Source organism: Micromesistius poutassou, assembly GCF_964030765.1.
Source record: "Micromesistius poutassou genome assembly, chromosome: 3".
In the NCBI taxonomy this organism is placed as follows: domain Eukaryota; kingdom Metazoa; phylum Chordata; class Actinopteri; order Gadiformes; family Gadidae; genus Micromesistius; species Micromesistius poutassou.
Window position 1 is genome coordinate 19,066,402 of NC_140273.1, and position 132,166 is coordinate 19,198,567.

At 49.3% G+C, this 132,166-nt stretch overlaps 1 protein-coding gene across 1 annotated transcript; it reads left to right on the plus strand.

The window, feature by feature from the left end:
- Positions 1 to 57,481: 57,481 nt before the first annotated feature.
- Positions 57,482 to 111,440, plus strand: LOC311341101 (uncharacterized protein; the record flags this gene model as incomplete). Its single annotated transcript, XM_084466005.1, has 10 exons — positions 57,482 to 57,989; positions 69,552 to 70,063; positions 77,201 to 77,287; positions 77,723 to 77,791; positions 78,815 to 78,865; positions 78,917 to 79,276; positions 79,649 to 79,708; positions 80,030 to 80,080; positions 101,441 to 101,962; positions 111,411 to 111,440. The coding sequence occupies 10 exons, from the start codon at positions 57,482 to 57,484 to the stop codon at positions 111,438 to 111,440; spliced, it is 2,250 nt and encodes a 749-aa protein (XP_084322131.1).
- Positions 111,441 to 132,166: the final 20,726 nt, after the last annotated feature.

Sequence of the window (132,166 nt, forward strand, 5' to 3'; positions counted from 1 at the left end):
GGTCAGGCAGATCCAGCAGGGGCATGAGGGGGGCTGCGTCGGAGTAGGGAGGGGGCTGTTGTTTCTCCTGCTGTAGGGGATGGTGTTGCGGGCGCGGCGGGGGCCTTCCTGAAATTTATCTTTAACAAAGCCATCGTGTCCGCGCCAGAATGAGATACGCCGAAAACGAAATAGGCAGTAAGAAATCGAGATTATGAAATTAAAGCAAAAACGCTTAAGGAAATCTAAATAAAAAATAATAATAATAATAATTATATATATATATATATATATATATATATTTTTTTTTTTTTTTTCTTGTCATTAAAACCGAAAGTCAAAGTAATTAAAATCAAAAGATAAATCAAGTCAAAGTAATTAAAGCTGAAAGAAAAATCAAAACAAATCAATTAAAATCGAAAGATAAACCAAAGCAAATCAATTCTTCCGAGCGGCCTGGTAGGGCCGCTAAATCGCAACAACAAACAAACAAACAAACAGCAAAATATGAGGCTATATATGTCATAAATATTGCCTCTCCTGGAACCGTCACCTTATCGTGGTGGAGAGGTTTGCGTGTCCCTGTGAACCTGAGGGCTGTATTGTCTGGAGCCATGTGCTCCTGGTAGGGTCTCCCATGGCAGAGTGGTCTCAGGTGAGGGGCCAGACTAAGAATGGTTCAGAAGACCCCATGAATACATCAAAAAGAGGAGGAGAGACCCTGCCCGGAGGAAGCCCGGGGCCCCCGTCTGGAGCCAGGCCCAGACGAGGGGCTCGCCGGCGAGCGCCTGGTGGCCGGGTTTGCCACGGAGCCCGGCCGGGCACAGCCCGAACAAGCTACGTGGCACCCCCCCCCTCTTCGCCCTGTGGGCCCACCACCTGCAGGGAGACCCGCTGGGGTCGGGTGCGCTGCCACATGGGTGGCAGTGAAAGGCAGGGGTCCCGACGGACCAGACCCGAGCGGCAGAAGCTGGCTCTGGGGACGTGGAACGTTACCTCACTGTGGGGAAAGGAACCGGAGCTTGTGAGGGAGGTGGAGCGCTACCAGTTAGATCTGGTGGGGCTCACCTCTACGCACAGTCTCAGCTCTGGTACCGTACTCCTGGATAGGGGTTGGACTCTATTCTTCTCTGGAGTTGCCCAGGGCGTGAGGCGCCGGGCGGGTGTGGGGATACTCATAAACCCCCGGCTGAGTGCCGCGGTGTTGGAGTTTACCCCGGTGGATGAGAGGGTCGCCTCCCTACGCCTAAGGGTGGTGGGGGGGAAAACTCTGACTGTTATTTGTGCATATGCACCGAACAGCAGTTCAGAGTACTCGGCCTTCTTGGAGACCCTGAATGGAGTCCTGTATGGGGCTCCGGTAGGGGACTCCGTAGTTCTGCTGGGAGACTTCAACGCCCACGTGGGCAACGATGGAGACACCTGGAGAGGCGTGGTGGGGAGGAACGGCCTCCCTGATCTAAACCCGAGTGGTCGTTTGTTACTGGACTTCTGTGCTAGCCATGGATTGTCCATAACGAACACCATGTTCGAACATAAGGGTGCTCATAAGTGTACCTGGTACCAGAGTACCCTAGGCCGAAGATCGATGATCGATTTCGTGATCGTGTCATCTGATCTGAGGCCGTATGTTTTGGACACTCGGGTGAAGAGAGGGGCGGAACTGTCAACCGACCACCATCTGGTGGTGAGTTGGATCAGGGAATGGGGGAAGAGTCTGGACAGACCTGGTAAGCCCAAACGGGTAGTGCGGGTGAATTGGAACGAGGCTCTGGAGGAGGCTCCCGTCCTAGAGATCTTCAACTCACACCTCCGGCGGAGCTTTTCTAGCATCCCTGTGGAGGTTGGGGGCATTGAGCCAGAGTGGGCGGTGTTCAAAGCCTCCATTGCTGAAGCTGCGGTGGTGAGCTGTGGCCTCAGGGTCTTAGGTTCCTCAAGGGGCGGTAACCCTCGGACACCGTGGTGGACACCGGTGGTCAGGGAAGCCGTCCGACTGAAGAAGGAGGCCTTCCGGGGTATGTTATCCCGGAGGACTCCTGACGCAGTTGCAGGGTACCGGCGGGCTCGAAGGGCTGCAGCCGCTGCCGTGTCGGAGGCTAAGCAGCGGGTGTGGGAGAAGTTCGGAGAGGACATGGAGAAGGACTTTCGGTCGGCACCAAAGTGTTTCTGGAAGACCATCCGACACCTCAGAAGGGGGAAACGGGGAAACATCCAAGCTGTGTACAGTAAGGGTGGGACTCTGTTGACCTCGACTGAGGAGGTAGTCGAACGTTGGAAGGAACACTTTGAGGAACTCCTGAATCCGACTAACACGTCCTCTATGTTGGAGGCAGAGCTCGAGGTTGATGGTGGTTCATCGTCAATTTCCCTGGTGGAAGTCACTGAGGTAGTTAAACATCTCCGCAGTGGCAAAGCCCCAGGGATTGATGAGATCCAGCCAGAAATGCTAAAGGCTCTGGGTGTTGAGGGGCTGTCTTGGCTGACACGCCTATTCAACATTGCGTGGGAGTCTGGTACAGTGCCAAAGGAGTGGCAAACCGGGGTGGTGGTTCCCCTGTTCAAAAAGGGGGACCGGAGAGTGTGTGCCAATTACCGGGGTATCACACTTCTCAGCCTCCCTGGGAAAGTCTACTCTAAGGTGCTGGAAAGGAGGGTTCGGCCGATTGTCGAACCTCAGATTGAAGAGGAACAATGCGGTTTCCGCCCTGGACGTGGAACTACGGATCAGCTCTTCACTCTCACAAGGATCCTGGAGGGGGCCTGGGAGTATGCCCATCCGGTCTACATGTGTTTTGTGGATTTGGAGAAGGCATATGACCGGGTCCCCCGGGAGAAACTGTGGGAGGTGCTGCGGGAGTACGGGGTAAGGGGTTCACTCCTCAGGGCCATCCAATCTCTGTACTCCCAAAGCGAGAGCTGTGTCCGCGTTCTCGGCAGCCAATCAGTTCCGTTCCCGGTGGGTGTTGGCCTCCGCCAGGGCTGCGCCTTGTCACCAATCCTGTTTGTGATATTCATGGACAGGATATCGAGGCGTAGTCGTGGTGGGGAGGGGTTGCAGTTCGGTGATCTGAGGATCGCATCACTGCTCTTTGCAGATGATGTGGTCCTAATGGCATCATCGGCCTGTGACCTTCAGCACTCACTGGATCGGCTGGCTGCCGAGTGTGAAGCGGCTGGGATGAAGATCAGCACCACTAAATCTGAGGCCATGACTCTTAGCAGGAAACCGGTGGATTGCCCTCTCCGGGTAGGAAATGAGTCCTTAGCCCAAGTGAAGGAGTTTAAGTACCTCGGGGTCTTGTTCGCGAGTGAGGGTACGATGGAGCGTGAGATTGGCCGGAGAATCGGAGCAGCGGGGGCGGTATTGCGTTCGCTGTACCGCACTGTTGTGACGAAAAGAGAGCTGAGCCGCAAGGCAAAGCTCTCGATCTACCGGTCGATCTTCGTTCCTACCCTCACCTATGGTCATGAGGGGTGGGTGATGACCGAAAGGACGAGATCGCGGATACAAGCGGCCGAGATGAGTTTTCTCAGGAGGGTGGCTGGCTTCTCCCTTAGGGATAGGGTGAGAAGTTCAGTCATCCGGGAGGAACTCGGATTAGAGCCGCTGCTCCTTTGCTTAGAAAGGAGTCAGTTGAGGTGGTTCGGGCATCTGGTAAGGATGCCCACTGGACGCCTCCCGTGGGAGGTGTTCCAGGCACGACCAATGGGGAGGAGACCCCGGGGAAGACCCAGGACTAGGTGGAGAGATTATATCTCAACACTGGCCTGGGAACGCCTCGGGATCCCCCCGTCAGAGCTGGTCAATGTGGCCCGGGAAAGGGAAGTCTGGGGCCCCCTGCTTGAGCTGCTGCCCCCGCGACCCGACCCCGGATAAGCGGACGACGATGAGGATGAGGATATTGCAGATCAAATCAATCCCCAATAAATCTTTTGTCTTTTCATGTGTGTGGTTAAGTGTGGTGTAAGTGTGTGTTGGTACAACAAAACAAATCAAAGCAAAATCAAATCCTGGCTCGGCTGGTCGGCTCCGGGCGTCTCTGCATCTGGCTCCCCCTCACGCTCTGGAATTCGTGTTTCTATTGTTGGAATATAAACTTATGTACAGCAGTTAGTGGACAAACATATTTTCTTAATCCTATTACTTATTGCTCTAATGGAGGTCCCGTATGGGGCCTTGAATAATAGGTGAAGGCATGGGTCGACCCGTAAGCATTTCATGCGGGGTTAGATGCATCATTCTAGTAGCATGCGTGTGATAACTCATTAGTGCTAGTGGTAGTGCATCTACACAAGTCAAAAGTCAAAAGTTTGATTACAGCATCCACACTTTGCTCTAATTTCTCACTACTTCCCTTCTTGCTTATTAAATGATAAGCAAACCCAAAAACGTCATTAGTGCAACCAACCTTGAAGCCCCTAACCTTAACAACCTTTAAATAAAATCCATCTGGTGGGAAGGGAAATCAAAGCCAGTATATCCAAAACCAAAGGCCGATATTGGTGGGTTTACCATCAGCCGCCGTAAAACCACACTGTACCCGAAATGAACAAAGTCATGAACATGTCCACCACTTCAGCTGCCCGAGCCAACATATCTGACGCCTGTTCCTCCTCCACCTTTCACCCCACCCGGCTCATCCTATGATGGTTGCAGCTCGTCACTTCACGATCAAGTGAGTCAATGCTCACAGTGACTCTGCCAAGTAATCGTGACTGTGCCTGCCTTAGGTTGTCCCTGGTTTCAAGGTGGGATCTTACCCGTCGTTGGCTAACCAGCCTTCCATACTGGCTTACTGCAGGATGCCGTGCCTGGGATACAATCTATTTCCACCCATTAGGTGGAATAGATCGCAAAGTGGAGGGATGGAGACAGAGTCCTCAGCCCCAGCTACTCATGCAGCCAAGTGCGTGTATAATGGAGACACCTCAGGGCGGTTACCCTGTGTGTGTAAGTGGGCGGATGATGGGGCCAATCAGAAAGTAACTTTCTGTTGGAGTGAGGAGGAAAATACTATCGAATGTTAACATGTTATGAAAGCGTAACAGCAGTAGTAGTGGCATCTGAAAGGTAAACCCATTACTTCCGAATGTAAATTGAGAACCTAGCTTGTACATTAGATCCCTTCCCAGCAGATGTAGCGCTGACCCATCCAATCCATAATCAATCTAATTGTCCTACTTGTACATTATTATTTTATATGACTGATATGTATTCCCCTTTAGCCATAATGTGAATATCAGAACATCTTTTACAATTTAGTTGACACAAATGTAATTGTGATTAGTTATAGTAAAGACCATTTCCTTCTTAACTCTATTGTTTCATCTGAAATATGCTTTCAGAACCACCTTGTGTGTTCCAACACTCTGCGCAGGGGAGTACTCTCCTACTCTCTACACCTCCCTTATCTCAGTGGCCCTGATGAGGCCTACTACCCGGCCTTTCTCTGTCTAGATTATATGATCAATTTTAATATACTGTCTATTATTACCGCAATCCCTCAGGAATTTAAAATTAAAAAATAATAATTATTATTATTTGTGCTGTCTTTTTGGTACTTAAACCTTGTCAGGTCTGTTGAACTGTGCATTAACCCCGCAGTCCCCGAGTCCTTTTAGGGCGGGTCCTTCTGCTCAGATTGGTGAGAGAGGATTTTCCCTGAACTCTTAAAAAGAGTCCCCAGCGCTGGTTGACCCCTGGACTTCTGTGGACGAGCGGTGTGCATGCTATGGACAACTTTAAATGCTAATTGTTCCTGTTATGGAGTCCAGATAATAACCTCTAAATCTCTCTGCCTGTCTCCCTGTGACTCCCTCACAGGCTGCATTCCCCTCTTATCTCTACTGTCCTTGCTGCTGACTATAAATTTGTCAAATGGGAAAACTACAAATATGGCGGGCGGGGACTACCTTTTTTAGGCATAGAGTCAGTTCCCACACACACTCTCTGTCTCTCTCTCCTCAACGAACACACACACACTCATTGACGCACACACAGCCTCTTTTTCTCCTTCTCGAGCTGTCTTTTGCGCAAACGCACACTCAAACACCCGTTAACGCCTACATGCTGACACACGCGTACGCACTGGCGTCTACACCCAAATGCACACTGTCGTCCCCTGTCATGCACGTACACTCAGACGCGCGCTTTCTTGACACACGCACACACACACACCCACACACGCACTCGCTCTCAGTCTTTCCCATACACGCTCACACATTCTCACGTCTCTCGGTCTCTGAAGTGAGAGAACTCAAACAACGGCGGCCGGGGAACAATGAACTCTTTTGGGCTTGTCTTAACAAACGAGGGCGGAGGAGAGGTGTAAGGTTTTTTTTTTTTCATTTATCATTGTCAATTCATTTATCTCAACGGAGCAAGCCGTAAGTCAAAGCAGCACAGCAAAGAAGTAGCATTTATTAACATCAATCCATTGATCTCAACGGAACAAGCCGTAAGTCAACGCAGCACAGCAAAGAGGTAGTATTCATTAATATCAATTAATTTGTTTATATCGTTTATCCGTTTACTGGGTGAAGATAGTGCGTACCACACACGCATCACTCACACACCCGCTCGCTCTCAGTTTCTCCCATGCACATTCACACACCGCCTCTCGGTCTCTCTCTCTCTCTCTCTCTCTCTCATGCTCACCGTCTCTCAGTCCCGATCGCACACACTCACGCCGTCTGAGAGGTCTCTACTATCCCTAGTCTGTCCTTAATCTACGTCAGTCCATGTGTTGGTCCGTCCGTCCCCGCATATGCAATGAATATATGGCCAAACTAAAGATTATTTATCGTGCCTTTCCGGGCACCTCAAATCCACTCATAAAGGTTCTCGAGGGTATCATTTCCACCATGCAGCGAGCCCTATTCGACTTGGCCGTCGGTGGCTTCGTAACACCCAGAACCGACTAGTTACAGGCCGTGATTCCTCTGGGTCTCTCTCATAGCCCAGTTCACTTCATTTCATTTCTCTTCATTACCTTGGCCGTCGGTGGCGTCATATCACCCAGAACCGACAAGTTACAGGCCCTAATGGTCTCACCGTGCAGCGAGCCGATATTCGATATGCCACGCATTTAAGGTCAATCGGGTTTTTACGGGTTAACAGTACGTTGCAGTGGGATTCGTCCCCGCGGGATACCCCGTAGCAGACCGTTCTTACAGCCTCATCTCCTAATGTGATTCCTATATAACTATGCAGAGTTCGGGTTTTATCAACAGGTTCTGCCTACCTTTTGTTTGGGCGCCCGAGATGAGACTGCAGGAATCGGTCCGGCGCTCCGGGGTCCCGGGGCGTGCCCCTCTCCGTCCTCTGTGGTTTTCCCAGTTGCGGTTCAATTCGGAAAAAATCACGTCGGGGTCACCAATTTGTTGGGAAAATCAGTCTGTCTAGTTACTTGACCAGAGAAAATGAGACGGAGAGGTAATAAAGTCTATCAGCACGAGGGCCTCGGATTTATTAAGTAAAATGGTAAAAGTGATACAGGTACATAAAGCATGAGAGATCGAATATTTTCTAAGTCCCTATCAGCGCTGAGGTCGTCTGGAGCTTCGCCTCCTTGGAAGTTCTGCTTCAGAAGAGTGTGAGATGATCTGTGTGGTATGGTCTTATGCTGTGTTTTCCTCCTAACGAGGTGTGTGTGCTTAGGGTTGGTGTGTGTGTGTGTCTCTGAGTGCTTATCTTGACCCTGAGCTTCTGGGCACTGATATAATTTATGAGTGCCTACTGTGCCTCTGACCAGGTGCGAGGGGTTCCCGAGGGGTATCTTGACCCAGAGTTATGGGCACTATATTATCAGCAGACTGGCTCCTGGGTTTGCGAATGTGTGGTGCATTGTCTGAGCTTCTAACATCTCTCCATGTTGTGGTAACCGGCCTCCGGTTCGGGCCTTGACCTGGAGGATGGCTAGTTATTCATGTGTTGGTTCAAACAAGGGTTAATGGTGTGATGTGTATGTCTTGTGGTGTGTTTCTTGATATACGGGTTAACCGTGTAATGTATATGTCTTGTAGTGTGTTTCTTGATACACACATCATGTGCTGTGCTCAATCGTGTCCTCCGGCCTCCGGTTCGGGCCTTGACCTGGAGGATGGCCGGTTACTCATGTGTTGGTTCAAATAAGGGTTAACGGTGTGATGTATATGTTTTTGTGGTGTGTTTCTATCATGTGCCGTGCTCATTAGGTTGTTTTGCCCATCACATCGGCGTGAGGTCCTCTTGTGGGAATGCACGAGGATAATATGAACATATCTCGTTACCTTTCTTAGGAGAATACTTCAAAGGATTAACCGTTTCTTGAATAAGCTTCTTCAGGTGAGCTCTCTTGGCTTTTCTCCTGATCTCTCGAGCGGACAGCTGCGCTCTCCACACGGCCGAACACGGGCACGAGCACGGGCACGTGTAGCTTATTGATCCGTTAAGCTAAGTTTTTTGACAAAATGTAGTGGCACTCACTCGTACTCCTCTGTACCACTTATTGGAGTCAACTAACAGCGTTTGCAACGCGAGCGAAAAGACAAGACAATGTTCCTTCGTTTTAAAATGTTTACTTGAAAGTCTTCAAATAAAATACACGTCTTCACACGATATAAACTACGGTCTTACGCACGGTCAAAAAACTGTGTAGCTTCCATCAATGTCAGACTCCAAACTGAATTACGTTACCGCCGTTACTGTTATAACTACAGTGATGTCATTACGTAAAAATCCCAAAACATAGAGAATAACATAGTAACCATTTATACCTCACAAAATTATGCATTTTAATAGTTTTACGCATTATGAATTAACATGAAATTACTATCTAGCAATCTTTAATAATTTTAAACTCAATATTTATTATAAAGCAATTATTGGCATATTGGCTCTTACAATCAGCTCTCTATTTATTTATAAATTATTTATATATCACTCTCACTGTACACTCACTGTATATTTGTAAATAACTAAGCCTTGTGTTTTTATCAGTCTGTAACTAACACAATTGTCTTGTCCTTTCGTATGTTGCAACTAAGCTTGTCCTGTGTAAATGTTGCTGCTTTACGTGTCTGTCTTCAATTGCCCCTTGGGGACAAATAAAGTTTTTTTGAATATGAATTTGACATTTTGAAATTGCTCCGCGTGCAAGTGTACACCATGACGTGTGCATTCTTCCTCACCCTGTAAAACCACGTTCTTATGAACATGCCAGTAATTAAATCTTTAGACTGTTCCAAACAAGTGGCCGACCTGCATTCTTCCATCACGGAATGAAGAAACACGCCTAAGTTATGTGTGGTTATTATATATTCATAGTTAATAAACCACCCCTATTTCTGGTTTATAAGACAGATAAGCCAGTGCACTGCACAGTTTGAGTTGGGATGTATGCCTACCTTCACATATATGATAGACCAATTTAAAGAGAATCCTTGGTGTTCTCTTTGTTGGACCAAGTGTGTGTGTAAAACGGGATTTCAAACTTATTGGAACATTAACAAGGTCTGTATTTAATATTAACATGATTGAAAATATTAAATAGCCTAGTAATATATAGGCCTAGGCAATTTAGGCTATATTTTAAATGCAGTATCTTGGGCATCTTTTTTTAATTGGCTAACGATTTAAACGATGTTCTACAAGCGCCCATAGCCTATTCCAGACCAATTCGATGGGATGTTTTTATAAAAGCTAAATTATTGATGTAATCTATTCTAAATATAGATAGATAACAACTTTATTAAACCAATATTCTCATTATTATCAAGAAGCACGATGCATGTGGTAGACGGTGTAGGCGCGCACACTGGAGAGCTGCGCAAAATCAGCTGATCGCAACGTCCAACAACTCCACCCGCGGTGGAATCGCCTTTATCATTATCAAAACCCCTGCCTATAAATAAATTTGCCTTGTAGGCCTATTGCCTTCGTCGGAAAGGAGCACTATGAATAGGGCTGGTAGAGACGCAAGGCGAAGCCGTCCCCACGGCGACTAGTCAGTCAAGAAGTAGAAATCAGCCTTTATCAGCCCTCCCTTGATTTGATAACTGCCAGAAAGAGCGTTTGAAATTCTAGTTGTCTCCCTCCGTGTTTTCTCTTTGTGTTTACAGCGCAAATGATTGAGCATCGAACTCGATTTCTGGTCGTATTTTATGACCGACTACACTCATTGACTTTATAACAATTATTTCACGCTTTCCACTCTTTCATTGTGGTCAGATTTTGCCCATCGCCTTCCTAATATTTACCCCTACCCCTCCTTATTCGACTATAGTTTCCTCCTTGTTTTTAGTTGTTTTTTTGCCATTTCTGGTAATGTCTCATACCTCATGTTTGTGATCCACTTTCCTTCGAGATCGAGATCTCTATCCCTGTAGGCCTAAATGATCAGTTGGTGACTACCGCTTTGGAACCAATTTGTAAGAAGGAAATAGTCATTATAGGTATATTTTCACTGAATACAATGTCGTGGGATAAGAAAGTCCGTTTGCGTCTGTCCAATAGGAATAACGTGTTTTATAGATTTTGTGTTGAGAAGAACATCTTTCATTTAAACTATTAACTTAAACTCAACTATTGTAAGAATAACCGAGGCTCTTCTCTTTTCTTTTTGCGATGGGGTGCACATCACGACACACGACACTGTCTAATATATAATAATATCACATAATATCACAACGCTGTATCCAGCTGTGGGGATTTCTATTGCAGTTACAGAAGAATTGCCATTTCATAAAATTGCCATTTTCCATTTATCTGATAATAAAAGCAAGATAAGAAAGCACTAACGCTCGCGAATCGTTCACATAGGCCTATTATACGTTTCCCGCTTTCATCAATCGCTCAAATAGGTCATCAAATAAAAAAAAGACCGCTGCTGAGGAAAGCCTCCTTTATATAGGCTATTTCCATCTGATATGGAGGATATATATGTTCAGCAATGCACTATGACACTTTATAGCGGCCTTCTGTAGCTTGAATTAATTACAAATTATTAATTATTAATTAAACGATTATAGGCCTACATTATCCAGGTTTAATTACAGAAGAATTATCTACATTTTGAAATTGCTCCAGGTGCAAGTGTACTCGCCAGCGTCCCCATTGTGGCATGTGTCACACAGAAATGTATTTATTCTTGAATATGATCGTGTCTTTGTTTGGTAATACACCAAATATAAGATCCGAACTGCTGAGGAAAGCCTCCTTTATAGCCTATAGGCTATTTTCCATCTGAGATGGAGGATATTTATGTTCAGTAATGCACTGTGACACTTTATAGCGGCCTTCTGTAGCTTGAATTAATTACAAATTATTATTTGGTTAACGATTATACATTATCCAGGTTTAATTACACAAGAATTTATGAAACTAGTTCACTTCCGCACTATCAATCTCAATCTGACCTGTCAAACCGTCGCTGAATGTGAGTGGACCAAAGCAAAGTGGACTAATCACAGACCAATCACGTTCACCGATGGGTTGACCCCATTGTGTTGGCTGTGGCTCATTGAGAGTTGACGTTCGGAGCGCTGCTCAGTGCTTGCATTAAAGAAAGCGGAGGTTTTTTTTATAAGCCGCGATGTCTCGCAGATAATACAAAGAATTAATATGATATAAGTATTGTGGCGACGGCACGGAAAGAATGAGACAGCAGCCCAGGGTTAAACGTTCAAACAACTCCCGCGCCTCATACACCGCTCGGCAACGGGAGTTGTCTTTATTAACACACACGCTGAAACAGAAAATACGGCAGACCTGGCCAACACGAACATCACTCTCACTCATGGTGTCGGACTACAAAACTAAAATGTCCTAAAACAACTGTCCGAGTATCTTTTGCGGCACCTGGAACACGGCGACCACGCCCACGGTCGCCACAGTATAATTTGATCAGAGTCCGGACACAGTTGTGGTTCGGTCCGGACCCAGACCGGAGTCCGGACTTTGAGGATCCATGCAGTAGGCCTATGAATAAACTTGCCTTTATTGCCTTCGTCGGAAAGGAGCACTATGAATAGGGCTCACAAGCACTGGTAGACGGGTAGTAGGAATGGGCCCCCTGAAAGAATAACGGTGTGGGCCCCTCTCCCCCGCCACCTTAAATGTTCTTGTTTTTCAGTGTTCTTGACGATGCCTGGTGTAATACACCCAATTTGTTTCCTTTTTTACATTTAACGACTTAACAAGTCAGAGTATTATTATGTAAATTATGTATTATTAATTGTCTTATTCTCATTTCCCTGATTTGCAACATGTTATTACACCTGTTGGATCGCGGACGAGCGCTATTGCGGGCGCGATTGTTGAGGGGGGGGGGGGTTGGATCGCGGACGAGCACTATTGCAGGCGCGATTGTTGACGGGGACTTACTGAGACTTACAGTGAACAAACAAGCCAATTTAAACTTTAATTGAGATTAGATGAGGCTTGTTGTTGTTTTTGATATTTGTTTTACTATTCCATGTGCTCTTTGTTTCACTTGCACATTTAAGTTAAATGCTACATATTTACCTGTGGACTATCTTGAGCCAGGACACTTTGTTTTTTGCATATCAGTGCTTGATTGTTAAATACAATAAAATACCCACACCTATTTGTTGAGTGGGTAATTGAAAATGTATTTGCAATCAGAGGTGTAATAACGTGTTGCAAATCAGGGAAATGAGAATAAGACAATTAATAATACATAATTTACATAATAATACTCTGACTTGTTAAGTCGTTAAATGTAAAAAAGGAAACAAATTGGGTGTATTACACCAGGCACTGTCAATAACACTGAAAAACAAGAACATTTAAGGTAGCAATGAATGGGGTAGAGGGGCCCACACCGATATTCTTTCAGGGGACCCAGAATTCCTAGCAACTGCCCTGTACGCTGGCGAGGAATTGGCTACTGGCAAAAACACACGAACGTTAATGATAACCAAAATCAGGTCAGAGTATCATAGGTTGATTTAAACTCGTCAGCCAAAGTACCGAATGAGACGGAATAATCTGGCGCCGACGAGAAGTCCCCGCCAGACTTAAGAAAGAGTGTGTGATGAGTTGATGAGGTCCAGGTGTGCCTCGTTGCGGTGCCCAGCTCCGCTCGCCACGCCCCCACCTGTCTAACCCAATGCCTGTGGAGCAAATCACACAACGACCCTGTGCCCACACACAAATAACGTGACAGTACCCCCCCCTCAACGGACGCCTCCTGGCGGCCCACCAGGCTTCTCTGGAAAACGTTCATAAAATTCTCTGATAAGCTCAGGATCCAAGATAAAGGATCGGGAGACCCAGGACCGCTCCTCTGGCCCGTACCCCTCCCAGTCCACCAGAAACTGGAACCCCCTACCCCGTCTGCGTACGTCCAACAGTTCCCGGACAGAATAGGCCGGGTTGTCATCGATGAGCCGGGGGTGTGGAGGAGGTTCGGCCGGAGGGTTGAGAATGCTGGTAGAAACAGGCTTTAGAAGTGAAAGGTGAAAGACCGGATGGACGTTGAGAGCAGGGGGTAGCTTGAGCTTGATAGCACACGGATTAATGATACCCGAAATCACATACGGACCAATGTACTTAGGGGTCAGCTTATTACACTCAGTCCGAAGGGGCAGGTCCCGAGAGGAGAGCCAGACGCTCTGCCCCACCTGGTAGTCAGGAGCCGGAGTGCGGTGACGGTCCGCCAGCTGCCGGTTCTGGGCCGCCGTGCGCGTGAGTGCCTCCCTCGCCTCGCGCCACACCCGGCGGATGCGTCGGAGATGTTCTTGGACCGACGGGATCGCCACCTCTGTCTCCTGCACTGGGAAGAGAGGGGGCTGAAAGCCCATAGACACCTGGAAGGGAGACATACCTGTGGCGGAGCAGACCAGAGAGTCGATCCACGGCAGATGAGTGGACCAGGAGACAGGGTGTTTGGCAGCGACGCAACGTAATGCCGACCTGAGGTCCTGGTTAGCTCGCTCCGTCTGGCCGTTAGTCTGTGGGTGGTAGCCGGAGGAGAGGCTGGCCGACACCCCTAACGCCTGACAAAACGCCTTCCAAACTCGTGAGGAGAACTGCGGTCCCCGGTCCGACACAATGTCCTGGGAGATTCCGTGGAGTCGGAACACGTGCAGAACCAGCAGGTTCGCCGTCTCCAGAGCTGAGGGGAGTTTTGAAAACAGAACAAAATGCACAGCCTTAGAAAAACGATCAATAATAGTCAGTACGACCGTATTACCATCTGAGGGCGGGAGACCAGTCACGAAGTCCACTGCTATGTGCGACCACGGCCGGTGTGGAACAGGTAGAGGGCGCAGGAGACCAGCTGGAGCACGGTGTGACGACTTGCCGCGGGCACAGATGGAACAGGCAGCCACGAACCCCTTGGTGTCGGCAGCCATGGAGGGCCACCAAAACCGCTGTCGGAGGAGAGAGAGAGAGCGGAGAACCCCTGGATGGCAGGCAACTCTGGACTCATTCCCCCACTGGAGAACGGCCGTGCGGACTGCCGGGGGAACAAACAACCGACCCGGAGGGCAACCCTCGGGGGTAGGCAGTCCTTGCTGGGCGTCCAGCACCACCCGCTCAATCTCCCATCGGGCTGCCCCGATGACACAGGCGGGAGGGAGAATATTTTCCTCCACCGACTGCATCACCGGGGAGTCGTACTGGCGAGAGAGAGCGTCGGCCTTGCCGTTCTTGGAACCAGGACGGTAGGTGAGAGTAAAACGAAACCGACCCAGGAAGAGAGCCCAACGTGCCTGGTGGGAGTTCAGCCTGCGGGCGGTCTGGATGTAGGCCAGGTTCCGATGATCCGTCCACACGATAAATGGATGCGCCGCTCCCTCCAACCAGTGCCTCCACTCCTGCAATGCCAGCACCACTGCTAGCAGCTCCCTGTTACCAACTTCATAGTTAGTCTCTGCGGAGCTCAGACGACGGGAGAAAAAGGAACAGGGGTGTAATTTGTTGTCCAGAGCCAAGCGCTGGGACAACACTGCCCCCACCCCAGAGTTGGAGGCATCCACCTCCACCACGAACTGGATAGCTGGATCGGGATGACATAGTACTGGGGCAGAGGAGAACAACTTCTTGAGCAGCAGAAACGTGGACTGAGCCACCTGCGACCAACCAAAAGGAACCTTAGTGGAGGTTAACTGGGTTAAAGGAGCAGCCACCCGACTATAATCCCTTATGAACCTTCTATAAAAGTTGGCAAATCCCAGGAACCTTTGTAGCTGTTTCCGAGTGGTAGGAACCGGCCACTCGGAAACCGCCCTCACCTTCTCAGGATCCGCCTGCAGTTGACCCCTCTGCACCACGAAGCCCAGAAAACTGACCGAGTCGGTGTGGAAGGAACATTTCTCAGCCTTGACGAACAGCTTGTTCTCCCATAACCGCCGTAGCACCAGCCGAACCTGCTGCTTGTGTTCAGTGAGGTCCCTTGAAAAAATTAAAATGTCATCGAGATAGACCACTACAAATCGGTGTAACATATCCCGGAGAACGTCATTGATTAGGGCCTGGAAAACGGCTGGTGCATTAGTGAGCCCGAAAGGCATAACGAGGTATTCGAAGTGACCCAGTGGTGTGTTGAACGCTGTCTTCCATTCGTCCCCCTCCCGGACGCGAACCAGATGGTAGGCGTTCCGGAGATCCAGCTTAGTGAAGACGGTGGCCTGGTGAAGAGGAGCAAAGGCAGAGTCGAGAAGCGGAAGAGGGTACTTGTTCTTGACCGTGATGTCGTTTATTCCCCTGTAGTCCACACAGGGGCGCAGGGATTTTTTCCTTCTTCTCCACAAAGAAGAACCCTGCTCCCACGGGAGAGGAAGAAGGACGAATGAGCCCATTCGCCAGCGACTCGGAAATATAGTTCTCCATGGACTCTCTCTCTGGTTTAGACAAGTTGTACAGTTTGCTGGAAGGCAGGGGGGCACCGGACAACAAGTCAATAGAGCAGTCATAGGGACGGTGAGAGGGCAGGGACTGGGCCCTATCTCTACTAAATACCTCCTGGAGGTCATGGTAAATGGCGGGAACTCCAGAGAGGTCTATGGGGTCAGGTGAGAGAGAAGGAGCAGCACACTTACTAGGGGGCATGGCTGACCGAAGGCAGTGAGAGTGACAAAAAGTGCTCCAGCTGACTATGGATGAGGTGGACCAGTCAATGTGGGGGTTGTGCAATTTCAGCCAGGGAAGGCCGAGCACAACGGGGGACGTGGGGGAGGGAATAACAAAAAAACTGAAAAATTTTGCCCATTGCCTTCCTAATATCCAGTGGCGGTTCTAGGATTTTTCTGAAACAGGGGGCATTCAGGGGCCAAGTAGGCTACATAAATAATTTATTCAGTACGGTGAAATACATTTTGAAGGTCATACCTTTTTCAAACGCTCTAATAAAAAAATATGAGCCAGTTAATTTCTTAATGATTTTCTCATTTATACTGTGCATAAAGGACACAATGCATAAAACTCATTAAATGCAATACATCACGCGCACACATACTTACCACAGCGAATTCAGAACAAAAAATCGATCATAGATGGATTTTCCATTTCATGCACAGGTTCATGACAGTGTTCTAAAAAATATTGCAGTCATTGCGAATAAAACATTGCTCGAAATCCTTCTAGTAGACCTAAACATTTATTTAACCATGGGCGAACATAGGAAAGCCTACACTGATTTAAAAAAAAAAATAAAGAAGAAAAAAGAAAAGAAAAAAGAAAATATAGCCTAGAAACAGCGAGACAATCACATCCTTAATTACATCCGTAATAGTAGGCCTGTACTGTAGGCCTACTGTATATTGGTGAAACACAACACTGCCAATGTGGCAGTTCCATGCGCAACTAGGATTTCTAAGGGTTACTGTAGGCCTACAGTGGCGGAGACGGTCGTCAGGAGCTGAACCATCACTACGGTAGTGCTAAAAAGGTTCTACAAACCTTTTCTGCAAAGGTTCTGCGCTTCAGACCAACCTTACCAACGAACGACATACGAAAGAGATTCGTGGCAAAGAACGTTTCGGGAAACATGCAAGATGTTAAGGTAGAATTTAAAGTAGAGGTTACGAATGATGGAGCGTTAAGAAGGCTTAAGAAGGTTTCACGAAACCGGGCCCTGGCCCGACAGGATTCAGTTTAGGACACCCACCCACCCACACACTAAGTACAGCACAGCACAGAGCAGCAGCTAAAAACTCTTTCATATATTAATGACAACCAACACAAAGATTTGTGACTCACCAAGAATTGTCTTCAAGTTGGATGAATTCTTTCTCCCGCCTAGCATAACGTCTGAGAATATCAGGCTCTGGTAACGTTCAGCCACTAACAGTAAACGTTTCAAGCAAAAGATAATATAAAGCCAAGACCTCCACAGGTCCGCTTCTTCTCCTAAGTTGCATTGACACATTACTGCCGCCAATAGTTGGGTGTGGAATTGCATCTGTGAACGTTGAATTCTCTCTTGTTCTTCTCATTAATTGATTGACAGAACAGGGGCCAATCAGATTTCAGCAGAGGCCAGGGCCCCTGTGGCCCCGCCCCTAAAACTGCCACTTCTAATATCTACCCTACACCTACTTTTTCGAGTATATTTCCTCCTTGTTTTTTTTGCCATTTCTGCTTATGTCTCATAGGCCTACCTCATGTTTGATGTTTGTGATCCACTTTCCTCTGAGATCGAGATCTCTATTCCTGTAAAAGATCAGTTGCTTACTACCACTTTGGAACCAATTTGAAGAAACTCATCCTCATCCGCTTATCCGGGGTCGGGTCGCAGGGGCAGCAGCTCAAGCAGGGGGCCCCAGACTTCCCTTTCCCGGTCCACATTAACCAGCTCTGACGGGGGGATCCCGAGGCGTTCCCAGGCCAGTGTTGAGATATAATCTCTCCACCTAGTCCTGGGTCTTCCCTGGGATCTCCTCCCCACTGGTCGTGCCTGGAACACCTCCCAATGGAGGTGTACCAGACTCCCACGCAATGTTGAATAGGCGTGTCAACCATGACAGCCCCTCAACACCCAGAGCTTTTAGCATTTCTGGCTGGATCTCATCAATCCCTGGGGCTTTGCCACTGCAGAGATGATTAACTACCTCAGTGACTTCCACCAGGGAAATTGACAACGGACCATCATCAACCTCAAGCTCTGCCTCCATCATAGAGGGCGTGTTAGTCGGATTCAGGAGTTCCTCAAAGTGTTCTTTCCAACGTTCGACTACCTCCTCAGTCGAGGTCAACAGAGTCCCACCCTTCTGTACACAGCTTGGATGTTTCCCCATTTCCCCCTTCTGAGGTGTCGGATGGTCTTCCAGAAACACTTGTGGTGCCGACCGAAAGTCCTTCTCCATGTCCTCTCCGAACTTCTCCCACACCCGCTGCTTAGCCTCCGACAAGGCAGCGGCTGCAGCCCTTCGAACCCTGCAACTGCGTCAGGAGTCCTCCGGGATAACATACCCCGGAAGGCCTCCTTCTTCAGTCGGACGGCTTCCCTGACCACCGGTGTCCACCACGGTGTCCAAGGGTTACCACCCCTTGAGGAACCTAAGACCGTGAGGCCACATCTCACCGCCGCAGCTTCAGCAATGGAGGCTTTGAACACCGCCCACTCTGGCTCAATGCCCCCAACCTCCACAGGAATGCTAGAAAAGCTCCGCCGGAGGTGTGAGTTAAAGATCTCTAGGACGGGGGTCTCCTCCAGACGTTCCCAATTCACCCGCACTACCCGTTTGGGCTTACCAGGTTTGTCCAGAATCTTCCCTTATTCCCTGATCCAACTCACCACCAGGGTGTGTCCATCGTTGCGTTGAAGTCTCCCAGCAGAACTACGGAGTCCCCTACCGGAGCCCCATACAGGACTCCATTCAGGGTCTCCATGAAGGCTGAGTACTCTGAACTGCTGTTCGGTGTATATGCACAAACAACAGTCAGAGTTTTCCCCCCCCACCACCCTTAGGCGTAGGGAGGCAACCCTCTCGTCCACCGGGGTAAACAACAACACTGCGGCACTCAGCACCGCATCCGCCCACACCCGCCCGGCTCCTCGGGCCCTGGGCAACTCCAGAGAAGAATAGAGTCCAACCCCTATCCGGGAGTATGGTACCAGAGCTGAGACTGTGCGTAGAGGTAAGCCCCACCAGATCTAACTGGTAGTGCTCCACCTCCCTCACAAGCTCTGGTTCCTTTCCCCACAGTGAGGTGACGTTCCACGTCCCAAGAGCCAGCTTCTGCCGCCCGGGTTTGGTCCGTCGGGACCCCTGACTTTCAGTGTCACCCATGTGGCAGCGCACCGACCACAGTGGGTCTCCCTGCAGGTGGTGGGCCCACAGGACGAAGAGGGGGGGGGGTGCCACGTAGCTTTTTCGGCCTGTGCCCGGCCGGGCTCCGTGGCAAACCCGGCCACCAGGCACTCGCCGACAAGCCCTCCGTCTGGGCCTGGCTCCAGACGGGGGCCCCGGGCTTCCTCCGGGCAGGGTCTCTCCTCCTCTATTACGTTTTTTTATGGGGTCTTTGTGAACCATTCTTAGGCTGGCCCCTCACCTGAGACCACTCTGCCATGGGAGACCCTACCAGGAGCACATGGCTCCAGACAACACAGCCCTCAGGTTCACAGGGACACGCAAACCTCTCCACCACGATAAGGTGACGGTTCCAGGACTCAACTATTGTAAGAATAACCGAGGCTCTCTCTTTACAAATATTGCGATGGGGTGCACTGTAGGCTATCAACCTGTGCTCCTGCCCTGGTACACTTATTTGGGCGTCATAGGCCATTAAAGGGGGGAAAGGCTAAATCAGGCTGTAACATTCAATTCAATTATTTGTTGTGGCGCTGTGAGAATGTGTTCTGCTTGCCTTTGCATGCGTCTGAATGAGACACATAGATTTTAGACAGCTTGACTCATTTCTGACTGATTGGTTTAGGGAATCCACGTTGCCAATCAATTACGGGTGCGTGAATGAAACAGCTATGATTGGCGGAGCAATACAGGGTGGGAGGGGGACGTTATAATTGGACGTCAATAATTGTATGAGGTGGATATTGTGTGATTTCATTGAAAAGGAGATGGTGCTGTTAAGTGTTCTATCCCAGTTTGGGAAAACCTATTTAGCAATAGGATACTTTTAATAGCCTACTAGTCAAAGGATTCAAACCAACATGAATTTTGCTTGAAATTTGGTTAAACTTTCTTACTGTTACTCATCATGCTCGGGGAGTTTAAGTACTAAGTACTACTATTTATCAAATGTTCTTAATACATTTAAGAACATTTGATAAATAGGCCTATCTCAAAGCTCATATATTTATTTATTACTTGGGTAGCAATTAAGAATAAGTGGAATAATATAGAATTAATCAATTATAAAGCATTGTTCCAACATGCATACTTAAAAGGAATTAATTATCAGCTATAAATTATTAATAAGATAACATGCCAATGGTTTAAAAGAGCATTTATAATGCTATTGATTCAAAAACTATTCGCAATCTGTTAACAATACGTAATAAAACACTAATTATGCTGTAACTTATGATAAGTTCAGGTTGTTAGAAATTTTGTAACAGCATTTGTAACATTTTTTGGTCTAAGGAAATTCTAAAGTGAGAACCTTTTTGACTTCTTCAACATTCAGATTAGAAAATTAAAAGCTGGTTGATTAATTAATGTTGTTTGGAAGCATGAGTTTAACTTTTACCTGAGATTATTTTAAGGAACTTAACAAAGGCATTCTAACTATTTGAATACATAATTAAGGAATGGTAATTGCTTGCACATCATTGTTACTCAATTTAAGCTTCATAAATAATCGTATTACTGATTATGAGTGGCTTAGTAATAAGTATGCAGGCAGGAGCAAAACTCCACTCATTACCATTTTATAATGCATCAAGATTGAAATCATTCTGAATTGCTACAAAAACATGTGATTTTTTCAAAAGGCTTAACTCGAATGCCAAGGAATATGGATGCTTTTGGATTTATCTTTATTGGTAAGTATTTGTTTCTGAAAGTGTAAATTAAACAAAAGGACACAAAAAATGTATTTTGTTCATTGCAATACCTTACACTAAAGTATTAACTTAACGTATTAAGTATTAACTTAAGTAGTAATTAACAATAATTATTCTGATATGTGAATCATCTTCATCCAAAAACTACAGTCCTAGCCATAATAGCTAGCAATGAAGTACAAGCAACAACAACAACATATGTAGGACCAACAACAACAGCAACAACTGCAGGACCCACAAGAACGACTGCAGGATCAACAACAACAACTGCTGCAACAACGACAACAACTGCTGCACAAACAACTGCTGCACCAACAACTGCTGCAACAACGACAACAACTGCTGCATCGACAACTACAACTGCTGCACCAACAACTGCTGCACCAAGGACAAGAACTGCTGCATCAACAATGATTGCTGCAACAACAACGACAACCGCTGCACCAATGACAACAACTGCTGCACCAATAACGACAACTGCTGCACCAACGACAACAATTGCAGCACCAAAGATGACAACTGCTGCAATCACAACAACAACAGGGGGTCCAACAGCGACAACTGTGGCACCAACAACAACTGCTGCACCAACAGCGACAACTGTGGCACCAACAACAACTGCTACACAAACAACGACAACTGCTGCACCAACGACAACAACTGCTGCAACAACGACAACAACTGCGGCACCAACAACAACTGCTCCACCAATGACAAATGCTGCACCAACGACGACAACTGCTGCACCAACAACGACAACTGCTGCACCAAAAACAACAACTGCTACAGCAACAACGACAACTGCAGAACCGACCACCACAACTCCTGGACCCACCACAACATCTGCAGGACCCACAACAACTGCTGTACCAATGACAACAACTGCTGCACAAACGACAACTGCTGCACAAATGACGACAACTGCTGAACCAACGACAACAACTGCTGCACCAACGACAACAACTGCTGCACCAACAACAACAATTGCTGCACCAACGAAAACAATTGCTGCACCAACGACAACAAATGCTGAACCAACAACAACAACTGCTGCACCAACGACAACAATTGCTGCAGCAACAACAACATCCGGACCAACGACAACAACTGCTGCACCAACGACAACAACTGCTGGACTCACCACAACAACTGCTGGACCAACGAAAACAACTGCTGCACCAACGACAACAACTGCTGCACCCACCACAATTGCTGCACTAATGACAACAACTGCTACACGAACAGCTGCACCAAAAACAACAGCTTCAGGACCAACAACGACAATTGCTGGACCCACCACAATAACTGCAGGACCCACAACAACAACTGCTGCACTAACGACAACAACTGCTACACCAACAACGACAACTGCTCGACCAACTATAACAAATGCTGCACCAACGACAACAACTGCTGCAGCAACAACGACAACTGCAGAACTGACCACCACAACTCCTGGACCCACCACATCTGCAGGACCCACAACAACAGCTGCACCAACGACAACAACTGCTGCACCAACGACAACTGCTGCACCAATGACGACAACTGCTGAACCAACGACAACAGCTGCTGCACCAATGACAACAACTGCTGCACCAACAACATCAACTGCTGAAGCAACAACAACAACTGCAGGACCAACAACCACAACTGCTGCACCAACGACAACAACTGCTAAACCAACAACAACAACTGCTGGACCAAAGAGAACAAATGCTGCAGCAAGAACAACTGCAGGACGAACTACAACTGCTGCACCCACTACAACTACTGAAGGACCAACAACCACAACTGTTTTACCAACGACAACAATTGCTGCACCAACGACAAAAACTGCTGCAGCAACGACAAATGCAGGACCAACCACCACAACTGCTGGATCCACCACAACATCTGCAGGGCCAACGACAACTGCTTCACCAACGACAACAACTGCTGCACCAACAACAACAACTGCTGCAACAACAACAACAACTGCTGCACCAACAACGACAACTGCTGCACCAACAACAACTGCTGCAGCAACAACGGCAACTGCTGCACCAACGACAACAACTGCTGCACCAACAACGACAGTTGCCGCACCGACAATGACAACTGCTGTACCAAGGACAACAATTGCTGCACCAACGACAACAATTGCTGAACCAACGACGACAACTGCTGAACCAACGACAACAACTGCTGGACCAACGAAAACAACTACTACACCAGCGACAACAACTGCTGCACCCACCACAACATCTGCAGGACCCACAACAATTGCTGCACCAACGACAACAACTGCTGCACCAACGACAACTGCTGCACCCACCACAACTACTGCAGGACAAACAACCACACCTGCTGCACCAATGACAACAACTGCTACACAAACAACAACTGATGCACCAACAATGACAACTTCAGGACCAACAACAACAACTGCTGGACCCAACACAATAGCTGCAGAACTCACAACAAAAACTGCTGCACCAACGACGACAACTGCTGAACCAACGACAACAATTGCTGGACCAATGAAAACAACTACTACACCAGCAACAACAACTGCTGCACCCACGACAACTGCTGCACCCACCACAACATCTGCAGGACCCACAACAATTGCTGCACCAACGACAACAACTGCTGCACCAACGACAACTGCTGGACCCAGCACAACATTTGCAGTAACCACAACAACTGCAGGACCAACAACCACAACTGCTGCACCAATGACAACAACTGATGCACCAAGGTCAACTGCTGCACCCACCACAACTATTGCAGGACCAACAACCACAAATGCTGCACCAATGACAACAACTGATGCACCAACGACAACAACTGCTGAACCAACGACAAAAACTGCTGGACCAACAAAAACAACTGCTGCACCAACGACAACGACTGATGCACCAAGGACAACAACTGCTGCACCAAAGTCAACAACTGCTGCAGCAACAACGACAACTGCAGAACCAACCACCACAACTACTGGACCCACCACAACATCTGCAGGACCCACAACAACTGCTGCACCAATGACAACAACTGCTGCACCAACAACATCAACTGCTGAAGCAACAACGACAACTGCAGGACCAACAACCACAACTGCTGCACCAACGACAACAACTGCTGCACCAACAACGACAGTTGCCGCACCGACAATGACAACTGCTATACCAAGGACAACAATTGCTGCACCAACGACAACAATTGCTGAACCAACGACGACAACTGCTGAACCAACGACAACAACTGCTGGACCAACGAAAACAACTACTACACCAGCGACAACAACTGCTGCACCCACCACAACATCTGCAGGACCCACAACAATTGCTGCACCAACGACAACAACTGCTGCACCAACGACAACTGCTGCACCCACCACAACTACTGAAGGACAAACAACCACACCTGCTGCACCAATGACAACAACTGCTACACAAACAACAACTGATGCACCAACAATGACAACTTCAGGACCAACAACAACAACTGCTGGACCCAACACAATAACTGCAGAACTCACAACAAAAACTGCTGCACCAACGACGACAACTGCTGAACCAACGACAACAATTGCTGGACCAATGAAAACAACTACTACACCAGCAACAACAACTGCTGCACCCACGACAACTGCTGCACCCACCACAACATCTGCAGGACCCACAACAATTGCTGCACCAACGACAACAACTGCTGCACCAACGACAACTGCTGGACCCAGCACAACATTTGCAGTAACCACAACAACTGCAGGACCAACAACCACAACTGCTGCACCAATGACAACAACTGATGCACCAAGGTCAACTGCTGCACCCACCACAACTATTGCAGGACCAACAACCACAACTGCTGCACCAATGACAAAAACTGATGCACCAACGACAACAACTGCTGAACCAACGACAAAAACTGCTGGACCAACAAAAACAACTGCTGCACCAACGACAACAACTGATGCACCAAGGACAACAACTGCTGCACCAAAGTCAACAACTGCTGCAGCAACAACGACAACTGCAGAACCAACCACCACAACTCCTGGACCCACCACAACATCTGCAGGACCCACAACAACTGCTGCACCAATGACAACAACTGCTGCACCAACAACATCAACTGCTGAAGCAACAACGACAACTGCAGGACCAACAACCACAACTGCTGCACCAACGACAACAACTGCTAAACCAACAACAACTGCTAAACCAACAACAACAACTGCTGGACCAAAGAGAACAAATGCTGCAGCAAGAACAACTGCAGGACGAACTACAACTGCTGCACCCACTACAACTACTGAAGGACCAACAACCACAACTGTTTTACCAATGACAACAAATGTTGCACCAACGACAACAATTGCTGCACCAACGACAAAAACTGCTGCAGCAACGACAAATGCAGGACCAACCACCACAACTGCTGGATCCACCACAAAATCTGCAGGGCCCACAATAACTGCTTCACCAACGACAACAACTGCTGCACCAACAACGACAACTGCTGCACCAACAACAACAACTGCTGCACCAACAACAAAAACTGCTGCACCAACAACAACTGCTGCAGCAACAACGGCAACTGCTGCACCAACGACAACAACTGCTGCACCAACAACGACAGTTGCCGCACCGACAATGACAACTGCTGTACCAACGACAACAATTGCTGCACCAACGACAACAATTGCTGCAGCAACAACAACTTCCGGACCAACGACAACAACTGCTGCACCAACGACAACAACTGCTGGACTCACCACAACAACTGCTGGACCAACGAAAACAACTGCTGCATCAACGACAACAACTGCTGCACCAACGACAACTGCTGCACTAATGACAACAACTGCTACACGAACAGCTGCACCAAAAACGACAGCTTCAGGACCAACAACGACAATTGCTGGACCCACCACAATAACTGCAGGACCCGCAACAACAACTGCTGCACTAACGACAACAACTGCTACACCAACAACGACAACTGCTCGACCAACTATAACAAATGCTGCACCAACGACAACAACTGCTGCAGCAACAACGACAACTGCAGAACCGACCACCACAACTCCTGGACCCACCACATCTGCAGGACCCACAACAACTGCTGCACCAACGACAACAACTGCTGCACCAACGACAACTGCTGCACCAATGACGACAACTGCTGAACCAATGACGACAACTGCTGAACCAACGACAACAGCTGCTGCACCAATGACAACAACTGCTGCACCAACAACATCAACTGCTGAAGCAACAACAACAACTGCAGGACCAACAACCACAACTGCTGCACCAACGACAACAACTGCTAAACCAACAACAACTGCTAAACCAATAACAACAACTGCTGGACCAAAGAGAACAAATGCTGCAGCAAGAACAACTGCAGGACGAACTACAACTGCTGCACCCACTACAACTATTGAAGGACCAACAACCACAACTGTTTTACCAACGACAACAAATGTTGCACCAACGACAACAATTGCTGCACCAACGACAAAAACTGCTGCAGCAACGACAAATGCAGGACCAACCACCACAACTGCTGGATCCACCACAACATCTGCAGGGCCCACGACAACTGCTTCACCAACGACAACAACTGCTGCACCAACAACAACTGCTGCACCCACCACAACATCTGCAGGACCCACAACAATTGCTGCACCAACGACAACAATTGCTTCACCAACGACAACTGCTGCACCCACCACAACTACTGCAGGACCAACAACCACACCTGCTGCACCAATGACAACAACTGCTACACAAACAACAACTGATGCACCAACAATGACAACTTCAGGACCAACAACAACAACTGCTGGACCCAACACAATAACTGCAGGACTCACAACAAAAACTGCTGCACCAACGACGACAACTGCTGAACCAACGACAACAACTGCTGGACCAACGAAAACAACTACTACACCAGCGACAACAACTGCTGCACCAACGACAACTGCTGCACCCACCACAACATCTGCAGGACCCACAACAATTGCTGCACCAACGACAAAAACTGTTGCACCAACGACAACTGCTGGACCCACCATAACATTTGCAGTAACCACAACAACTGCAGGACCAACAACCACAACTGCTGCACCAATGACAACAACTGATGAACCAACGACAACAACTGCTGAACCAACGACAACAACTGCTGGACCAACAAAAATAACTGCTGCACCAACAAAAACAACTGATGCACCAAGGACAACAACTGATGCACCAAAGTCAACAACTGCTGCAGCAACAACGACAACTGCAGAACCAACCACCACAACTCCTGGACCCACCACAACATCTGCAGGACCCACAACAACTGCTGCACCAACGACAACAACTGCTGCACCGACGACAACTGTTTCACCAACGACGACAACTGCTAAACCAACGACAATAACTGCTGCACCAACGAAAACAACTGCTGCACCAACGACAACAACTGCTGCAGCAACAACGACAACTGCAGCTCCAACCATCACAACTGCTGGACCCACCACAAGAACTGCAGGGCCCACAACTACTGCTGCACCAACGACAACAACTGCTGAACCAACGACAACTGCTGGACCAACAAAAACAACTGCTGCACCAACGACAACAACTGCTGCACCACCAACAACAACCACTGCTGCACCAACGACGACAACTGGTCGACCAACGACAACAAATGCTGCACCAACGACAACAATTGCTACAGCAACAACAACAACTGCAGAACCGACCACCACAACTCCTGGACCCACCACAACATCTGCAGGACCCACAACAACTGCTGCACCAATGACAACAACTGCTGCACCAACGACAACTGCTGCACCAATGACGACAACTGCTGAACCAACGACAACAACTGCTGCACCAACGACAACAACTGCTGCACCAACAACAACAATTGCTGCACCAACGACAACAACTGCTAAACCAACAACAACTGCTAAACCAACAACAACAACTGCTGGACCAAAGAGAACAAATGCTGCAGCAAGAACAACTGCAGGACGAACTACAACTGCTGCACCCACTACAACTATTGAAGGACCAACAACCACAACTGTTTTACCAACGACAACAAATGTTGCACCAACGACAACAATTGCTGCACCAACGACAAAAACTGCTGCAGCAACGACAAATGCAGGACCAACCACCACAACTGCTGGATCCACCACAACATCTGCAGGGCCCACGACAACTGCTTCACCAACGACAACAACTGCTGCACCAACAACAACTGCTGCACCCACCACAACATCTGCAGGACCCACAACAATTGCTGCACCAACGACAACAATTGCTTCACCAACGACAACTGCTGCACCCACCACAACTACTGCAGGACCAACAACCACACCTGCTGCACCAATGACAACAACTGCTACACAAACAACAACTGATGCACCAACAATGACAACTTCAGGACCAACAACAACAACTGCTGGACCCAACACAATAACTGCAGGACTCACAACAAAAACTGCTGCACCAACGACGACAACTGCTGAACCAACGACAACAACTGCTGGACCAACGAAAACAACTACTACACCAGCGACAACAACTGCTGCACCAACGACAACTGCTGCACCCACCACAACATCTGCAGGACCCACAACAATTGCTGCACCAACGACAAAAACTGTTGCACCAACGACAACTGCTGGACCCACCATAACATTTGCAGTAACCACAACAACTGCAGGACCAACAACCACAACTGCTGCACCAATGACAACAACTGATGAACCAACGACAACAACTGCTGAACCAACGACAACAACTGCTGGACCAACAAAAATAACTGCTGCACCAACAAAAACAACTGATGCACCAAGGACAACAACTGATGCACCAAAGTCAACAACTGCTGCAGCAACAACGACAACTGCAGAACCAACCACCACAACTCCTGGACCCACCACAACATCTGCAGGACCCACAACAACTGCTGCACCAACGACAACAACTGCTGCACCGACGACAACTGTTTCACCAACGACGACAACTGCTAAACCAACGACAATAACTGCTGCACCAACGAAAACAACTGCTGCACCAACGACAACAACTGCTGCAGCAACAACGACAACTGCAGCTCCAACCATCACAACTGCTGGACCCACCACAAGAACTGCAGGGCCCACAACTACTGCTGCACCAACGACAACAACTGCTGAACCAACGACAACTGCTGGACCAACAAAAACAACTGCTGCACCAACGACAACAACTGCTGCACCACCAACAACAACCACTGCTGCACCAACGACGACAACTGGTCGACCAACGACAACAAATGCTGCACCAACGACAACAATTGCTACAGCAACAACAACAACTGCAGAACCGACCACCACAACTCCTGGACCCACCACAACATCTGCAGGACCCACAACAACTGCTGCACCAATGACAACAACTGCTGCACCAACGACAACTGCTGCACCAATGACGACAACTGCTGAACCAACGACAACAACTGCTGCACCAACGACAACAACTGCTGCACCAACAACAACAATTGCTGCACCAACGACAACAACTGCTAAACCAACAACAACTGCTAAACCAACAACAACAACTGCTGGACCAAAGAGAACAAATGCTGCAGCAAGAACAACTGCAGGACGAACTACAACTGCTGCACCCACTACAACTACTGAAGGACCAACAACCACAACTGTTTTACCAATGACAACAAATGTTGCACCAACGACAACAATTGCTGCACCAACAACAAAAACTGCTGCAGCAACGACAAATGCAGGACCAACCACCGCAACTGCTGGATCCACCACAACATCTGCAGGGCCCACAATAACTGCTTCACCAACGACAACAACTGCTGCACCAACAACGACAACTGCTGCACCAACAACAACAACTGCTGCACCAACAACGACAACTGCTGCACCAACAACAACTGCTGCAGCAACAACGGCAACTGCTGCACCAAAGACAACAACTGCTGCACCAACAACGACAGTTGCCGCACCGACAATGACAACTGCTGTACCAATGACAACAATTGCTGCACCAACGACAACAATTGCTGAACCAACGACGACAACTGCTGCACCAACGACAACAACTGCTGGACCAACGAAAACAACTACTACACCAACGACAACAACTGCTGCACCAACGACAACTGCTGCACCCACCACAACATCTGCAGGACCCACAACAATTGCTGCACCAACGACAACAATTGCTGCACCAACGACAACTGCTGCACCCACCACAACTACTGCAGGACCAACAACCACACCTGCTGCAGCAATGACAACAACTGCTACACAAACAACAACTGATGCACCAACAATGACAACTTCAGGACCAACAACAACAACTGCTGGACCCAACACAATAACTGCAGGACTCACAACAAAAACTGCTGCACCAACGACGACAACTGCTGAACCAACGACAACAACTGCTGGACCAACGAAAACAACTACTACACCAGCGACAACAACTGCTGCACCAACGACAACTGCTGCACCTACCACAACATCTGCAGGACCCACAACAATTGCTGTACCAATGACAAAAACTGCTGCACCAACGACAACTGCTGGACCCACCATAACATTTGCAGTAACCACAACAACTGCAGGACCAACAACCACAACTGCTGCACCAATGACAACAACTGATGCACCAAGGTCAACTGCTGCACCCACCACAACTATTGCAGGACCAACAACCGCAACTGCTGCACCAATGACAACAACTGATGCACCAACGACAACAACTGCTGAACCAACGACAACAACTGCTGGACCAACAAAAACAACTGCTGCACCAACAAAAACAACTGATGCACCAAGGACAACAACTGCTGCACCAAAGTCAACAACTGCTGCAGCAACAACGACAACTGCAGAACCAACCACCACAACTCCTGGACCCACCACAACATCTGCAGGACCCACAACAACTGCTGCACCAATGACAACAACTGCTGTACCGACGACAACTGTTGCACCAACGACGACAATTGCTGAACCAACGACAACAACTGCTGCACCAACGAAAACAACTGCTGCACCAACGACAACAACTGCTGCAGCTACAATGACAACTGCAGGTCCAACCATCACAACTGCTGGACCCACCACAAGAACTGCAGGGCCCACAACTACTGCTGCACCAACGACAACAACTGCTGAACCAACGACAACTGCTGGACCAACAAAAACAACTGCTGCACCAACGACAACAACTGCTGCACCACCAACAACAACCACTGCTGCACCAACGACGACAACTGGTCGACCAACGACAACAAATGCTGCACCAACGACAACAATTGCTACAGCAACAACAACAACTGCAGAACCGACCAACACAACTCCTGGACCCACCACAACATCTGCAGGACCCACAACAACTGCTGCACCAATGACAACAACTGCTGCACCAACGACAACTGCTGCACCAATGACGACAACTGCTGAAACAACGACAACAACTGCTGCACCAACGACAACAACTGCTGCACCAACAACAACAATTGCTGCACCAACGAAAACAATTGCTGCACCAACGACAACAAATGCTGAACCAACAACAACAACTGCTGCACTAACGACAACAACTGCTGCAGCAACAACAACTTCCGGACCAACGACAACAACTGCTGCACCAACGACAACAACTGCTGGACTCACTACAACAACTGCTGGACCAACGAAAACAACTGATGCACCAACGACAACAACTGCTGCACCAACGACAACAGCTGCTGCACCAATGACAACTGCTGTACCCACCACAATTGCTGCACTAATGACAACAACTGCTACACGAACAACAACAGCTGCACCAAAAACGACAGCTTCAGGACCAACAATGACAATTGCTGGACCCACCACAATAACTGCAGGACCCACAACAACAACTGCTGCACTAACGACAACAACTGCTGCACCAACGAAAACAACTGCTGCACCAACGACAACAACTGCTGCAGCAACAACGACAACTGCAGGTCCAACCATCACAACTGCTGGATCCACCACAACATCTGCAGGGCCCACAACTATTGCTGCACCAACGACAACAACTGCTGTACCAACGACAACTGCTGGACCAACGAAAACAACTGCTGCACCAACGACAACAACTGCTGCACCAACAACGACAGTTGCCGCACCGACAATGACAAATGCTGTACCAACGACAACAATTGCTGCACCAACGACAAAAATTGCTGAACCAACGACGACAACTGCTGAACCAACGACAACAACTGCTGGACCAACGAAAACAACTACTACACCAGCGACAACAACTGCTGCACCAACGACAACTGCTGCACCCACCACAACATCTGCAGGACCCACAACAATTGCTGCACCAACGACAACAACTGCTGCACCAACGACAACTGCTGCACCCACCACAACTACTGCAGGACCAACAACCACACCTGCTGCACCGATGACAACAACTGCTACACAAACAACAACTGATGCACCAACAATGACAACTTCAGGACCAACAACAACAACTGCTGGACCCAAAACAATAACTGCAGGACTCACAACAAAAACTGCTGCACCAACAACGACAACTGCTGAACCAACGACAACAACTGCAGGACCAACGAAAACAACTACTACACCAGCGACAACAACTGCTGCACCAACAACAACTGCTGTACTCACCACATCTGCAGGACCCACAACAATTGCTGCACCAACGACAACAACTGCTGCACCAACGACAACTGCTGCACCCACCACAACTACTGCAGGACCAACAACCAGACCTGCTGCACCGATGACAACAACTGCTACACAAACAACAACTGATGCACCAACAATGACAACTTCAGGACCAACAACAACAACTGCTGGACCCAACACAATAACTGCAGGACTCACAACAAAAACTGCTGCACCAACAACGACAACTGCTGAACCAACGACAACAACTGCTGGACCAACGAAAACAACTACTACACCAGCGACAACAACTGCTGCACCAACAACAACTGCTGTACCCACCACAACATCTGCAGGACCCACAACAATTGCTGCACCAACGACAACAACTGCTGCACCAACGACAACTGCTGGACCCACCATAACATTTGCAGTAACCACAACAACTGCAGGACCAACAACCACAACTGCTGTACCAATGACAAAAACTGATGCACCAAGGTCAACTGCTGCACCCACCACAACTATTGCAGGACCAACAACCACAACTGCTGCACCAACGACAGCAACTGATGCACCAAGGACAACAACTGCTGCACCAAAGTCAACAACTGCTGCAGCAACAACGACAACTGCTGAACCAACCACCACAACTCCTGGACCCACCACAACATCTGCAGGACCCACAACAACTGCTGCACCAACGACAACAACTGCTGCACCAACGACAACTGTTGCACCAATGACGACAACTGCTGAACCAACGACAACAACTGCTGGACTCACTACAACAACTGCTGGACCAACGAAAACAACTGCTGCACCAACGACAACAACTGCTGCACCAACGACAACAGCTGCTGCACCAACGTTAACTGCTGTACCCACCACAATTGCTGCACTAATGACAACAACTGCTACACGAACAACAACAGCTGCACCAAAAACGACAGCTTCAGGACCAAAAACGACAATTGCTGGACCCACCACAATAACTGCAGGACCCACAACAACAACTGCTGCACTAAGGACAACAACTGCTACACCAACGACAACAACTGCTGCACCAACGAAAACAACTGCTGCACCAACGACAACAACTGCTGCAGTAACAACGCCAACTGCAGGTCCAACCATCACAACTGCTGGATCCACCACAACATATGCAGGGCCCACAACTACTGCTGCACCAACGACAACAACTGCTGTACCAAGGACAACTGCTGGACCAACGAAAACAACTGCTGCACCAACGACAACAACTGCTGCACCAACAACGACAGTTGCCGCACCGACAATGACAACTGCTGTACCAACGACAATAATTGCTGCACCAACGACAACAATTGCTGAACCAACGACGACAACTGCTGAACCAACGACAACAACTGCTGGACCAACGAAAACAACTACTACACCAGCGACAACAACTGCTGCACCAACAACAACTGCTGCACCCACCACAACATCTGCAGGACCCACAACAATTGCTGCACCAACGACAACAACTGCTGCACCAACGACAACTGCTGCACCCACCACAACTACTGAAGGACCAACAACCACACCTGCTGCACCGATGACAACAACTGCTACACAAACAACAACTGATACACCAACAATGACAACTTCAGGACCAACAACAACAACTGCTGCACCAACAACGACATCTGCAGGACCCACAACAATTGCTGCACCAACGACAACAACTGCTGCACCAACGACAATTGCTGGACCCACCATAACATTTGCAGTAACCACAACAACTGCAGGACCAACAACCACAACTGCTGCACCAACGACAACAACTGCTGAACCAACGACAACAACTGCTGCACCAACGACAACTGCTGCACCCACCACAACTACTGCAGGACCAACAACCACACCTGCTGCACCGATGACAACAACTGCTACACAAACAACAACTGATACACCAACAATGACAACTTCAGGACCAACAACAACAACTGCTGTACCCACCACAACATCTGCAGGACCCACAACAATTGCTGCACCAACGACAACAACTGCTGCACTGACGACAATTGCTGGACCCACCATAACATTTGCAGTAACCACAACAACTGCAGGACCAACAACCACAACTGCTGCACCAACGACAACAACTGCTGAACCAACGACAACAACTGCTGGACCAACAAAAACAACTGCTGCACCAACGACAACAACTGATGCACCAAGGACAACAACTGCTGCACCAAAGTCAAAAAATGCTGCAGCAACAACGACAACTGCAGAACCAACCACCACAACTCCTGGACCCACCACAACATCTGCAAGACCCACAACAACTGCTGCATCAACGACAACAACTGCTGCACCAACGACAACTGTTGCACCAACGACGACAACTGCTGAACCAACGACAACAACTGTTGGACTCACTACAACAACTGCTGGGCCAACGAAAACAATTGCTGCACCAACGACAACAACTGCTGCACCAACTACAACAGCTGCTGCACCAACGACAACTGCTGTACCCACCACAATTGCTGCACTAAAGACAACAACAACTGCTACACGAACAACAAAAGCTGCACCAAAAACGACAGCTTCAGGACCAACAACGACAATTGCTGGACCCACCACAATAACTGCAGGACCCACAACAACAACTGCTGCACTAACGACAACAACTGCTACACCAACGACAACAACTGCTGCACCAACGAAAACAACTGCTGAACCAACGACAACAACTGCTGCACCAACGACAACTGCTGCACCCACCACAACATCTGCAGGACCCACAACAATTGCTGCACCAACGACAACAACTGCTGCACCAACGACAACTGCTGTACCAACCACAACTACTGCAGGACCAACAACCACACCTGCTGCACCGATGACAACAACTGCTACACAAACAACAACTGATGCACCAACAATGACAACTTCAGGACCAACAACAACAACTGCTGGACCCACCACAATAACTGCAGGACCCACAACAACAACTGCTGCACTAACGACAACAACTGATACACCAACGACAACAACTGCTGCACCAACGAAAACAACTGCTGCACCAACGACAACAACTGCTGCAGTAACAACGACAACTGCAGGTCCAACCATCACAACTGCTGGATCCACCACAACATCTGCAGGGCCCACAACTACTGCTGCACCAACGACAACAACTGCTGTACCAACTACAACTGCTGGACCAACGAAAACAACTGCTGCACCAACGACAACAACTGCTGCACCAACAATGACAGTTGCCGCACCGACAATGACAACTGCTGTACCAACGACAACAATTGCTGCACCAACGACAACAATTGCTGAACCAACGACGACAACTGCTGAACCAACGACAACAACTGCTGGACCAACGAAAACAACTACTACACCAGCGACAACAACTGCTGCACCAACGACAACTGCTGCACCAACGACAACTGCTGCACCCACCACAACATCTGCAGGACCCACAACAATTGCTGCACCAACGACAACAACTGCTGCACCAACGACAACTGCTGCACCCACCACAACTACTGCAGGACCAACAACCACACCTGTTGCACCGATGACAACAACTGCTACACAAACAACAACTGATGCACCAACAATGACAACTTCAGGACCAACAACAACAACTGCTGGACCCAACACAATAACTGCAGGACTCACAACAAAAACTGCTGCACCAACAACGACAACTGCTGAACCAACGAAAACAACTGCTGGACCAACGAAAACAACTACTACACCAGCGACAACAACTGCTGCACCAACAACAACTGCTGTACCCACCACAACATCTGCAGGACCCACAACAATTGCTGCACCAACGGCAACAACTGCTGCACCAACGACAACTGCTGGACCCACCATAACATTTGCAGTAACCACAACAACTGCAGGACCAACAACCACAACTGCTGCACCAATGACAAAAACTGATGCACCAAGGTCAACTGCTGCACCCACCACAACTATTGCAGGACCCACAACAATTGCTGCACCAACGACAACAACTGCTGCACCAACGACAACAACTGCTGAACCAACGACAACAACTGCTGGACCAACAAAAACAAATGCTGCACCAACGACAACAACTGATGCACCAAGGACAACAACTGCTGCACCAAAGTCAACCACTGCTGCAGCAACAATGACAACTGCTGAACCAACCACCTCAACTCCTAGACCCACCACAATATCTGCAGGACCCACAACAACTGCTGCACCAACGACAACAACTGCTGCACCAACGACAACTGTTGCACCAACGACGACAACTGCTGAACCAACGACAACAACTGCTGGACTCACTACAACAACTGCTGGACCAACGACAACAGCTGCTGCACCAACGACAACTGCTGTACCCACCACAATTGCTGCACTAATGACAACAACTGCTACACGAACAGCAACAGCTGCACCAAAAACGACAGCTTCAGGACCAACAACGACAATTGCTGGACCCACCACAATAACTGCAGGACCCACAACAACAACTGCTGCACTAACGACAACAACTGCTACACCAACGACAACAACTGCTGCACCAACGAAAACAACTGCTGCACCAACGACAACAACTGCTGCAGCAACAACGACAACTGCAGGTCGAACCATCACAACTGCTGGATCCACCACAACATCTGCAGGGCCCACAACTACTGCTGCACCAACGACAACAACTGCTGTACCAACGACAACTGCTGGACCAACGAAAACATCTGCAGCACCAACGACAACAACTGCTGCACCAACAACGACAGTTGCTGCACCGACAATGACAAATGCTGTACCAACGACAACAATTGCTGCACCAACGACAACAATTGCTGAACCAACGACGACAACTGCTGAACCAACGACAACAACTGCTGGACCAAGGAAAACAACTACTACACCAGCGACAACAACTGCTGCACCAACGACAACTGCTGCACCCACCACAACATCTGCAGGACCCACAACAATTGCTGCACCAACGACAACAACTGCTGCACCAACGACAACTGCTGCACCCACCACAACTACTGCAGGACCAACAACCACACCTGCTGCACCGATGACAACAACTGCTACACAAACAACAACTGATGCACCAACAATGACAACTTCAGGACCAACAACAACTGCTGGACCGAAGACAATAACTGCAGGACTCACAACAAAAACTGCTGCACCAACAACGACAACTGCTGAACCAACGACAACAACTGCTGGACCAACGAAAACAACTACTACACCAGCGACAACAACTGCTGCACCAACAACAACTGCTGTACCCACCACAACATCTGCAGGACCCACAACAATTGCTGCACCAACGACAACAACTGCTGCACCAACGACAACTGCTGGACCCACCATAACATTTGCAGTAACCACAACAACTGCAGGACCAACAACCACAACTGCTGCACCAATGACAAAAACTGATGCACCAAGGTCAACTGCTGCACCCACCACAACTATTGCAGGACCAACAACCACAACTGCCGCACCAATGACAACAACTGATGCACCAACGACAACAACTGCTGAACCAACGACAACAACTGCTGGACCAACAAAAACAACTGCTGCACCAACGACAACAACTGATGCACCAAGGACAACAACTGCTGCACCAAAGTCAACAACTGCTGCAGCAACAACGACAACTGCAGAACCAACCACCACAACTCCTGGACCCACCACAACATCTGCAGGACCCACAACAACTGCTGCACCAACGACAACAACTGCTGCACCAACGACAACTGTTGCACCAACGACGACAACTGCTGAACCAACGACAACAACTGCTGGACTCACTACAACAACTGCTGGACCAACAAAAACAACTGCTGCACCCACTACAACAACTGCTGGACCAACAAAAACAACTGCTGCACCAACGACAACAACTGTTGCACCAACGACAACAGCTGCTGCACCAACGACAACTGCTGTACCCACCACAATTGCTGCACTAATGACAACAACTGCTACACGAACAACAACAGCTGTACCAAAAACGACAGCTTCAGGACCAACAACGACAATTGCTGGACCCACCACAATAACTGCAGGACCCACAACAACAACTGCTGCACTAACGACAACAACTGCTACACCAACGACAACAACTGCTGCTCCAACGAAAACAACTGCTGCACCAACGACAACAACTGCTGCAGCAACAACGACAACTGCAGGTCAAACCATCACAACTGCTGGATCCACCACAACATCTGCAGGGCCCACAACTACTGCTGCACCAACAACATCAACTGCTGTACCAACGACAACTGCTGGACCAAAGAAAACAACTGCTGCACCAACGACAACAACTGCTGCACCAACAACGACAGTTGCCGCACCGACAATGACAACTGCTGTACCAACGACAACAGCTGCTGCACCAACGACAACTGCTGTACCCACCACAATTGCTGCACTAATGACAACAACTGCTACACGAACAACAACAGCTGTACCAAAAACGACAGCTTCAGGACCAACAACGACAATTGCTGGACCCACCACAATAACTGCAGGACCCACAACAACAACTGCTGCACTAACGACAACAACTGCTACACCAACGACAACAACTGCTGCTCCAACGAAAACAACTGCTGCACCAACGACAACAACTGCTGCAGCAACAACGACAACTGCAGGTCCAACCATCACAACTGCTGGATCCACCACAACATCTGCAGGGTCCACAACTACTGCTGCACCAACAACATCAACTGCTGTACCAAGGACAACTGCTGGACCAAAGAAAACAACTGCTGCACCAACGACAACAACTGCTGCACCAACAACGACAGTTGCCGCACCGACAATGACAACTGCTGTACCAACGACAACAATTGCTGCACCAACGACAACAATTGCTGAACCAACGACGACAACTGCTGCAGCAACAACGACAACTGCAGGTCCAACCATCACAACTGCTGGACCCACCACAACAACCGCAGGGCCCACAACTACTGCTGCACCAACGACAACAACTGCTGAACCAACGACAACTGCTGGACCAACAAAAACAACTGCTGCACCAACGACAACAACTGCTGCACCACCAACAACAACAACTGCTGCACCAACGACGACAACTGGTCGACCAACGATAACAAATGCTGCACCAACGACAACAATTGCTACAGCAACAACAACAACTGCAGAACCGACCACCACAACTCCTGGACCCACCACAACATCTGCAGGACCCACAACAACTGCTGCACCAATGACAACAACTGCTGCACCAACGACAACTGCTGCACCAACGACAACTGCTGCACCAACGACAACAACTGCTGCACCAACAACAACAATTGCTGCACCAAGGAAAACAATTGCTGCACCAACGACAACAAATGCTGAACCAACAACAACAACTGCTGCACCAACGACAACAACTGCTGCAGCAACAACAACTTCCGGACCAACGACAACAACTGCTGCACCAACGACAACAACTGCTGGACCAACGAAAACAACTGCTGCACCAACGACAACAACTGCTGCACCAACAACAACAACTGCTGGACCAAAGAGAACAAATGCTACAGCAAGAACAACTGCAGGACGAACTACAACTGCTGCACCCACTACAACTACTGAAGGACCAACAACCACAACTGTTTTATCAACGACAACAAATGTTGCACCAACGACAACAATTGCTGCACCAACGACAAAAACTGCTGCAGCAACGACAAATGCAGGACCAACCACCACAACTGCTGGATCCACCACAACATCTGCAGTGCCCACAATAACTGCTTCACCAACCACAACAACTGCTGCACCAACAACAACAAATGCTGCACCAACGACATCAACTGCTGTACCAACGACAACTGCTGGACCAAAGAAAACAACTGCTGCACCAACGACAACAATTGCTGCACCAACAACGACAGTTGCCGCACCGACAATGACAACTGCTGTACCAACGACAACAATTGCTGCACCAACGACAACAATTGCTGAACCAACGACGACAACTGCTGCAGCAACAACGACAACTGCAGGTCCAATCATCACAACTGCTGGACCCACCACAACAACCGCAGGGCCCACAACTACTGCTGCACCAACGACAACAACTGCTGAACCAACGACAACAACTGCTGCACCAACGACAACAACTGCTGGACTCACCACAACAACTGCTGGACCAACGAAAACAACTGCTGCACCAACAACAACAACTGCTGCACCAACAACAACAACTGCTGGACCAAAGAGAACAAATGCTGCAGCAAGAACAACTGCAGGACGAACTACAACAACTGCTGCACCAACAACGACAACTGCTGCACCAACAACAACTGCTGCAGCAACAACGGCAACTGCTGCACCAACGACGACAACTGCTGCACCAACAACGACAGTTGCCGCACCGACAATGACAATTGCTGCACCAACGAAAACAATTGCTGCACCAACGACGACAACTGCTGAACCAACGACAACAACTGCTGGACCAACGAAAACAATTACTACACCAGCGACAACAACTGCTGCACCAACGACAACTGCTGCACCCACCACAACATCTGCAGGACCCACAACAATTGCTGCACCAACAAAAACAACTGCTGCACCAACGACAATAACTGCTGCACCACCAACAACTACTGCAGGACCAACAACCACACCTGCTGCACCAATGACAACAACTGCTACACAAACAACAACTGATGCACCAACAATGACAACTTCAGGACCAACGACAACAACTGCAGGACCCAACACAATAACTGCAGGACTCACAACAAAAACTGATGCACCAACGACGACAACTGCAGAACCAACGACAACAACTGCTGGACCAACGAAAACAACTACTACACCAGCGACAACAACTGCTGCACCAACGACAACTGCTGCACCCACCACAACATCTGCTGGACCCACAACAATTGCTGCACCAACGACAACAACTGCTGCACCAACGACAACTGCTGGACCCACCATAACATTTGCAGTAACCACAACAACTGCAGGACCAACAACCACAACTGCTGCACCAACAACAACAACTGCTGAACCAACGACAACAACTGCTGGACCAACAAAAACAACTGCTGCACCAACGACAACAACTGATGCACCAAGGACAACAACTGCTGCACCAAAGTCAACAATTGCTACAGCAACAACAACAACTGCAGAACCGACCACCACAACTCCTGGACCCACCACAACATCTGCAGGACCCACAACAACTGCTGCACCAATGACAACAACTGCTGCACCAACGACAACTGCTGCACCAACGACAACTGCTGCACCAACGACAACAACTGCTGCACCAACGACAACAACTGCTGGACTCACCACAACAACTGCTGGACCAACGAAAACAACTGCTGCACCAACGACAACAACTGCTGCACCAACGACAACAGCTGCTGCACCAACGACAGCTGCTGCACCAACGACAACTGCTGTACCCACCACAATTGCTGCACTAATGACAACAACTGCTACACGAACAACAACAGCTGCACCAAAAACGACAGCTTCAGGACCAACAACGACAATTGCTGGACCCACCACAATAACTGCAGGACCCACAACAACAACTGCTGCACTAACGACAACAACTGCTACACCAACAATGACAACTGCTCGACCAACTATAACAAATGTTGCACCAACGACAACAACTGCTGCAGCAACAACGACAACTGCAGAACCGACCACCACAACTCCTGGACCCACCACATCTGCAGGACCCACAACAACTGCTGCACCAACGACAACAACTGCTGCACCAACGACAACTGCTGCACCAATGACGACAACTGCTGAACCAACGACAACAACTGCTGCACCAAAAACATCAACTGCTAAACCAACAACAACAACTGCTGGACCAAAGAGAACAAATGCTGCAGCAAGAACAACTGCAGGACGAACTACAACTGCTGCACCCACTACAACTACTGAAGGACCAACAACCACAACTGTTTTACCAACGACAACAAATGTTGCACCAACGACAACAATTGCTGCACCAACGACAAAAACTGCTGCAGCAACGACAAATGCAGGACCAACCACCACAACTGCTGGATCCACCACAATATCTGCAGGGCCCACAACAACTGCTTCACCAACGACAACAACTGCTGCACCAACAACAACAACTGCTGCACCAACAACGACAACTGCTGCACCAACAACAACTGCTGCAGGAACAACGGCAACTGCTGCACCAACGACAACAACTGCTGCACCAAGGACAACAACTGCTGCACCAAAGTCAAAAACTGCTGCAGCAACAACGACAAATGCAGAACCAACCACCACAACTCCTGGACCCACCACAACATCTGCAGTACCCACAACAACTGCTGCACCAACGACAACAACTGCTGCAGCAACGACAACTGTTGCACCAACGACGACAACTGCTGAACCAACGACAACAACTGCTGCACCAACGAAAACAACTGCTGCACCAACGACAACAACTGCTGCACCACCAACAACAACAACTGCTGAACCAACGACGACAACTGGTCGACCAACGACAACAAATGCTGCACCAATGACAACAATTGCTACATCAACAACAACAACTGCAGAACCGACCACCACAACTCCTGGACCCACCATAACATCTGCAGGACCCACAACAACTGCTGCACCAATGACAACAACTGCTGCACCAACGACAACTGCTGCACCAACGAAAACAATTGCTGCACCAACGACAACAAATGCTGAACCAACAACAACAACTGCTGCACCAACGACAACAATTGCTGCAGCAACAACAACTTCCGGACCAACGACAACAACTGCTGCACCAACGACAACAACTGCTGGACTCACCACAACAACTGCTGGACCAACGAAAACAACTGCTGCACCAACGACAACAACTGCTGCACCAACGACAACAGCTGCTGCACCAACGACAACTGCTGTACCCACCACAATTGCTGCAATAATGACAACAACTGCTACACGAACAACAACAGCTGCACCAAAAACGACAGCTTCAGGACCAACAACGACAATTGCTGGACCCACCACAATAACTGCAGGACCCACAACAACAACTGCTGCACTAACGACAACAACTGCTACACCAACAATGACAACTGCTCGACCAACTATAACAAATGTTGCACCAACGACAACAACTGCTGCAGCAACAACGACAACTGCAGAACCGACCACCACAACTCCTGGACCCACCACATCTGCAGGACCCACAACAACTGCTGCACCAACGACAACAACTGCTGCACCAACGACAACTGCTGCACCAATGACGACAACTGCTGAACCAACGACAACAACTGCTGCACCAAAAACATCAACTGCCGAAGCGACAACGACAACTGCAGGACCAACAACCACAACTGCCGCACCAGCGACAACAACTGCTAAACCAACAACAACAACTGCTGGACCAAAGAGAACAAATGCTGCAGCAAGAACAACTGCAGGACGAACTACAACTGCTGCACCCACTACAACTACTGAAGGACCAACAACCACAACTGTTTTACCAACGACAACAAATGTTGCACCAACGACAACAATTGCTGCACCAACGACAAAAACTGCTGCAGCAACGACAAATGCAGGACCAACCACCACAACTGCTGGATCCACCACAATATCTGCAGGGCCCACAACAACTGCTTCACCAACGACAACAACTGCTGCACCAACAACAACAACTGCTGCACCAACAACGACAACTGCTGCACCAACAACAACTGCTGCAGGAACAACGGCAACTGCTGCACCAACGACAACAACTGCTGCACCAACAACGACAGTTGCCGCACCGACAATGACAATTGCTGTGCCAACGACAACATTTGCTGCACCAACGACAACAATTGCTGAACCAACGACGACAACTGCTGAACCAACGACAACAACTGCTAGACCAACGAAAACAATTACTACACCAGCGACAACAACTGCTGCACCAACGACAACTGCTGCACCCACCACAACATCTGCAGGACCCACAACAATTGCTGCACCAACGACAACAACTGCTGCACCAACGACAACTGCTGCACCCACAACAACTACTGCAGGACCAACAACCACACCTGCTGCACCAATGACAACAACTGCTACACAAACAACAACTGATGCACCAACAATGACAACTTCAGGACCAACAACAACAACTGCAGGACCCAACACAATAACTGCAAGACTCACAACAAAAACTGCTGCACCAACGACGACAACTGCAGAACCAACGACAACAACTGCTGGACCAACGAAAACAACTACTACACCAGCGACAACAACTGCTGCACCAACGACAACTGCTGCACCCACCACAACATCTGCAGGACCCACAACAATTGCTGCACCAACGACAACAACTGCTGCACCAACGACAACTGCTGGACCCACCATAACATTTGCAGTAACCACAACAACTGCAGGACCAACAACCACAACTGCTGCACCAACGACAACAACTGCTGAACCAACGACAACAACTGCTGGACCAACAAAAACAACTGCTGCACCAACGACAACAACTGATGCACCAAGGACAACAACTGCTGCACCAAAGTCAAAAACTGCTGCAGCAACAACGACAACTGCAGAACCAACCACCACAACTCCTGGACCCACCACAACATCTGCAGTACCCACAACAACTGCTGCACCAACGACAACTGTTGCACCAACGACGACAACTGCTGAACCAACGACAACAACTGCTGCACCAACGAAAACAACTGCTGCACCAACGACAACAACTGCTGCACCAACGACAACAGCTGCTGCACCAACGACAACTGCTGTACCCACCACAATTGCTGCACTAATGACAACAACTGCTACACGAACAACAACAGCTGCACCAAAAACGACAGCTTCAGGACCAACAACGACAATTGCTGGACCCACCACAATAACTGCAGGACCCACAACAACAACTGCTGCACTAACGACAACAACTGCTACACCAACAATGACAACTGCTCGACCAACTATAACAAATGTTGCACCAACGACAACAACTGCTGCAGCAACAACGACAACTGCAGAACCGACCACCACAACTCCTGGACCCACCACATCTGCAGGACCCACAACAACTGCTGCACCAACGACAACAACTGCTGCACCAACGACAACTGCTGCACCAATGACGACAACTGCTGAACCAACGACAACAACTGCTGCACCAACAACATCAACTGCCGAAGCGACAACGACAACTGCAGGACCAACAACCACAACTGCCGCACCAACGACAACAACTGCTAAACCAACAACAACAACTGCTGGACCAAAGAGAACAAATGCTGCAGCAAGAACAACTGCAGGACGAACTACAACTGCTGCACCCACTACAACTACTGAAGGACCAACAACCACAACTGTTTTACCAACGACAACAAATGTTGCACCAACGACAACAATTGCTGCACCAACGACAAAAACTGCTGCAGCAACGACAAATGCAGGACCAACAACCACAACTGCTGGATCCACCACAATATCTGCAGGGCCCACAACAACTGCTTCACCAACGACAACAACTGCTGCACCAACAACAACAACTGCTGCACCAACAACGACAACTGCTGCACCAACAACAACTGCTGCAGCAACAACGGCAACTGCTGCACCAACGACAACAACTGCTGCACCAACAACAACAGTTGCCGCACCGACAATGACAACTGCTGTACCAACGACAACAATTGCTGCACCAACGACAACAATTGTTGAACCAACGACGACAACTGCTGAACCAACGACAACAACTGCTGGACCAACGAAAACAACTACTACACCAGCGACAACAACTGCTGCACCAACGACAACTGCTGCACCCACCACAACATCTGCAGGACCCACAACAATTGCTGCACCAACGACAACAACTGCTGCACCAACGACAACTGCTGCACCCACAACAACTACTGCAGGACCAACAACCACACCTGCTGCACCAATGACAACAACTGCTACACAAACAACAACTGATGCACCAACAATGACAACTTCAGGACCAACAACAACAACTGCTGGACCCAACACAATAACTGCAGGACTCACAACAAAAACTGCTGCTCCAACGACAACAACTGCTGCACCAACAACAACTACTGGACCCACCACAACATTTGCAGTAACCACAACAACTGCAGGACCAACAACCACAACTGCTGCACCAATGACAACGACTGATGCACCAAGTTCAACTGCTGCACCCACCACAACTATTGCAGGACCAACAAAAACAACTGCTGCACCAACAACGATAACTTCAGGACCAACAACAACTGCTGGACCCACCACAACATCTGCAGCACCCACAACAACTGCTGCACCAATGACAACAACTGCTGCACCAACGACAACTGCTGCACCAACAACAACAACTGCTGCACCCACCACAACTACTCCTGAACCAACAAACACAACTACTGCACTAATGACAACAACTGATGCACCAACGACAACAACTGCTGGACCAACAACGACAGCTGCTGCACCAACGACAACAACTGCTGCACCAACAACGACAGTTGCCGCACCGACAATGACAACTGCTGTACCAACGACAACAATTGCTGTACCAACGACAACAATTGCTGCACCAACGACAACAATTGCTGAACCAACGACGACAACTGCTGAACCAACGACAACAACTGCTGGACCAACGAAAACAACTACTACACCAGCGACAACAACTGCTGCACCAACGACAACTGCTGCAACCACCACAACATCTGCAGGACCCACAACAATTGCTGCACCAACGACAACAACTGCTGCACCAACGACAACTGCTGCACCCACCACAACTACTGCAGGACCAACAACCACACCTGCTGCACCAATGACAACAACTGCTACACAAACAACAACTGATGCACCAACAATGACAACTTCAGGACCAACAACAACAACTGCTGGACCCAACACAATAACTGCAGGACTCGCAACAAAAACTGCTGCACCAACAACGACAACTGCTGAACCAACGACAACAACTGCTGGACCAACGAAAACAACTACTACACCAGCGACAACAACTGCTGCACCAACGACAACTGCTGTAACCACCACAACATCTGCAGGACCCACAACAATTGCTGCACCAACGACAACAACTGCTGCACCAACGACAACTGCTGGACCCACCATAACATTTGCAGTAACCACAACAACTGCAGGACCAACAACAACAACTGCTGCTGCACCATCAACAACTGCTGCACCCACCACAACTACTCCTGAACCAACAACCACAACTACTGCACAAATGACAACAACTGATGCACCAACGACAACAACTGCTGGACCAACAACGACAGCTGCTGCACCAACGACAACAACTGCTGCACGAACAACGACAGTTGCCGCACCGACAATGACAACTGCTGTACCAACGACAACAATTGCTGCACCAACGACAACAATTGCTGAACCAACGACGACAACTGCTGAACCAACGACAACAACTGCTGGACCAACGAAAACAACTACTACACCAGCGACAACAACTGCTGCACCAACGACAACTGCTGCACCCACCACAACATCTGCAGGACCCACAACAATTGCTGCACCAACGACAACAACTGCTGCACCAACGACAACTGCTGCACCCACCACAACTACTGCAGGACCAATAACCACACCTGCTGCACCAATGACAACAACTGCTACACAAACAACAACTGATGCACCAACAATGACAACTTCAGGACCAACAACAACAACTGCTGGACCCAAAACAATAACTGCAGGACTCACAACAAAAACTGCTGCACCAACAATGACAACTGCTGAACCAACGACAACAACTGCTGGATCAACGAAAACAACTACTACACCAGCGACAACAACTGCTGCACCAACGACAACTGCTGTACCCACCACAACATCTGCAGGACCCACAAAAATTGCTGCAACAACGACAACAACTGCTGCACCAACGACAACTGCTGGACCCACCATAACATTTGCAGTAACCACAACAACTGCAGGACCAACAACCACAACTGCTGCACCAATGACAAAAACTGATGCACCAAGGTCAACTGCTCCACCCACCACAACTATTGCAGGACCAACAACCACAACTGCTGCACCAATGACAACAACTGATGCACCAACGACAACAACTGCTGAACCAACGACAACAACTGCTGGACCAACAAAAACAACTGCTTCACCAACGACAACAACTGCTGCACCAAAGTCAACAACTGCTGCGGCAACAACGACAATTGCAGAACCAACCACCACAACTCCTGGACACACAACAACTGCTGCACCAACGACAACAACTGCTGCACCACCAACAACAACAACTGCTGCACCAACGACGACAACTGGTCGACCAACGACAACAAATGCTGCACCAACGACAACGATTGCTACAGCAACAACAACAACTGCAGAACCGACCACCACAACTCCTGGACCCACCACAACATCTGCAGGACCCACAACAACTGCTGCACCAACAACAACAACTGCTGCACCAACAACGACAACTGCTGCACCAACAAAAACTGCTGCAGCAACAACGGCAACTGCTGCACCAACGACAACAACTGCTGCACCAACAACGACAGTTGCCGCACCGACAATGACAACTGCTGTTCCAACGACAACAATTGCTGCACCAACGACAACAATTGTTGAAACAACGACGACAACTGCTGAACCAACGACAACAACTGCTGGACCAACGACAACAACTACTATACCAGCGACAACAAGTGCTGCACCAACGACAACTGCTGCAACCACCACAACATCTGCAGGACCCACAACAATTGCTGCACCAACGACAACAACTGCTGCACCAACGACAACTGCTGCACCAATGACGACAACTGCTGAACCAACGACAACAACTGCTGCACCAACGACAACAACTGCTGCACCAACAACAACAATTGCTGCACCAACGAAAACAATTGCTGCACCAACGACAACAAATGCTGAACCAATAACAACAACTGCTGCACCAACGACAACAACTGCTGGACTCACTACAACAACTGCTGGACCAACGGAAACTGCTGCACCAACGACAACTGCTGCAACCACCACAACATCTGCAGGACCCACAACAATTGCTGCACCAACGACAACAACTGCTGCACCAACGACAACTGCTGCACCCACCACAACTACTGCAGGACCAACAACCACACCTGCTGCACCAATGACAACAACTGCTACACAAACAACAACTGATGCACCAACAATGACAACAACAACAACAACAACTGCTGGACCCAACACAATAACTGCAGGACTCACAACAAAAACTGCTGCACCAACAACGACAACTGCTGAACCAACGACAACAACTGCTGGATCAACGAAAACAACTACTACACCAGCGACAACAACTGCTGCACCAACGACAACTGCTGGACCCACCATAACATTTGCAGTAACCACAACAACTGCAGGACCAACAACCACAACTGCTGCACCAATGACAAAAACTGATGCACCAAGGTCAACTGCTCCACCCACCACAACTATTGCAGGACCAACAACCACAACTGCTGCACCAATGACAACAACTGATGCACCAACGACAACAACTGCTGAACCAACGACAACAACTGCTGGACCAACAAAAACAACTGCTTCACCAACAACAACAACTGATGCACCAAGGACAACAACTGCTGCACCAAAGTCAACAACTGCTGCGGCAACAACGACAATTGCAGAACCAACCACCACAACTCCTGGACCCACCACAACATCTGCAGGACACACAACAACTGCTGCACCAACGACAACAACTGCTGCACCAACAACGACAGTTGCCGCACCGACAATGACAACTGCTGTTCCAACGACAACAATTGCTGGACCAACGACAACAACTACTACACCAGCGACAACAAGTGCTGCACCAACGACAACTGCTGCAACCACCACAACATCTGCAGGACCCACAACAATTGCTGCACCAACGACAACAACTGCTGCACCAACGACAACTGCTGCACCAACGACGACAACTGCTGAACCAACGACAACAACTGCTGGACCAACGACAACAACTACTACACCAGCGACAACAAGTGCTGCACCAACGACAACTGCTGCAACCACCACAACATCTGCAGGACCCACAACAATTGCTGCACCAACGACAACAACTGCTGCACCAACGACAACTGCTGCACCAATGACGACAACTGCTGAACCAACGACAACAACTGCTGCACCAACGACAACAACTGCTGCACCAACAACAACAATTGCTGCACCAACGAAAACAATTGCTGCACCAACGACAACAAATGCTGAACCAATAACAACAACTGCTGCACCAACGACAACAACTGCTGCAGCAACAACAACTTCCGGACCAACGACAACAACTGCTGCACCAACGACAACAACTGCTGGACTCACTACAACAACTGCTGGACCAACGGAAACTGCTGTACCCACCACAATTGCTGCACTAATGACAACAACTGCTACACAAACAACAACAGCTGCACCAAAAACGACAGCTTCAGGACCAACAACGACAATTGCTGGACCCACCACAATAACTGCAGGACCCACAACAACAACTGCTGCACTAACGACAACAACTGCTACACCAACAACGACAACTGCTACACCAACTATAACAAATGTTGCACCAACGACAACAACTGCTGCAGCAACAACGACAACTGCAGAACCGACCACCACAACTCCTGGACCCACCACATCTGCAGGACCCACAGCAACTGCTGCACCAACGACAACAACTGCTGCACCAACGACAACTGCTGCACCAATGACGACAACTGCTGAACCAACGACAACAGCTGCTGCACCAATGACAACAACTGCTGCACCAACAACATCAACTGCTGAAGCAACAACGACAACTGCAGGACCAACAACCACAACTGCTGCACCAACGACAACAACTGCTAAACCAACAACAATTGCTAAATCAACAACAACAACTGTTGGACCAAAGAGAACAAATGCTGCAGCAAGAACAACTGCAGGACGAACTACAACTGCTGCACCCACTACAACTACTGAAGGACCAACAACCACAACTGTTTTACCAACGACAACAAATGTTGCACCAACGACAACAATTGCTGCACCAACGACAAAAACTGCTGCAGCAACGACAAATGCAGGACCAACAACCACAACTGCTGGATCCACCACAATATCTGCAGGGCTCACAACAACTGCTTCACCAACGACAACAACTGCTGCACCAACAACGACAACTGCTGCACCAACAACAACTGCTGCAGGAACAACGGCAACTGCTGCACCAACGACAACAACTGCTGCACCAACAACGACAGTTGCCGCACCGACAATGAGAACTGCTGTTCCAACGACAACAATTGCTGTACCAACGACAACAATTGTTGAAACAATGACGACAACTGCTGAACCAACGACAACAACTGCTGGACCAACGACAACAACTACTACACCAGCGACAACAAGTGCTGCACCAACGACAACTGCTGCAACCACCACAACATCTGCAGGACCCACAACAATTGCTGCACCAATGACAACAACTGCTGCACCAACGACAACTGCTGCACCCACCACAACTACTGCAGGACCAACAACCACACCTGCTGCACCAATGACAACAACTGCTACACAAACAACAACTGATGCACCAACGAAAACAACTGCTGCACCAACGAAAACAACTGCTGCACCAACAACAACAACTGCTGCAGTAACAACGACAACTGCAGGACCAACAACCACACCTGCTGCACCAATGACAACAATTGCTACACAAACAACAACTGATGCACCAACGAAAACAACTGCTGCACCAACAACAACAACTGCTGCAGTAACAACGACAACTGCAGGTCCAACCATCACAACTGCTGGATCCACCACAACATCTGCAGGGCCCACAACTACTGCTGCACCAACGACAACAACTGCTGTACCAACGACAACTGCTGGACCAACGAAAACAACTGCTGCACCAACGACAACAACTGCTGCACCAACAACGATAGTTGCCGCACCGACAAAGACAACTGCTGTACCAACGACAACAATTGCTGCACCAACGACAACAATTGCTGAACCAACGACGACAACTGCTGAACCAACGAAAACAACTACTACACCAGCGACAACAACTGCTGCACCAACGACAACTGCTGCACCCACCACAACATCTGCAGGACCCACAACAATTGCTGCACCAACGACAACAACTGCTGCACCAACGACAACTGCTGCACCCACCACAACTACTGCAGGACCAACAACCACACCTGCTGCACCGATGACAACAACTGCTACACAAACAACAACTGATGCACCAACAATGACAACTGCTGCACCAACGAAAACAACTGCTGCACCAACAACAACAACTGCTGCAGTAACAACGACAACTGCAGGACCAACAACCACACCTGCTGCACCAATGACAACAATTGCTACACAAACAACAACTGATGCACCAACGAAAACAACTGCTGCACCAACAACAACAACTGCTGCAGTAACAACGACAACTGCAGGTCCAACCATCACAACTGCTGGATCCACCACAACATCTGCAGGGCCCACAACTACTGCTGCACCAACGACAACAACTGCTGTACCAACGACAACTGCTGGACCAACGAAAACAACTGCTGCACCAACGACAACAACTGCTGCACCAACAACGATAGTTGCCGCACCGACAAAGACAACTGCTGTACCAACGACAACAATTGCTGCACCAACGACAACAATTGCTGAACCAACGACGACAACTGCTGAACCAACGAAAACAACTACTACACCAGCGACAACAACTGCTGCACCAACGACAACTGCTGCACCCACCACAACATCTGCAGGACCCACAACAATTGCTGCACCAACGACAACAACTGCTGCACCAACGACAACTGCTGCACCCACCACAACTACTGCAGGACCAACAACCACACCTGCTGCACCGATGACAACAACTGCTACACAAACAACAACTGATGCACCAACAATGACAACTTCAGGACCAACAACAACAACTGCTGGACCCAACACAATAACTGCAGCACTCACAACAAAAACTGCTGCACCAACAACGACAACTGCTGAACCAACGACAACAACTGCAGGACCAACGAAAACAACTACTACACCAGCGACAACAACTGCTGCACCAACAACAACTGCTGTACCCACCACAACATCTGCAGGACCCACAACAGTTGCTGCACCAACGACAACAACTGCTGAACCAACGACAACAACTGCTGGACCAACAAAAACAACTGCTGCACCAACGACAACAACTGATGCACCAAGGACAACAACTGCTGCACCAAAGTCAAAAACTGCTGCAGCAACAACGACAACTGCAGAACCAACCACCACAACTCCTGGACCCACCACAACATCTGCAGGACCCACAACAACTGCTGCACCAACGACAACAACTGCTGGACTCACTACAACAACTGTTGGACCAACGAAAACAACTGCTGCACCAACGACAACAACTGCTGCACCAACGACAACAGCTGTACCCACCACAATTGATGCACTAATGACAACAACTGCTACACGAACAACAACAGCTGCACCAAAAACGACAGCTTCAGGACCAACAACGACAATTGCTGGACCCACCACAATAACTGCAGGACCCACAACAACAACTGCTGCACTAACGACAACAACTGCTACACCAACGACAACAACTGCTGCACCAACGAAAACAACTGCTGCACCAACGACAACAACTGCTGCAGTAACAACGACAACTGCAGGTCCAACCATCACAACTGCTGGATCCACCACAACATCTGCAGGGCCCACAACTACTGCTGCACCAACGACAACAACTGCTGTACCAACGACAACTGCTGGACCAACGAAAACAACTGCTGCACCAACAACGACAGTTGCCGCACCGACAATGACAACTGCTGTACCAACGACAACAATTGCTGCACCAACGACAACAAATGCTGAACCAACGACGACAACTGCTGAACCAACGACAACAACTGCTGGACCAACGAAAACAACTACTACACCAGCGACAGCAACTGCTGCATCAACGACAACTGCTGCACCCACCACAACTACTGCAGGACCAACAACCACACCTGCTGCACCGATGACAACAACTGCTACACAAACAACAACTGATGCACCAACAATGACAACTTCAGGACCAACAACAACAACTGCTGGACCCAACACAATAACTGCAGGACTCACAACAAAAACTGCTGCACCAACAACGACAACTGCTGAACCAACGACAACAACTGCTGGACCAACGAAAACAACTACTACACCAGCGACAACAACTGCTGCACCAACAACAACTGCTGTACCCACCACAACATCTGCAGGACCCACAACAATTGCTGCACCAACGACAACAACTGCTGCACCAACGACAACTGCTGGACCCACCATAACATTTGCAGTAACCACAACAACTGTAGGACCAACAACCACAACTGCTGCACCAACGACAACAACTGCTGAACCAACGACAACAACTGCTGGACCAAGAAAAACAACTGCTGCACCAACGACAACAACTGATGCACCAAGGACAACAACTGCTGCACCAAAGTCAACAACTGCTGCAGCAACAACGACAACTGCAGAACCAACCATCACAACTCCTGGACCCACCACAACATCTGCAGGACCCACAACAACTGCTGCACCAACGACAACAACTGCTGCACCAACGACAACTGTTGCACCAATGACGACAACTGCTGAACCAACGACAACAACTGCTGGACTCACTACAACAACTGCTGGACCAACGAAAACAACTGCTGCACCAACGACAACAACTGATGCACCAACGACAACAGCTGCTGCACCAACGACAACTGCTGTACCCACCACAATTGCTGCACTAATGACAACAACTGCTACACGAACAACAACAGCTGCACCAAAAACGACAGCTTCAGGACCAACAACGACAATTGCTGGACCCACCACAATAACTGCAGGACCCACAACAACAACTGCTGCACTAACGACAACAACTGCTACACCAACGACAACAACTGCTGCACCAACGAAAACAACTGCTGCACCAACGACAACAACTGCTGCAGTAACAACGACAACTGCAGGTCCAACCATCACAACTGCTGGATCCACCACAACATCTGCAGGGCCCACAACTACTGCTGCACCAACGACAACAAATGCTGTACCAACGACAACTGCTGGATCAACGAAAACAACTGCTGCACCAACGTCAACAACTGCTGCACCAACAACGACAATTGCCGCACCGACAATGACAACTGCTGTACCAACGACAACAATTGCTGCACCAACGACAACAATTGCTGAACCAACGACGACAACTGCTGAACCAACGACAACAACTGCTGGACCAACGAAAACAACTACTACACCAGCGACAACAACTGCTGCACCAACGACAACTGCTGCACCCACCACAACATCTGCAGGACCCACAACAATTGCTGCACCAACGACAACAACTGCTGCACCAACGACAACTGCTGCACCCACCACAACTACTGCAGGACCAACAACCACACCTGCTGCACCGATGACAACAACTGCTACACAAAGAACAACTGATGCACCAACAATGACAACTTCAGGACCAACAACAACAACTGCTGGACCCAACACAATAACTGCAGGACTCACAACAAAAACTGCTGCACCAACAACGACAACTTCTGAACCAACGACAACAACTGCAGGACCAACGAAAACAACTACTACACCAGCGACAACAACTGCTGCACCAACAACAACTGCTGTACCCACCACAACATCTGCAGGACCCACAACAATTGCTGCACCAACGACAACAACTGCTGCACCAACGACAACTGCTGGACCCACCATAACATTTGCAGTAACCACAACAACTGCAGGACCAACAACCACAACTGCTGCACCAACGACAACAACTGCTGAACCAACGACAACAACTGCTGGACCAAGAAAAACAACTGCTGCACCAACGACAACAACTGATGCACCAAGGACAACAACTGCTGCACCAAAGTCAACAACTGCTGAACCAACGACAACAATTGCTGCACCAACGACAACAATTGCTGAACCAACGACGACAACTGCTGAACCAACGACAACAACTGCTGGACCAATGAAAACAACTACTACACCAGCGACAACAACTGCTGCAAAAACTACAACTGCTGCACCCACCACAACATCTGCAGGACCCACAACAATTGCTGCACCAACGACAACAACTGCTGCACCAACGACAACTGCTGCACCCACCACAACTACTGCAGGACCAACAACCACACCTGCTGCATCGATGACATCAACTGCTACACAAACAACAACTGATGCACCAACAATGACAACTTCAGGACCAACAACAACAACTGCTGGACCCAACACAATAACTGCAGGACTCACAACAAAAACTGCTGCACCAACAACGACAACTGCTGAACCAACGACAACAACTGCTGGACCAACGAAAACAACTGCTACACCAGCGACAACAACTGATGCACCAACAACAACTGCTGTACCCACCACAACATCTGCAGGACCCACAACAATTGCTGCACCAACGACAACAACTGCTGCACCAACGACAACTGCTGGACCCACCATAACATTTGCAGTAACCACAACAACTGCAGGACCAACAACCACAACTGCTGCACCAATGACAAAAACTGATGCACCAAGGTCAACTGCTGCACCCACCACAACTATTGCAGGACCAACAACCACAACTGCTACACCAATGACAACAACTAATGCACCAACGACAACAACTGCTGAACCAACGACAACAACTGCTGGACCAACAAAAACAACTGCTGCACCAACGACAACAACTGATGCACCAAGGACAACAACTGCTGCACCAGAGTCAACAACTGCTGCAGCAACAACGACAACTGCTGAACCAACCACCACAACTGCTGCACCAACGACAACAACTGCTGCACCAACGACAACTGTTGCACCAACGACGACAACTGCTGAACCAACGACAAAAACTGCTGCACCAACAACGACAACTGCTGCACCAACAACAACAACTGCTGCACCAACAACGACAACTGCTGCTCCAACAACAACTGCTGCAGCAACAACAGCAACTGCTGCACCAACGACAACAACTGCTGCACCAACAACGACAGTTGCCGCACCGACAATGACAATTGCTGTGCCAACGACAACATTTGCTGCACCAACGACAACAATTGCTGAACCAACGACGACAACTGCTGAACCAACGACAACAACTGCTGGACCAACGAAAACAACTACTACACCAGCGACAACAACTGCTGCACCAACGACAACTGCTGCACCCACCACAACATCTGCAGGACCCACAACAATTGCTGCACCAACGACAACAACTGCTGCACCGACGACAACTGCTGCACCCACAACAACTACTGCAGGACCAACAACCACACCTGCTGCACCAATGACAACAACTGCTACACAAACAACAACTGATGCACCAACAATGACAACTTCAGGACCAACAACAACAACTGCAGGACCCAACACAATAACTGCAGGACTCACAACAAAAACTGCTGCACCAACGACGACAACTGCTGAACCAACGACAACAACTGCTGCACCAACGACAACTGTTGCACCAACGACGACAACTGCTGAACCAACGACAACAACTGCTGGACTCACTACAACAACTGCTGGACCAACGAAAACAACTGCTGCACCAACGACAACAACTGCTGCACCAACGACAACAGCTGCTGCACCAACGACAACTGCTGTAGCCACCACAATTGCTGCACTAATGACAACAACTGCTACACGAACAACAACAGCTGCACCAAAAACGACAGCTTCAGGACCAACAACAACAATTGCTGGACCCATCACAATAACTGCAGGACCCACAACAACAACTGCTGCACTAACGACAACAACTGCTACACCAACGACAACAACTGCTGCACCAACGAAAACAACTGTTGCACCAATGACAACAACTGCTGCAGCAACGACAACTGCAGGTCCAACCATCACAACTGCTGGATCCACCACAACATCTGCAGGGCCCACAACTACTGCTGCACCAACGACAACAACTGCTGTACCAACGACAACTGCTGGACCAACGAAAACAACTACTGCACCAACGACAACAACTGCTGCACCAACAACGACAGTTGCCGCACCGACAATGACAACTGCTGTACCAACGACAACAATTGCTGCACCAACGACAACAATTGCTGAACCAACGACGACAACTGCTGAACCAACGACAACAACTGCTGGACCAACGAAAACAACTACTACACCAGCGACAACAACTGCTGCACCAACGACAACTCCTGGACCCACCACAACATCTGCAGGACTCACAACAACTGCTGCACCAACGACAACAACCGCTGCACCAACGACAAATGCTGCACCCACCACAACATCTGCAGGACCCACAACAATTGCTGCGCCAATGACAACAACTGCTGCACCAACGACAACTGCTGCACCCACAACAACTACTGCAGGACCAACAACCACACCTGCAGGACCAACAACCACAACTGCTGCACCAATGACAACAACTGATGCACCAACGTCAACAACTGCTGAACCAACGACAACAACTGCTGGACCAACAAAAACAACTGCTGCACCAACGACAACAACTGATGCACCAAGGACAACAACTGCTGCACCAAAGTCAACAACTGCTGCAGCAACAACGACAACTGCAGAACCAACCACCACAACTCCTGGACCCACCACAACATCTGCAGGACCCACAACAACTGCTGCACCAACGACAACAACTGCTGCAGCAACGACAACTGTTGCACCAACGACGACAACTGCTGAACCAACGACAACAACTGCTGGACTCACTACAACAACTGCTGGACCAACGAAAACAACTGCTGCACCAACGAAAACAACTGCTGCACCAATGACAACAACTGCTGCAGCAACAACGACAACTGCAGGTCCAACCATCACAACTGCTGGATCCACCACAACATCTGCAGGGCCCACAACTACTGCTGCACCAACGACAACAACTGCTGTACCAACGACAACTGCTGGACCAACGAAAACAACTGCTGCACCAACGACAACAACTGCTGCACCAACAACGACAGTTGCCGCACCGACAATGACAACTGCTGTACCAACGACAACAATTGCTGCACCAACGACAACAATTGCTGAACCAACGACGACAACTGCTGAACCAACGACAACAACTGCTGGACCAACGAAAACAACTACTACACCAGCGACAACAACTGCTGCACCAAGGACAACTCCTGGACCCACCACAACATCTGCAGGACCCACAACAACTGCTGCACCAACGACAACAACTGCTGCACCAACGACAACTGTTGCACCAATGACGACAACTGCTGAACCAACGACAACAACTGCTGGACTCACTACAACAACTGCTGGACCAACGAAAACAACTGCTGCACCAACGACAACAACTGATGCACCAACGACAACAGCTGCTGCACCAACGACAACTGCTGTACCCACCACAATTGCTGCACTAATGACAACAACTGCTACACGAACAACAACAGCTGCACCAAAAACGACAGCTTCAGGACCAACAACGACAATTGCTGGACCCACCACAATAACTGCAGGACCCACAACAACAACTGCTGCACTAACGACAACAACTGCTACACCAACGACAACAACTGCTGCACCAACGAAAACAACTGCTGCACCAACGACAACAACTGCTGCAGTAACAACGACAACTGCAGGTCCAACCATCACAACTGCTGGATCCACCACAACATCTGCAGGGCCCACAACTACTGCTGCACCAACGACAACAAATGCTGTACCAACGACAACTGCTGGATCAACGAAAACAACTGCTGCACCAACGTCAACAACTGCTGCACCAACAACGACAATTGCCGCACCGACAATGACAACTGCTGTACCAACGACAACAATTGCTGCACCAACGACAACAATTGCTGAACCAACGACGACAACTGCTGAACCAACGACAACAACTGCTGGACCAACGAAAACAACTACTACACCAGCCACAACAACTGCTGCACCAACGACAACTGCTGCACCCACCACAACATCTGCAGGACCCACAACAATTGCTGCACCAACGACAACAACTGCTGCACCAACGACAACTGCTGCACCCACCACAACTACTGCAGGACCAACAACCACACCTGCTGCACCGATGACAACAACTGCTACACAAACAACAACTGATGCACCAACAATGACAACTTCAGGACCAACAACAACAACTGCTGGACCCAACACAATAACTGCAGGACTCACAACAAAAACTGCTGCACCAACAACGACAACTTCTGAACCAACGACAACAACTGCAGGACCAACGAAAACAACTACTACACCAGCGACAACAACTGCTGCACCAACAACAACTGCTGTACCCACCACAACATCTGCAGGACCCACAACAATTGCTGCACCAACGACAACAACTGCTGCACCAACGACAACTGCTGGACCCACCATAACATTTGCAGTAACCACAACAACTGCAGGACCAACAACCACAACTGCTGCACCAACGACAACAACTGCTGAACCAACGACAACAACTGCTGGACCAAGAAAAACAACTGCTGCACCAACGACAACAACTGATGCACCAAGGACAACAACTGCTGCACCAAAGTCAACAACTGCTGAACCAACGACAACAATTGCTGCACCAACGACAACAATTGCTGAACCAACGACGACAACTGCTGAACCAACGACAACAACTGCTGGACCAATGAAAACAACTACTACACCAGCGACAACAACTGCTGCAAAAACTACAACTGCTGCACCCACCACAACATCTGCAGGACCCACAACAATTGCTGCACCAACGACAACAACTGCTGCACCAACGACAACTGCTGCACCCACCACAACTACTGCAGGACCAACAACCACACCTGCTGCATCGATGACATCAACTGCTACACAAACAACAACTGATGCACCAACAATGACAACTTCAGGACCAACAACAACAACTGCTGGACCCAACACAATAACTGCAGGACTCACAACAAAAACTGCTGCACCAACAACGACAACTGCTGAACCAACGACAACAACTGCTGGACCAACGAAAACAACTGCTACACCAGCGACAACAACTGATGCACCAACAACAACTGCTGTACCCACCACAACATCTGCAGGACCCACAACAATTGCTGCACCAACGACAACAACTGCTGCACCAACGACAACTGCTGGACCCACCATAACATTTGCAGTAACCACAACAACTGCAGGACCAACAACCACAACTGCTGCACCAATGACAAAAACTGATGCACCAAGGTCAACTGCTGCACCCACCACAACTATTGCAGGACCAACAACCACAACTGCTACACCAATGACAACAACTAATGCACCAACGACAACAACTGCTGAACCAACGACAACAACTGCTGGACCAACAAAAACAACTGCTGCACCAACGACAACAACTGATGCACCAAGGACAACAACTGCTGCACCAGAGTCAACAACTGCTGCAGCAACAACGACAACTGCTGAACCAACCACCACAACTGCTGCACCAACGACAACAACTGCTGCACCAACGACAACTGTTGCACCAACGACGACAACTGCTGAACCAACGACAAAAACTGCTGCACCAACAACGACAACTGCTGCACCAACAACAACAACTGCTGCACCAACAACGACAACTGCTGATCCAACAACAACTGCTGCAGCAACAACAGCAACTGCTGCACCAACGACAACAACTGCTGCACCAACAACGACAGTTGCCGCACCGACAATGACAATTGCTGTGCCAACGACAACATTTGCTGCACCAACGACAACAATTGCTGAACCAACGACGACAACTGCTGAACCAACGACAACAACTGCTGGACCAACGAAAACAACTACTACACCAGCGACAACAACTGCTGCACCAACGACAACTGCTGCACCCACCACAACATCTGCAGGACCCACAACAATTGCTGCACCAACGACAACAACTGCTGCACCGACGACAACTGCTGCACCCACAACAACTACTGCAGGACCAACAACCACACCTGCTGCACCAATGACAACAACTGCTACACAAACAACAACTGATGCACCAACAATGACAACTTCAGGACCAACAACAACAACTGCAGGACCCAACACAATAACTGCAGGACTCACAACAAAAACTGCTGCACCAACGACGACAACTGCTGAACCAACGACAACAACTGCTGCACCAACGACAACTGTTGCACCAACGACGACAACTGCTGAACCAACGACAACAACTGCTGGACTCACTACAACAACTGCTGGACCAACGAAAACAACTGCTGCACCAACGACAACAACTGCTGCACCAACGACAACAGCTGCTGCACCAACGACAACTGCTGTAGCCACCACAATTGCTGCACTAATGACAACAACTGCTACACGAACAACAACAGCTGCACCAAAAACGACAGCTTCAGGACCAACAACAACAATTGCTGGACCCACCACAATAACTGCAGGACCCACAACAACAACTGCTGCACTAACGACAACAACTGCTACACCAACGACAACAACTGCTGCACCAACGAAAACAACTGCTGCACCAACGACAACAATTGCTGCACCAACGACAACAATTGCTGAACCAACGACGACAACTGCTGAACCAACGACAACAACTGCTGGACCAACGAAAACAACTACTACACCAGCCACAACAACTGCTGCACCAACGACAACTGCTGCACCCACCACAACATCTGCAGGACCCACAACAATTGCTGCACCAACGACAACAACTGCTGCACCAACGACAACTGCTGCACCCACCACAACTACTGCAGGACCAACAACCACACCTGCTGCACCGATGACAACAACTGCTACACAAACAACAACTGATGCACCAACAATGACAACTTCAGGACCAACAACAACAACTGCTGGACCCAACACAATAACTGCAGGACTCACAACAAAAACTGCTGCACCAACAACGACAACTTCTGAACCAACGACAACAACTGCAGGACCAACGAAAACAACTACTACACCAGCGACAACAACTGCTGCACCAACAACAACTGCTGTACCCACCACAACATCTGCAGGACCCACAACAATTGCTGCACCAACGACAACAACTGCTGCACCAACGACAACTGCTGGACCCACCATAACATTTGCAGTAACCACAACAACTGCAGGACCAACAACCACAACTGCTGCACCAACGACAACAACTGCTGAACCAACGACAACAACTGCTGGACCAAGAAAAACAACTGCTGCACCAACGACAACAACTGATGCACCAAGGACAACAACTGCTGCACCAAAGTCAACAACTGCTGAACCAACGACAACAATTGCTGCACCAACGACAACAATTGCTGAACCAACGACGACAACTGCTGAACCAACGACAACAACTGCTGGACCAATGAAAACAACTACTACACCAGCGACAACAACTGCTGCAAAAACTACAACTGCTGCACCCACCACAACATCTGCAGGACCCACAACAATTGCTGCACCAACGACAACAACTGCTGCACCAACGACAACTGCTGCACCCACCACAACTACTGCAGGACCAACAACCACACCTGCTGCATCGATGACATCAACTGCTACACAAACAACAACTGATGCACCAACAATGACAACTTCAGGACCAACAACAACAACTGCTGGACCCAACACAATAACTGCAGGACTCACAACAAAAACTGCTGCACCAACAACGACAACTGCTGAACCAACGACAACAACTGCTGGACCAACGAAAACAACTGCTACACCAGCGACAACAACTGATGCACCAACAACAACTGCTGTACCCACCACAACATCTGCAGGACCCACAACAATTGCTGCACCAACGACAACAACTGCTGCACCAACGACAACTGCTGGACCCACCATAACATTTGCAGTAACCACAACAACTGCAGGACCAACAACCACAACTGCTGCACCAATGACAAAAACTGATGCACCAAGGTCAACTGCTGCACCCACCACAACTATTGCAGGACCAACAACCACAACTGCTACACCAATGACAACAACTAATGCACCAACGACAACAACTGCTGAACCAACGACAACAACTGCTGGACCAACAAAAACAACTGCTGCACCAACGACAACAACTGATGCACCAAGGACAACAACTGCTGCACCAGAGTCAACAACTGCTGCAGCAACAACGACAACTGCTGAACCAACCACCACAACTGCTGCACCAACGACAACAACTGCTGCACCAACGACAACTGTTGCACCAACGACGACAACTGCTGAACCAACGACAAAAACTGCTGCACCAACAACGACAACTGCTGCACCAACAACAACAACTGCTGCACCAACAACGACAACTGCTGATCCAACAACAACTGCTGCAGCAACAACAGCAACTGCTGCACCAACGACAACAACTGCTGCACCAACAACGACAGTTGCCGCACCGACAATGACAATTGCTGTGCCAACGACAACATTTGCTGCACCAACGACAACAATTGCTGAACCAACGACGACAACTGCTGAACCAACGACAACAACTGCTGGACCAACGAAAACAACTACTACACCAGCGACAACAACTGCTGCACCAACGACAACTGCTGCACCCACCACAACATCTGCAGGACCCACAACAATTGCTGCACCAACGACAACAACTGCTGCACCGACGACAACTGCTGCACCCACAACAACTACTGCAGGACCAACAACCACACCTGCTGCACCAATGACAACAACTGCTACACAAACAACAACTGATGCACCAACAATGACAACTTCAGGACCAACAACAACAACTGCAGGACCCAACACAATAACTGCAGGACTCACAACAAAAACTGCTGCACCAACGACGACAACTGCTGAACCAACGACAACAACTGCTGCACCAACGACAACTGTTGCACCAACGACGACAACTGCTGAACCAACGACAACAACTGCTGGACTCACTACAACAACTGCTGGACCAACGAAAACAACTGCTGCACCAACGACAACAACTGCTGCACCAACGACAACAGCTGCTGCACCAACGACAACTGCTGTAGCCACCACAATTGCTGCACTAATGACAACAACTGCTACACGAACAACAACAGCTGCACCAAAAACGACAGCTTCAGGACCAACAACAACAATTGCTGGACCCACCACAATAACTGCAGGACCCACAACAACAACTGCTGCACTAACGACAACAACTGCTACACCAACGACAACAACTGCTGCACCAACGAAAACAACTGCTGCACCAACGACAACAATTGCTGCACCAACGACAACAATTGCTGAACCAACGACGACAACTGCTGAACCAACGACAACAACTGCTGGACCAACGAAAACAACTACTACACCAGCCACAACAACTGCTGCACCAACGACAACTGCTGCACCCACCACAACATCTGCAGGACCCACAACAATTGCTGCACCAACGACAACAACTGCTGCACCAACGACAACTGCTGCACCCACCACAACTACTGCAGGACCAACAACCACACCTGCTGCACCGATGACAACAACTGCTACACAAACAACAACTGATGCACCAACAATGACAACTTCAGGACCAACAACAACAACTGCTGGACCCAACACAATAACTGCAGGACTCACAACAAAAACTGCTGCACCAACAACGACAACTTCTGAACCAACGACAACAACTGCAGGACCAACGAAAACAACTACTACACCAGCGACAACAACTGCTGCACCAACAACAACTGCTGTACCCACCACAACATCTGCAGGACCCACAACAATTGCTGCACCAACGACAACAACTGCTGCACCAACGACAACTGCTGGACCCACCATAACATTTGCAGTAACCACAACAACTGCAGGACCAACAACCACAACTGCTGCACCAACGACAACAACTGCTGAACCAACGACAACAACTGCTGGACCAAGAAAAACAACTGCTGCACCAACGACAACAACTGATGCACCAAGGACAACAACTGCTGCACCAAAGTCAACAACTGCTGAACCAACGACAACAATTGCTGCACCAACGACAACAATTGCTGAACCAACGACGACAACTGCTGAACCAACGACAACAACTGCTGGACCAATGAAAACAACTACTACACCAGCGACAACAACTGCTGCAAAAACTACAACTGCTGCACCCACCACAACATCTGCAGGACCCACAACAATTGCTGCACCAACGACAACAACTGCTGCACCAACGACAACTGCTGCACCCACCACAACTACTGCAGGACCAACAACCACACCTGCTGCATCGATGACATCAACTGCTACACAAACAACAACTGATGCACCAACAATGACAACTTCAGGACCAACAACAACAACTGCTGGACCCAACACAATAACTGCAGGACTCACAACAAAAACTGCTGCACCAACAACGACAACTGCTGAACCAACGACAACAACTGCTGGACCAACGAAAACAACTGCTACACCAGCGACAACAACTGATGCACCAACAACAACTGCTGTACCCACCACAACATCTGCAGGACCCACAACAATTGCTGCACCAACGACAACAACTGCTGCACCAACGACAACTGCTGGACCCACCATAACATTTGCAGTAACCACAACAACTGCAGGACCAACAACCACAACTGCTGCACCAATGACAAAAACTGATGCACCAAGGTCAACTGCTGCACCCACCACAACTATTGCAGGACCAACAACCACAACTGCTACACCAATGACAACAACTAATGCACCAACGACAACAACTGCTGAACCAACGACAACAACTGCTGGACCAACAAAAACAACTGCTGCACCAACGACAACAACTGATGCACCAAGGACAACAACTGCTGCACCAGAGTCAACAACTGCTGCAGCAACAACGACAACTGCTGAACCAACCACCACAACTGCTGCACCAACGACAACAACTGCTGCACCAACGACAACTGTTGCACCAACGACGACAACTGCTGAACCAACGACAAAAACTGCTGCACCAACAACGACAACTGCTGCACCAACAACAACAACTGCTGCACCAACAACGACAACTGCTGATCCAACAACAACTGCTGCAGCAACAACAGCAACTGCTGCACCAACGACAACAACTGCTGCACCAACAACGACAGTTGCCGCACCGACAATGACAATTGCTGTGCCAACGACAACATTTGCTGCACCAACGACAACAATTGCTGAACCAACGACGACAACTGCTGAACCAACGACAACAACTGCTGGACCAACGAAAACAACTACTACACCAGCGACAACAACTGCTGCACCAACGACAACTGCTGCACCCACCACAACATCTGCAGGACCCACAACAATTGCTGCACCAACGACAACAACTGCTGCACCGACGACAACTGCTGCACCCACAACAACTACTGCAGGACCAACAACCACACCTGCTGCACCAATGACAACAACTGCTACACAAACAACAACTGATGCACCAACAATGACAACTTCAGGACCAACAACAACAACTGCAGGACCCAACACAATAACTGCAGGACTCACAACAAAAACTGCTGCACCAACGACGACAACTGCTGAACCAACGACAACAACTGCTGCACCAACGACAACTGTTGCACCAACGACGACAACTGCTGAACCAACGACAACAACTGCTGGACTCACTACAACAACTGCTGGACCAACGAAAACAACTGCTGCACCAACGACAACAACTGCTGCACCAACGACAACAGCTGCTGCACCAACGACAACTGCTGTAGCCACCACAATTGCTGCACTAATGACAACAACTGCTACACGAACAACAACAGCTGCACCAAAAACGACAGCTTCAGGACCAACAACAACAATTGCTGGACCCATCACAATAACTGCAGGACCCACAACAACAACTGCTGCACTAACGACAACAACTGCTACACCAACGACAACAACTGCTGCACCAACGAAAACAACTGTTGCACCAATGACAACAACTGCTGCAGCAACGACAACTGCAGGTCCAACCATCACAACTGCTGGATCCACCACAACATCTGCAGGGCCCACAACTACTGCTGCACCAACGACAACAACTGCTGTACCAACGACAACTGCTGGACCAACGAAAACAACTACTGCACCAACGACAACAACTGCTGCACCAACAACGACAGTTGCCGCACCGACAATGACAACTGCTGTACCAACGACAACAATTGCTGCACCAACGACAACAATTGCTGAACCAACGACGACAACTGCTGAACCAACGACAACAACTGCTGGACCAACGAAAACAACTACTACACCAGCGACAACAACTGCTGCACCAACGACAACTCCTGGACCCACCACAACATCTGCAGGACTCACAACAACTGCTGCACCAACGACAACAACCGCTGCACCAACGACAAATGCTGCACCCACCACAACATCTGCAGGACCCACAACAATTGCTGCGCCAATGACAACAACTGCTGCACCAACGACAACTGCTGCACCCACAACAACTACTGCAGGACCAACAACCACACCTGCAGGACCAACAACCACAACTGCTGCACCAATGACAACAACTGATGCACCAACGTCAACAACTGCTGAACCAACGACAACAACTGCTGGACCAACAAAAACAACTGCTGCACCAACGACAACAACTGATGCACCAAGGACAACAACTGCTGCACCAAAGTCAACAACTGCTGCAGCAACAACGACAACTGCAGAACCAACCACCACAACTCCTGGACCCACCACAACATCTGCAGGACCCACAACAACTGCTGCACCAACGACAACAACTGCTGCAGCAACGACAACTGTTGCACCAACGACGACAACTGCTGAACCAACGACAACAACTGCTGGACTCACTACAACAACTGCTGGACCAACGAAAACAACTGCTGCACCAACGAAAACAACTGCTGCACCAATGACAACAACTGCTGCAGCAACAACGACAACTGCAGGTCCAACCATCACAACTGCTGGATCCACCACAACATCTGCAGGGCCCACAACTACTGCTGCACCAACGACAACAACTGCTGTACCAACGACAACTGCTGGACCAACGAAAACAACTGCTGCACCAACGACAACAACTGCTGCACCAACAACGACAGTTGCCGCACCGACAATGACAACTGCTGTACCAACGACAACAATTGCTGCACCAACGACAACAATTGCTGAACCAACGACGACAACTGCTGAACCAACAACAACAACTGCTGGACCAACGAAAACAACTACTACACCAGCGACAACAACTGCTGCACCAAGGACAACTCCTGGACCCACCACAACATCTGCAGGACCCACAACAACTGCTGCACCAACGACAACAACCGCTGAACCAACGACAAATGCTGCACCCACCACAACATCTGCAGGACCCACAACAATTGCTGCACCAATGACAACAACTGCTGGACCAACGACAACTGCTGCACCCACAACAACTACTGCAGGACCAACAATCACACCTGCAGGACCAACAACCACAACTGCTGCACCAATGACCACAACTGATGCACCAACGTCAACAACTGCTGAACCAAAGACAACAACTGCTGGACCAACAAAAACAACTGCTGCACCAACGACAATAACTGATGCACCAAGGACAACAACTGCTGCACCAAAGTCAACAACTGTTGCAGCAACAACGACAACTGCAGAACCAACCACCACAACTCCTGGACCCACCACAACATCTGCAGGACCCACAACAACTGCTGCACCAACGACAACAACTGCTGCACCAACGACAACTGTTGCACCAACGACGACAACTGCTGAACCAACGACAACAACTGCTGGACTCACTACAACAACTGCTGGACCAACGAAAACAACTGCTGCACCAACGACAACAACTGCTGCAGCAACGACATCAACTGCCGAAGCAACAACGACAACTGCAGGACCAACAACCACAAATGCTGCACCAACGACGACAACTGGTCGACCAACGACAACAAATGCTGCACCAACGACAACAATTGCTACAGCAACAACAAAAACTGCAGAACCGACCACCACAACTCCTGGACCCACCACAACATCTGCAGGACCCACAACAACTGCTGAACCAATGACAACGATTGCTGCACCAACGAAAACAATTGCTGCACCAACGACAACAAATGCTGAACCAACAACAACAACTGCTGCACCAACGACAACAATTGCTGCAGCAACAACAACTTCCGGACCAACGACAACAACTGCTGCACCAACGACAACAACTGCTGGACTCACCACAACAACTGCTGGACCAACGAAAACAACTGCTGCACCAATGACAACAACTGCTGCACCAACGACAACAGCTGCTGTACCAACGACAACTGCTGTACCCACCACAATTGCTGCACTAATGACAACAACTGCTACACGAACAACAACAGCTGCACCAAAAACGACAGCTTCAGGACCAACAACCACAATTGCTGGACCCACCACAATAACTGCAGGACCCACAACAACAACTGCTGCACTAACGACAACAACTGCTACACCAACAACGACAACTGCAGATCCGACCACCACAATTCCTGGACCCAACACATCTGCAGGACCCACAACAACTGCTGCACCAACGACAACAAGTGCTGCACCAACGACAACTGCTGCACCAATGACGACAACTGCTGAACCAACGACAACAGCTGCTGCACCAATGACAACAACTGCTGCACCAACAACATCAAATGCCGAAGCAACAACGACAACTGCAGGACCAACAACCACAAATGCTGCACCAACGACAACAACTGCTAAACCAACAACAACTGCTAAACCAACAACAACAACTGCTGGACCAAAGAGAACAAATGCTGCAGCAAGAACAACTGCAGGGCGAACTACAACTGCTGCACCCACTACAACTACTGAAGGACCAACAACCACAAATGTTTTACCAACGACAACAAATGTTGCACCAACGACAACAATTGCTGCACCAACGACAAAAACTGCTGCAGCAACGACAAATGCAGGACCAACCACCACAACTGCTGGATCCACCACAATATCTGCAGGGCCCACAACAACTGCTTCACCAACGACAACAACTGCTGCACCAACAACAACAACTGCTGCACCAACAACGACAACTGCTGCACCAACAACAACTGCTGCAGGAACAACGGCAACTGCTGCACCAACGACAACAACTGCTGCACCAACAACGACAGTTGCCGCACCGACAATGACAATTGCTGTGCCAACGACAACATTTGCTGCATCAACGACAACAATTGCTGAACCAACGACGACAACTGCTGAACCAACGACAACAACTGCTGAACCAACGACAACAACTGCTGGACCAACGAAAACAATTACTACACCAGCGACAACAACTGCTGCACCAACGACAAATTCTGCACCCACCACAACATCTGCAGGACCCACAACAATTGCTGCACCAATGACAACAACTGCTGCACCAACGACAATTGCTGCACCCACAACAACTACTGCAGGACCAACAACCACACCTGCTGCACCAATGACAACAACTGCTACACAAACAACAACTGATGCACCAACAATGACAACTTCAGGACCAACAACAACAACTGCAGGACCCAACACAATAACTGCAGGACTCACAACAAAAACTGCTGCACCAATGACGACAACTGCTGAACCAACGACAACAACTGCTGGACCAACGAAAACAACTACTACACCAGCGACAACAACTGCTGCACCAACGACAACTGCTGCACCCACCACAACATCTGCAGGACCCACAACAATTGCTGCACCAACGACAACAACTGCTGCACCAACGACAACTGCTGGACCCACCATAACATTTGCAGTAACCACAACAACTGCAGGACCAACAACCACAACTGCTGCACCAACGACAACAACTGCTGAACCAACGACAACAAATGCTGGACCAACAAAAACAACTGCTGCACCAACGACAACTGCTGCACCCACCACAACTACTGCAGGACCAACAACCACACCTGCTGCACCAATGACAACAACTGCTACACAAACAACAACTGATGCACCAACAATGACAGCTTCAGGACCAACAACAACAACTGCTGGACCCAACACAATAACTGCAGGACTCACAACAAAAACTGCTGCACCAACGACAACAACTGCTGCACCAACAACAACTGCTGGACCCACCACAACATTTGCAGTAACCACAACAACTGCAGGACCAACAACCACAACTGCTGCACCAATGACAACAACTGATGCACCAAGGTCAACTGCTGCACCCACCACAACTATTGCAGGACCAACAACCACAACTTCTGCACCAATGACAACAACTGATGCACCAACAACAACAACTGCTGAACCAACGACAACAACTGCTGGACCAACAGAAACAACTGCTGGACCCACCACAACATCTGCAGCACCCACAACAACTGCTGCACCAATGACAACAACTGCTGCACCAACAACAACAACTGCTGCACCAACAACAACAATTGCTACATCAACAACAACTGATGCACCAACAACAACAACTGCTGCATCAACAACGATAACTTCAGGACCAACAACAACTGCTGGACCCACCACAACATCTGCAGCACCCACAACAAATGTTGCACCAATGACAACAACTGCTGCACCAACGACAACAAGTGCTGCACCAACAACAACAACTGCTGCACCAACGACGACAATAGTTGCAACAACAATGACAACTGCTGCACCAACAATCACAACTGCTGCACCAACGACAACTGCTGCCCCAACGACAACAATTGCTGCACCAACAACAACTGCTGCACCCACCACAACTACTCCTGGACCAACAACCACAATTGTTGCACCAATGACAACAATTGCTGCACCAACGACAACAACTGCTGGACCACCAACAACAACTGCTGCATCAAAAACAACAATTGCAGGACCAACAACAACAACTGCTGAACTAACGCCAACAACTGCTGCACCAACAACAACTGCTGCACCCACCACAACTACTGAAGGACCAACAACCACAACTGTTTTACCAACGACAACAAATGTTGCACCAACGACAACAATTGCTGCACCAACGACAAAAACTGCTGCAGCAACGACAAATGCAGGACCAACCACCACAAATGCTGAACCAACAACAACTGCTGCAGGAACAACGGCAACTGCTGCAACAACGACAACAACTGCTGCACCAACAACGACAGTTGCCGCACCGACAATGACAATTGCTGTGCCAACGACAACATTTGCTGCATCAACGACAACAATTGCTGAACCAGCGACAACAACTGCTGCACCAACGACAAATGCTGCAACCACCACAACATCTGCAGGACCCACAACAATTGCTGCACCAATGACAACAACTGCTGCACCAACGACAACTGCTGCACCCACAACAACTACTGCAGGACCAACAACCACACCTGCAGGACCAACAACCACAACTGCTGCACCAATGACAACAACTGATGCACCAACGACAACAACTGCTGAACCAACGACAACAACTGCTGGACCAACAAAAGCAACTGCTGCACCAACGACAACAACTGATGCACCAAGGACAACAACTGCTGCACCAAAGTCAACAACTGCTGCAGCAACAATGACAACTGCAGAACCAACCACCACAACTCCTGGACCCACCACAACATCTGCAGGACCCACAACAACTGCTGCACCAACGACAACAACTGCTGCACCAACGACAACTGTTGCATCAACGACGACAACTGCTGAACCAACGACAACAACTGCTGGACTCACTACAACAACTGCTGGACCAACGAAAACAACTGCTGCACCAACGACAACAACTGCTGCACCAACGACAACAGCTGCTGCACCAACGACAACTGCTGTAGCCACCACAATTGCTGCACTAATGACAAGAACTGCTACACGAACAACAACAGCTGCACCAAAATCGACAGCTTCAGGACCAACAACAACAATTGCTGGACCCACCACAATAACTGCAGGACCCACAACAACAACTGCTGCACTAACGACAACAACTGCTACACCAACGACAACAACTGCTGCACCAACGAAAAGAACTGCTGCACCAATGACAACAACTGCTGCAGCAACAACGACAACTGCAGGTCCAACCATCACAACTGCTGGATCCACCACAACATCTGCAGGGCCCACAACTACTGCTGCACCAACGACAACAACTGCTGTACCAACGACAACTGCTGGACCAACGAAAACAACTGCTGCACCAACGACAACAACTGCTGCACCAACAACGACAGTTGCCGCACCGACAATGACAACTGATGTACCAACGACAACAATTGCTGCACCAACGACAACAATTGCTGAACCAACGACGACAACTGCTGAACCAACGACAACAACTGCTGGACCAACGAAAACAACTACTACACCAGCGACAACAACTGCTGCACCAACGACAACTCCTGGACCCACCACAACATCTGCAGGACCCACAACAACTGCTGCACCAATGACAACAACTGCTGCACCAACGACAACTGTTGCACCAACGACGACAACTGCTGAACCAACGACAACAACTGCTGCACCAACGAAAACAACTGCTGCACCAACGACAACAACTGCTGCAGCAACAACGACAACTGCAGGTCCAACCATCACAACTGCTGGACCCACCACAACAAATGCAGGGCCCACAACTACGGCTGCACCAACGACAACAACTGCTGAACCAACGACAACTGCTGGACCAACAAAAACAACTGCTGACCCAACGACAACAACTGCTGCACCACCAACAACAACAACTGCTGCACCAACGACGACAACTGGTCGACCAACGATAACAAATGCTGCACCAATGACAACAATTGCTACAGCAACAACAACAACTGCAAAACCGACCACCACAACTCCTGGACCCACCACAACATCTGCAGGACCCACAACAACTGCTGCACCAATGACAACAACTGCTGCACCAACGACAACCGCTGCACCAATGACGACAACTGCTGAACCAAAGACAACAACTGCTGCACCAACGACAACTGCTGCACCAACAACAACAATTGCTGCACCAACGAAAACAATTGCTGCACCAACGACAACAAATGCTGAACCAACAACAACAACTGCTGAACCAACGACAACAACTGCTGCAGCAACAAAAACTTCCGGACCAACGACAACAACTGCTGCACCAATGACAACAACTGCTGGACTCACCACAACAACTGCTGGACCAACAAAAACAACTGCTGCACCAACGACAACAACTGCTGCACCAACAACAACAACTGCTGGACCAAAGAGAACAAATGCTGCAGCAAGAACAACTGCAGGACGAACTACAACTGCTGCACCCACTACAACTACTGAAGGACCAACAACCACAACTGTTTTATCAACGACAACAAATGTTGCACCAACGACAACAATTGCTGCACCAACGACAAAAACTGCTGCAGCAACGACAAATGCAGGAACAACCACCACAATTGCTGGATTCACCACAACATCTGCAGGGCCCACAATAACTGCTTCACCAACGACAACAACTGCTGCACCAACAACGACAACTGCTGCACCAACAACAACAACTGCTGCACCAACAACGACAACTGCTGCACCAACAACAACTGCTGCAGCAACAACGGCAACTGCTGCACCAACGACAACAACTGCTGCACCAACAACGACAGTTGCCGCACCGACAATGACAATTGCTGTGCCAACGACAACATTTGCTGCACCAACGACAACAATTGCTGAAACAACGACGACAACTGCTGAACCAACGACAACAACTGCTGGACCAACGAAAACAACTACTACACCAGCGACAACAACTGCTGCACCAACGACAACTGCTGCACCCACCACAACATCTGCAGGACCCACAACAATTGCTGCACCAACGACAACAACTGCTGCAACAACGACAACTGCTGCACCCACAACAACTACTGCAGGACCAACAACCACACCTGCTGCACCAATGACAACAACTGCTACACAAACAACAACTGATGCACCAACAATGACAACTTCAGGACCAACAACAACAACTGCAGGACCCAACACAATAACTGCAGGACTCACAACAAAAACTGCTCCACCAACGACGACAACTGCTGAACCAACGACAACAACTGCTGGACCAACGAAAACAACTACTACACCAGCGACAACAACTGCTGCACCAACGACAACTGCTGCACCCACCACAACATCTGCAGGACCCACAACAATTGCTGCACCAACGACAACTGCTGGACCCACCATAACATTTGCAGTAACCACAACAACTGCAGGACCAACAACCACAACTGCTGCACCAACGACAACAACTGCTGAACCAACGACAACAACTGCTGGACCAACAAAAACAACTGCTGCACCAACGACAACAACTGATGCACCGAGGACAACAACTGCTGCACGAAAGTCAAAAACTGCTGCAGCAACAACGACAACTGCAGAACCAACCACCACAACTCCTGGACCAACCACAACATCTGCAGTACCCACAACAACTGCTGCACCAACGACAACTGTTGCACCAACGACGACAACTGCTGAACCAACGACAAAAACTGCTGCAGCAACGACAAATGCAGGACCAACCACCACAACTGCTGGATCCACCACAACATCTGCAGGGACCACAATAACTGCTTCACCAACGACAACAACTGCTGCACCAACAACGACAACTGCTGCACCAACAACAACAACTGCTGCACCAACAACGACAACTGCTGCTCCAACAACAACTGCTGCAGCAACAACAGCAACTGCTGCACCAACGACAACAACTGCTGCACCAACAACGACAGTTGCCGCACCGACAATGACAATTGCTGTGCCAACGACAACATTTGCTGCACCAACGACAACAATTGCTGAACCAACGACGACAACTGCTGAACCAACGACAACAACTGCTGGACCAACGAAAACAACTACTACACCAGCGACAACAACTGCTGCACCAACGACAACTGCTGAACCCACCACAACATCTGCAGGACCCACAACAATTGCTGCACCAACGACAACAACTGCTGCACCGACGACAACTGCTGCACCCACAACAACTACTGCAGGACCAACAACCACACCTGCTGCACCAATGACAACAACTGCTACACAAACAACAACTGATGCACCAACAATGACAACTTCAGGACCAACAACAACAACTGCAGGACCCAACACAATAACTGCAGGACTCACAACAAAAACTGCTGCACCAATGACGACAACTGCTGAACCAACGACAACAACTGCTGCACCAACGACAACTGTTGCACCAACGACGACAACTGCTGAACCAACGACAACAACTGCTGGACTCACTACAACAACTGCTGGACCAACGAAAACAACTGCTGCACCAACGACAACAACTGCTGCACCAACGACAACAGCTGCTGCACCAACGACAACTGCTGTAGCCACCACAATTGCTGCACTAATGACAACAACTGCTACACGAACAACAACAGCTGCACCAAAAACGACAGCTTCAGGACCAACAACAACAATTGCTGGACCCACCACAATAACTGCAGGACCCACAACAACAACTGCTGCACTAACGACAACAACTGCTACACCAACGACAACAACTGCTGCACCAACGAAAACAACTGCTGCACCAATGACAACAACTGCTGCAGCAACAACGACAACTGCAGGTCCAACCATCACAACTGCTGGATCCACCACAACATCTGCAGGGCCCACAACTACTGCTGCACCAACGACAACAACTGCTGTACCAACGACAACTGCTGGACCAACGAAAACAACTACTGCACCAACGACAACAACTGCTGCACCAACAACGACAGTTGCCGCACCGACAATGACAACTGCTGTACCAACGACAACAATTGCTGCACCAACGACAACAATTGCTGAACCAACGACGACAACTGCTGAACCAACGACAACAACTGCTGGACCAACGAAAACAACTACTACACCAGCGACAACAACTGCTGCACCAACGACAACTCCTGGACCCACCACAACATCTGCAGGACTCACAACAACTGCTGCACCAACGACAACAACCGCTGCACCAACGACAAATGCTGCACCCACCACAACATCTGCAGGACCCACAACAATTGCTGCGCCAATGACAACAACTGCTGCACCAACGACAACTGCTGCACCCACAACAACTACTGCAGGACCAACAACCACACCTGCAGGACCAACAACCACAACTGCTGCACCAATGACAACAACTGATGCACCAACGTCAACAACTGCTGAACCAACGACAACAACTGCTGGACCAACAAAAACAACTGCTCCACCAACGACAACAACTGATGCACCAAGGACAACAACTGCTGCACCAAAGTCAACAACTGCTGCAGCAACAACGACAACTGCAGAACCAACCACCACAACTCCTGGACCCACCACAACATCTGCAGGACCCACAACAACTGCTGCACCAACGACAACAACTGCTGCAGCAACGACAACTGTTGCACCAACGACGACAACTGCTGAACTCACTACAACAACTGCTGGACCAACGAAAACAACTGCTGCACCAACGAAAACAACTGCTGCACCAATGACAACAACTGCTGCAGCAACAACGACAACTGCAGGTCCAACCATCACAACTGCTGGATCCACCACAACATCTGCAGGGCCCACAACTACTGCTGAACCAACGACGACAACTGCTGAACCAACGACAACAACTGCTGGACCAACGAAAACAACTACTACACCAGCGACAACAACTGCTGCACCAACGACAACTGCTGCACCCACCACAACATCTGCAGGACCCACAACAATTGCTGCACCAACGACAACTGCTGGACCCACCATAACATTTGCAGTAACCACAACAACTGCAGGACCAACAACCACAACTGCTGCACCAACGACAACAACTGCTGAACCAACGACAACAACTGCTGGACCAACAAAAACAACTGCTGCACCAACGACAACAACTGATGCACCGAGGACAACAACTGCTGCACGAAAGTCAAAAACTGCTGCAGCAACAACGACAACTGCAGAACCAACCACCACAACTCCTGGACCAACCACAACATCTGCAGTACCCACAACAACTGCTGCACCAACGACAACTGTTGCACCAACGACGACAACTGCTGAACCAACGACAAAAACTGCTGCAGCAACGACAAATGCAGGACCAACCACCACAACTGCTGGATCCACCACAACATCTGCAGGGACCACAATAACTGCTTCACCAACGACAACAACTGCTGCACCAACAACGACAACTGCTGCACCAACAACAACAACTGCTGCACCAACAACGACAACTGCTGCTCCAACAACAACTGCTGCAGCAACAACAGCAACTGCTGCACCAACGACAACAACTGCTGCACCAACAACGACAGTTGCCGCACCGACAATGACAATTGCTGTGCCAACGACAACATTTGCTGCACCAACGACAACAATTGCTGAACCAACGACGACAACTGCTGAACCAACGACAACAACTGCTGGACCAACGAAAACAACTACTACACCAGCGACAACAACTGCTGCACCAACGACAACTGCTGCACCCACCACAACATCTGCAGGACCCACAACAATTGCTGCACCAACGACAACAACTGCTGCACCGACGACAACTGCTGCACCCACAACAACTACTGCAGGACCAACAACCACACCTGCTGCACCAATGACAACAACTGCTACACAAACAACAACTGATGCACCAACAATGACAACTTCAGGACCAACAACAACAACTGCAGGACCCAACACAATAACTGCAGGACTCACAACAAAAACTGCTGCACCAATGACGACAACTGCTGAACCAACGACAACAACTGCTGCACCAACGACAACTGTTGCACCAACGACGACAACTGCTGAACCAACGACAACAACTGCTGGACTCACTACAACAACTGCTGGACCAACGAAAACAACTGCTGCACCAACGACAACAACTGCTGCACCAACGACAACAGCTGCTGCACCAACGACAACTGCTGTAGCCACCACAATTGCTGCACTAATGACAACAACTGCTACACGAACAACAACAGCTGCACCAAAAACGACAGCTTCAGGACCAACAACAACAATTGCTGGACCCACCACAATAACTGCAGGACCCACAACAACAACTGCTGCACTAACGACAACAACTGCTACACCAACGACAACAACTGCTGCACCAACGAAAACAACTGCTGCACCAATGACAACAACTGCTGCAGCAACAACGACAACTGCAGGTCCAACCATCACAACTGCTGGATCCACCACAACATCTGCAGGGCCCACAACTACTGCTGCACCAACGACAACAACTGCTGTACCAACGACAACTGCTGGACCAACGAAAACAACTACTGCACCAACGACAACAACTGCTGCACCAACAACGACAGTTGCCGCACCGACAATGACAACTGCTGTACCAACGACAACAATTGCTGCACCAACGACAACAATTGCTGAACCAACGACGACAACTGCTGAACCAACGACAAGAACTGCTGGACCAACGAAAACAACTACTACACCAGCGACAACAACTGCTGCACCAACGACAACTCCTGGACCCACCACAACATCTGCAGGACTCACAACAACTGCTGCACCAACGACAACAACCGCTGCACCAACGACAAATGCTGCACCCACCACAACATCTGCAGGACCCACAACAATTGCTGCGCCAATGACAACAACTGCTGCACCAACGACAACTGCTGCACCCACAACAACTACTGCAGGACCAACAACCACACCTGCAGGACCAACAACCACAACTGCTGCACCAATGACAACAACTGATGCACCAACGTCAACAACTGCTGAACCAACGACAACAACTGCTGGACCAACAAAAACAACTGCTCCACCAACGACAACAACTGATGCACCAAGGACAACAACTGCTGCACCAAAGTCAACAACTGCTGCAGCAACAACGACAACTGCAGAACCAACCACCACAACTCCTGGACCCACCACAACATCTGCAGGACCCACAACAACTGCTGCACCAACGACAACAACTGCTGCAGCAACGACAACTGTTGCACCAACGACGACAACTGCTGAACTCACTACAACAACTGCTGGACCAACGAAAACAACTGCTGCACCAACGAAAACAACTGCTGCACCAATGACAACAACTGCTGCAGCAACAACGACAACTGCAGGTCCAACCATCACAACTGCTGGATCCACCACAACATCTGCAGGGCCCACAACTACTGCTGCACCAACGACAACAACTGCTGTACCAACGACAACTGCTGGACCAACGAAAACAACTGCTGCACCAACGACAACAACTGCTGCACCAACAACAACAGTTGCCGCACCGACAATGACAACTGCTGTACCAACGACAACAATTGCTGCACCAACGACAACAATTGCTGAACCAACGACGACAACTGCTGAACCAACGACAACAACTGCTGGACCAACGAAAACAACTACTACACCAGCGACAACAACTGCTGCACCAACGACAACTCCTGGACCCACCACAACATCTGCAGGACCCACAACAACTGCTGCACCAACGACAACAACCGCTGAACCAACGACAAATGCTGCACCCACCACAACATCTGCAGGACCCACAACAATTGCTGCACCAATGACAACAACTGCTGGACCAACGACAACTGCTGCACCCACAACAACTACTGCAGGACCAACAACCACACCTGCAGGACCAACAACCACAACTGCTGCACCAATGACAACAACTGATGCACCAACGTCAACAACTGCTGAACCAAAGACAACAACTGCTGGACCAACAAAAACAACTGCTGCACCAACGACAATAACTGATGCACCAAGGACAACAACTGCTGCACAAAAGTCAACAACTGCTGCAGCAACAACGACAACTGCAGAACCAACCACCACAACTCCTGGACCCACCACAACATCTGCAGGACCCACAACAACTGCTGCACCAACGACAACTGTTGCACCAACGACGACAACTGCTGAACCAACGACAACAACTGCTGGACTCACTACAACAACTGCTGGACCAACGAAAACAACTGCTGCACCAACGACAACAACTGCTGCAGCAACGACATCAACTGCCGAAGCAACAACGACAACTGCACGACCAACAACCACAAATGCTGCACCAACGACGACAACTGGTCGACCAACGACAACAAATGCTGCACCAACGACAACAATTGCTACAGCAACAACAACAACTGCAGAACCGACCACCACAACTCCTGGACCCACCACAACATCTGCAGGACCCACAACAACTGCTGAACCAATGACAACGATTGCTGCACCAACGAAAACAATTGCTGCACCAACGACAACAAATGCTGAACCAACAACAACAACTGCTGCACCAACGACAACAATTGCTGCAGCAACAACAACTTCCGGACCAACGACAACAACTGCTGCACCAACGACAACAACTGCTGGACTCACCACAACAACTGCTGGACCAACGAAAACAACTGCTGCACCAATGACAACAACTGCTGCACCAACGACAACAGCTGCTGTACCAACGACAACTGCTGTACCCACCACAATTGCTGCACTAATGACAACAACTGCTACACGAACAACAACAGCTGCACCAAAAACGACAGCTTCAGGACCAACAACCACAATTGCTGGACCCACCACAATAACTGCAGGACCCACAACAACAACTGCTGCACTAACGACAACAACTGCTACACCAACAATGACAACTGCTCGACCAACTATAACAAATGTTGCACCAACTACAACAACTGCTGCAGCAACAACGACAACTGCAGATCCGACCACCACAATTCCTGGACCCACCACATCTGCAGGACCCACAACAACTGCTGCACCAACGACAACAAGTGCTGCACCAACGACAACTGCTGCACCAATGACGACAACTGCTGAACCAACGACAACAGCTGCTGCACCAATGACAACAACTGCTGCACCAACAACATCAAATGCCGAAGCAACAACGACAACTGCAGGACCAACAACCACAAATGCTGCACCAACGACAACAACTTCTAAACCAACAACAACTGCTAAACCAACAACAACAACTGCTGGACCAAAGAGAACAAATGCTGCAGCAAGAACAACTGCAGGACGAACTACAACTGCTGCACCCACTACAACTACTGAAGGACCAACAACCACAACTGTTTTACCAACGACAACAAATGTTGCACCAACGACAACAATTGCTGCACCAACGACAAAAACTGCTGCAGCAACGACAAATGCAGGACCAACCACCACAACTGCTGGATCCACCACAATATCTGCAGGGCCCACAACAACTGCTGCAGCAACAACGACAACTGCAGATCCGACCACCACAACTCCTGGACCCACCACATCTGCAGGACCCACAACAACTGCTGCACCAACGACAACAAGTGCTGCACCAACGACAACTGCTGCACCAATGACGACAACTGCTGAACCAACGACAACAGCTGCTGAACCAATGACAACAACTGCTGCACCAACGACAACAACTGCTAAACCAACAGCAACTGCTAAACCAACAACAACAACTGCTGGACCAAAGAGAACAAATGCGGCAGCAAGAACAACTGCAGGACGAAGTACAACTGCTGCACCCACTACAACTACTGAAGGACCAACAACCACAACTGTTTTACCAACGACAACAAATGTTGCACCAACGACAACAATTGCTGCACCAACGACAAAAACTGCTGCAGCAACGACAAATGCAGGACCAACCACCACAACTGCTGGATCCACCACAATATCTGCAGGGCCCACAACAACTGCTTCACCAACGACAACAACTGCTGCACCAACAACAACAACTGCTGCACCAACAACGACAACTGCTGCACCAACAACAACTGTTGCAGGAACAACGGCAACTGCTGCACCAACGACAACAACTGCTGCACCAACAACGACAGTTGCCGCACCGACAATGACAATTGCTGTGCCAACGACAACATTTGCTGCATCAATGACAACAATTGCTGAACCAAAGACGACAACTGCGGAACCAACGACAACAACTGCTGGACCAAAGAGAACAAATGCTGCAGCAAGAACAACTGCAGGACGAACTGCAACTGCTGCACCTACTACAACTACTGAAGGACCAACAACCACAACTGTTTTACCAACGACAACAAATGTTGCACCAACGACAACAATTGCTGCACCAACGACAAAAACTGCTGCAGCAACGACAAATGCAGGACCAACCACCACAACTGCTGGATCCACCACAATATCTGCAGGGCCCACAACAACTGCTTCACCAACGACAACAACTGCTGCACCAACAACAACAACTGCTGCACCAACAACGACAACTGCTGCACCAACAACAACTGCTGCAGGAACAACGGCAACTGCTGCACCAACGACAACAACTGCTGCACCAACAACGACAGTTGCCGCACCGACAATGACAATTGCTGTGCCAACGACAACATTTGCTGCATCAACGACAACAATTGCTGAACCAACGACGACAACTGCTGAACCAACGACAACAACTGCTGAACCAACGACAAGAACTGCTGGACCAACGAAAACAATTACTACACCAGCGACAACAACTGCTGCACCAACGACAAGTGCTGCACCCACCACAACATCTGCAGGACCCACAACAATTGCTGCACCAATGACAACAACTGCTGCACCAACGACAACTGCTGCACCCACAACAACTACTGCAGGACCAACAACCACACCTGCTGCACCAATGACAACAACTGCTACACAAACAACAACTGATGCACCAACAATGACAACTTCAGGACCAACAACAACAACTGCAGGACCCAACACAATAACTGCAGGACTCACAACAAAAACTGCTGCACCAACGACGACAACTGCTGAACCAACGACAACAACTGCTGGACCAACGAAAACAACTACTACACCAGCGACAACAACTGCTGCACCAACGACAACTGCTGCACCCACCACAACATCTGCAGGACCCACAACAATTGCTGCACCAACGACAACAACTGCTGCACCAACGACAACTGCTGGACCCACCATAACATTTGCAGTAACCACAACAACTGCAGGACCAACAACCACAACTGCTGCACCAACGACAACAACTGCTGAACCAACGACAACAAATGCTGGACCAACAAAAACAACTGCTGCACCAACGACAACTGCTGCACCCACCACAACTACTGCAGGACCAACAACCACACCTGCTGCACCAATGACAACAACTGCTACACAAACAACAACTGATGCACCAACAATGACAACTTCAGGACCAACAACAACAACTGCTGGACCCAACACAATAACTGCAGGACTCACAACAAAAACTGCTGCACCAACGACAACAACTGCTGCACCAACAACAACTGCTGGACCCACCACAACATTTGCAGTAACCACAACAACTGCAGGACCAACAACCACAACTGCTGCACCAATGACAACAACTGATGCACCAAGGTCAACTGTTGCACCCACCACAACTATTGCAGGACCAACAACCACAACTTCTGCACCAATGACAACAACTGATGCACCAACAACAACAACTGCTGAACCAACGACAACAACTGCTGGACCAACAAAAACAACTGCTGCACCAACAACGATAACTTCAGGACCAACAACAACTGCTGGACCCACCACAACATCTGCAGCACCCACAACAACTGCTGCACCAATGACAACAACTGCTGCACCAACAACAACAACTGCTGCACCAACAACAACAATTGCTACATCAACAACAACTGATGCACCAACAACAACAACTGCTGCACCAACAACGATAACTTCAGGACCAACAACAACTGCTGGACCCACCACAACATCTGCAGCACCCACAACAACTGTTGCACCAATGACAACAACTGCTGCACCAACGACAACAAGTGCTGCACCAACAACAACAACTGCTGCACCAACGACGACAATAGTTGCAACAACAATGACAACTGCGGCACCAACAATCACAACTGCTGCACCAACGACAACTGCTGCCCCAACGACAACAATTGCTGCACCAACAACAACTGCTGCACCCACCACAACTACTCCTGGACCAACAACCACAATTGTTGCACCAATGACAACAATTGCTGCACCAACGACAACAACTGCTGGACCACCAACAACAACTGCTGCATCAAAAACAACAATTGCAGGACCAACAACAACAACTGCTGAAATAACGCCAACAACTGCTGCACCAACAACAACATTTGCTGCAGCAACAACAACAATTGCAGGACCAACAACAACAACTGTAGGACCCACAGCCACAACAGAAGGACAGACAACTGCAGGACCAATAACAACAAATGCAATACACACAACTACTACAGCAATATCCACAACTGCTACAGTAGGATTCACTACAACTGCAGTACAAAGAACAACTGCAGGCCCAACAACTACAACAGCAAAACCATCAAGAACAGCTGCAGAACCAACAACAACTACTGGACTATTAACTACTACCGTGGGATCCACAACATCAACGACTGCTGCACCGACGACAACAACTGCTACACCAACGACAACAACTGCTTTACCAACGACGACAACTGCTCGACCAACGACAACAGCTGCACCAACGACAACGATTGCTGAAGCAACAACGACAAATGCTGAACCAACCACCACAACTGCTGGACCCACCACAACATTTGCAGTACCCACAACAACTGCTGCACCAACGACAACAACTGCTGCACCATCAACAACTGCTGCACCCACCACAACTACTCCTGAACCAACAACCACAACTACTGCACCAATGACAACAACTGATGCACCAACGACAACAACTGCTGGACCAACAACGACAGCTGCTGCACCAACGACAACAACTGCTGGACCAACGAAAACAACTACTACACCAGCGACAACAACTGCTGCACCAACGACAACTGCTGTACCCACCACAACATCTGCAGGACCCACAACAATTGCTGCAACAACGACAACAACTGCTGCACCAACGACAACTGCTGGACCCACCATAACATTTGCAGTAACCACAACAACTGCAGGACCAACAACAACAACTGCTACACCAACGACAACAACTGCTTTACCAACGACGACAACTGCTCGACCAACGACAACAGCTGCACCAACGACAACGATTGCTGAAGCAACAACGACAAATGCTGAACCAACCACCACAACTGCTGGACCCACCACAACATTTGCAGTACCCACAACAACTGCTGCACCAACGACAACAACTGCTGCACCATCAACAACTGCTGCACCCACCACAACTACTCCTGAACCAACAACCACAACTACTGCACCAATGACAACAACTGATGCACCAACGACAACAACTGCTGGACCAACAACAACAGCTGCTGCACCAACGACAACAACTGCTGGACCAACGAAAACAACTACTACACCAGCGACAACAACTGCTGCACCAACGACAACTGCTGTACCCACCACAACATCTGCAGGACCCACAACAATTGCTGCAACAACGACAACAACTGCTGCACCAACGACAACTGCTGGACCCACCATAACATTTGCAGTAACCACAACAACTGCAGGACCAACAACAACAACTGCTGCACCAACGACAACAACTGCTGCACCACCAACAACAACAACTGCTGCACCAACGACGACAACTGCTGCACCAACGACAACAATTGCTACAGCAACAACAACAACTGCAGAACCGACCACCACAACTCCTGGACCCACCACAACATCTGCAGGACCCACAACAACTGCTGCACCAATGACAACAACTGCTGCACCAACGACAACTGCTGCACCAATGACGACAACTGCTGAACCAACGACAACAACTGCTGCACCAACGACAACAACTGCTGCACCAACAACAACAATTGCTGCACCAACGAAACCAATTGCTGCACCAACGACAACAAATGCTGAACCAATAACAACAACTGCTGCACCAACGACAACAACTGCTGCAGCAACAACAACTTCCGGACCAACGACAACAACTGCTGCACCAACGACAACAACTGCTGGACTCACTACAACAACTGCTGGACCAACGGAAACTGCTGTACCCACCACAATTGCTACACTAATGACAACAACTGCTACACGAACAACAACAGCTGCACCAAAAACGACAGCTTCAGGACCAACAACGACAATTGCTGGACCCACCACAATAACTGCAGGACCCACAACAACAACTGCTGCACTAACGACAACAACTGCTACACCAACGACAACAACTGCTGCACCAACGAAAACAACTGTTGCACCAATGACAACAACTGCTGCAGCAACGACAACTGCAGGTCCAACCATCACAACTGCTGGATCCACCACAACATCTGCAGGGCCCACAACTACTGCTGCACCAACGACAACAACTGCTGTACCAACGACAACTGCTGGACCAACGAAAACAACTACTGCACCAACGACAACAACTGCTGCACCAACAACGACAGTTGCCGCACCGACAATGACAACTGCTGTACCAACGACAACAATTGCTGCACCAACGACAACAATTGCTGAACCAACGACGACAACTGCTGAACCAACGACAACAACTGCTGGACCAACGAAAACAACTACTACACCAGCGACAACAACTGCTGCACCAACGACAACTCCTGGACCCACCACAACATCTGCAGGACTCACAACAACTGCTGCACCAACGACAACAACCGCTGCACCAACGACAAATGCTGCACCCACCACAACATCTGCAGGACCCACAACAATTGCTGCGCCAATGACAACAACTGCTGCACCAACGACAACTGCTGCACCCACAACAACTACTGCAGGACCAACAACCACACCTGCAGGACCAACAACCACAACTGCTGCACCAATGACAACAACTGATGCACCAACGTCAACAACTGCTGAACCAACGACAACAACTGCTGGACCAACAAAAACAACTGCTGCACCAACGACAACAACTGATGCACCAAGGACAACAACTGCTGCACCAAAGTCAACAACTGCTGCAGCAACAACGACAACTGCAGAACCAACCACCACAACTCCTGGACCCACCACAACATCTGCAGGACCCACAACAACTGCTGCACCAACGACAACAACTGCTGCAGCAACGACAACTGTTGCACCAACGACGACAACTGCTGAACCAACGACAACAACTGCTGGACTCACTACAACAACTGCTGGACCAACGAAAACAACTGCTGCACCAACGAAAACAACTGCTGCACCAATGACAACAACTGCTGCAGCAACAACGACAACTGCAGGTCCAACCATCACAACTGCTGGATCCACCACAACATCTGCAGGGCCCACAACTACTGCTGCACCAACGACAACAACTGCTGTACCAACGACAACTGCTGGACCAACGAAAACAACTGCTGCACCAACGACAACAACTGCTGCACCAACAACGACAGTTGCCGCACCGACAATGACAACTGCTGTACCAACGACAACAATTGCTGCACCAACGACAACAATTGCTGAACCAACGACGACAACTGCTGAACCAACGACAACAACTGCTGGACCAACGAAAACAACTACTACACCAGCGACAACAACTGCTGCACCAAGGACAACTCCTGGACCCACCACAACATCTGCAGGACCCACAACAACTGCTGCACCAACGACAACAACCGCTGAACCAACGACAAATGCTGCACCCACCACAACATCTGCAGGACCCACAACAATTGCTGCACCAATGACAACAACTGCTGGACCAACGACAACTGCTGCACCCACAACAACTACTGCAGGACCAACAACCACACCTGCAGGACCAACAACCACAACTGCTGCACCAATGACCACAACTGATGCACCAACGTCAACAACTGCTGAACCAAAGACAACAACTGCTGGACCAACAAAAACAACTGCTGCACCAACGACAATAACTGATGCACCAAGGACAACAACTGCTGCACCAAAGTCAACAACTGTTGCAGCAACAACGACAACTGCAGAACCAACCACCACAACTCCTGGACCCACCACAACATCTGCAGGACCCACAACAACTGCTGCACCAACGACAACAACTGCTGCACCAACGACAACTGTTGCACCAACGACGACAACTGCTGAACCAACGACAACAACTGCTGGACTCACTACAACAACTGCTGGACCAACGAAAACAACTGCTGCACCAACGACAACAACTGCTGCAGCAACGACATCAACTGCCGAAGCAACAACGACAACTGCAGGACCAACAACCACAAATGCTGCACCAACGACGACAACTGGTCGACCAACGACAACAAATGCTGCACCAACGACAACAATTGCTACAGCAACAACAAAAACTGCAGAACCGACCACCACAACTCCTGGACCCACCACAACATCTGCAGGACCCACAACAACTGCTGAACCAATGACAACGATTGCTGCACCAACGAAAACAATTGCTGCACCAACGACAACAAATGCTGAACCAACAACAACAACTGCTGCACCAACGACAACAATTGCTGCAGCAACAACAACTTCCGGACCAACGACAACAACTGCTGCACCAACGACAACAACTGCTGGACTCACCACAACAACTGCTGGACCAACGAAAACAACTGCTGCACCAATGACAACAACTGCTGCACCAACGACAACAGCTGCTGTACCAACGACAACTGCTGTACCCACCACAATTGCTGCACTAATGACAACAACTGCTACACGAACAACAACAGCTGCACCAAAAACGACAGCTTCAGGACCAACAACCACAATTGCTGGACCCACCACAATAACTGCAGGACCCACAACAACAACTGCTGCACTAACGACAACAACTGCTACACCAACAACGACAACTGCAGATCCGACCACCACAATTCCTGGACCCACCACATCTGCAGGACCCACAACAACTGCTGCACCAACGACAACAAGTGCTGCACCAACGACAACAACTGCTAAACCAACAACAACTGCTAAACCAACAACAACAACTGCTGGACCAAAGAGAACAAATGCTGCAGCAAGAACAACTGCAGGGCGAACTACAACTGCTGCACCCACTACAACTACTGAAGGACCAACAACCACAAATGTTTTACCAACGACAACAAATGTTGCACCAACGACAACAATTGCTGCACCAACGACAAAAACTGCTGCAGCAACGACAAATGCAGGACCAACCACCACAACTGCTGGATCCACCACAATATCTGCAGGGCCCACAACAACTGCTTCACCAACGACAACAACTGCTGCACCAACAACAACAACTGCTGCACCAACAACGACAACTGCTGCACCAACAACAACTGCTGCAGGAACAACGGCAACTGCTGCACCAACGACAACAACTGCTGCACCAACAACGACAGTTGCCGCACCGACAATGACAATTGCTGTGCCAACGACAACATTTGCTGCATCAACGACAACAATTGCTGAACCAACGACGACAACTGCTGAACCAACGACAACAACTGCTGAACCAACGACAACAACTGCTGGACCAACGAAAACAATTACTACACCAGCGACAACAACTGCTGCACCAACGACAAATTCTGCACCCACCACAACATCTGCAGGACCCACAACAATTGCTGCACCAATGACAACAACTGCTGCACCAACGACAATTGCTGCACCCACAACAACTACTGCAGGACCAACAACCACACCTGCTGCACCAATGACAACAACTGCTACACAAACAACAACTGATGCACCAACAATGACAACTTCAGGACCAACAACAACAACTGCAGGACCCAACACAATAACTGCAGGACTCACAACAAAAACTGCTGCACCAATGACGACAACTGCTGAACCAACGACAACAACTGCTGGACCAACGAAAACAACTACTACACCAGCGACAACAACTGCTGCACCAACGACAACTGCTGCACCCACCACAACATCTGCAGGACCCACAACAATTGCTGCACCAACGACAACAACTGCTGCACCAACGACAACTGCTGGACCCACCATAACATTTGCAGTAACCACAACAACTGCAGGACCAACAACCACAACTGCTGCACCAACGACAACAACTGCTGAACCAACGACAACAAATGCTGGACCAACAAAAACAACTGCTGCACCAACGACAACTGCTGCACCCACCACAACTACTGCAGGACCAACAACCACACCTGCTGCACCAATGACAACAACTGCTACACAAACAACAACTGATGCACCAACAATGACAGCTTCAGGACCAACAACAACAACTGCTGGACCCAACACAATAACTGCAGGACTCACAACAAAAACTGCTGCACCAACGACAACAACTGCTGCACCAACAACAACTGCTGGACCCACCACAACATTTGCAGTAACCACAACAACTGCAGGACCAACAACCACAACTGCTGCACCAATGACAACAACTGATGCACCAAGGTCAACTGCTGCACCCACCACAACTATTGCAGGACCAACAACCACAACTTCTGCACCAATGACAACAACTGATGCACCAACAACAACAACTGCTGAACCAACGACAACAACTGCTGGACCAACAGAAACAACTGCTGGACCCACCACAACATCTGCAGCACCCACAACAACTGCTGCACCAATGACAACAACTGCTGCACCAACAACAACAACTGCTGCACCAACAACAACAATTGCTACATCAACAACAACTGATGCACCAACAACAACAACTGCTGCATCAACAACGATAACTTCAGGACCAACAACAACTGCTGGACCCACCACAACATCTGCAGCACCCACAACAAATGTTGCACCAATGACAACAACTGCTGCACCAACGACAAAAAGTGCTGCACCAACAACAACAACTGCTGCACCAACGACGACAATAGTTGCAACAACAATGACAACTGCTGCACCAACAATCACAACTGCTGCACCAATGACAACTGCTGCCCCAACGACAACAATTGCTGCACCAACAACAACTGCTGCACCCACCACAACTACTCCTGGACCAACAACCACAATTGTTGCACCAATGACAACAATTGCTGCACCAACGACAACAACTGCTGGACCACCAACAACAACTGCTGCATCAAAAACAACAATTGCAGGACCAACAACAACAACTGCTGAACTAACGCCAACAACTGCTGCACCAACAACAACTGCTGCACCCACCACAACTACTGAAGGACCAACAACCACAACTGTTTTACCAACGACAACAAATGTTGCACCAACGACAACGATTGCTGCACCAACGACAAAAACTGCTGCAGCAACGACAAATGCAGGACCAACCACCACAAATGCTGAACCAACAACAACTGCTGCAGGAACAACGGCAACTGCTGCAACAACGACAACAACTGCTGCACCAACAACGACAGTTGCCGCACCGACAATGACAATTGCTGTGCCAACGACAACATTTGCTGCATCAACGACAACAATTGCTGAACCAGCGACAACAACTGCTGCACCAACGACAAATGCTGCAACCACCACAACATCTGCAGGACCCACAACAATTGCTGCACCAATGACAACAACTGCTGCACCAACGACAACTGCTGCACCCACAACAACTACTGCAGGACCAACAACCACACCTGCAGGACCAACAACCACAACTGCTGCACCAATGACAACAACTGATGCACCAACGACAACAACTGCTGAACCAACGACAACAACTGCTGGACCAACAAAAGCAACTGCTGCACCAACGACAACAACTGATGCACCAAGGACAACAACTGCTGCACCAAAGTCAACAACTGCTGCAGCAACAATGACAACTGCAGAACCAACCACCACAACTCCTGGACCCACCACAACATCTGCAGGACCCACAACAACTGCTGCACCAACGACAACAACTGCTGCACCAACGACAACTGTTGCATCAACGACGACAACTGCTGAACCAACGACAACAACTGCTGGACTCACTACAACAACTGCTGGACCAACGAAAACAACTGCTGCACCAACGACAACAACTGCTGCACCAACGACAACAGCTGCTGCACCAACGACAACTGCTGTAGCCACCACAATTGCTGCACTAATGACAAGAACTGCCACACGAACAACAACAGCTGCACCAAAATCGACAGCTTCAGGACCAACAACAACAATTGCTGGACCCACCACAATAACTGCAGGACCCACAACAACAACTGCTGCACTAACGACAACAACTGCTACACCAACGACAACAACTGCTGCACCAACGAAAAGAACTGCTGCACCAATGACAACAACTGCTGCAGCAACAACGACAACTGCAGGTCCAACCATCACAACTGCTGGATCCACCACAACATCTGCAGGGCCCACAACTACTGCTGCACCAACGACAACAACTGCTGTACCAACGACAACTGCTGGACCAACGAAAACAACTGCTGCACCAACGACAACAACTGCTGCACCAACAACGACAGTTGCCGCACCGACAATGACAACTGATGTACCAACGACAACAATTGCTGCACCAACGACAACAATTGCTGAACCAACGACGACAACTGCTGAACCAACGACAACAACTGCTGGACCAACGAAAACAACTACTACACCAGCGACAACAACTGCTGCACCAACGACAACTCCTGGACCCACCACAACATCTGCAGGACCCACAACAACTGCTGCACCAATGACAACAACTGCTGCACCAACGACAACTGTTGCACCAACGACGACAACTGCTGAACCAACGACAACAACTGCTGCACCAACGAAAACAACTGCTGCACCAACGACAACAACTGCTGCAGCAACAACGACAACTGCAGGTCCAACCATCACAACTGCTGGACCCACCACAACAAATGCAGGGCCCACAACTACGGCTGCACCAACGACAACAACTGCTGAACCAACGACAACTGCTGGACCAACAAAAACAACTGCTGACCCAACGACAACAACTGCTGCACCACCAACAACAACAACTGCTGCACCAACGACGACAACTGGTCGACCAACGATAACAAATGCTGCACCAATGACAACAATTGCTACAGCAACAACAACAACTGCAAAACCGACCACCACAACTCCTGGACCCACCACAACATCTGCAGGACCCACAACAACCGCTGCACCAATGACGACAACTGCTGAACCAAAGACAACAACTGCTGCACCAACGACAACTGCTGCACCAACAACAACAATTGCTGCACCAACGAAAACAATTGCTGCACCAACGACAACAAATGCTGAACCAACAACAACAACTGCTGAACCAACGACAACAACTGCTGCAGCAACAACAACTTCCGGACCAACGACAACAACTGCTGCACCAACGACAACAACTGCTGGACTCACCACAACAACTGCTGGACCAACAAAAACAACTGCTGCACCAACGACAACAACTGCTGCACCAACAACAACAACTGCTGGACCAAAGAGAACAAATGCTGCAGCAAGAACAACTGCAGGACGAACTACAACTGCTGCACCCACTACAACTACTGAAGGACCAACAACCACAACTGTTTTATCAACGACAACAAATGTTGCACCAACGACAACAATTGCTGCACCAACGACAAAAACTGCTGCAGCAACGACAAATGCAGGACCAACCACCACAATTGCTGGATTCACCACAACATCTGCAGGGCCCACAATAACTGCTTCACCAACGACAACAACTGCTGCACCAACAACGACAACTGCTGCACCAACAACAACAACTGCTGCACCAACAACGACAACTGCTGCACCAACAACAACTGCTGCAGCAACAACGGCAACTGCTGCACCAACGACAACAACTGCTGCACCAACAACGACAGTTGCCGCACCGACAATGACAATTGCTGTGCCAACGACAACATTTGCTGCACCAACGACAACAATTGCTGAAACAACGACGACAACTGCTGAACCAACGACAACAACTGCTGGACCAACGAAAACAACTACTACACCAGCGACAACAACTGCTGCACCAACGACAACTGCTGCACCCACCACAACATCTGCAGGACCCACAACAATTGCTGCACCAACGACAACAACTGCTGCAACAACGACAACTGCTGCACCCACAACAACTACTGCAGGACCAACAACCACACCTGCTGCACCAATGACAACAACTGCTACACAAACAACAACTGATGCACCAACAATGACAACTTCAGGACCAACAACAACAACTGCAGGACCCAACACAATAACTGCAGGACTCACAACAAAAACTGCTCCACCAACGACGACAACTGCTGAACCAACGACAACAACTGCTGGACCAACGAAAACAACTACTACACCAGCGACAACAACTGCTGCACCAACGACAACTGCTGCACCCACCACAACATCTGCAGGACCCACAACAATTGCTGCACCAACGACAACTGCTGGACCCACCATAACATTTGCAGTAACCACAACAACTGCAGGACCAACAACCACAACTGCTGCACCAACGACAACAACTGCTGAACCAACGACAACAACTGCTGGACCAACAAAAACAACTGCTGCACCAACGACAACAACTGATGCACCGAGGACAACAACTGCTGCACGAAAGTCAAAAACTGCTGCAGCAACAACGACAACTGCAGAACCAACCACCACAACTCCTGGACCAACCACAACATCTGCAGTACCCACAACAACTGCTGCACCAACGACAACTGTTGCACCAACGACGACAACTGCTGAACCAACGACAAAAACTGCTGCAGCAACGACAAATGCAGGACCAACCACCACAACTGCTGGATCCACCACAACATCTGCAGGGACCACAATAACTGCTTCACCAACGACAACAACTGCTGCACCAACAACGACAACTGCTGCACCAACAACAACAACTGCTGCACCAACAACGACAACTGCTGCTCCAACAACAACTGCTGCAGCAACAACAGCAACTGCTGCACCAACGACAACAACTGCTGCACCAACAACGACAGTTGCCGCACCGACAATGACAATTGCTGTGCCAACGACAACATTTGCTGCACCAACGACAACAATTGCTGAACCAACGACGACAACTGCTGAACCAACGACAACAACTGCTGGACCAACGAAAACAACTACTACACCAGCGACAACAACTGCTGCACCAACGACAACTGCTGCACCCACCACAACATCTGCAGGACCCACAACAATTGCTGCACCAACGACAACAACTGCTGCACCGACGACAACTGCTGCACCCACAACAACTACTGCAGGACCAACAACCACACCTGCTGCACCAATGACAACAACTGCTACACAAACAACAACTGATGCACCAACAATGACAACTTCAGGACCAACAACAACAACTGCAGGACCCAACACAATAACTGCAGGACTCACAACAAAAACTGCTGCACCAATGACGACAACTGCTGAACCAACGACAACAACTGCTGCACCAACGACAACTGTTGCACCAACGACGACAACTGCTGAACCAACGACAACAACTGCTGGACTCACTACAACAACTGCTGGACCAACGAAAACAACTGCTGCACCAACGACAACAACTGCTGCACCAACGACAACAGCTGCTGCACCAACGACAACTGCTGTAGCCACCACAATTGCTGCACTAATGACAACAACTGCTACACGAACAACAACAGCTGCACCAAAAACGACAGCTTCAGGACCAACAACAACAATTGCTGGACCCACCACAATAACTGCAGGACCCACAACAACAACTGCTGCACTAACGACAACAACTGCTACACCAACGACAACAACTGCTGCACCAACGAAAACAACTGCTGCACCAATGACAACAACTGCTGCAGCAACAACGACAACTGCAGGTCCAAACATCACAACTGCTGGATCCACCACAACATCTGCAGGGCCCACAACTACTGCTGCACCAACGACAACAACTGCTGTACCAACGACAACTGCTGGACCAACGAAAACAACTACTGCACCAACGACAACAACTGCTGCACCAACAACGACAGTTGCCGCACCGACAATGACAACTGCTGTACCAACGACAACAATTGCTGCACCAACGACAACAATTGCTGAACCAACGACGACAACTGCTGAACCAACGACAACAACTGCTGGACCAACGAAAACAACTACTACACCAGCGACAACAACTGCTGCACCAACGACAACTCCTGGACCCACCACAACATCTGCAGGACTCACAACAACTGCTGCACCAACGACAACAACCGCTGCACCAACGACAAATGCTGCACCCACCACAACATCTGCAGGACCCACAACAATTGCTGCGCCAATGACAACAACTGCTGCACCAACGACAACTGCTGCTGGACTCACCACAACAACTGCTGGACCAACAAAAACAACTGCTGCACCAACGACAACAACTGCTGCACCAACAACAACAACTGCTGGACCAAAGAGAACAAATGCTGCAGCAAGAACAACTGCAGGACGAACTACAACTGCTGCACCCACTACAACTACTGAAGGACCAACAACCACAACTGTTTTATCAACGACAACAAATGTTGCACCAACGACAAAAATTGCTGCACCAACGACAAAAACTGCTGCAGCAACGACAAATGCAGGACCAACCACCACAATTGCTGGATTCACCACAACATCTGCAGGGCCCACAATAACTGCTTCACCAACGACAACAACTGCTGCACCAACAACGACAACTGCTGCACCAACAACAACAACTGCTGCACCAACAACGACAACTGCTGCACCAACAACAACTGCTGCAGCAACAACGGCAACTGCTGCACCAACGACAACAACTGCTGCACCAACAACGACAGTTGCCGCACCGACAATGACAATTGCTGTGCCAACGACAACATTTGCTGCACCAACGACAACAATTGCTGAAACAACGACGACAACTGCTGAACCAACGACAACAACTGCTGGACCAACGAAAACAACTACTACACCAGCGACAACAACTGCTGCACCAACGACAACTGCTGCACCCACCACAACATCTGCAGGACCCACAACAATTGCTGCACCAACGACAACAACTGCTGCAACAACGACAACTGCTGCACCCACAACAACTACTGCAGGACCAACAACCACACCTGCTGCACCAATGACAACAACTGCTACACAAACAACAACTGATGCACCAACAATGACAACTTCAGGACCAACAACAACAACTGCAGGACCCAACACAATAACTGCAGGACTCACAACAAAAACTGCTCCACCAACGACGACAACTGCTGAACCAACGACAACAACTGCTGGACCAACGAAAACAACTACTACACCAGCGACAACAACTGCTGCACCAACGACAACTGCTGCACCCACCACAACATCTGCAGGACCCACAACAATTGCTGCACCAACGACAACTGCTGGACCCACCATAACATTTGCAGTAACCACAACAACTGCAGGACCAACAACCACAACTGCTGCACCAACGACAACAACTGCTGAACCAACGACAACAACTGCTGGACAAACAAAAACAACTGCTGCACCAACGACAACAACTGATGCACCGAGGACAACAACTGCTGCACGAAAGTCAAAAACTGCTGCAGCAACAACGACAACTGCAGAACCAACCACCACAACTCCTGGACCAACCACAACATCTGCAGTACCCACAACAACTGCTGCACCAACGACAACTGTTGCACCAACGACGACAACTGCTGAACCAACGACAAAAACTGCTGCAGCAACGACAAATGCAGGACCAACCACCACAACTGCTGGATCCACCACAACATCTGCAGGGACCACAATAACTGCTTCACCAACGACAACAACTGCTGCACCAACAACGACAACTGCTGCACCAACAACAACAACTGCTGCACCAACAACGACAACTGCTGCTCCAACAACAACTGCTGCAGCAACAACAGCAACTGCTGCACCAACGACAACAACTGCTGCACCAACAACGACAGTTGCCGCACCGACAATGACAATTGCTGTGCCAACGACAACATTTGCTGCACCAACGACAACAATTGCTGAACCAACGACGACAACTGCTGAACCAACGACAACAACTGCTGGACCAACGAAAACAACTACTACACCAGCGACAACAACTGCTGCACCAACGACAACTGCTGCACCCACCACAACATCTGCAGGACCCACAACAATTGCTGCACCAACGACAACAACTGCTGCACCGACGACAACTGCTGCACCCACAACAACTACTGCAGGACCAACAACCACACCTGCTGCACCAATGACAACAACTGCTACACAAACAACAACTGATGCACCAACAATGACAACTTCAGGACCAACAACAACAACTGCAGGACCCAACACAATAACTGCAGGACTCACAACAAAAACTGCTGCACCAATGACGACAACTGCTGAACCAACGACAACAACTGCTGCACCAACGACAACTGTTGCACCAACGACGACAACTGCTGAACCAACGACAACAACTGCTGGACTCACTACAACAACTGCTGGACCAACGAAAACAACTGCTGCACCAACGACAACAACTGCTGCACCAACGACAACAGCTGCTGCACCAACGACAACTGCTGTAGCCACCACAATTGCTGCACTAATGACAACAACTGCTACACGAACAACAACAGCTGCACCAAAAACGACAGCTTCAGGACCAACAACAACAATTGCTGGACCCACCACAATAACTGCAGGACCCACAACAACAACTGCTGCACTAACGACAACAACTGCTACACCAACGACAACAACTGCTGCACCAACGAAAACAACTGCTGCACCAATGACAACAACTGCTGCAGCAACAACGACAACTGCAGGTCCAACCATCACAACTGCTGGATCCACCACAACATCTGCAGGGCCCACAACTACTGCTGCACCAACGACAACAACTGCTGTACCAACGACAACTGCTGGACCAACGAAAACAACTACTGCACCAACGACAACAACTGCTGCACCAACAACGACAGTTGCCGCACCGACAATGACAACTGCTGTACCAACGACAACAATTGCTGCACCAACGACAACAATTGCTGAACCAACGACGACAACTGCTGAACCAACGACAACAACTGCTGGACCAACGAAAACAACTACTACACCAGCGACAACAACTGCTGCACCAACGACAACTCCTGGACCCACCACAACATCTGCAGGACTCACAACAACTGCTGCACCAACGACAACAACCGCTGCACCAACGACAAATGCTGCACCCACCACAACATCTGCAGGACCCACAACAATTGCTGCGCCAATGACAACAACTGCTGCACCAACGACAACTGCTGCTGGACTCACCACAACAACTGCTGGACCAACAAAAACAACTGCTGCACCAACGACAACAACTGCTGCACCAACAACAACAACTGCTGGACCAAAGAGAACAAATGCTGCAGCAAGAACAACTGCAGGACGAACTACAACTGCTGCACCCACTACAACTACTGAAGGACCAACAACCACAACTGTTTTATCAACGACAACAAATGTTGCACCAACGACAACAATTGCTGCACCAACGACAAAAACTGCTGCAGCAACGACAAATGCAGGACCAACCACCACAATTGCTGGATTCACCACAACATCTGCAGGGCCCACAATAACTGCTTCACCAACGACAACAACTGCTGCACCAACAACGACAACTGCTGCACCAACAACAACAACTGCTGCACCAACAACGACAACTGCTGCACCAACAACAACTGCTGCAGCAACAACGGCAACTGCTGCACCAACGACAACAACTGCTGCACCAACAACGACAGTTGCCGCACCGACAATGACAATTGCTGTGCCAACGACAACATTTGCTGCACCAACGACAACAATTGCTGAAACAACGACGACAACTGCTGAACCAACGACAACAACTGCTGGACCAACGAAAACAACTACTACACCAGCGACAACAACTGCTGCACCAACGACAACTGCTGCACCCACCACAACATCTGCAGGACCCACAACAATTGCTGCACCAACGACAACAACTGCTGCAACAACGACAACTGCTGCACCCACAACAACTACTGCAGGACCAACAACCACACCTGCTGCACCAATGACAACAACTGCTACACAAACAACAACTGATGCACCAACAATGACAACTTCAGGACCAACAACAACAACTGCAGGACCCAACACAATAACTGCAGGACTCACAACAAAAACTGCTCCACCAACGACGACAACTGCTGAACCAACGACAACAACTGCTGGACCAACGAAAACAACTACTACACCAGCGACAACAACTGCTGCACCAACGACAACTGCTGCACCCACCACAACATCTGCAGGACCCACAACAATTGCTGCACCAACGACAACTGCTGGACCCACCATAACATTTGCAGTAACCACAACAACTGCAGGACCAACAACCACAACTGCTGCACCAACGACAACAACTGCTGAACCAACGACAACAACTGCTGGACCAACAAAAACAACTGCTGCACCAACGACAACAACTGATGCACCGAGGACAACAACTGCTGCACGAAAGTCAAAAACTGCTGCAGCAACAACGACAACTGCAGAACCAACCACCACAACTCCTGGACCAACCACAACATCTGCAGTACCCACAACAACTGCTGCACCAACGACAACTGTTGCACCAACGACGACAACTGCTGAACCAACGACAAAAACTGCTGCAGCAACGACAAATGCAGGACCAACCACCACAACTGCTGGATCCACCACAACATCTGCAGGGACCACAATAACTGCTTCACCAACGACAACAACTGCTGCACCAACAACGACAACTGCTGCACCAACAACAACAACTGCTGCACCAACAACGACAACTGCTGCTCCAACAACAACTGCTGCAGCAACAACAGCAACTGCTGCACCAACGACAACAACTGCTGCACCAACAACGACAGTTGCCGCACCGACAATGACAATTGCTGTGCCAACGACAACATTTGCTGCACCAACGACAACAATTGCTGAACCAACGACGACAACTGCTGAACCAACGACAACAACTGCTGGACCAACGAAAACAACTACTACACCAGCGACAACAACTGCTGCACCAACGACAACTGCTGCACCCACCACAACATCTGCAGGACCCACAACAATTGCTGCACCAACGACAACAACTGCTGCACCGACGACAACTGCTGCACCCACAACAACTACTGCAGGACCAACAACCACACCTGCTGCACCAATGACAACAACTGCTACACAAACAACAACTGATGCACCAACAATGACAACTTCAGGACCAACAACAACAACTGCAGGACCCAACACAATAACTGCAGGACTCACAACAAAAACTGCTGCACCAATGACGACAACTGCTGAACCAACGACAACAACTGCTGCACCAACGACAACTGTTGCACCAACGACGACAACTGCTGAACCAACGACAACAACTGCTGGACTCACTACAACAACTGCTGGACCAACGAAAACAACTGCTGCACCAACGACAACAACTGCTGCACCAACGACAACAGCTGCTGCACCAACGACAACTGCTGTAGCCACCACAATTGCTGCACTAATGACAACAACTGCTACACGAACAACAACAGCTGCACCAAAAACGACAGCTTCAGGACCAACAACAACAATTGCTGGACCCACCACAATAACTGCAGGACCCACAACAACAACTGCTGCACTAACGACAACAACTGCTACACCAACGACAACAACTGCTGCACCAACGAAAACAACTGCTGCACCAATGACAACAACTGCTGCAGCAACAACGACAACTGCAGGTCCAACCATCACAACTGCTGGATCCACCACAACATCTGCAGGGCCCACAACTACTGCTGCACCAACGACAACAACTGCTGTACCAACGACAACTGCTGGACCAACGAAAACAACTACTGCACCAACGACAACAACTGCTGCACCAACAACGACAGTTGCCGCACCGACAATGACAACTGCTGTACCAACGACAACAATTGCTGCACCAACGACAACAATTGCTGAACCAACGACGACAACTGCTGAACCAACGACAACAACTGCTGGACCAACGAAAACAACTACTACACCAGCGACAACAACTGCTGCACCAACGACAACTCCTGGACCCACCACAACATCTGCAGGACTCACAACAACTGCTGCACCAACGACAACAACCGCTGCACCAACGACAAATGCTGCACCCACCACAACATCTGCAGGACCCACAACAATTGCTGCGCCAATGACAACAACTGCTGCACCAACGACAACTGCTGCACCCACAACAACTACTGCAGGACCAACAACCACACCTGCAGGACCAACAACCACAACTGCTGCACCAATGACAACAACTGATGCACCAACGTCAACAACTGCTGAACCAACGACAACAACTGCTGGACCAACAAAAACAACTGCTCCACCAACGACAACAACTGATGCACCAAGGACAACAACTGCTGCACCAAAGTCAACAACTGCTGCAGCAACAACGACAACTGCAGAACCAACCACCACAACTCCTGGACCCACCACAACATCTGCAGGACCCACAACAACTGCTGCACCAACGACAACAACTGCTGCAGCAACGACAACTGTTGCACCAACGACGACAACCGCTGAACTCACTACAACAACTGCTGGACCAACGAAAACAACTGCTGCACCAACGAAAACAACTGCTGCACCAATGACAACAACTGCTGCAGCAACAACGACAACTGCAGGTCCAACCATCACAACTGCTGGATCCACCACAACATCTGCAGGGCCCACAACTACTGCTGCACCAACGACAACAACTGCTGTACCAACGACAACTGCTGGACCAACGAAAACAACTGCTGCACCAACGACAACAACTGCTGCACCAACAACAACAGTTGCCGCACCGACAATGACAACTGCTGTACCAACGACAACAATTGCTGCACCAACGACAACAATTGCTGAACCAACGACGACAACTGCTGAACCAACGACAACAACTGCTGGACCAACGAAAACAACTACTACACCAGCGACAACAACTGCTGCACCAACGACAACTCCTGGACCCACCACAACATCTGCAGGACCCACAACAACTGCTGCACCAACGACAACAACCGCTGAACCAACGACAAATGCTGCACCCACCACAACATCTGCAGGACCCACAACAATTGCTGCACCAATGACAACAACTGCTGGACCAACGACAACTGCTGCACCCACAACAACTACTGCAGGACCAACAACCACACCTGCAGGACCAACAACCACAACTGCTGCACCAATGACAACAACTGATGCACCAACGTCAACAACTGCTGAACCAAAGACAACAACTGCTGGACCAACAAAAACAACTGCTGCACCAACGACAATAACTGATGCACCAAGGACAACAACTGCTGCACAAAAGTCAACAACTGCTGCAGCAACAACGACAACTGCAGAACCAACCACCACAACTCCTGGACCCACCACAACATCTGCAGGACCCACAACAACTGCTGCACCAACGACAACTGTTGCACCAACGACGACAACTGCTGAACCAACGACAACAACTGCTGGACTCACTACAACAACTGCTGGACCAACGAAAACAACTGCTGCACCAACGACAACAACTGCTGCAGCAACGACATCAACTGCCGAAGCAACGACAACTGCACGACCAACAACCACAAATGCTGCACCAACGACGACAACTGGTCGACCAACGACAACAAATGCTGCACCAACGACAACAATTGCTACAGCAACAACAACAACTGCAGAACCGACCACCACAACTCCTGGACCCACCACAACATCTGCAGGACCCACAACAACTGCTGAACCAATGACAACGATTGCTGCACCAACGAAAACAATTGCTGCACCAACGACAACAAATGCTGAACCAACAACAACAACTGCTGCACCAACGACAACAATTGCTGCAGCAACAACAACTTCCGGACCAACGACAACAACTGCTGCACCAACGACAACAACTGCTGGACTCACCACAACAACTGCTGGACCAACGAAAACAACTGCTGCACCAATGACAACAACTGCTGCACCAACGACAACAGCTGCTGTACCAACGACAACTGCTGTACCCACCACAATTGCTGCACTAATGACAACAACTGCTACACGAACAACAACAGCTGCACCAAAAACGACAGCTTCAGGACCAACAACCACAATTGCTGGACCCACCACAATAACTGCAGGACCCACAACAACAACTGCTGCACTAACGACAACTGCTACACCAACAATGACAACTGCTCGACCAACTATAACAAATGTTGCACCAACGACAACAACTGCTGCAGCAACAACGACAACTGCAGATCCGACCACCACAATTCCTGGACCCACCACATCTGCAGGACCCACAACAACTGCTGCACCAACGACAACAAGTGCTGCACCAACGACAACTGCTGCACCAATGACGACAACTGCTGAACCAACGACAACAGCTGCTGCACCAATGACAACAACTGCTGCACCAACAACATCAAATGCCGAAGCAACAACGACAACTGCAGGACCAACAACCACAAATGCTGCACCAACGACAACAACTTCTAAACCAACAACAACTGCTAAACCAACAACAACAACTGCTGGACCAAAGAGAACAAATGCTGCAGCAAGAACAACTGCAGGACGAACTACAACTGCTGCACCCACTACAACTACTGAAGGACCAACAACCACAACTGTTTTACCAACGACAACAAATGTTGCACCAACGACAACAATTGCTGCACCAACGACAAAAACTGCTGCAGCAACGACAAATGCAGGACCAACCACCACAACTGCTGGATCCACCACAATATCTGCAGGGCCCACAACAACTGCTGCAGCAACAACGACAACTGCAGATCCGACCACCACAACTCCTGGACCCACCACATCTGCAGGACCCACAACAACTGCTGCACCAACGACAACAAGTGCTGCACCAACGACAACTGCTGCACCAATGACGACAACTGCTGAACCAACGACAACAGCTGCTGAACCAATGACAACAACTGCTGCACCAACGACAACAACTGCTAAACCAACAGCAACTGCTAAACCAACAACAACAACTGCTGGACCAAAGAGAACAAATGCGGCAGCAAGAACAACTGCAGGACGAAGTACAACTGCTGCACCCACTACAACTACTGAAGGACCAACAACCACAACTGTTTTACCAACGACAACAAATGTTGCACCAACGACAACAATTGCTGCACCAACGACAAAAACTGCTGCAGCAACGACAAATGCAGGACCAACCACCACAACTGCTGGATCCACCACAATATCTGCAGGGCCCACAACAACTGCTTCACCAACGACAACAACTGCTGCACCAACAACAACAACTGCTGCACCAACAACGACAACTGCTGCACCAACAACAACTGTTGCAGGAACAACGGCAACTGCTGCACCAACGACAACAACTGCTGCACCAACAACGACAGTTGCCGCACCGACAATGACAATTGCTGTGCCAACGACAACATTTGCTGCATCAATGACAACAATTGCTGAACCAAAGACGACAACTGCGGAACCAACGACAACAACTGCTGGACCAAAGAGAACAAATGCTGCAGCAAGAACAACTGCAGGACGAACTGCAACTGCTGCACCTACTACAACTACTGAAGGACCAACAACCACAACTGTTTTACCAACGACAACAAATGTTGCACCAACGACAACAATTGCTGCACCAACGACAAAAACTGCTGCAGCAACGACAAATGCAGGACCAACCACCACAACTGCTGGATCCACCACAATATCTGCAGGGCCCACAACAACTGCTTCACCAACGACAACAACTGCTGCACCAACAACAACAACTGCTGCACCAACAACGACAACTGCTGCACCAACAACAACTGCTGCAGGAACAACGGCAACTGCTGCACCAACGACAACAACTGCTGCACCAACAACGACAGTTGCCGCACCGACAATGACAATTGCTGTGCCAACGACAACATTTGCTGCATCAACGACAACAATTGCTGAACCAACGACGACAACTGCTGAACCAACGACAACAACTGCTGAACCAACGACAAGAACTGCTGGACCAACGAAAACAATTACTACACCAGCGACAACAACTGCTGCACCAACGACAAGTGCTGCACCCACCACAACATCTGCAGGACCCACAACAATTGCTGCACCAATGACAACAACTGCTGCACCAACGACAACTGCTGCACCCACAACAACTACTGCAGGACCAACAACCACACCTGCTGCACCAATGACAACAACTGCTACACAAACAACAACTGATGCACCAACAATGACAACTTCAGGACCAACAACAACAACTGCAGGACCCAACACAATAACTGCAGGACTCACAACAAAAACTGCTGCACCAACGACGACAACTGCTGAACCAACGACAACAACTGCTGGACCAACGAAAACAACTACTACACCAGCGACAACAACTGCTGCACCAACGACAACTGCTGCACCCACCACAACATCTGCAGGACCCACAACAATTGCTGCACCAACGACAACAACTGCTGCACCAACGACAACTGCTGGACCCACCATAACATTTGCAGTAACCACAACAACTGCAGGACCAACAACCACAACTGCTGCACCAACGACAACAACTGCTGAACCAACGACAACAAATGCTGGACCAACAAAAACAACTGCTGCACCAACGACAACTGCTGCACCCACCACAACTACTGCAGGACCAACAACCACACCTGCTGCACCAATGACAACAACTGCTACACAAACAACAACTGATGCACCAACAATGACAACTTCAGGACCAACAACAACAACTGCTGGACCCAACACAATAACTGCAGGACTCACAACAAAAACTGCTGCACCAACGACAACAACTGCTGCACCAACAACAACTGCTGGACCCACCACAACATTTGCAGTAACCACAACAACTGCAGGACCAACAACCACAACTGCTGCACCAATGACAACAACTGATGCACCAAGGTCAACTGTTGCACCCACCACAACTATTGCAGGACCAACAACCACAACTTCTGCACCAATGACAACAACTGATGCACCAACAACAACAACTGCTGAACCAACGACAACAACTGCTGGACCAACAAAAACAACTGCTGCACCAACAACGATAACTTCAGGACCAACAACAACTGCTGGACCCACCACAACATCTGCAGCACCCACAACAACTGCTGCACCAATGACAACAACTGCTGCACCAACAACAACAACTGCTGCACCAACAACAACAATTGCTACATCAACAACAACTGATGCACCAACAACAACAACTGCTGCACCAACAACGATAACTTCAGGACCAACAACAACTGCTGGACCCACCACAACATCTGCAGCACCCACAACAACTGTTGCACCAATGACAACAACTGCTGCACCAACGACAACAAGTGCTGCACCAACAACAACAACTGCTGCACCAACGACGACAATAGTTGCAACAACAATGACAACTGCGGCACCAACAATCACAACTGCTGCACCAACGACAACTGCTGCCCCAACGACAACAATTGCTGCACCAACAACAACTGCTGCACCCACCACAACTACTCCTGGACCAACAACCACAATTGTTGCACCAATGACAACAATTGCTGCACCAACGACAACAACTGCTGGACCACCAACAACAACTGCTGCATCAAAAACAACAATTGCAGGACCAACAACAACAACTGCTGAAATAACGCCAACAACTGCTGCACCAACAACAACATTTGCTGCAGCAACAACAACAATTGCAGGACCAACAACAACAACTGTAGGACCCACAGCCACAACAGAAGGACAGACAACTGCAGGACCAATAACAACAAATGCAATACACACAACTACTACAGCAATATCCACAACTGCTACAGTAGGATTCACTACAACTGCAGTACAAAGAACAACTGCAGGCCCAACAACTACAACAGCAAAACCATCAAGAACAGCTGCAGAACCAACAACAACTACTGGACTATTAACTACTACCGTGGGATCCACAACATCAACGACTGCTGCACCGACGACAACAACTGCTACACCAACGACAACAACTGCTTTACCAACGACGACAACTGCTCGACCAACGACAACAGCTGCACCAACGACAACGATTGCTGAAGCAACAACGACAAATGCTGAACCAACCACCACAACTGCTGGACCCACCACAACATTTGCAGTACCCACAACAACTGCTGCACCAACGACAACAACTGCTGCACCATCAACAACTGCTGCACCCACCACAACTACTCCTGAACCAACAACCACAACTACTGCACCAATGACAACAACTGATGCACCAACGACAACAACTGCTGGACCAACAACGACAGCTGCTGCACCAACGACAACAACTGCTGGACCAACGAAAACAACTACTACACCAGCGACAACAACTGCTGCACCAACGACAACTGCTGTACCCACCACAACATCTGCAGGACCCACAACAATTGCTGCAACAACGACAACAACTGCTGCACCAACGACAACTGCTGGACCCACCATAACATTTGCAGTAACCACAACAACTGCAGGACCAACAACCACAACTGCTGCACCAACGACAAAAACTGATGCACCAAGGTCAACTGTTGCACCCACCACAACTATTGCAGGACCAACAACCACAACTTCTGCACCAATGACAACAACTGATGCACCAACAACAACAATTGCTGAACCAACGACAACAACTGCTGGACCAACAAAAACAACTGCTGCACCAACAACGATAACTTCAGGACCAACAACAACTGCTGGACCCACCACAACATCTGCAGCACCCACAACAACTGCTGCACCAATGACAACAACTGCTGCACCAACAACAACAACTGCTGCACCAACAACAACAATTGCTACATCAACAACAACTGATGCACCAACAACAACAACTGCTGCACCAACAACGATAACTTCAGGACCAACAACAACTGCTGGACCAACCACAACATCTGCAGCACCCACAACAACTGTTGCACCAATGACAACAACTGCTGCACCAACGACAACAAGTGCTGCAACAACAACAACAACTGCTGCACCAACGACGACAAGTGCTGCAACAACAATGACAACTGCTGCACCAACAATCACAACTGCTGCACCAACGACAACTGCTGCCCCAACGACAACAATTGCTGCACCAACAACAACTGCTGCACCCACCACAACTACTCCTGGACCAACAACCACAATTGTTGCACCAATGACAACAATTGCTGCACCAACGACAACAACTGCTGGACCACCAACAACAACTGCTGCATCAAAAACAACAATTGCAGGACCAACAACAACAACTGCTGAAATAACGCCAACAACTGCTGCACCAACAACAACATTTGCTGCAGCAACAACAACAATTGCAGGACCAACAACAACAACTGTAGGACCCACAGCCACAACAGAAGGACAGACAACTGCAGGACCAATAACAACAAATGCAATACACACAACTACTACAGCAATATCCACAACTGCTACAGTAGGATTCACTACAACTGCAGTACAAAGAACAACTGCAGGCCCAACAACTACAACAGCAAAACCATCAAGAACAGCTGCAGAACCAACAACAACTACTGGACTATTAACTACTACCGTGGGATCCACAACATCAACGACTGCTGCACCGACGACAACAACTGCTACACCAACGACAACAACTGCTTTACCAACGACGACAACTGCTCGACCAACGACAACAGCTGCACCAACGACAACGATTGCTGAAGCAACAACGACAAATGCTGAACCAACCACCACAACTGCTGGACCCACCACAACATTTGCAGTACCCACAACAACTGCAGGACCAACAACCACAACTGCTGCACCAACGACAACAACTGCTGAACCAACGACAACAAATGCTGGACCAACAAAAACAACTGCTGCACCAACGACAACTGCTGCACCCACCACAACTACTGCAGGACCAACAACCACACCTGCTGCACCAATGACAACAACTGCTACACAAACAACAACTGATGCACCAACAATGACAACTTCAGGACCAACAACAACAACTGCTGGACCCAACACAATAACTGCAGGACTCACAACAAAAACTGCTGCACCAACGACAACAACTGCTGCACCAACAACAACTGCTGGACCCACCACAACATTTGCAGTAACCACAACAACTGCAGGACCAACAACCACAACTGCTGCACCAATGACAACAACTGATGCACCAAGGTCAACTGTTGCACCCACCACAACTATTGCAGGACCAACAACCACAACTTCTGCACCAATGACAACAACTGATGCACCAACAACAACAACTGCTGAACCAACGACAACAACTGCTGGACCAACAAAAACAACTGCTGCACCAACAACGATAACTTCAGGACCAACAACAACTGCTGGACCCACCACAACATCTGCAGCACCCACAACAACTGCTGCACCAATGACAAAAACTGCTGCACCAACAACAACAACTGCTGCACCAACAACAACAATTGCTACATCAACAACAACTGATGCACCAACAACAACAACTGCTGCACCAACAACGATAACTTCAGGACCAACAACAACTGCTGGACCCACCACAACATCTGCAGCACCCACAACAACTGTTGCACCAATGACAACAACTGCTGCACCAACGACAACAAGTGCTGCACCAACAACAACAACTGCTGCACCAACGACGACAATAGTTGCAACAACAATGACAACTGCGGCACCAACAATCACAACTGCTGCACCAACGACAACTGCTGCCCCAACGACAACAATTGCTGCACCAACAACAACTGCTGCACCCACCACAACTACTCCTGGACCAACAACCACAATTGTTGCACCAATGACAACAATTGCTGCACCAACGACAACAACTGCTGGACCACCAACAACAACTGCTGCATCAAAAACAACAATTGCAGGACCAACAACAACAACTGCTGAAATAACGCCAACAACTGCTGCACCAACAACAACATTTGCTGCAGCAACAACAACAATTGCAGGACCAACAACAACAACTGTAGGACCCACAGCCACAACAGAAGGACAGACAACTGCAGGACCAATAACAACAAATGCAATACACACAACTACTACAGCAATATCCACAACTGCTACAGTAGGATTCACTACAACTGCAGTACAAAGAACAACTGCAGGCCCAACAACTACAACAGCAAAACCATCAAGAACAGCTGCAGAACCAACAACAACTGCTGGACTATTAACTACTACCGTGGGATCCACAACATCAACGACTGCTGCACCGACGACAACAACTGCTACACCAACGACAACAACTGCTTTACCAACGACGACAACTGCTCGACCAACGACAACAGCTGCACCAACGACAACGATTGCTGAAGCAACAACGACAAATGCTGAACCAACCACCACAACTGCTGGACCCACCACAACATTTGCAGTACCCACAACAACTGCTGCACCAACGACAACAACTGCTGCACCATCAACAACTGCTGCACCCACCACAACTACTCCTGAACCAACAACCACAACTACTGCACCAATGACAACAACTGATGCACCAACGACAACAACTGCTGGACCAACAACGACAGCTGCTGCACCAACGACAACAACTGCTGGACCAACGAAAACAACTACTACACCAGCGACAACAACTGCTGCACCAACGACAACTGCTGTACCCACCACAACATCTGCAGGACCCACAACAATTGCTGCAACAACGACAACAACTGCTGCACCAACGACAACTGCTGGACCCACCATAACATTTGCAGTAACCACAACAACTGCAGGACCAACAACAACAACTGCTACACCAACGACAACAACTGCTTTACCAACGACGACAACTGCTCGACCAACGACAACAGCTGCACCAACGACAACGATTGCTGAAGCAACAACGACAAATGCTGAACCAACCACCACAACTGCTGGACCCACCACAACATTTGCAGTACCCACAACAACTGCTGCACCAACGACAACAACTGCTGCACCATCAACAACTGCTGCACCCACCACAACTACTCCTGAACCAACAACCACAACTACTGCACCAATGACAACAACTGATGCACCAACGACAACAACTGCTGGACCAACAACAACAGCTGCTGCACCAACGACAAATGCTGCACCCACCACAACATCTGCAGGACCCACAACAATTGCTGCGCCAATGACAACAACTGCTGCACCAACGACAACTGCTGCACCCACAACAACTACTGCAGGACCAACAACCACACCTGCAGGACCAACAACCACAACTGCTGCACCAATGACAACAACTGATGCACCAACGTCAACAACTGCTGAACCAACGACAACAACTGCTGGACCAACAAAAACAACTGCTGCACCAACGACAACAACTGATGCACCAAGGACAACAACTGCTGCACCAAAGTCAACAACTGCTGCAGCAACAACGACAACTGCAGAACCAACCACCACAACTCCTGGACCCACCACAACATCTGCAGGACCCACAACAACTGCTGCACCAACGACAACAACTGCTGCAGCAACGACAACTGTTGCACCAACGACGACAACTGCTGAACCAACGACAACAACTGCTGGACTCACTACAACAACTGCTGGACCAACGAAAACAACTGCTGCACCAACGAAAACAACTGCTGCACCAATGACAACAACTGCTGCAGCAACAACGACAACTGCAGGTCCAACCATCACAACTGCTGGATCCACCACAACATCTGCAGGGCCCACAACTACTGCTGCACCAACGACAACAACTGCTGTACCAACGACAACTGCTGGACCAACGAAAACAACTGCTGCACCAACGACAACAACTGCTGCACCAACAACGACAGTTGCCGCACCGACAATGACAACTGCTGTACCAACGACAACAATTGCTGCACCAACGACAACAATTGCTGAACCAACGACGACAACTGCTGAACCAACGACAACAACTGCTGGACCAACGAAAACAACTACTACACCAGCGACAACAACTGCTGCACCAAGGACAACTCCTGGACCCACCACAACATCTGCAGGACCCACAACAACTGCTGCACCAACGACAACAACCGCTGAACCAACGACAAATGCTGCACCCACCACAACATCTGCAGGACCCACAACAATTGCTGCACCAATGACAACAACTGCTGGACCAACGACAACTGCTGCACCCACAACAACTACTGCAGGACCAACAACCACACCTGCAGGACCAACAACCACAACTGCTGCACCAATGACCACAACTGATGCACCAACGTCAACAACTGCTGAACCAAAGACAACAACTGCTGGACCAACAAAAACAACTGCTGCACCAACGACAATAACTGATGCACCAAGGACAACAACTGCTGCACCAAAGTCAACAACTGTTGCAGCAACAACGACAACTGCAGAACCAACCACCACAACTCCTGGACCCACCACAACATCTGCAGGACCCACAACAACTGCTGCACCAACGACAACAACTGCTGCACCAACGACAACTGTTGCACCAACGACGACAACTGCTGAACCAACGACAACAACTGCTGGACTCACTACAACAACTGCTGGACCAACGAAAACAACTGCTGCACCAACGACAACAACTGCTGCAGCAACGACATCAACTGCTGCAGCAACGACATCAACTGCCGAAACAACAACGACAACTGCAGGACCAACAACCACAAATGCTGCACCAACGACGACAACTGGTCGACCAACGACAACAAATGCTGCACCAACGACAACAATTGCTACAGCAACAACAAAAACTGCAGAACCGACCACCACAACTCCTGGACCCACCACAACATCTGCAGGACCCACAACAACTGCTGAACCAATGACAACGATTGCTGCACCAACGAAAACAATTGCTGCACCAACGACAACAAATGCTGAACCAACAACAACAACTGCTGCACCAACGACAACAATTGCTGCAGCAACAACAACTTCCGGACCAACGACAACAACTGCTGCACCAACGACAACAACTGCTGGACTCACCACAACAACTGCTGGACCAACGAAAACAACTGCTGCACCAATGACAACAACTGCTGCACCAACGACAACAGCTGCTGTACCAACGACAACTGCTGTACCCACCACAATTGCTGCACTAATGACAACAACTGCTACACGAACAACAACAGCTGCACCAAAAACGACAGCTTCAGGACCAACAACCACAATTGCTGGACCCACCACAATAACTGCAGGACCCACAACAACAACTGCTGCACTAACGACAACAACTGCTACACCAACAACGACAACTGCAGATCCGACCACCACAATTCCTGGACCCACCACATCTGCAGGACCCACAACAACTGCTGCACCAACGACAACAAGTGCTGCACCAACGACAACTGCTGCACCAATGACGACAACTGCTGAACCAACGACAACAGCTGCTGCACCAATGACAACAACTGCTGCACCAACAACATCAAATGCCGAAGCAACAACGACAACTGCAGGACCAACAACCACAAATGCTGCACCAACGACAACAACTGCTAAACCAACAACAACTGCTAAACCAACAACAACAACTGCTGGACCAAAGAGAACAAATGCTGCAGCAAGAACAACTGCAGGGCGAACTACAACTGCTGCACCCACTACAACTACTGAAGGACCAACAACCACAAATGTTTTACCAACGACAACAAATGTTGCACCAACGACAACAATTGCTGCACCAACGACAAAAACTGCTGCAGCAACGACAAATGCAGGACCAACCACCACAACTGCTGGATCCACCACAATATCTGCAGGGCCCACAACAACTGCTTCACCAACGACAACAACTGCTGCACCAACAACAACAACTGCTGCACCAACAACGACAACTGCTGCACCAACAACAACTGCTGCAGGAACAACGGCAACTGCTGCACCAACGACAACAACTGCTGCACCAACAACGACAGTTGCCGCACCGACAATGACAATTGCTGTGCCAACGACAACATTTGCTGCATCAACGACAACAATTGCTGAACCAACGACGACAACTGCTGAACCAACGACAACAACTGCTGAACCAACGACAACAACTGCTGGACCAACGAAAACAATTACTACACCAGCGACAACAACTGCTGCACCAACGACAAATTCTGCACCCACCACAACATCTGCAGGACCCACAACAATTGCTGCACCAATGACAACAACTGCTGCACCAACGACAATTGCTGCACCCACAACAACTACTGCAGGACCAACAACCACACCTGCTGCACCAATGACAACAACTGCTACACAAACAACAACTGATGCACCAACAATGACAACTTCAGGACCAACAACAACAACTGCAGGACCCAACACAATAACTGCAGGACTCACAACAAAAACTGCTGCACCAATGACGACAACTGCTGAACCAACGACAACAACTGCTGGACCAACGAAAACAACTACTACACCAGCGACAACAACTGCTGCACCAACGACAACTGCTGCACCCACCACAACATCTGCAGGACCCACAACAATTGCTGCACCAACGACAACAACTGCTGCACCAACGACAACTGCTGGACCCACCATAACATTTGCAGTAACCACAACAACTGCAGGACCAACAACCACAACTGCTGCACCAACGACAACAACTGCTGAACCAACGACAACAAATGCTGGACCAACAAAAACAACTGCTGCACCAACGACAACTGCTGCACCCACCACAACTACTGCAGGACCAACAACCACACCTGCTGCACCAATGACAACAACTGCTACACAAACAACAACTGATGCACCAACAATGACAGCTTCAGGACCGACAACAACAACTGCTGGACCCAACACAATAACTGCAGGACTCACAACAAAAACTGCTGCACCAACGACAACAACTGCTGCACCAACAACAACTGCTGGACCCACCACAACATTTGCAGTAACCACAACAACTGCAGGACCAACAACCACAACTGCTGCACCAATGACAACAACTGATGCACCAAGGTCAACTGCTGCACCCACCACAACTATTGCAGGACCAACAACCACAACTTCTGCACCAATGACAACAACTGATGCACCAACAACAACAACTGCTGAACCAACGACAACAACTGCTGGACCAACAGAAACAACTGCTGGACCCACCACAACATCTGCAGCACCCACAACAACTGCTGCACCAATGACAACAACTGCTGCACCAACAACAACAACTGCTGCACCAACAACAACAATTGCTACATCAACAACAACTGATGCACCAACAACAACAACTGCTGCATCAACAACGATAACTTCAGGACCAACAACAACTGCTGGACCCACCACAACATCTGCAGCACCCACAACAAATGTTGCACCAATGACAACAACTGCTGCACCAACGACAACAAGTGCTGCACCAACAACAACAACTGCTGCACCAACGACGACAATAGTTGCAACAACAATGACAACTGCTGCACCAACAATCACAACTGCTGCACCAACGACAACTGCTGCCCCAACGACAACAATTGCTGCACCAACAACAACTGCTGCACCCACCACAACTACTCCTGGACCAACAACCACAATTGTTGCACCAATGACAACAATTGCTGCACCAACGACAACAACTGCTGGACCACCAACAACAACTGCTGCATCAAAAACAACAATTGCAGGACCAACAACAACAACTGCTGAACTAACGCCAACAACTGCTGCACCAACAACAACTGCTGCACCCACCACAACTACTGAAGGACCAACAACCACAACTGTTTTACCAACGACAACAAATGTTGCACCAACGACAACGATTGCTGCACCAACGACAAAAACTGCTGCAGCAACGACAAATGCAGGACCAACCACCACAAATGCTGAACCAACAACAACTGCTGCAGGAACAACGGCAACTGCTGCAACAACGACAACAACTGCTGCACCAACAACGACAGTTGCCGCACCGACAATGACAATTGCTGTGCCAACGACAACATTTGCTGCATCAACGACAACAATTGCTGAACCAGCGACAACAACTGCTGCACCAACGACAAATGCTGCAACCACCACAACATCTGCAGGACCCACAACAATTGCTGCACCAATGACAACAACTGCTGCACCAACGACAACTGCTGCACCCACAACAACTACTGCAGGACCAACAACCACACCTGCAGGACCAACAACCACAACTGCTGCACCAATGACAACAACTGATGCACCAACGACAACAACTGCTGAACCAACGACAACAACTGCTGGACCAACAAAAGCAACTGCTGCACCAACGACAACAACTGATGCACCAAGGACAACAACTGCTGCACCAAAGTCAACAACTGCTGCAGCAACAATGACAACTGCAGAACCAACCACCACAACTCCTGGACCCACCACAACATCTGCAGGACCCACAACAACTGCTGCACCAACGACAACAACTGCTGCACCAACGACAACTGTTGCATCAACGACGACAACTGCTGAACCAACGACAACAACTGCTGGACTCACTACAACAACTGCTGGACCAACGAAAACAACTGCTGCACCAACGACAACAACTGCTGCACCAACGACAACAGCTGCTGCACCAACGACAACTGCTGTAGCCACCACAATTGCTGCACTAATGACAAGAACTGCTACACGAACAACAACAGCTGCACCAAAATCGACAGCTTCAGGACCAACAACAACAATTGCTGGACCCACCACAATAACTGCAGGACCCACAACAACAACTGCTGCACTAACGACAACAACTGCTACACCAACGACAACAACTGCTGCACCAACGAAAAGAACTGCTGCACCAATGACAACAACTGCTGCAGCAACAACGACAACTGCAGGTCCAACCATCACAACTGCTGGATCCACCACAACATCTGCAGGGCCCACAACTACTGCTGCACCAACGACAACAACTGCTGTACCAACGACAACTGCTGGACCAACGAAAACAACTGCTGCACCAACGACAACAACTGCTGCACCAACAACGACAGTTGCCGCACCGACAATGACAACTGATGTACCAACGACAACAATTGCTGCACCAACGACAACAATTGCTGAACCAACGACGACAACTGCTGAACCAACGACAACAACTGCTGGACCAACGAAAACAACTACTACACCAGCGACAACAACTGCTGCACCAACGACAACTCCTGGACCCACCACAACATCTGCAGGACCCACAACAACTGCTGCACCAATGACAACAACTGCTGCACCAACGACAACTGTTGCACCAACGACGACAACTGCTGAACCAACGACAACAACTGCTGCACCAACGAAAACAACTGCTGCACCAACGACAACAACTGCTGCAGCAACAACGACAACTGCAGGTCCAACCATCACAACTGCTGGACCCACCACAACAAATGCAGGGCCCACAACTACGGCTGCACCAACGACAACAACTGCTGAACCAACGACAACTGCTGGACCAACAAAAACAACTGCTGACCCAACGACAACAACTGCTGCACCACCAACAACAACAACTGCTGCACCAACGACGACAACTGGTCGACCAACGATAACAAATGCTGCACCAATGACAACAATTGCTACAGCAACAACAACAACTGCAAAACCGACCACCACAACTCCTGGACCCACCACAACATCTGCAGGACCCACAACAACTGCTGCACCAATGACAACAACTGCTGCACCAACGACAACCGCTGCACCAATGACGACAACTGCTGAACCAAAGACAACAACTGCTGCACCAACGACAACTGCTGCACCAACAACAACAATTGCTGCACCAACGAAAACAATTGCTGCACCAACGACAACAAATGCTGAACCAACAACAACAACTGCTGAACCAACGACAACAACTGCTGCAGCAACAACAACTTCCGGACCAACGACAACAACTGCTGCACCAACGACAACAACTGCTGGACTCACCACAACAACTGCTGGACCAACAAAAACAACTGCTGCACCAACGACAACAACTGCTGCACCAACAACAACAACTGCTGGACCAAAGAGAACAAATGCTGCAGCAAGAACAACTGCAGGACGAACTACAACTGCTGCACCCACTACAACTACTGAAGGACCAACAACCACAACTGTTTTATCAACGACAACAAATGTTGCACCAACGACAACAATTGCTGCACCAACGACAAAAACTGCTGCAGCAACGACAAATGCAGGACCAACCACCACAATTGCTGGATTCACCACAACATCTGCAGGGCCCACAATAACTGCTTCACCAACGACAACAACTGCTGCACCAACAACGACAACTGCTGCACCAACAACAACAACTGCTGCACCAACAACGACAACTGCTGCACCAACAACAACTGCTGCAGCAACAACGGCAACTGCTGCACCAACGACAACAACTGCTGCACCAACAACGACAGTTGCCGCACCGACAATGACAATTGCTGTGCCAACGACAACATTTGCTGCACCAACGACAACAATTGCTGAAACAACGACGACAACTGCTGAACCAACGACAACAACTGCTGGACCAACGAAAACAACTACTACACCAGCGACAACAACTGCTGCACCAACGACAACTGCTGCACCCACCACAACATCTGCAGGACCCACAACAATTGCTGCACCAACGACAACAACTGCTGCAACAACGACAACTGCTGCACCCACAACAACTACTGCAGGACCAACAACCACACCTGCTGCACCAATGACAACAACTGCTACACAAACAACAACTGATGCACCAACAATGACAACTTCAGGACCAACAACAACAACTGCAGGACCCAACACAATAACTGCAGGACTCACAACAAAAACTGCTCCACCAACGACGACAACTGCTGAACCAACGACAACAACTGCTGGACCAACGAAAACAACTACTACACCAGCGACAACAACTGCTGCACCAACGACAACTGCTGCACCCACCACAACATCTGCAGGACCCACAAGAATTGCTGCACCAACGACAACTGCTGGACCCACCATAACATTTGCAGTAACCACAACAACTGCAGGACCAACAACCACAACTGCTGCACCAACGACAACAACTGCTGAACCAACGACAACAACTGCTGGACCAACAAAAACAACTGCTGCACCAACGACAACAACTGATGCACCGAGGACAACAACTGCTGCACGAAAGTCAAAAACTGCTGCAGCAACAACGACAACTGCAGAACCAACCACCACAACTCCTGGACCAACCACAACATCTGCAGTACCCACAACAACTGCTGCACCAACGACAACTGTTGCACCAACGACGACAACTGCTGAACCAACGACAAAAACTGCTGCAGCAACGACAAATGCAGGACCAACCACCACAACTGCTGGATCCACCACAACATCTGCAGGGACCACAATAACTGCTTCACCAACGACAACAACTGCTGCACCAACAACGACAACTGCTGCACCAACAACAACAACTGCTGCACCAACAACGACAACTGCTGCTCCAACAACAACTGCTGCAGCAACAACAGCAACTGCTGCACCAACGACAACAACTGCTGCACCAACAACGACAGTTGCCGCACCGACAATGACAATTGCTGTGCCAACGACAACATTTGCTGCACCAACGACAACAATTGCTGAACCAACGACGACAACTGCTGAACCAACGACAACAACTGCTGGACCAACGAAAACAACTACTACACCAGCGACAACAACTGCTGCACCAACGACAACTGCTGCACCCACCACAACATCTGCAGGACCCACAACAATTGCTGCACCAACGACAACAACTGCTGCACCGACGACAACTGCTGCACCCACAACAACTACTGCAGGACCAACAACCACACCTGCTGCACCAATGACAACAACTGCTACACAAACAACAACTGATGCACCAACAATGACAACTTCAGGACCAACAACAACAACTGCAGGACCCAACACAATAACTGCAGGACTCACAACAAAAACTGCTGCACCAATGACGACAACTGCTGAACCAACGACAACAACTGCTGCACCAACGACAACTGTTGCACCAACGACGACAACTGCTGAACCAACGACAACAACTGCTGGACTCACTACAACAACTGCTGGACCAACGAAAACAACTGCTGCACCAACGACAACAACTGCTGCACCAACGACAACAGCTGCTGCACCAACGACAACTGCTGTAGCCACCACAATTGCTGCACTAATGACAACAACTGCTACACGAACAACAACAGCTGCACCAAAAACGACAGCTTCAGGACCAACAACAACAATTGCTGGACCCACCACAATAACTGCAGGACCCACAACAACAACTGCTGCACTAACGACAACAACTGCTACACCAACGACAACAACTGCTGCACCAACGAAAACAACTGCTGCACCAATGACAACAACTGCTGCAGCAACAACGACAACTGCAGGTCCAACCATCACAACTGCTGGATCCACCACAACATCTGCAGGGCCCACAACTACTGCTGCACCAACGACAACAACTGCTGTACCAACGACAACTGCTGGACCAACGAAAACAACTACTGCACCAACGACAACAACTGCTGCACCAACAACGACAGTTGCCGCACCGACAATGACAACTGCTGTACCAACGACAACAATTGCTGCACCAACGACAACAATTGCTGAACCAACGACGACAACTGCTGAACCAACGACAACAACTGCTGGACCAACGAAAACAACTACTACACCAGCGACAACAACTGCTGCACCAACGACAACTCCTGGACCCACCACAACATCTGCAGGACTCACAACAACTGCTGCACCAACGACAACAACCGCTGCACCAACGACAAATGCTGCACCCACCACAACATCTGCAGGACCCACAACAATTGCTGCGCCAATGACAACAACTGCTGCACCAACGACAACTGCTGCACCCACAACAACTACTGCAGGACCAACAACCACACCTGCAGGACCAACAACCACAACTGCTGCACCAATGACAACAACTGATGCACCAACGTCAACAACTGCTGAACCAACGACAACAACTGCTGGACCAACAAAAACAACTGCTCCACCAACGACAACAACTGATGCACCAAGGACAACAACTGCTGCACCAAAGTCAATAACTGCTGCAGCAACAACGACAACTGCAGAACCAACCACCACAACTCCTGGACCCACCACAACATCTGCAGGACCCACAACAACTGCTGCACCAACGACAACAACTGCTGCAGCAACGACAACTGTTGCACCAACGACGACAACCGCTGAACTCACTACAACAACTGCTGGACCAACGAAAACAACTGCTGCACCAACGAAAACAACTGCTGCACCAATGACAACAACTGCTGCAGCAACAACGACAACTGCAGGTCCAACCATCACAACTGCTGGATCCACCACAACATCTGCAGGGCCCACAACTACTGCTGCACCAACGACAACAACTGCTGTACCAACGACAACTGCTGGACCAACGAAAACAACTGCTGCACCAACGACAACAACTGCTGCACCAACAACAACAGTTGCCGCACCGACAATGACAACTGCTGTACCAACGACAACAATTGCTGCACCAACGACAACAATTGCTGAACCAACGACGACAACTGCTGAACCAACGACAACAACTGCTGGACCAACGAAAACAACTACTACACCAGCGACAACAACTGCTGCACCAACGACAACTCCTGGACCCACCACAACATCTGCAGGACCCACAACAACTGCTGCACCAACGACAACAACCGCTGAACCAACGACAAATGCTGCACCCACCACAACATCTGCAGGACCCACAACAATTGCTGCACCAATGACAACAACTGCTGGACCAACGACAACTGCTGCACCCACAACAACTACTGCAGGACCAACAACCACACCTGCAGGACCAACAACCACAACTGCTGCACCAATGACAACAACTGATGCACCAACGTCAACAACTGCTGAACCAAAGACAACAACTGCTGGACCAACAAAAACAACTGCTGCACCAACGACAATAACTGATGCACCAAGGACAACAACTGCTGCACAAAAGTCAACAACTGCTGCAGCAACAACGACAACTGCAGAACCAACCACCACAACTCCTGGACCCACCACAACATCTGCAGGACCCACAACAACTGCTGCACCAACGACAACTGTTGCACCAACGACGACAACTGCTGAACCAACGACAACAACTGCTGGACTCACTACAACAACTGCTGGACCAACGAAAACAACTGCTGCACCAACGACAACAACTGCTGCAGCAACGACATCAACTGCCGAAGCAACAACGACAACTGCACGACCAACAACCACAAATGCTGCACCAACGACGACAACTGGTCGACCAACGACAACAAATGCTGCACCAACGACAACAATTGCTACAGCAACAACAACAACTGCAGAACCGACCACCACAACTCCTGGACCCACCACAACATCTGCAGGACCCACAACAACTGCTGAACCAATGACAACGATTGCTGCACCAACGAAAACAATTGCTGCACCAACGACAACAAATGCTGAACCAACAACAACAACTGCTGCACCAACGACAACAATTGCTGCAGCAACAACAACTTCCGGACCAACGACAACAACTGCTGCACCAACGACAACAACTGCTGGACTCACCACAACAACTGCTGGACCAACGAAAACAACTGCTGCACCAATGACAACAACTGCTGCACCAACGACAACAGCTGCTGTACCAACGACAACTGCTGTACCCACCACAATTGCTGCACTAATGACAACAACTGCTACACGAACAACAACAGCTGCACCAAAAACGACAGCTTCAGGACCAACAACCACAATTGCTGGACCCACCACAATAACTGCAGGACCCACAACAACAACTGCTGCACTAACGACAACAACTGCTACACCAACAATGACAACTGCTCGACCAACTATAACAAATGTTGCACCAACGACAACAACTGCTGCAGCAACAACGACAACTGCAGATCCGACCACCACAATTCCTGGACCCACCACATCTGCAGGACCCACAACAACTGCTGCACCAACGACAACAAGTGCTGCACCAACGACAACTGCTGCACCAATGACGACAACTGCTGAACCAACGACAACAGCTGCTGCACCAATGACAACAACTGCTGCACCAACAACATCAAATGCCGAAGCAACAACGACAACTGCAGGACCAACAACCACAAATGCTGCACCAACGACAACAACTTCTAAACCAACAACAACTGCTAAACCAACAACAACAACTGCTGGACCAAAGAGAACAAATGCTGCAGCAAGAACAACTGCAGGACGAACTACAACTGCTGCACCCACTACAACTACTGAAGGACCAACAACCACAACTGTTTTACCAACGACAACAAATGTTGCACCAACGACAACAATTGCTGCACCAACGACAAAAACTGCTGCAGCAACGACAAATGCAGGACCAACCACCACAACTGCTGGATCCACCACAATATCTGCAGGGCCCACAACAACTGCTGCAGCAACAACGACAACTGCAGATCCGACCACCACAACTCCTGGACCCACCACATCTGCAGGACCCACAACAACTGCTGCACCAACGACAACAAGTGCTGCACCAACGACAACTGCTGCACCAATGACGACAACTGCTGAACCAACGACAACAGCTGCTGAACCAATGACAACAACTGCTGCACCAACGACAACAACTGCTAAACCAACAGCAACTGCTAAACCAACAACAACAACTGCTGGACCAAAGAGAACAAATGCGGCAGCAAGAACAACTGCAGGACGAAGTACAACTGCTGCACCCACTACAACTACTGAAGGACCAACAACCACAACTGTTTTACCAACGACAACAAATGTTGCACCAACGACAACAATTGCTGCACCAACGACAAAAACTGCTGCAGCAACGACAAATGCAGGACCAACCACCACAACTGCTGGATCCACCACAATATCTGCAGGGCCCACAACAACTGCTTCACCAACGACAACAACTGCTGCACCAACAACAACAACTGCTGCACCAACAACGACAACTGCTGCACCAACAACAACTGTTGCAGGAACAACGGCAACTGCTGCACCAACGACAACAACTGCTGCACCAACAACGACAGTTGCCGCACCGACAATGACAATTGCTGTGCCAACGACAACATTTGCTGCATCAATGACAACAATTGCTGAACCAAAGACGACAACTGCGGAACCAACGACAACAACTGCTGGACCAAAGAGAACAAATGCTGCAGCAAGAACAACTGCAGGACGAACTGCAACTGCTGCACCTACTACAACTACTGAAGGACCAACAACCACAACTGTTTTACCAACGACAACAAATGTTGCACCAACGACAACAATTGCTGCACCAACGACAAAAACTGCTGCAGCAACGACAAATGCAGGACCAACCACCACAACTGCTGGATCCACCACAATATCTGCAGGGCCCACAACAACTGCTTCACCAACGACAACAACTGCTGCACCAACAACAACAACTGCTGCACCAACAACGACAACTGCTGCACCAACAACAACTGCTGCAGGAACAACGGCAACTGCTGCACCAACGACAACAACTGCTGCACCAACAACGACAGTTGCCGCACCGACAATGACAATTGCTGTGCCAACGACAACATTTGCTGCATCAACGACAACAATTGCTGAACCAACGACGACAACTGCTGAACCAACGACAACAACTGCTGAACCAACGACAAGAACTGCTGGACCAACGAAAACAATTACTACACCAGCGACAACAACTGCTGCACCAACGACAAGTGCTGCACCCACCACAACATCTGCAGGACCCACAACAATTGCTGCACCAATGACAACAACTGCTGCACCAACGACAACTGCTGCACCCACAACAACTACTGCAGGACCAACAACCACACCTGCTGCACCAATGACAACAACTGCTACACAAACAACAACTGATGCACCAACAATGACAACTTCAGGACCAACAACAACAACTGCAGGACCCAACACAATAACTGCAGGACTCACAACAAAAACTGCTGCACCAACGACGACAACTGCTGAACCAACGACAACAACTGCTGGACCAACGAAAACAACTACTACACCAGCGACAACAACTGCTGCACCAACGACAACTGCTGCACCAACCACAACATCTGCAGGACCCACAACAATTGCTGCACCAACGACAACAACTGCTGCACCAACGACAACTGCTGGACCCACCATAACATTTGCAGTAACCACAACAACTGCAGGACCAACAACCACAACTGCTGCACCAACGACAACAACTGCTGAACCAACGACAACAAATGCTGGACCAACAAAAACAACTGCTGCACCAACGACAACTGCTGCACCCACCACAACTACTGCAGGACCAACAACCACACCTGCTGCACCAATGACAACAACTGCTACACAAACAACAACTGATGCACCAACAATGACAACTTCAGGACCAACAACAACAACTGCTGGACCCAACACAATAACTGCAGGACTCACAACAAAAACTGCTGCACCAACGACAACAACTGCTGCACCAACAACAACTGCTGGACCCACCACAACATTTGCAGTAACCACAACAACTGCAGGACCAACAACCACAACTGCTGCACCAATGACAACAACTGATGCACCAAGGTCAACTGTTGCACCCACCACAACTATTGCAGGACCAACAACCACAACTTCTGCACCAATGACAACAACTGATGCACCAACAACAACAACTGCTGAACCAACGACAACAACTGCTGGACCAACAAAAACAACTGCTGCACCAACAACGATAACTTCAGGACCAACAACAACTGCTGGACCCACCACAACATCTGCAGCACCCACAACAACTGCTGCACCAATGACAACAACTGCTGCACCAACAACAACAACTGCTGCACCAACAACAACAATTGCTACATCAACAACAACTGATGCACCAACAACAACAACTGCTGCACCAACAACGATAACTTCAGGACCAACAACAACTGCTGGACCCACCACAACATCTGCAGCACCCACAACAACTGTTGCACCAATGACAACAACTGCTGCACCAACGACAACAAGTGCTGCACCAACAACAACAACTGCTGCACCAACGACGACAATAGTTGCAACAACAATGACAACTGCGGCACCAACAATCACAACTGCTGCACCAACGACAACTGCTGCCCCAACGACAACAATTGCTGCACCAACAACAACTGCTGCACCCACCACAACTACTCCTGGACCAACAACCACAATTGTTGCACCAATGACAACAATTGCTGCACCAACGACAACAACTGCTGGACCACCAACAACAACTGCTGCATCAAAAACAACAATTGCAGGACCAACAACAACAACTGCTGAAATAACGCCAACAACTGCTGCACCAACAACAACATTTGCTGCAGCAACAACAACAATTGCAGGACCAACAACAACAACTGTAGGACCCACAGCCACAACAGAAGGACAGACAACTGCAGGACCAATAACAACAAATGCAATACACACAACTACTACAGCAATATCCACAACTGCTACAGTAGGATTCACTACAACTGCAGTACAAAGAACAACTGCAGGCCCAACAACTACAACAGCAAAACCATCAAGAACAGCTGCAGAACCAACAACAACTACTGGACTATTAACTACTACCGTGGGATCCACAACATCAACGACTGCTGCACCGACGACAACAACTGCTACACCAACGACAACAACTGCTTTACCAACGACGACAACTGCTCGACCAACGACAACAGCTGCACCAACGACAACGATTGCTGAAGCAACAACGACAAATGCTGAACCAACCACCACAACTGCTGGACCCACCACAACATTTGCAGTACCCACAACAACTGCTGCACCAACGACAACAACTGCTGCACCATCAACAACTGCTGCACCCACCACAACTACTCCTGAACCAACAACCACAACTACTGCACCAATGACAACAACTGATGCACCAACGACAACAACTGCTGGACCAACAACGACAGCTGCTGCACCAACGACAACAACTGCTGGACCAACGAAAACAACTACTACACCAGCGACAACAACTGCTGCACCAACGACAACTGCTGTACCCACCACAACATCTGCAGGACCCACAACAATTGCTGCAACAACGACAACAACTGCTGCACCAACGACAACTGCTGGACCCACCATAACATTTGCAGTAACCACAACAACTGCAGGACCAACAACCACAACTGCTGCACCAACGACAAAAACTGATGCACCAAGGTCAACTGTTGCACCCACCACAACTATTGCAGGACCAACAACCACAACTTCTGCACCAATGACAACAACTGATGCACCAACAACAACAATTGCTGAACCAACGACAACAACTGCTGGACCAACAAAAACAACTGCTGCACCAACAACGATAACTTCAGGACCAACAACAACTGCTGGACCCACCACAACATCTGCAGCACCCACAACAACTGCTGCACCAATGACAACAACTGCTGCACCAACAACAACAACTGCTGCACCAACAACAACAATTGCTACATCAACAACAACTGATGCACCAACAACAACAACTGCTGCACCAACAACGATAACTTCAGGACCAACAACAACTGCTGGACCAACCACAACATCTGCAGCACCCACAACAACTGTTGCACCAATGACAACAACTGCTGCACCAACGACAACAAGTGCTGCAACAACAACAACAACTGCTGCACCAACGACGACAATAGTTGCAACAACAATGACAACTGCTGCACCAACAATCACAACTGCTGCACCAACGACAACTGATGCCCCAACGACAACAATTGCTGCACCAACAACAACTGCTGCACCCACCACAACTACTCCTGGACCAACAACCACAATTGTTGCACCAATGACAACAATTGCTGCACCAACGACAACAACTGCTGGACCACCAACAACAACTGCTGCATCAAAAACAACAATTGCAGGACCAACAACAACAACTGCTGAAATAACGCCAACAACTGCTGCACCAACAACAACATTTGCTGCAGCAACAACAACAATTGCAGGACCAACAACAACAACTGTAGGACCCACAGCCACAACAGAAGGACAGACAACTGCAGGACCAATAACAACAAATGCAATACACACAACTACTACAGCAATATCCACAACTGCTACAGTAGGATTCACTACAACTGCAGTACAAAGAACAACTGCAGGCCCAACAACTACAACAGCAAAACCATCAAGAACAGCTGCAGAACCAACAACAACTACTGGACTATTAACTACTACCGTGGGATCCACAACATCAACGACTGCTGCACCGACGACAACAACTGCTACACCAACGACAACAACTGCTTTACCAACGACGACAACTGCT